Below are 144179 nucleotides of genomic sequence, written 5' to 3'. Positions count from 1 at the left end.
TGTGGCATCGCCCCCGTCCAGGCCCTGCTCTAGCTCCACCCGGACGCAGGGATGGGGCCCAGGCGAGGAAGGGTCCTGGCCTCCCCACTTCCTCGGCCTTCCCAGCCTCCTTCGGGGGATTTTAGGGCAAGCCCAGGCTGCTGGGGCTGACCGCTCCACGGCTCCACGATCGATCGATCGATGGATCGATCGCTGGGCGGGAGGGGAGGGGGATGTGTGTTCTCGCTTCCCACCTGCCCTGACGCCGGGGTGTGGGGCGGGGGCGGGGGCTGCCTCTGTGCGGATTTCAGGGGCCCTTAGGATGGTCCTTCCCCACACAAGTCTCTCCTGTTTCCTCTTCACTTCGCTTAATATCTGCAACCCCCAACCCCTTCAGTTAAGGCTTCCACTCAGCCTCTCCCCTACCCAAGGCCACGGGTGAGCGTGAGCAGTAGTCAGTCCTGGCGAAGCACTAGGACTTCTCATGAGCTGCAGATGGCCCCGGGGCTGAAGGCTGGGAAGGGCGCAGCTGCCGGAGTGTGCTCAGGTGTGGGACCAGAGCCGCTTTCCCTGGAGGACCCGTCACTGCGGCCAAGGATCCCATCCCAGGAGGTGGAAGACCGCCCCTCCATGGAGGTCCTAGATCCGGTTGCCAAGAGCACAGCTTTGATCCAGATTGACTTGGCTTTCGGACTCGGCACTCACGAGCCACGTGACCTTGGACAAGTAATTTATGTTTATAAGCGATCTGAGCCTCAGTTTCCTCACGTACCCAAGGAAGATGATGGCTCCTTTGTAAAGTCGGGATTGAATAAGACAATGTACGTGGGAGTGCCCAGCTTATAGCAGGTGCCCTGCCGTGGTAATACCCCCAGCCCCTCCCCCTTACAGCACTAGAAGGAGGAATAGAGAGAGCAGCTGGAGGAATGAGCTAGGAGATCCTCAAACTGGGAGAAACCGGACACAAAAGTATCACTGATTTTAAAAAACACTAGTCGCTCTTATTTTTATGGAACTCAGTGTTTAAAACCACTGTTTTTTTTTTTTTTTCCCCCTATGAGGTCATTCTGGCCCCTCCTTCACTCCCCTGTCCCTTCACCTCAATACCCCTGTGAGCTGAGCCACAGGGAGGGTAACTGCGGTTTCCTTTTCACCAGTCAAGGCCAGGAATCTGGGGAAGGAAATGGAGAAGCTCCTTCCATCTGTGAACGGAGCTGTGAAACATGCATCAGTCCCATCTCTAGCTGGTCACAGCCAACTTCCCAGAGGAAGAATGGAGGTTTTTTCCATCACAAATGAAGAGTGATGGAAAAAAGAGCACTTTGACCCATGTTTCTGCTTCCAAAATGTAAGCAAACATTAGATTTTTTTTAAACCAAAACCTCATAAGGTTTAAGCACCCCTTGCCCAGCCTAAAGAGTGTTGTGCATTGTGTTTTCCCCTTCATAAAGGAACCCCACATGAAACCACAGGGATTAACTTCAGAGGCATAATGTTGAGTGAGGAGAGCCATAGACAAAAAACATGTCTATGTGTGTGATTACATTTACATGCAGTTCAAGAAAAGGCCAAACGAACCTCTGGTGATAAAAATCTGCAGGTTTACCCCTGGGTGGGCGATTGGCTGGCTGGGAGGCGGCAGGAGGAAGCCTTCTGGAATGTTGGAATTGTTCTAAATCTTGATTTGGGGTATGGTAACACGTATGTAAAAATCTATCTAGTGGTTTGCTTAAGATTTGAGAATTTTACAGTATGTAATGTAGATACTGTACCTCATTTTTTTTTTTTTTAAAGGAACAAAATTCTCCCTGGTCAAGTCCTACCATGTGGATGGTGATTGAGGTGGTGTCATGGCTTCTGGTGAGTGAGGTTGGGACACAGTGGCTTTTGACCTAGCAATGTGGCCAACTTCTCTTCGGGATCTCCTGGTCTGCAGTCTCCAAGATCTCCCCAGACACACGGGTGGGCCTCCAGCAGCCATGCTAATAGAGGAGCCCATCTTTTTTCTCTCCACCACAGTGGAGTCGACAAGGGATGGACACCTGCCCCAAGCTCCTCTCCTGGGATGTAGACTTGTACCCAATGGCTCCTCTTCAAGCTGATCTGAAACATGGAAATAGGGAAGCCCGGGAAGGCAGTGTTCTGATGCGTTGACAAAGAAATGGAGTGGGGGGCCTGGGTAGTCAGTCAGTTAAGCATCTGACTCTTGATGTCAGCTCAGTTCATGATCTCCCAGTTCGTGAGTTCAAGCCCCACAGACTCAGTGCGAGCCTGCTTCAAGTTCTCTCTGTCTCTGTCTCTGCCTCTACCCTACTCATGCTCCCCCCGCCCCCAAAATAAATAAATAAACTTAAGAAAAAAAGAAATGGAGAAAGCTGGTCTGCAGAGGGGAGGAAGAATGGATTAACCATTCAGGAAACAGCAGCAGCAGCAGCCATACCCTGACTTCTGATGAATTTCTGTGGTTGGCTGTACCGTTGCTCCTATGGGACCTGTAGCTCCCCTGTATTCCTACCACACATCCCTTGTTTAAGCCACAAACGTATACAACTCCATTCTGGGAAGAGGCTCACAGCCCTGGATCAAGGTTAGTTGTGGGCAAGCCTGGAGTAACTCCCCATGCATGATCTGCACCGGGCAGAGCCCCGCCTGGGCCTCATGAAATGGGAAGGGACAGTTCTCCAAACACAGAGTAGGTTTTTGTCACGGAAGAAAGGGGAAGGATTCCGTGGATCCCCTCTCCATTCTGCTGGTGACTGCCCAGCGCACATATAATCCCAAGAAGTAGACTCCACTTACAATTGGGGTGTATGATAATCGTGACTTCCAAATTGACCATCCAGTCTCCATCTTGTTGAGGTGAGGCACACAGAGACTTTTAGGTTGGCGATCTCTTTTTAATTCAATAGTCAGCCTTGAGGGGTCCTCACACCACCCCTCTCTCCTGACCAAGGTGGGATTTAGTGAAGTGAAGCTTCAAGGAAGCGGGGGTGGGTGGGTGGGGGGTCTTTATGACTGGGGTCCTCACTGGCTGCTCTGAGGGTGTCCCTGGTCCCATCTCATCCTGGGGATGTGTTCTCTTAGCATGCTCCCTCCCTCTGTCTGGTCAGCAACCGTGTGAACTCTTTTTTTCCACATATTTGCAATCCCCACTCCTTGTCAGTGTTCTCTTCAAACGTTGTAACTACCCTGTGTCAAAACAAAATGTTAGGGAGGCAGCCCGATGTCTCACCCGTCACCACCCCAGCACTGAGTCCAGGATGTCTATGTGACATCACTTCAACCCTCTTTCAGTTTGGTCATGATCACATTTCACTATTTTGAAGCTTGGGGGCTAGATCATAAAGTTAGTGACCGTCAAAGTGGAAAGAAAAGAGATTTGGTAAGATAGATAAATATATACGTAGCACAGCAAGGAAGAAAATCTGGGTAGATATGAGAGCCAACCTTTCTGGTGATGCCACATGGCTGTAGATAGTACTCACGGCGTTCATCCTCTATCCTCCATCCCAGGTTCCTTTAAAAAAAAAAAAAAAGATTTTAAGTAATCTCTACACCCAGTGTGGGGCTTGAACTCATGACCCCAAGATTAAGAGTCGCACACTTTCGGACTGAGCCAGCCAGGTGCCCCTGATTCTGTGTTCCTCTTGCTCTCTCTTCCAATCTCTGCTGATTAGAGTTCTTTAGGCTGTACAGTGGCCCAGACCTTCTATTCCTGACGTATCTGGGCCCTTGATGGGCTTGCCCCTGTGTTGGGTTTATTAATTTGTCTTTATTAATTTGTTCCTTACTTCCATTAATTTTTACACCTGCACATGACAGTAGCAGGAGAAAACCAGGCATTTCCTGAGCTCCACACACACTCCTTCTCCTCCCTGTGTGTATCAGCACCCTCTCTTCCCTGGACAGTTAGGATTTGGCACCCTACCAACATTAGCAATCCCTTTTAAAATATTAAAGTATAGGGGCGCCTGGGTGGCTCAGTTGGTTGAGCATCCGACTTCAGCTCAGGTCATGATTCCATGGTTCATGAGTTCAAGCCCTGTGTTGGGCTCTGTGCTGACAGCTAAGAGCTCGGTGCCTGCTTCGAATTCTGTGTCTCCCTCTCTCTCTGCCCCTCCCCCGCTCATTCTCTCTCTTTCTCTTTCTCTCTCTTTCTCACCCACACACACATAAATAAACATTTAAACAAATTTTAAATATTCAAGTATAACTGATGCAGTTATACGTGAAAATTCACCCTTTATATGTACAGTTCTATGTCACCACCGCCGCCACCAAGATACAGGACACTTCCACCACCCTAAAAAGTCCCCTTGCACTGCCCCTTTGTAATCAACCACACCACCAGAACCACCCTGGCAAACACAAATAAGTTTTATTCTCTGTAGTTTTGCCTTTTCCGTAATGTAATAGAGATGAAATCACACATGTACTTAAAATTATATTAATTTATTTGTTTTTGAGAGAGACAGCGTATGAGTGAACTAGGACAGAGAGAGAGGGGGAGGCAGAGAATCCCCGACGCAGGGCTCAGACTCACGAATGGTGAGACCATGACCTGAGCAGAAGTCGGACGCTTAGCTAACTGAGCCACCCAGGTGCCCCCACAGTATGTACTTTTAAAAAGATGTTGTTTTTTGGGGCGCCTGGGTGGCTTAGTCGGTTAAGCGTCCGACTTTCGCTTGGGTCATGATCTCGCGGTGTGTGGGTTCGAGCCCCGCGTCGGGCTCTGTGCTGACTGCCAGCTCGGAGCCTGGAGCCTGTTTCACAGTCTGTGTCTCTCTCTCTCTCTCTGACCCCCCCCTGCTCACGCTCTCTCTCCTAGAAATAAATAAAAAAATATTAAAAAAAAAAAAAAGATGCGGTTTTGTTTGTTTGCTTGTTTTTGGTCTGGCTTCTTAGCATGACACATTTGGGATCTGTGCATGTTGTGGCCCGTTTCTGTAGTTTGTTTATACTGCTGGCTAGTAGTCAGTTGTGTGGATGCAACCACAGTGTGTTTATCCATTCCCCAGCTGGAGGACATTGGGGTTATTTTTGAAAAGTTTGGGCAATTATTAATAAAGCTGTTATACGGGAGCACCTGGGTGGCTCAGCTGGTTAGGCATCCGGCTTCGGCTCAGGTCATGATTTCGTGGTTTGCGGTTCGAGTGTGAGCTGTCAGCCGCTTCAGATTCTGTGTCTCCTTCGCTCTCTGCCCCTCCCCCACTCACATACTGTCTCTGTTGGTCAAAACTAAAATGAATGTTAAAGAATTTTTTAAAAAGCTGTTATACATATTCGTGCACAGGTTTCTGTATGTGTGCATGTTTTCATTTCTCCGGGACAAATATTCAGAAGTGAGAGGGCTGAGTCTTGTAGCAAATGTTTGTTTCAATTTCTAAAAGATGTCAGCCTGTTTTCCAAAGGGGCTGAACCAATGTGCCTTCCTACCAGCAATGTATAAACATTCCAATTGCTTTCCACATCCTCACCAGGGCTTGGCATTGAGGTCTTTTTAGTTTTTGTTTGTTTATGTTTTTATTTTTTTTATTTAATAGACTTAAAAAATTTTAAATGTTTTTTAATTTATTTTTGAGAGAGAGAAAGAGCATGAGCCGGGGAGGGACAGAGAGAGACCGAAACACAGAATCTGTAGCAGGCTCCAGACTCTGAGCTGTCAGCACAGAGCCCAACGCTGGGCTTGAACTCATGAACCATGAGATCATGACCTCAGCTGAAGTCAGATGCTCAACCAACAGAGCCCCTCAAATCTTATTTTAATGGCCCTATGCCTTATAGCAACAGGACTTAAATTCTTGGAGCCATAGCACATAAAGGTCTTGACTTACATTTTTTAAATGTTTATTTATTTTGAGAGAGAGCTTGCTCATGCCTTAGTGAGGGAGGAGCAGAGAGGGAGAGAGAGAGAGAGAGAGAGAGAGAATCCCAACAGGCTTTGCATTGTCAGCACGGAGCTTGATGGGGGCTTGATCTCATGAACCTTAAGATCATGGCCTGAACCGAAACCAAGAGTTGGACACTTAACAGACTGAGCACCCCAGATGCCCCTTAACTTATTATTATTTTTTTAAAGATTGTATTTTTTAAGTAATCTCTGCATCCAACATAGGTCTTGAACTCATAACCCCAGGACCAAGAGTTGTATGTTCCTCTGACTGAGCCAGCCAGGGACCCCTCATTATATTTAATGAGTCAATAACCTAGATATTTGAGCTTGTCTTGCTTGATATTCTTCAGTGCCATTATAAGCAGCCATTCCACTCTGTGTTCCTGACTGAGCCAGCCAGGCACCCTTTCTTCATTCCCTTTAAATTTGTTTTTGAACAAAGCCACTTGGCTCCCAGAACTTGAACCTCAGAGGGCGCGTGATCTCTGGCGTTTACAACTGACAATTTTATTACTTATTTCTCTTCTTTGTGCCATGGAACATAAACAGGAATCTCAGAACATTTTGCCTGAAGCCCTCTTTCTGGTGCCAATGTTTGGATCAGTTAGGGCTCTTTAGTGCCCACGGCCAAAGTCTACTTTGAAATAAAAAAAGAAGGAAATAGAAGGATATTGGGTGGGTCACAGAGCTGAAGGAGGAGCAGGGCAACTGTCTTAGGCGGAGTGGGAATCAGGGTGTGTCTGAAGCTCCCAGTAGCAAGAACGCATGGATTGTTTCTTAAGGATGTTGCCAAGGCCTGATGAAGCAATAGCTTTTTTTTTCCTTTTGTCAATCTACCACCAATTCAGATTCTCCAGGGAGAATCGCTTCTTGGCCTTTTGGCTAAGATCAAGTGCAGATTCTCCAGGGAGAGACTGATGGCCTAGTTTGGGTCACCCACCTATCCTAGTCTCTAGAGTCTGCATGCCTTGTGCTTGGCTGTCTCACCAGAACCTCAGGAAGCAGGAGAGGCTGCTCTCAGAGGCAGAAGAAGTTGTGCTAGGCAGGCCAGACAGAGGTGGTTCACCAGCCTAGAGCCTTCTCTGAGTGGGGGAAGATACAGTCCAGCTTCTCGGGAAGCTGCCAGTCTGAACCTTCTAGTCTGATGGGAAGACTGGTCACAAAACCAAAGAGATTTAAGAGAAAGAGGAAATGGAGGCATTAGCATAATTATGTTCAAGACAGGGGTTGGGGGAAGAGAAAAAGACAAGATTTTGGGGTTTTTTTTAGTAGTGAAAAGCCAGAAACTGCTAAAATACCCTAAAAAGGGGAAATGATTAAAGAATTAAATGATTATATACTCTGAATCAATACACTCACATTAAAATCATGTTTTTGGAAAAATAGTAATATGAGAAAATATTAATGTTATAAAGTTAAGTGAAAAAACTGGATACTAAATTGTCCAATTGTGTAAAACAGTATGTGCAGAAGGAGGGAAATACCCCAAAATGTTAACAGAGGTGATAATAATGATAAACATTTTGAGTACTTTTATATGTGAGGCCCTGTGCCAAACAGTGTACATGTGTTATTTTACCTAACCCTTAGGTGATAGGAACTATTATCCTCCCCATATTTTTTAAAAGTAGGCTCCATGCGCAATGTGGGGCTTGAACTCACGACCCTGAGATCAAGACCTAAGCTGAGATCAAGAGTTGGACCCTTAACCAACTGAACGACTCAGGCGCCTCCCTTCCCATTTTATAGATGAATAAACTGAGGCTTGGGGAGGTTAAGTCCACAGATGGTCATATTGCTAGTAAGTGGCTAACTCAATCCAGATCTGTCTAAAGCCAAAGTCCATGTGTTTTTTTTTTAAATGTTTATTTATTTATTTTGAGAGAGAGAGAGAGGGAGAGAGCATGAACAGGGGAGGGCCAGAGAGAGAGGGAGACACAGAATCCCAAGCAGGTTCCACATTCAGTATGATGACAAGCTTGGGGCTCGATCTCATGAACCATGAACAGTGAGATCATGACCTGAGCTGAAATCAAGAGACAGACATTTAACTGACTAAACCATACTGGTGCCCCCAAAGTCCATGTTTTTAAGATAATCTTGGCTCTCCTTAGCTCTCAATATTGGGGTTTTGAGTGATTTATATTCTTTTATGTAGCTTTCCTGAATTTTCCTAGATCTCTACACCAAACATGTATTTACCTATATAGTCATGAGAAATACATATTTTGAAAAAGAAGGGAAAGAGCAATATGCAACAAAAACATATAAACAGGAGAAATTGTACTGTATTGAACAGAACCGTATGTTAAGGGACACCTGGGCGGCTCAGTCAGTGAGGCAACAGACTTTGGCTCAATTCATGATCTGTGGTCAGTGAGTTCTAACCCCAGGTCGGGCTCTGTGCTGATAGCTCAGAGGCTGGAGCATGCTTCGGATTCTGTCTCCCTCTCTCTCTGCCCCTCCCCCACTCACCCTCTGCCTGTCTCTCTCTCTCTCTCAAAAATAAACATTAAAGTCTGGAAGGCCTCACAAGTATTGTCCTTTGCTGTACTTTGTAGTTTTTTGATATAGCACTGTGAGTCTGCATTGCAAATATATCTACGGATATACATATATGTAAATGCCTCACTGTCTTTGAGGGCAGGGACCCTCTTTTATCTCTGTGGTTTTGCTTAGGGAAGACATCCTCCAACTTGGGGCTTAGCACGTAGTAGGTTCTTAGTAATTGTTGATTGAGGAGAAACCATAGGGACCAGAAGACTGACCGGAAGACACCATCAGAAAAGGTTTTTCTGGAATCCACGGTATCGGGATTTCTGAGAGGGCGACTAGGGAGCCAGGGCGGGGTTGGGGGGGATGGGGGAACAGTGTTCAAGAAGAGGTTTTGGTTTTGCGGCAGGAATTGAGCGGGAGGAATGTGACAGCTGCAGCCCCACCCCCTCAATTTTTGTCATTCCCCCCCCCCCCCCCCCCCCCCACTGAGGAGGGTGGAGAGAGGTCTCCGTTCCCTGAGGCGGGAGTGCCCGGTGGGCGGGCCAGGAGCTCCCCACGCCTCCCCGGCGCAGGTCATGTTTCCCACCCGCCTCCGACCCGGAGTCCCGAGGCGCTGGCCGCGGTGCTGAAGCGGCGCTCCCGGAGGAGGGAGGAGGGAGGGGGGCCGGGCCACGGCGAAGAGGCGGAGCTCTCCGGAGCTCGGAGCAGGAAAGGGGGAGGGGCAGGGCGGCGCCCGCAGGCCCGAGACCCCGGCAGGCTTGGGAGGAGTCGCGAGACTGCAGGAGACCGCCTGGCTACGGCGGACGAAGGCTTCTGGACAAGCTTCCTCTGAAGAGACCAAGGTTGTCGTCCTTGTTTTGTTAACCCTCTCTTCTACCTTGGAGGGACCCTCACCTTGTGCCCTGACCTCAGCCTCGTTCCCCAACCCAGCTGAGGAGTGGCTCACTTCTAGGCTTTTCTGTCTGCAAAGCCGCGAGCTTACAGCCCATAAGACCCCAGCCCAGGGCCTACATCCTCACCATGGTGAAGTTGCTTCCTGCCCAGGAGGCCGCCAAGATCTACCACACCAACTATGTGCGCAACTCGAGGGCTGTGGGTGTGATGTGGGGCACGCTCACCATCTGCTTTTCAGTACTTGTCATGGCCCTCTTTATCCAGCCGTACTGGATTGGTGACAGCGTTCACACACCCCAGGCAGGATACTTTGGCCTTTTCTCCTATTGTGTGGGCAACGTGCTGTCCTCTGAGCTCATCTGCAAGGGTGGCCCGCTGGACTTCTCCTCCATTCCCTCTAGAGCTTTCAAGACTGCTATGTTTTTTGTGGCCTTGGCCATGTTCCTCATCATTGGCTCCATCATCTGCTTTAGCCTCTTCTTCGTCTGCAACACCGCCACTGTCTACAAGATCTGCGCATGGATGCAGCTGGCTGCAGGTGAGCAGCAGTAGCGGGAGGGCAAGCAGGGGCGCGCCCCAGGCCACAGGGGAAGCTGCACCATTCCACCCTCTGTGGAGGCTCTGGGTCTCCTTCTCAGCTGTTCGCCTTTATTTTAATTTTTTTCAATGATTTAATTTTTTTTTTAAGTAATCTCTACATGGGGCTTGAACCTACAACCCTGAGATCAAAAGTCACACGCTCCACCGCCTGAGTCTACCAGGCTCCCTTCAGCTGTTCTCCTTTAGCCCAGCCCTACTCAGTGCTCTGTAGAAGCTTCTAGAATGACTGAGGCCAAAAGGATCATTGAGATAAAATTGTTCAACCCCCTCATCTTACAGACGGGAACTAAGGTCCAGAGGAGGGAAGTGACTTGCCCAGGAGCACACAGCTAGTTGATAGAAGGTGTCCTGACTCCCAGGCCACCACATCAGAGGTTGCTGTTGCTCATGGAAGGAAAAAGAAGGAAGCTTCCGTTTTCAGCCATGTGGGAATAGAATCCAACCCAGGGCAAAATAGTCAAGAGCATCCTAGATGTCTCCATCTCCCACTTCTGGACATTTGGTCTTTCTCTTTAAGGATCTCCAGATCCCTGCCCTCACTCTTCCCCTCTCACCCAAAATTGCTCTCAGGGAGATTCTAAAGTCGGTCATTGATTTGGAGTGTTATGCTGTGATCTTTCCCATAGAAGCTTGCATTTAAGTTCTTTCTTTCGTGGTGGAGTGAAAGTCTTTGTTCCCTAGCTATAAGTTTCCATACCTGAGGCAGCAAACAGGAGTGATATTTTGTGATGGGGGAGTGGTGGTGCTGGCGAGGGTCTTTTACTCTTTTTTGGCAATGTTTGTTTATTTTTGAGAGAGAGAGAGCATGAGCAGGGGAGGGATGGACAGGGTGGGGAACAGAGGACCCGAAGGGGGCTCTGTGCTGACAGCAGACAGCCCTATTCGGGGCTCTAACCCACAAACTGTGGGATCATGACCTGAGCTGAAGTTTGACATTTAACAGACTGAGCCATCCAGGCGCCCTAGATGGTGAGGGTATTTTAAAACTATGTGTGTGTGTGGGGTCACCCGGATGTCTCAGTTGGTTAAGCCTTCGACTCTTGGTTTCCACTCAGGTCACAATCTCATGGTTTGTGGGTTCGAGTCCCACATTGGTCTCTGCACTGACAGTACGGAGCCTGCTTGGGATTCTCTCTCTCTCTCTCTCTCTCCATCCCTCCTTTGCTCTCTCTGTCTCTCTCAAAATAAAGGAATAAACTAAAAAAAAAAATTAAACCAACAAACAAAAAACTACGTGGGGTAGATAACTACTTACGGTGCCCGGTAGCAGCCTTCACTGCCCCTTTTCTTGCTCCTGGCCCAGGCAGGCCTTTCAGTCCTTGGGCCTGCTCTCTTCTTTTTTTATTTTTTTATTTTTAAATTTACTTTGAGGGAGAGAATGAGAGTGAGCCAAGGAGGGGCAGAGAGAGAGGAAGACACAGAATCTGAAGCAGGCTCCAGGCTCTGAGCTGTCAGCACAGAGCCCAACGTGGGGCTCAAACCAGCGAACCATGAGATCATGACCTGAGCCGAAGTCGGATGCTTAACTGACTGAGCCACCCAGGCGCCCCTGGTCCTGTTCTCTTCTAAAGCCCAGAAGGAGATGGCCTAAGGCCTTGTCCCGCAGCCCTTGGTCCCCTCCCACCCCTAGAGACCATGCACAGACTGCCCATTCTACGGGGATGTACAGGGGCAGTGCTGGGACTGCAGACTAGAGAAAAAACATGTTGACATCATTGGTTAGAGTGAGAAACAGTATCATCCACAATGGAGGGAATGAATGGAGCAGGGATCAGAATCCCAGACAACCAAACACATAGACTCAAGACTCTGTCAGAGTCTATAGGTCCCCCCCACCCCAACTATAAATGAGGTATCTGAGGCTGAGAAAGAGGAAGAGACTTGGCCAAGGCCATAGCAGATCAACTGGCAACTAAGGAACAAGGAGAATTAAGGCAGCAGGTTCCAAGAAACTAGATGTATTCCAACCTCACTTTTATTGAGCCACACGTGTACGAGTATAATGGCTTACAAAGCACTTACACATCTACCATCTGGAGGAGCCCCATCCCTACCTAGTGAGGTGGGTATTCCTCTTATTGTATAGATAAGGCTCCTAGTGGGTGACATTGAGCAGCACAGGTAGTGATGGACAGAACTGTTGATTCCAAATCTCATACTCAGGCTACTCACGTGGCTCCAGAGCTGCCTCTGCAACCCGCCCACCATCTCCCTCTCCTCTGGTCTCTCTGTATAATGAGCGAGAGGCCACCACAGGGCTGAGGTAAATCTTGGTGGGTGGTGGGGAGAAGGAGGAATGTAGATTCAGCAGTTCTGTGACAAAGAGGAGTAGAATGGACCCTGGCATGCTTACCAGCTGGTGCTCCATATCACAGCTGTGGAATGCTGGAAACACAACCATTCCTCTTACTCTGCACACTGCACCCCTCCCACAATGCCCCACAGCAGGTGCCATTTGCTGAACAGGAAGTGCTTGGGAGGGCCTGTGTGGGGGAGGCATCTCCAGGCCATTTGAGTTAGACCCTGTCTGGGTCATGGAGCTGGAGACACTGATAGCAGAGGTGGCCAGATGCCATCCCATGAAACATTTACATTGGAGGAGAGCGAAGGTGGTGTCGTGTTCCATTCTTTGGTGCAGGGGAATGGAAGAGGAGCCAAAGGGAGGGATGAAGAGGGGGTCTGTTTTGCAGTCGGCAGCTGGGAGATGCATCCATTTGAAGATGCCTAAACCAATTAGGTTTAACTCTGCCAAGAAGCCTGGAGCCAGGGAAGCAAACAAGAGAAAGGGGAGAGGTTTGGTGACTGGGGCAGTGAGGGGCTGTAGTTCACAATGTGAATTGAGCTTCTGGATGCCAGGTGTAAGTTGTGTGTGGTTCCAGCTCCTGGAAACACAGGTACGGCAAGTTGCTTGTCTCTCTGAGTCTTGGTGACCTCATCTGTAGGATGTAGAAACAGCATCGCCCATCACAAGGTTCTTGGGAGGATGGGATGTATAATGCATGTGAAACACCTTGTATGGTGCTTGTCGCATAATAGGTGCTCAGCAAATATGAACAACACAGAAACATTCGGATGGGTGGGTGACAAAAAAACTCCCAAATCTTAGCGGCTTAATACAAAGGTTTATCTTTTGCTGGTGGCACATGCTCGTTAAGGATTGGCTGGAGGCTCTGCTCTCACTGTTCTCTTCTGGAACCCGGGCTGATGGGGCACCAGCTGTCATCTGGCTATCATCATTGCAGAGGGAAAGGGCGCGCTGGAATGTCTCTCCCCAGCAATTAAATGCTGTGGTCTGGAAGTGCACACATTTCCACTCACGTTGTTGTCTAAGGGAAGTCTTATGGCCTTGCCCAACTTGAAAAGAAGGGAGCAAGGAAATCTAATACCACCATCTACCTGAAATATTTGTGAATAGCTCTAATGACATCCACATCCTCTGAGGTTGCTTCCATCTGACTTCAATGCCAATAATAATAGCGACAACTGATTTGATTGGCTGCTTACCATGAACCAGACACCACAGTAAGCATTTTCTTTTTTGTTGTTGTTTAAATGTTTATTTATTTATTTTTGAGAGAGAGAGAGAGCTCAAGCAGGGGAGGGGCAGAGAGAGAGGGAGACAGAGAATCCCAAGCAGGCTCCACACTGTCAGCGCAGAGCCTGACTTGGGACTTGAACTCACAAACCATGAGATCATGACCTGAGCCGAAACCAAGAGTCGGACGCTTAACCAACTGAGCCACCTACAGTGAGCATTTTCTATACATGATCACACTTAATCCTCATAACTCCACTATGAGTCAGGTATTATTATCCTTGTTTACAGATGAGAGAATGGAAGTCAGAAGGGGTAAGTAAACTTGCCTGAGGTTACCATGCTGGCCTCTGCTTGGAGCCCTGAGACATTACAAATGGAGTTGTCCCCCACTGTGCCCAGGGGGATGGGTCAGGTGCTCACAGAGGGTCATGGCACCCATCGTTAACAACGTGTTTTCAGGTTAGAGGCCCTGGGCTCTTTGCCAGAGCTGCTATGGAAGGAGATGGGGAGAATGGAAAGTCCAGAAGGGCAGCTCCTTTCCACATTGGCCTGTTCCACTCTTCCACCCCGGGTAAGGTAGGGGCCATGGTTGGCACCAAACGCTGGTCTTACACCACTTGGGGAAGGCCAAAGAGCTGTGGGAAAGCTTCCCCTCCCCTATGCTAAGCATCTTCCTTAAACACTTTTCATTTTGTCACTAAGTCTGCAATGTCAGCATTAAATGCATTCAGCTGTTTGGGGTGATCTCAGTCTGAGAGTTTAACTTTGAGGTTAAAAAAACCCCCAGGAGCCATGTGTTCGGGTCTTAGCTCTGCCCTAGCTGGATGACTGGGTGAGACCTCAGTTTTCTAATCTGTAGAATGGGATATTAATACATGGCCCACTTCACAGAACTGCTGTCAGGATCGAGAGAAAAAGGGTACATGAAATAGTTTGGATCTATAAAATCTATAAACTTACATGGATTAGCTTGTCCCACGTTTCCAAAGGAGAGTTGATACTTTTAGGCGGGGAGGTGGGAGCTTGGCCTTTATACTTTACTGTGCATTCATTTGATCTGCTGACCTCTGTGGCAAGTGTCAGCTGAGCCCGAGGTAGGTAACTGGGTCCTGGGAGGTTTTCCCCTGAGGTGCTCCTGGGTAGGCCACAGCCTCGGAACTTAAGAATCTCCGGGCCTGTGGAGGGAGGGCAAGGGCTCAGAAAGTGGCATAGAGAATGGAAGGCACCCCTACGGACATGGTGGTTGGCCTTGGGGTTGGCCTTGGTCAACCCAAGATCATGTCACCTATCTGTGCAGCTAAGGCACAGTGGTCCTTGGTGGGAGGGCAGGGGAGAAGTGAGAAGGTCAGGAAAATGAAATTTGTGGCTGTAAACACTAGGTCAGTGAAAGCACAGGATGGGATAGTCGTAGCTAACGCTCGTGAAGTACTAAGTATGTGCCAAGCACTTTTCCAGTATTAACTCATTTGCACCTCACTACCGTCCACACAGGTAGGGACTACTCATGTCCCCACTTTATAGGTGAGGAAACTGAGGCCAGAAAAGCTTAAGTAGCTTGCTCTGAGTCACACAGCTGGGCTTGAAATCCAGGCAGCCTGTTCTAGTGTTTCCCAATTTTCCTAGTGAGAGAATTACCTGGAAGAATGATTTTAAAAACAGGGATTCCGTAATGGGGCGCCTGGGTGGCTTAGTCGGTTAAGCGTCCGACTTTCCCTTAGGTCATGATCTCGCGGTTCGTGGGTTCGAGCCCCGCGTCGGGCTCTGTGCTGACAGCCAGCTCAGAGCCTGGAGCCTGTTTCAGAGTCTGTGACTCCCTCTCTCTCTGACCCTCCCCTGCTCTCTCTTTTTCTCTCTCTCTCTCTCCTAGGAATAAATAAAAATATTAAAAAAAAAAAAACAGGGATTCCCAGGCCGCCTGGGTGGCTCAGTCAGTTGGATGGCCGACTTTCGCTTAGGTCATGATCTCACAGCTCGCGAGTTCGAGCCCCCGTCAGGCTCTGTGCTGACAGCTCAGAGCGTGGATCCTGCTTCAGATTCTGTGCCTCCCTCTGTCTCTGCCCCTCCCCTGCTCCCACTCTGTTTCTCTCTGTCTCTCAAAAATAAATAAACATTAAAAAAAAATTTTTTTTAAAAACCCACCCCTGGCCTGGGGATCAGCATTTTAAACAAATATTCCAGGGGATTCCTAAATTTAGGGAAGTATGGACAACTGTAGTGTTATGTACTGGGTTAGGAGGAAGAGAACCTATTTGCTTTAATGTAAGATTCATGAAGGAAACAGCCAGAGATGGGGCTGGAAAACTTTGTGTTTTCATTAAATCTAAGATTCCCAATTGTAGGACTTACAACTGTAAAAAGGAAAAATACTCTTTTTTTAAGTTTATTTATTTATTTTGAGAGAGAGGGAGTGTGAGTGAGTGGGGGAGGGGCAGCGAGAGAAGGAGACAGAGAATCCCTAGCAGGCTCTGCACTGTCAGCACAGAGCCCCAGGCAGGGCTTGAACTCACTAACCATGAGATTATGGCCTTAGTCGAAGTGGGACGCTTAACTGAGCCACCCGGGTGCCCCAAAAGAAAAAAAAAATACTTGTAATTAAACCACGGCCTGAAGCTTTCTTATTTAAGAGATATCGGAGCAGGAACAGATATACATCTTAGGAGTGATGAGTTCTCTGGGTCGGGACGAGATTTTGGAAGGGTTTGAAGCCAGAGTAGCCAGTGCCTCATCAAGTCGAAAGTGAGGGGCAGGGCCGAGGGCCTGGTAGGATCACCTGGTGCCGTGGCAGAATCTTCTCTGGGCCGAGGGGCTCTGCTTTCTGCCTCTATCCTGACCAAGGGCAGGCCACTTTAGCTCTTGGAGCCTCAGTTTTCTCCCCTGTGTTCTACAAGAACAACTTAGGAGCTGCCACACACCACTGAAGGAGGAGGGGAGAGTGACACAATGGCAATAGTGCACGGGGGGGGGGGAGGTAGCGGACTGAGCACAGCCAGCCTTGACACCGTCTGCACCCTCACCCCCACCCCCTCAGCCACAGGCCTCATGATCGGCTGCCTGGTCTACCCTGATGGCTGGGACTCAAGTGAGGTGCGCCGCATGTGTGGGGAGCAGACGGGCAAGTACACGCTGGGTCAGTGCACCATCCGCTGGGCCTTCATGCTGGCCATCCTCAGCATCGGAGACGCCCTCATCCTCTCCTTCCTGGCCTTCGTGCTGGGTTACCGTCAGGACAAGCTCCTCCCTGATGACTACAAGGCCGATGGAAAAGGTAACTTGCCTCCTTCTCCCAGGGAGGTGGGGCTTCCCCTCAGCCCATCACCAGAGGATTGGTCCCCAGCCTGGGGTTGGGGACACCAAGACCGATTGGACACAGGCTTTGTTCCAGAGGCCAAAAGCCAGTGGGGGGTTGTAAGCTGGCGGCCCATGAGGCGGTGACAGACCTGTGGGGCCGAGGCTGTCTGTGATAGAAGGTGTCCTTCTGCCTCCCCCGCCGCCCCCCTTCTGTCAGGGTCTCCAGGGGAGAGAACCCTGATCCAGCCTGGGGAGCCAGGTATGGCCTCCTAGAGAAGGTGGTGCTGAGGCTGGGTCTCCAAGTTCACCTGGAATCTGCTTGTGGCAAGAGGAACAGCCAGTCGCAGAGGGGCTGAGTTGTTGGGGCAGGAAGAGAAAGGTAGGCCAGGGGCAGCCGTGACAGCTCTTAGAATGCAGACGGTGGGCGGTCCCTTGAGTTAGAAGAGCCTTGGGGTTCTCTGTATGTCATCCTGTTTCAGTTTCCTTCTGTCCCAATCATACCCCTGAGTCATTAAGAGTCAGTTGTAGGGACCTGAAGCCCAGACAGAGCCTTCAGCCTTTTCCGACTGCTTCCCAATGGACCTTTCTTCCTCTTAAGGTACTTTCTTTCTTTGGGCTCTTCCCCTGTCTTGAGGGGCTTTTTCAGGGCATGAGTTTTATCTCCCAGTCTTAGCGCAAGGCCTGTCTCACACCCTTGTGAATCCAAAATTGCCCACTTTGCCCAGAGTCTTCACCCCATTGACCTGAACTAGATGAGGGAGGAAACCGCTTTGCCCCCTGTGACCAAGGATGGCTTCCCAGACGAGGAACTTGAATCCCGGAAGAGAGACCCATCCAGGGGGTGCACAGAAAGGTGATGGCAAAGATGACCGCGCTCTGGCTCAGCCCAGGGACCACTTCTCCATATAAGGAAGTAATTAGAGATCCCACCCTTCTCTGGAAGGTGAAGAAGAGGGACTCACACGTAAGTCATCGGATTAACGCTGAAAACCAAATTACTAGAATGAGCTGGACCAAGGGGGAGAGAAGAGAGAGGTATCTTTCTGTTGAAGGAGGGGGCCGAATGCGCCTAGGTTCTGGGAACACTTCAGGTCTGGGTCCCTTGAAAGCCCCATAAAGAGAAGGGAAATGGAACTAGTATTTACTGAGCCTTTTCCAAGTGCAGGAGCTATGGAAGGTTTGCCCCTGGGGCCATCTTTATTTAATCTGCACCGCAACCCCGTGGGGACAGGCAGACAAGCCAGAGGTGGGGAGTCCAGCAGCAAAATCTGCATAACCAGCACTTTCTCTAGCGATGGAGGGTTTTCCGGGGCGGTTTCGGCAGGAGCTGCTGGGGCATCTTGTTCAGCTTTTAGCCCCAAGGCAGGGCCACCCTTAAATCTGGAAACACGCAGAGAACGTTTTTGTATTACTCATTTGCATTCTTTCCTTTTCAGAAGGGGTTCTTTCAGCTGGAAAAAATTGGTATTCCCGTAATTCTCTTTACAGTGCTTTCTTGCCCAGAGCCGGTTTTGTCTCTTTGACACTTTATGTACTGATCAAAATGTCAGTTGGCTTTCCTCTCTTTCCTTGTCCCTCTCCTTTCATACACTGTGCACCTGTTTCAATCTTTTCAGATTTTTTTCTCTCCATATTTTAGTTCCCTCACTATCATGCAAGATATACTTAAGCCTTCTTACCCACATGCCCTTTCTGAGTACATCTAACTGCTTAGCGAAGTAGCTAATGCCGTTGTCAAAGCACAAAGTTGGGTCAGGAAAGCAGAATTAAAAAAAATTTTTGTTTATGTTTATTTTTGAGAGAGACAGAGAGAGAGTGTGTGCAGGGGAAGGGCAGAGAGAGAGGGAGACACAGAATCAGAAGCAGGCTCCAGGCTCTGAGCTGTCATCACAGAGCCCTACATGGGGCTCAAACCCACGAACAATGAGATCACGACCTGAGCCAAAGCTGGACGCTTAACTGGGCCACCCAGGCGCCCTGGAAGGCAGAATTTGAGTTCTGGTTCCTCTAAGTTGCTTTCCTCAGGGTGCTTTCCAGGAAAAAGCAGGACACTACTCCTGTTCTGGCACCTCCATCATTGTGTGACACGAACAAATCAACGAAAGTAGAAATGAAGGCTTGCACGAGTACACAGTTGCCGATCACTCTTTTAGGGTTGAGGAGGCAGAGGAGAGCATGAGTGTGGGCTTTGGAGTCAGACCTGGTTTTAAAATTGGAGCTCCATCGTTAACCAGCCGTGACTTTGCAGAGACTGCTCAACTTCTCTCTTTCCTCATCTGAGCCTCGTTTTTACGGGGCTAGGCGGCAGGTGTCTCCTCAGTTGAAAAAAATACCTACTTCAAAAGATCGTGCTCAGGAACGGGGTAAGGATGTCTGCTGTTGAATAGCATACTGGAGGTGACAGCCAAGGCAAGAAAAAGAAAGAAAAGATATCCAGTTTGGAGAGGAAGGAGTACAACCATCTCTAGTAGCAGATGACACGGTTTTGCGTACAGAAAATCCTAAGTAATCCACTAAAACACCGTGAAAGGGGACATGCAACATCAGCAGGGGTGCAGGATATAAACAATATGCAAAAAATCTGTTACATTTGTTTACACTAGCAGTGGAACCATCTCAAATGACTTGTAAGAAAACATTTTCATTGATAATGGCATCTAAAAATAAACTACATAGAAATAAATTTAACAAAAGAAGGGTGAGGTTTGTACGTGAAAATTTTAAAAAATGTTGAAAGAAATTAAAGGATTAAACAAATGGAAACATCCATATTCGCTGATGGGAAAACTTAAGATGAGAATACTCCCCAAACTGATCTACAGATTCAGAGTGATCCCCATCAAAATACCAGCTGGCTTTTTGCAAAAATTGGTAAGCTGATCCTAAAACTCATGGAAATGCAAGGGACCCGGAAGAGCCAAAACACTCGTGAAGAAGAAGAGCAGCTGGAGGACACACATGCCCTGATTTCAAAACTTACTACAAAACTACAGTAATCAAGGGGTGCCTGGGTGGCTCAGTTGGTTAAGTGTCTGACTTTGGCTCAGGTCATGATCTCACAGTTCGTGGGTTCGAGCCCCGCATCAGGCTCTGTGCTGACAGCTAGCTCAGAGCCTGGAGCCTGTTTTGGATTCTGTATCTCCCTCTCTCTCTGCCTCTCCCCTGCTCATGCTGTCTCTTCTTCTCTCTCAGCAATAAATAAAACATTAAAACAAAAACAAAAACAAACTACAGTAATCAAGATGCTATGGTCCTCAGATGAGGATAGATGTACAGATCAATGGAATAACATTGAGAGTCCCAAAATAAGCCCAAACATATATGGCAAACTGATTTTCAACAAAGATGCCAAGACCATTCAATGGAGGGAAAGCATAGTCTTTTCAGTAAATGGTACAATAATCAGAGATGTCTACATGCAAAAGAATGAAGTTGGGGGCACCCTGGATGGCACCGACTTGGTTAAGTTTCTGACTTCGGCTCAGGTCATGATCTCACAGTTCGTGGGTTTGAGCCTCGTGTTGGGCTCTGTGCAGACAGCTCAGAGCCTGGAGCCTGCTTTGGATTTGGTGTCTACCTCTCTCTCAGCCCCTCTCCTGCTCTCTCTCTGTCTCTCTCTCAAAAATAAGTAAACATGAAAAGAAAAAAGAATGAAGTTGGACTGCCCACCTCACTTCATATACAAAAATTAACTCAAAATGGATCAAAGACCTAACTGTAAGATGTAACATTATAAAACTCTTAGAAGAAAACATAGGTATAAATCTTTGTGATCTTAGATTAGGCAGTGGTTTCTTAGACATGACACCTAATATACACACGACCAAAGGAAAAAACATATATATAAATTGGATTTCATAAAAAATGAAAGCTTTGGTGCTTCAAAGGACACCAACAAGAAAGTGAAGAAAAGACAACTCACAGATTGGGAAGTATTTGCAAATCATAATTTAAAAAATTTTTTTAAATGTTTTATTTCTGAGAGAGGGAGAGAGACAGCATGAGCAGGGGAGGGGCAGAGAGAGAGGGAAACACAGAATCGGAAACAGGCTCCAGGCTCTGAGCTAGCTGTCAGCACAGAGCCCGATGTGGGACTTGAACCCACAAACCGTGAGATCATGACCTGAGCCAAAGTTGGACACTTAACCAACTGAGCCACCCAGGTGCCCCTGCAAATCATAATTCTAATATCCAGGATATAATAAGGACTTCGACAACTTGACAAATAAAAATACAAATAACCCAGTTTTTAAACTGGGCAAAGGATTTCAATAGACATTTCTCCAAAGAAGATATCCAAAATTGCCAATACACACGTGAAAAGATAGTTAACATTATTAGTCATTAGGAAAACGCAAATTAAAACCACAATGAGCTATTACTTCACACCCACTAGGATGGCTGTGATAAAAGAGATGAACAATAACAGGTGTTGGTGAGCACATGGAAAAACGAACTCTCATACACTGCTAGTGAAAATGTCAAATGGTGCTATTGCTGTAGAAAACACAATGGCACTTCCTCAAATGGTTAAACAGAGTTACTATGTGACTCACAAATTTATTCCTAGATATGTATGCAAGAAAACTGAAAACACGTTCGCACAAAAACCTGTATGTAAATGTTCACAGCAGCATGAAAGCCAAAAAGTGGAAACCACCCCAATGTGCGTCAGCCGATGACTTGGATAAACAATATGTGTAAATCTACCCAGTGGAATATTATTCAGCTACAAGAAGGAATGAAGTACTGATAATTGCTACCAAGTGGATGAACCTTGAAGACATTGTGAGTGAAAGGAGTCATACACCGAAGACTATATATTCTACAATCCCATTGATTTATTTTAAAGTTTATTTATTAAAAACAAATTTTTAGAGAGAAAAAGAGAGAGCGTGTGTGTGTGTGTGCACACAAGTGAGAGAGGGGCAGAGAGAGAGAGAAAGAGAGACTCCCAAGCAGGCTCTGCACTGTCAGCGGAGAGCCTGATGTGGGGCTCAAACTCATGAACTGTGAGATCATGACCTGAGCTGAAGTTGGACGCTTAGCCAACTGGGCCACCCAGGCACCTCAATGTATGATCCCATTTATATAAAATGTTCAGAATAGACAAACCCGTAGAGACAGAACGCAGATTTTAGTAGTTGCCTGGGGCTGTGAAGAGGGGGAAATTAGGAGGGATTGATAATGGGCACAGGGTTTCTTTTGAGGATGATGGAAATGTTCTGGAATTGGATAGCAGTTGTACAACCCAATGATTATACTGAAACCCACCAAACTGTACACTTTAAGGGAGTAAATTTTGTTTTAGTGAACTATCTCAAAAAAAAAAAAAAGACTGTGTGTGAAGGATTAGTGCGTATGAATCACTAACAATGCCTGCATGTTATACAGGGGATTAAAAATATTAGTTCTCTCCTCGTTCTGTCCTTCCGGTATCTTACATCATCATCTGCCTGACCAGTAACAGCGCCTGTGCTCCAGGTGCCCACTGACACCTCCAGACGCTGGGGGTACAGCTGTGAGGGAAGCGGTCTAATTGGACCTTACCATCTGGTAACGGACACCTCATGCCAAATGGAATTACAAGCTGATAAACATCATGAACCAAAAATAAATAAATAAATAAATAAATAAATAAATAAATAAATGCAGGCCTTCTTGGGAGTGAAGAAATCTGATCCAGTTTGGAGAGGAAGTTGTGTGCTGGGAATTATCCCGAAAACAAGGCCTGGTTGGAAACAAATAATGTTCTCTTTTTCATTGCAGAGGAAGTCTGAAGCAGCTGACGTGTCGGTGAGTAATTCCACTGTTGGGTGGCTGTACGGACTCAGCAGGCAGAATGGCCATGGGGCCGGGTGCAGGGCGGCGGTGGGGCCTGCGGTGAGGGGCAATGGCTCCGGCAAGAGCTAGCTGGCATCTGAGACCCTCTTGTTTTTTTTTTGTTTGTTTGTGTTTTTTTTTTTTTTAATGTTTTATTTATTTCTAGGAGAGAGAGAGACAGCGTGAGCAGGGGAGGGTCAGAGAGAGAGGGAGACACAGACTCCGAAACAGGCTCCAGGCTCCGAGCTGGTAGTCAGCACAGAGCCCGACGCGGGGCTCGAACCCACGAACCGCGAGATCATGACCTGAGCGAAAGTCGGACGCTTAGCCGACTAAGCCACCCAGGCGCCCCAAAGAGACCCTCTTGTTTTATCTCTTCCATGAGAAGTGGAAAAAGAACAGGAAGAAATAATTTAAAACAGGGGCAGGTGATCACATAAACCTGGTGGAGCCTGGTAAGCAAGAACAGACTGTTTAGAAGCCATTCTTATAAACTGGGCCCTTATTTTCAGAAAGGTTTTAAGTGATCTGTAAGAAAAATAGAAAACTTAATTAAAAAAAAAAAAGTCAAAGAGAGGAAAAGGAATATTCCAGAAAGCTAGGCTAAGAGAACTACTGTATCGATATTACCTTTAGCTTTATGTTTCCTGATAGCTGAAGCAAAAAGGAAAATGGGACTTTCACTAATTTTAATGTCTGGTTGAAAAGGAAGCACCATGTATCAATGTTCTTAATTGTCTTTTAAGTTTACAAAATGTGATTTGACAAGAATATTAAGGAACACATTAAAAAAAAAAAAAAAGCCCATCATAGGATTACCTTCCAAATAGCTGCCATTTATTGAGGACCTATAGCAGCCTGGGCCCTTCGTGTGGACAGGAGGGGTCATCACCATTGAAACAATTTTAACTTCTGCAAAGGACCTTCCAGTCCTTGCCCACATAGATAGATTTTTTTGAATAATTATAAACTAGCATTGTCCGCCCCCCACCCCCTACTTACTAGATGATTCTCAAACTGTAATATGCATACAATCTACCTGGGAATCTTGTTAAAGTGCAAATTCTATTCAGGGGCCATAGACACTGTTCCTAACCCCCTTCTCATAATGGCCACACTTTGAGTAGCAAACTGTTAAGAGTGTGAACATTTTCTCATGTTTTTTTCCAATGTTCATTATTATAGTTTTTTGATGCCACAAACTCCACAACCCTGGTGTACTATTTAAGCAAGGTCTCGGTTATTTGCTCTTCAGGGTTGCTCTCAGAGATAATAACTTGCTGCTTCTGTTGATAAGTCCTGGAGTAGAATTACTGAATCGAAGTTAACTACACCTCTATGTCTTTTCACCCATTTCTCCTATCCCTCTGTGTCTATGAGCTTGTTGTTGTTTTTAATGTTTGTTTATTTTAAAAAATTTTTTAAATGTTTTACTTATTTCTGAGAGAGAGAGAGAGAGACAGAGTGAGCAGGAGAGGGTCAGAGAGAGAGGGATACACAGAGTCCGAAACAGGCTCTAGGCTCTGAGCTAGCTGTCAACACAGAACCCAACACGGGGCTCGAACTCACTAACTGTGAGATCATGACCTGACCCGAAGTCGGATGCTTCACCAACTGAACCACCCAGGCGCCCCAATGTTTGTTTATTTTTGAGAGAGAGAAAGAGAGAGGAAGAGAGTTCCAAGCAGGCTCTGCACTGGCAGCCCAGACCCCAGGGTGGGGCTTGAACTTCTAAATGGTGAGATCATGACCTGAGCCAAAATTAAGAATTGGACGCTTAACCAACTGAGGCATTCAGGCACCTGTTTTTTGTTTTTGTACTTTTCAAGATTCCACAGAGATTATATGCAGTATTTATCTTTTACTGACTTATTTCACTTTGCATTATGCCTTTGAGGTCCATTCACGTTGTCACAAATGGCAAAATTTCTTTTTTTTTTTTTTTGGCTGAATATTCCAGTGTGGATATATAGCACAATTGTTTTAAAGTTTATTTATTTATGTTGAGAGACAGTGACAGCACAAGTGGGGGAGGGGTAGAGAGAGAGGGGAGAGAGAGAGGGGGGAGAGAGAGAATCCCAAGCAGGCACCACAGTGTCAGTGAGGAGCCCAACACAGGACTTGAATCCACGAAACCATGAGATTGTGACCTGAGCTGAAACCGAGTCCAATGCTTAACCAACTGAGCCACCGAGGAGCCTCTATAGCACAATTTAAAAAATTAAAATTTTTTTTAATGTTTATTTTTGAGAGAGACAGAGAGCATGCGCAAGTGGGGGGGTGGGCAAAGACAGAGACAGAATCTGAAGCAAGCTCCAGGCTCTGAGCCGTCAGCACAGAGCCCCATGCGGGGCTCAAACCCACGAACTGTGAGATTGTAACCTGAGCCGAAGTTGGACGCTTAACCGACTGAGCCACCCAGGCGCCCCTAAAATTTTTTTTTTAATTTTATATTAGAGAGAGTGAGAGAGCATGTGAGCAAGGAAGAGGGGCAGAGGGGCAGAGAGAGAGAGAGATTGAGAATCTTAAGCACTCTCCATGCTCAGATGCGGGGCTCAATCCCACAACCTTGGGATCATGACCTGAGCTGTAATCAAGAGTTGGATCCTCAACTGACTGAGTCACCCAGGCACTCCTATATAGCACAATTTTTAAATGTATTCATTCACTGATGGACAATTAGGCTGTAAATAACACTGCCTTGAACATGGGAACGTATATATCTTTTTGAGTTAGTGTTTTTGTTTTCTTTGGATAAATACCCCGAGGTGGAATTGCTGGACCATATGGTAGTTCCATTTTTAATCTTTTGAGGAAACTCCATGCTGTTTTTCATAGTGGCTGCACCAATTCATATTCCCATCAACAGTGTACAAATGGTCTCTTTTCTCCACAACCTTGCCAACACTTATTTCTTGCCTTTTTGATAATAGCCATTCTAACACGTGTGAGGTGACACTGTGGTTTTGATTTGCACTTCCCTGATAGTTAATGATGTTGAGCATCTTTCCATGTGCCTGTTGGCCATCTGGATGTTTTCTTTGGGAAAATGTCTATTCAGATCCTTTGCTCAGTTTCAGATTGTTTTTTTTTGCTATTGATTTATATGAGTTCTTTATGTATTTTGGATATATGATTTGCAGATGTCTCCTCCTATTCAGAAGGCTGCTGTTTTATTGGTTGATGGATTCCTTTGCTGGACAGAGCTTTTTGTGTAGTTCCATGTGTTTTGTTTGTTTTTTTGCTTTTGGTGTTAAATTAAAAAAAATCATTGCCACAATCTATGTCAAGGAGCTTACCGCCTATGTTTTCTTCTAGCAGTTTTATGGTTTCAGGTCTTATGTTCAAGTCTTTAATCCATTTTGAGCTAACTTTCGTGTATGGTGTAAGGTAGTGGTCCATTTCCCAGCACCATTTATTGAAGAGACTGTCCTTTCCCCATTGTGTATTCGTGACTTGTCATAAATTGACCATAGATGCATGGCTTTATTTCTGGGCCCTACTCTGTTCCATTGATCTGTGTATCTGTTTTTATGCCAATATCATACCGTTTTAAGTTTTGTAATACAGTGTGAAATCAGGGAGTCATGATATCACGGGTCTAGCTTTGTTCTTGCTCAAGATTGCTTTTCTTAAATGATATTTATTCTTTTAAGGGACCCAAGTTTTTGCTTGATGTACATTGAATACGGTTTTATACATTAATGACATTTGCCTGTCTGGGTAGGACTGAATCAAAATGTAAGCATGCATGGGGAATTTTGTTTTGATTGGCTTTTTAAAAATGTCAAACTTTATACTCTTGCAATTTTTTTTTAATACCGCAGGTTATCTATTTCCTGACAATGGAAAATTAAGGAATCGAATTCTTCAGCGATAAAGACTTGTTCCTTTCATGCTTCCTTGTTCCTAGCTACTTTAGGCCTGAGGTCCTGAAGCCGTGCGCTGTAGGATTAGAACATGACATTCTCCTGAGACAGGACCCTACACCTTATACAGAACACTTCTGGGTGGAGCAGAACTGCAGTGACCCACATCAAAGATGGCGGTCCACTTCTGATGGGGCCCCAGTTCTCTTCGTATCCCCTTCATACCGGCGATCACATTACCCCCTGGAGGCCTCTCCTCTGTAAAATGAGAGGGCTACAGGAGTCCATGTCTCAAGGCTTCCCAGGTCGGAGTCTCCGAGTCTGAGAACACGTTCATTTGAAGGCATACTGGACACTGTCATCTGGCTCTCAAAGGGCAGCTGAGGAAGAGGTGGTTGTCGTGCTGGATCATTTCAGGTTGAGGCTTAGGGGGTCCTCTGCTTCTTTCTTACTGTTTTCTTGTTGATGATCAGAGGTGGGTAAGGAGTGGAGGTCACCAGAACCCGAATGTATCAGGAAGTCCTATAAAGACTAGGTGAACACAGGATCTAAAAACTTAGAGGAGGGTAAACTGACTTCCTCCCCTTTGAACCCCATTGAATTCCCTCATAGTATCCATCCTGACCAATCAGAATTGGCCACCAGCTTAAGAAATTTGTTACTTGTGTCCAAGTGATTTGTTTTAGTAATAGATTACACTTCTTGCAAGAACCAAACCAAACCAAACTACTTTGGATTTGGCACTCTTAATGGTGAATCTTTGGCCAGCCTCCAGAGGGGAACTCGATTTAGGTAACACCTCCTCGTAGCAAATGCCGAAATGAAGACAGGCTCCTTAGGCTCTTCCCTGCTTGGAGATGGTGCCTAGAAACAGGGTTTGTTGATTATCTGCAGTGGATAATCCTGAGGAGCAGGAAATTTTTCCTGGTCTTGCACATTCACGTAATAAAGAGAAAATGTGGCTACTGGTGGAGAGGAGGTAAACGCTGAACGAATCTGTAATGGATCTTGTTACTTGATCAAGGAGCAGCTGCTGACACAGTAAACAGTTTCTCATTTCTGGGTTGTAAAGGCATTTTTTTTTTTTTTTAAAGTAAACTCTACCCTCCTACCTGGGGTTTGAACTCATGACTTTGGCAAGAGTCCCATGCTCTACTGACTGAGGCAGCCAGGTGCCCCTTTTAAAAGCAGCCAGGCATGGGGCACCTAGGTGGCTCAATTGGTTAAGCATCTGCCTCTTGATCTCAGGGTTGTGAGTTCAAGTGCTGTGTTGGGCTCTACTCTGGGTGTGAAGCCTACTTAAAAAAAAAAATCCCATTCATATTTTGTGTTGATAAATTTCAGTCTGGCATTTACTTTATGCAAATGTGACGAATGACAGAATTTGGCAAATTCTGTACCCTAGTGCCTTTCCTACTTATATCTGTTTCTTTCTCATAATTTTACTTTCCATACGAAAAGAAACATTTCAAAAAGTCTACCTTCTCAAGATTTCTCACTGCAGTGGAAACCATGGTGGTCCAAGAAGCTTCTGGGGGACTTACGGTGCATCTGCCAATAGCCTGCACCTTGCTCTTGCCAGGAATACACCAAAGCAGGGGTTGGTTTACTAACGACCAGTGCTGGGGAAGACTCTGCAAATCTGTTTGAGTAAGATCACCCAGCATTTCACCTTTTGTTTCTTTGTTTCAAAGAAACTCCAAATTCAACCTCTCCAATCACAGTAATGATTTGGGTTGAAACCTAGTAACTGCTTATCAGCTCAAGTGGCTTTACCTTTACATAAACTCCTAAGGGCACTTCATCTTTGAAAGTGTATAGAAAGTCAATAAAACCAGCACCTGTCTAACCAAGTTGCCTTCCTCCTTTCTCATTTCTGGCATGCCTCTGCCTTGGGCTGGGGTGTAGGGATGGTTGTGATGCCCAAACTTCACCAAGGGTAGATATGGTCAAGAGATGACTAGTCATTTAGATCAGAGATGCTAACTGGAAGGAGATCGTACATGCTTTCATTGTCTTACATCCCTCTATTAGTTACCTACTGCTGCAAAGAACTTTAAAACGTTTTAGTTTTTGTGGGTTAGGGATCTGGCAAGGGTTAGTGAAATGTCTTTGCCTCAAGGTTTCTCACAGGGCTGCAGTTAAGGGATCAGGGTCTGGCTCCATGCTCAGTGGTCATCTGCAGGATGCAGACTATGGGCCTCCCCATACTGCTACTCACGTGGCAACTTGCTTTCCCAGAGAGAGTTCCAAGACAGAGCAACAGAGGGGGGCACAGAAGACAGCAGCCACAGCTCTTCATAATCCAATCTTAGAAGTAACATCTGTCACTTTGCTTTAATCTGTTAGAACAGTCACAAAGTCCAGCCCACATTCAAGGTGAAGGGATTACATACACAAGTGTGTTCATATCTGGTGGGAATCATTGATATCCTTAAAAACATTTTTTAATGTTTATTTTCGATACAGCATGAGTGGGGGAGGGGGAAGGGGTGGGAAAGGGAGACACAGAATCTGAAATAGGCTCCCTGAGTTGTCAGCACAGAGCCCAACATGGGGGCTCGAACCCATGAACTGTGGGATAATGACCTGAGCTGAAGTTGGACACTCAACTGAGCCACCCAGGCGCCCTAACAGTTTACATATTTAATCTTCATATACTGAAGATTATGCAAGAGGTGTAAGACAGCAATACCTTGCCAACTCCAAAGGCACCACGTTGGTGGGCAAAACACAAAGGGCCGACTATTCAAGCTTCTTTGGTGTCATTAGGCCTTATTTCTGGAGAAACTGTAATTCTGACTATTATCAAGAGAACATCCATTTTCTATGATACAGTCCTCCCACAGCAAATCCCTTTCCTCAGAAGGGCAGACTGTAAGACTGAAGGCTTCACAAATAAGAGAACAGGCAGTAATCAAGTCCATTTGTAACCTGGGTCTGCTCTGGAGCAGCTGAATGGTGCCCCCGCAGACACTCAGGGCAAATGAAGAGTGAAAGGCAGGGGCCTGGGGAGGGGGGGCGGTTTAACTCCATTTCAATTTGCTAGTTCTTTTGAGATAGCGACAAGCTCTCCTAGGGCGATGGCAATGAAGTCTTCCAAAACCCTCTGAACTCCAGGCCTGTACACTTGACACAGGCCTCGTGAGACTGCCTAGATTGGCCAGTCCAGTAAACACGCTGGCTTGAGGAATTCTGGTTTCATTTGTTTAGGTATTTTTTTTTTTGAACGTGTTACATTCTTTCTGGGCAACACTACAGTATGAACACACTACGTATGTCTTCAGCATGATATGATTAAATTAACTGGAACAGTTTATGTAGTTCAGGGGTGGGAAAGGACTTTCTATTGAATGTTAAAAAAAAAAATGAAAGAATAAAAAATTGGAAAAGTATGTGATGGAAAAATGACAAAAATGCATCATCTTTAGTATATAACAAATCCTTACCAAATAATGAAATAGGGAAGCATGCCAAAATAAAGCTTGGTAATGGAGGCAGATAACCAAAAAACACAAATGGCCAAAAAACCCAGGAAACAAGTTTCTGGTTTCACTAGTCATCCAATCTGCAAATTAAAACAAGTCACTCCTAGTTTTTGGCAATCAAACTGGCTATTAGGAGTAAAATGAGTGCGGGGACGCCTGGGTGGCTCAGTCGGTTGAGTGTCTGACTTCGGCTCAGATCACAATCCAGTTTAAGAGTTCGAACCCCGTGCAGGGCCCACTGCTGTCAGCGCAGAGCCTGCTTCTGATCTTCTGTTGCTCCCTCTCTCTGCCTCTTCCTCACTTGCACTCTCTCAAAAATAAAATAAATCTAAAAACAAGAGAAAGATTTTTGAAAAAGGAATAAAACGAGTGCAATCCTAACAGGCCCATCCAAACACTGCTAATCGCAGCAAGAGTCTTAACTGTTCCTCACATAAGTTATGGGACATTTACTAAGAGCCATAAAAATGTATTACAACCTGGCCCAGCCATTCCATTTCTAAGAATTTATGCTAAGGAGTAAATCAGACGAGTGTATGAAAGCCTGGGCACAACAGGGTTTGTCATGCCAGGGCTTCAGGCAGAGCTCACAGATCTTTCGCCTTCTTTATCTGCTATGGCCATATCTGGGGCAGGGGTGGGGAAGACACACCACAGATATTCTGGGAAAATACTACTGGATATAGGGAAGAACAATTTTCTTAAGATTTTCCAAAATGTACTTTGTTAATCTCACCTACCCCCAATTTAAAGACGGAAGCAAAGCTAGGAAAGCCATAAAGTGGCACGTGTTCAACCTATACAGTTTCACTGCTTACTGAAGTCCAAAAAGCAAACTCAGCCAGTTCTTTCCTCCATTCTGAAGGTTGGCTCGGACCAACTTGGGGAACAAATGAACAGAAATGCTCGGGAAACATGTAGGTTATTAAATAATTTGTTTATTGTACTGCATTTATAAAGAAAACAGACAATGCACCCAATAGAAAGAATAAAAATGCATTTGGGGTTTTAATTGACAGCAATAGAAATCCTTTAGTAAGATCATGGCAATTTGACAGTATTATGATTAAGTTCAATAAAGGTACGTGGGGTACTTGGAAGATCAAATTCTATAGCTGCCTCTTTCTACGGCTTCTAATTCGTCTGGCTCCTTAAATGACAGGGGGGGAAAGCCCTTATTTGGAGGGAAAAAATGTCCAAAGAAGAAGTTATAGGTTCTCTCTTAAAATTTCTTTTTACATCAATTGCTAAAATGGGGCCTTCTATTTGTGTGTTTTGGTTATTTTACTTTAATATCATCACCAGAATTCCGGTAATTCCACAATTGTTATTTTACAGTGTAGAAAAGGATTCAGTTCTAGTCTGCTATTGCTTTAGATGTATACATCGCTGAAAAGCCAAAGTGGATTAGAAGTGCTGAAGGATTTTCCCTGCCGTTGTTGGATACAATCTATTTTCTTTATTCTTGATAGGTGCATAGACAGCCTCACTCAACATTCTTTCTACAGGAACATGTCTGATTTCAGGACTACCCAATCAAGGATCCGATGAATGGCTGGCCATAGTTACTCAGGGTTCTAGGTTTACGAGTTAAGTGGATTGCATAATTGCACCATGTTTTCCTTTGCTGTTGTTGGTGGAAAAATGGCAGAATCTGGACTCCAATCCCCCGTACAGAGGGCCGGCTATCTGAAAGCCTCATCGGCAGCTTTGCTAGTAGAGCCTCAAGTCGCACCTCCTTGGCTTTCTGCAAATCACTCCTGGAGCCGTCTCCACAGAATGCTGTAGTCCCCAAGGCCCACTTGGCTGTGACCCCAAGCCTGCCCCTCTTTTAATTTTCAATATGACCCAAGGGGTATGTGATGTCTAGGGCAAGTCTAGGAAAGGCCCATTGTAAAGTAAACTTCAGAGCCTTTTCTCATTAAAAAAAAAAAAAAAAAAAAGCCTCAAGTACATCTCAATTATCCCAAAGTTGCAGTTAAAAACTTATATTATACAAAGAAATAGCAGCAGAGAATGACTAATTTTAAAACCAAAAACAAAACCAAAAACAAAACAACCCCCCCGAACAAAACAAAAAACCCACCCCAAAAGTGCCATCCCACCCTTCCCCTTGGTTCTTCTATGCTGGGATTTCATTTAAGACCTGAAGCCTTTCAGAAAATGAGAAAGGCAAAGCCAGAGGGAAACTGCTTCAAGGCTAAATTTTGGACAAGGTGAACAAAAAGCTGTGAATAAGAGCAGGGGACTGACTGGAGAATAATCAGGAACTCTAGGACATTTTCTTCTTAGAGGGGAAATCTCTGAAATCCAGATCTCCTTTCTAGAGTCATACTGATTTCTTTAGTTATGAGGCAATAAACTCAAGTGCAGTGAGTAAAGTGCCAGCCGGGGATTAAAACAACAAAACACAAAACAGCCAACTGAAAGAACTCTGCTGGTGGGGTGACAGAAGACACACAGGAAAGGACTGTTTTGCAAAACATCTGTGGTTCTGAAGAAATTATAAGTCAATGGTTCCGCTTCTGTTTTCATCAAAAAAATGAGACCAAAGATTCAAGGATCTTAGAGTTATTAAACGATGAAAGGACTCAGATAGTGCTTGGAACAGTGATAAAATGGTACCCAAATTTGGAGTTTTTATGGCTCCTTTAAAAAGATAGCTTCAAAGTCGCAGGAAAACATGTGAACACAGAGAGCAACAGAAACAGTCCAGGATGATGATGCAGCCTGGATACAGCAAGTTTAATGTCTCTGCTGTACAAGAAGTAACACCCTTTCCCCTTCTCATCCTTATGCTGGCAACAGGATATGCACTAGAAAATTTGACTCTTAGAGTCAGTTGAATAAAAGGATGAGCTCATACATCTTCATAGCTCTTTTTAAAAGGATGTGTATAATTTAAAGGGTGTTCTAATGGAAAGACAAAGGTACAGGGTGAGAGGCTGTTTCACATTTTAGTCTTTGGCAGAGCCCAATCAATGCCAAATTCACCTAGGATGCCCAATGGCTGTGGGGGATCTCCACAGGGTCAAGGAAACAAACCCAAATGAACAGGTTGATTTAAAATTAAAACAAAAAAAAAAAAACAAAAAAAACAACAACAACCAAAAAAAAAAAAACCCCAAAAAACCCAAACAAACCTAGGAAATCCTTGAAGGAAGAGCTTCACCCTGAAAAGGGAAGAGGGAAATGCTTGTTGGGGAGGAGTGAGGGTCAGCATGTGGTCTCTGCTGCGCTGTTGGACTCGGGCTTAGGAGTTGAGCCAAGGGTGCCGGAGACAATCGGCGGCAGTGGCTCTCTTCTCGGGTATCAACTCCAACATGGGCAGTAAGAAATCCGTGAAGCCTGCTGCCTCTTCCTGAGACCACTCATACTTCTCCACTAGAACCTCAAAAAGGCCCCAGGGTTTCAGTTTTGTGATGTGTTTCAGGTCACCTATGATAAAGACAATACAAGAGAAACTGACTGACACTGACAAGTGACAAGAGTCTTTTGTGGAAATCCAGGAACTAATCCAGGTGCTTTATAAAGAATCAAATTTTGCCACCAGAATTGAATCTTTCTCCATTCACAAAGCACCACTCTTTTCTGAGGGCCTAAAAACTTAAGACAATTTGTTTTCTCCACCATTCCAGGATTTTCTGTCCCAGTCAAATTGGTCAGGCCTAACACGAACCAGGTATTCACTAAAATGAATGTTAAATGCCTATATATGCAAAATGATGTCACATGGTGTTCAGAAGCAGTTTATTACCACATACCAGGAACAATTTGATTGTACTGTTTTGTTTTTTTTTTTTTTGGCTTACCAGTCTAGTAAATATTGCTTCCAAATAAGGCAGTAAGAGCTAATACCACGACAAATCTGTATAAAAGGAACAAGACCTAGAAGAACAAACCCCACACAGGTTTCAGGAAATATAGCTACATCACACTTCGTACTACTCAGGAATGTCATTCTAAATTTTGCTTCTTTGAAGTGAAAAAAAAAAAAAAAAGGTCAATTACAGTGGCTTATTAAGGTAAATGCAGCTTCAAAACTTTTACTTATACAACACTTATTTGAAGTCTCTTCTGTGGGCAGCCAAGTGCCTAATTATCTACTCAGTACATGCATGCCATTGAGTGGTCTTTGTGCAAGGAGGGGGGAGCTCTTATGAAGCACTTCACTATTTTCCTGCCAAAAAAGAAACATGAAATGTTTCTGAGGATGCTTGCTGTCGAGTGTTGAGAAAAAGGATTTTCCTCAGCACTAGTGTAGAGGTTGTAAGAAAAAATGGAATGATGGCAAAAAGGGAAAAAAAGACCAGATAGTCTTCTAGTCTGTTCCATGTCAGGTTTTCAAATTTCAGCTTTTAACTTTATTGGATGTATAAGTACATATTTAAATATGCCAACATATGTTACCAAGTCAAAAATCTGAGGTAAGAGTATCCTCTTGAGTATCTCCATCACTCCTCAGTGATGACATAAAACTGCAAAGTGTAAAGTTAATTTGTAGGACTGACGGGCTTAAGTGACTATGCTGGGTGTCACTGGGCCACAAGACAGTGAGATGTAGTCCCGCCCTGAAGAAGCTTAAAGTAAATGACTTGCCCTTTGAAAGAGGCAGTTCTTAGATCAGATGCTGGCAAAAATCTGCTCATTTTTCAGAAGCGCTCAATCGGGTGTGTGCTCTATATACATGGTAACTTATTCAATATGAAGTAAACATTTAAGATCTCCAGTTAGAAATCAGCAGACTGAGGTTATGGAGCAGCTAGATTTGAACCCAGAGAGTCTGGTTCCAGTCTCTGCTCTTGACCACATTATTACAGCTCAGCAGTCAAGGCCAGGACCATTCTTCTGTAGGTGTTGGGGACAGGTAACCAGCATTACTTACCTCTTCAATTTTTAAACACCTTGCCCCCTTAATGTCTGGGAACAAACACATTTATTTTACCTTTTTTGGTGAAAAATTCCTTGGAATATTTTCCTGCCACAATGAGCTTGCGAGGCACCTTCCCCAGAAGTTCTATGATCAATGCAATGTGATCTGTATGTTTCAAACATTTCAGGAAAGGGGAAAAAAAAGACATACATAACAAGAGTAACGAATGCAGTTCTAGACAATGGCAGAAAGAGTAGCATGCATACCTCTTTATAAAGCATTTCAGGCTTGCTTTCTGTCCTAAATAGGAAGAGGACTCTATCCATTTAATGGAGAATCCAGAGAACCATAAAAAAACCAGGCACCCACTCCAGTGGGACGTGAGTGATAACTAAAAATAGTCTTGGTGTGAATGCTCTGCTTCCTGAAGTATCCCTGGGACCTATATGAAAACTCATGTTATTAAAACTACCTCTGCGATTAAAGAAGTCCTGTGAATATTTCCCACTGAGGGCAAAGCGTCTTGGAATTCTGCCTATCAGCTCTATAATGTGTGCAATGTGGTCTAAAATAGAAGGGTAAGAAGAACAGGATCAAGGACAAGCTGTAAAAGGTTTTTTTTTAATGAATAGCTTTTTCAAGGACTAGCTGTTTAAGAGTAACTATAAATATGACCAAGGATATTCCAGGTGAGACTGGGAATGTCAAGAATTATTTCAGGTGGTTGGTTACCTGATAGCAGCTGGCAAGTCCCACTCTGGAGTTTGGAGGCTTATCTAGATCTTGATTTCTATTTTGTCTATACATCTAGGTTCAGGTGGGTTTTTCAGATGAGGTAAACAACTGTACCAATATGCTTTAGACATTCTAGAACTGTTACTTATGATACTGCTCTGGGTTTCCAATAATAATAATAATAATAATAATAATAATAATAATAATAATATCATCACTCTTTTTAACAAAGTTCGGGCCAGGGTTGGCTCGGTCGGTTGAGCGTCCAACTTTGGCTCAGGTCATGATCTTGCGGTTTGTAGGTTTGAGTCCCGCATCGGGCTCTGTGCTGACAGCTAGCTCAGACCCTGGAGCCTATTTCAGATTCTGTATCTCCCCCTCTCTCTGACCCTCCCCTGCTCACGCTGTCTCTCTCTCTCGGAAATAAATTTTTTTTTTTTTAAATTAAAAACAAAACAAAGTTCATGGTGATTAAACAATCACCTGTAATAAATAAATAATTTTCACAGCCACCCTGTATAACAGGCCAAACAAAGATCAATACTCCATTGTAAAGATGAGAAAATAGAACTTCAGAGGGATAAATAGCCTACTTGAAGGTACAGGGCTAAAGGGAGCTAGAACCCAAATGAAAACCCACATCTTATCATGTGTAGTTCAGAGCTATTTGTTTTCAAATAAATCATATTTTAAGTAGAAATTAGCAAAAACATTTTAAAGTATAGCTACTTGACTTCTGTGGGCCACTAAAAGATGTCCATATCATGGCAGTGCCTTGTAACTGTCACAGCGTGCATAAGGACTGTGAGCACTGCCAGGGCCATGTGTAGGGTGGGTGTCACCAGGAGGTGAGCCTGGGACTGGCCAGCATCCACATTTACAGGCAGCTCTACTACCTTTTCTACTCTGCAGGTAACTAAGAATATGTAGACATTTTAAAAAGTGATGGCTGCTGGCCGTAAAAGATCTTTATAAAGGACTTTAATCCTGTTAGAGAATCATGAAGATCAAAAGGAATTACTTAAAAATTTCTAATAATGTTATCTTAAAGGGAATAATAATATGCCAGAAACGTATCTGGGAGTTGGTGAAGGTCTCAGGTCCTATCTGTTTCTCATGTAAAGGACCCAGCGCTGTCATTTTAAAAGGGCTTTACAGGGGCGCCTGGGTGGCTTAGTCGGTTAAGCGTCCGACTTTCCCTTAGGTCATGATCTCGCGGTTCGTGGGTTCGAGCCCCGCGTCGGGCTCTGTGCTGACTGCCAGTTCAGAGCCTGGAGCCTGTTTCAGTCTGTGACTCCCTCTCTCTCTGACCCTCCCCTGCTCACGCTGTCTCTCTCTCTCTCTCTCCCTCCTAGAAATAAAAATAAAACATTAAAAAAAAAATTTAAAAAAAAATAAAATAAAATAAAAGGGCTTTACATTCACGAATTCACTGTAACCTTTTGGCAGTTTTGACTATATTTACAGTTTGGTAACAAGAACTCAGCTGCTAAGAAACTTCTACCTGTTTTAGGCAAAACCGGCAAATAAACGTCTTTGTATAAACGGATTGAAAAGGAGACTACGGTTTATCTTACTGTAAACTTTCAAGTGAAGTATTGGTTCTTTTAGTATTTTTCCTATACCAAGGAATTACTTTTCCCTTGAGTGTGTTATTTTACATTTAATTCCAGCAACCTGTATCTGGTTTATCAATTCATCATAGGGCTGATACACCATGACTTGTGACAAACCACGCGTACACTGGCTAGAGGGTAAAGGTCTGCTGCTTTCTGCTCTTACAGGTCTCTTATGAAGCAGTCTGAAGTTTCGCCCAAGGACTCTTAGTACTGACTGGTACAGGGGGAAATAAATTTATATCTAAATACATAGGATAGATGGTTCTCCCTTATTCCTTACTTGGGACTTTTTATATATGTTTCAATTTTCAAGTTTGGTAGCATAAGACCCTACACAATGTAATTCCAGCCGCTCGATGTGTTTTGTACCTCACACTATTTACAGAGAGTCTACAAATATAAAGAGAAAAAAATCAGTTACCCTTCCAGATATACTAGGGCATTTCTATAATGGTGTCAGTCTATAGCGCCAAACTTACAACCAGAAAAATAAGCAGCAGAGACTAGGGAAAATTAAGTGTGTACATACATAGTAATTACAGTATATTCTTCCAAGGGCTGATGTATAGGAAATACCTCCATGCTGCACCCACTAAAACAGGCATGTGGCTATGGGAACCAGCATAACATTTTCCAAACAGTACTTAGAATGTCAGGAGGTCCTACTAAGAATGCCTATCTATTAATGTCCCATGGGACCACAGTTTGAGAAACAGAGTGTTCTTGGTTCTACAGGGCACAAAACTTGATTTCCCTAAGAATGGAGGAAAGCACAGGAAGTGAAGAACATATTTTCCTTATTGGGAGGGTATACTGCTAGTGCTTCAGGTAACCCCCATTAATCCTGAAAACAAAATCTACCAAAACCGTTTAATGTAAGAAGGTAAAATAGCTCTTTAATAGTTCTTTTATTCACATTATTATCTCATCTAAGTTATTTGGACACCACCATGATAAAAAAAAAAAATCACATGTAAAAAAAAAATCACATATGGGAAATAAGCTTAGGAATTCCCCAAGCTTGTACCCAAGGGTTAACAAGGCATAAAGGAATAGAAAGACAGGATGAATGCATCCAAGATAAAGCTGCTTTCACAGGAAGAGAAGGAAGGACCAAAATAGGTAAACTGGGCTATAGACCACAGCAGGGTGAAGCTGCCTGGACAGAAGCTAATCAGCAAAAGAAAGGTGGCTTGTTAACCCCGAGGTAGCATGCTCTGTCTTGTCCCCTAGGCCAGTTTAGGGACAGGTGCCCCATGCCTGCTCTAAACAACCTTCCTCCCAGTGCCAGGATTCTGTTTTGTGTTGACCCAAACCTCTAACACCACATATCTTCAAAACCCCTCACCCCCCTCGCCCATGAGTTAATGTTCCTGGTTTCATTGTCTCTTTATGCATGCCCATTACGCCTGTAAGCCTTCTGAGTCTCATAAAAATGGAGCAAGGATCCTTACTTGGGGCTCTTGACTCTTCCCGGACATTAGCCTCTCTCGCATTTTGACATTTTTTTCCCCTTATTGAGAGAGAGAGAGACACAGAATCCGAAGCAGGCTCCAGGCTCTGAGCTGTCAGCAAAGAGCCCACTGCGGGGCTCAAACTCACAAACCACGAGATCATGACCTGACCCAACTGAGCCACCCAGGCGTCCTGCTTCTCTCTCTTTTTAATCCTCCATCTGACTCTCTTGCTGGACAAGAGAGAACTCCAGACCCAGAATCTACGACAACCACACATTTAGTTGTCTGCTTTCATCGCCTCTCAGACAGAGCAGCTGACAGCTTGGGCCTTTCCCACCGGCTATCACAAAATGTAAGCCAATACTATTTTGTTTTAAAATGGAATTCTAAATGTTAATGTCATTTAAAAAGGAAAAAAGTATGGCTTTAATTTTTAGAAAAAAAGAATGCTGACTATTGTAGAATTTATACAGACAAACAGGATATGGTCTCTGCATTCACAAACACCATTCAAGTCGTATGTTTGCTTATGAAACTACTGACTTCCAAATAGGTGCAGGCATAACTGAGCAACAAGTTGATGAACAGGTAATTCAAAGTGGGTAAAGAACGAAGCACTGATTTATAGAGAAAGAAAAATAACTAGATGTTTTAGAAGAAATTACCTGGCAAATACAAGTTTTAGTTTAACCATCTGTGGCCTTTTCTCTAATCCTCAGAGTTCTTTAATAGCTTCTATAAAATATTTAGTATATCTAATACTTAATATAATATTTCGATCTTTCTGGGATTTATATATTCTAGCATACTAAAAAGGCTAAGCTTTTCAGTGCTATGAACCACGCAGTCACACGCAGCAAGTGTAAGTGCCGTGCGCAGATGTGTTCAGTCAAGAGGACTCACCTTCGTCCCTAGTGTACTCTTCCCCGGAATGCGGTTCAAACAAATAGTCGCCTGTGGCCAGTTCAAATGCCTAAGTAAAAGAGGACAATATATGAAAGCATTACAACGACCATAACAATTGCCTTTGGGAAGCTTACTGCTTGCTATTTGGCTCAATATGAAGTTTTTCCTTCTCTGGGAAAGCCACAGATGATCACTTAAAAAAATGTCTTAAGATTATTCCTAAAGAGCTTTCCTTCTACACCTTATCTTAGTAAAATGGAGCCGAAGAGCAGCAATAAGATCATCAACATATGGATTATTCCCCTCCCCCCATCAGCTATTCAGCTCTCTGGAGTTCCTGTTTTTGCTCAGCGTGGGGCACATCTGGATATTAAGGTGGTTCTAAGCTATTAAGTTGTTCACGAGAACAGCAGGTCCTATTTTCTCATGTTGTAATTTCACATGGCTAGAAATTAAGATTCTGTACCCACAGTCAAAACCAAAACATGGAAACAGACATCTCTCTACCTATGTATGTCTATTACTTGGCAAAAAGTATAGTTTTTTAAAGTTCTGCTTTGGAAAGCACTCCCTCAACTGTTTCAGATAGAACTCCCAATTCCTGAGTCTATAGAAAATCAGAAAAAGGTCAGGTATAAATGTTGTCAAGAGCAATTCCTGTTTTAGGTGACTGGAATATTCAGCATTCACCAACCTAGAAAAAAAAGGCACATGTCTTCTACAAGAAAAGCTCTTGTAAACAGCATTCTGAGAAGTATGAAAAAGTAATTTCATTTAGAGTATGGGCCAAGCAGCACGGAAAGACAGCATCTGAGTGACAGGGCTATCTTAATCTTTCCCTGAGTAAAAGATGGGTTAAAGAAAAGTAATACAACAGCAGTTTTAGAAAGGACCTTAAGTCAAGTACTAGTCACAGTTCAATTTTGATGGAGTCAATGGTACTAATAAGGACTCCAGACAATTTCAGGGACCGCGGGGTGGATTCTGGAGCACACTCTCTAACTTGGACCCAGATTTGGTTCTCAATGGCTTGCCAGTGTCCATTTCTGCAGTTTTATGACAGGACAGTTATCCTCAAAACTACATTATCTGAACTGTACTACTGCCCAGGCCACAAAACTAGGAGTTTCAGGCCTGTCCCTAATATGTCACAGATGCTATGGCTTCTTACCAGGCATACATAGGTGGTTTTACATTCCAGCAGTCTATTTTGAAACTGAACCTGAAACATATTCTACCCCATTATTGTCCTGAGGTTTACAGTCCCAAAGCAGAAAGGAAACAAATTGTGACTCTTATTCATCAAAATTTGTTAATTTCTTCAGACAAGTACTTTTTCAAAGCCTCCAAGTGGGAGCTCAGTAAATACACTGAAATTAAAGTTCAAAAAAAATATTTTTTTTCTAAGATTCTAATATTCTCTCCAAATTTTTTCATCTAGATACTTATAACTAGTTACCTAAAGTTCTCTGAGAGAACTACGTCTTGGAACATAAGGTAGTTGGCTAGTGGTTACAATTGTGAATAACAGCAAAAAACCCCACAAATCAAACCAAATCAAAAGATCACTGTATCAAAATTCAAAACTAGCAGAAGCTCTAGGTTATGAAACACCCTAGCTGAACACACTTCCCTTTACAGATGAGAAAACTGTGGCCAAAACTGACAAGCAAAAAAGCCCATCCTGGAACGTAGGCTCCTAATTCCCACTCCTGTGCTTGACTCTGTGACAGTCAGGGTCATGCTGACCTACACAGGCAACATCAGTCAGGAAATCAAGTGAGCTGGTATATCCAGATGATGGAGTATATTTAGTGCTAAAAAAGAAATGAGCCATCAAGTCTTGAAAAGACAAAGGGGAACCTTTAATATTCCAATATTATGAAGTGAAAGAAGCCAATCTGGAAAGCATACGTTTCTTTATAGTTGGGACATTCTGAAAAAGGCAAAACTATGACAACAATAAAAAGGTCAGTGGTGGCCAGGGGCTGGGGCTGCGGCTGGAGAAAGAGGGACACACAGGCAGAGCATGGAGCAATCTTCCGGCAGCGAACCCATTCTGTAGGACTCTCCTGTGGTACATCTAGGTCACTGTACGTTTGTCAAAATCCACAGAATGGAGGATTTAAAAACATCTCTTCTCTACCAACTCTCAAACGGTCTTCACAGAACATTCCCTTTTTATAACTGCCCTTCTAACTCGGTAGTCTCAATCACTAATGCGGCAGGCAATCTCACTCTCTCCTTCTCCCTCAGAGAGGGTCCCAATCTTTCCATCAATTAACTGCATCGGATGCAGGATGATCCATCTCTTTCAGGCACTTCTGATATTCCAGGATTTGTTTTTACTTTCTGGTGATGGCTAGAGGCACTGCGACATTTCTAGGTCTATTAGCAAAACAAGAGAAATTTTGGAGAACAAGTGGGGCTCAAGTTTTCACAATACTGTCAAATCAGATGTGTTTTCCTTCCTTGGTCAAAAGTCCTGCATGTGAGCTGGTCCAAAAGGGACACAAGGTTAATTCCCCCTTTAACTTTCTGTCTTAGTATTAATGTACGAAGTAGCACGCAGGACCTACCGTCCCTACTAAGTTAACCCCCTACTAAGAACCACATTATAATAAATCATATGTCCTCTGTAAACTAGCTATATTTTGTAATTGGTAGCATCTCTGGCATGTATTTTCTCTAGCAAATCAAATTCCTCAAAATACAAAGCTTTAAAAGAAGTTAGATTTTCTTCCAATGTTCTTCTATCTTGCACACAGCACCAAACCTTACATTTCAGACAGCTGGCCATCCTAAAAGGCCACTGATACACCCTAATAATGATTTATAAGGCCGTGCCATGTTGATAACATGGTTTTAACTCTATTATCTCTGGAAGACACAGTTTTTCAGGAATGTGTGTATCAAGAAATCTATAACTTGAAACAGGTTAGGGGTTCTAGTCTGTAGTTTCTCAAGGTTTTCTCAGAGATGACTGTGAATACTGTTAATTGAAGTGACAGTTTAACAGGTTTCTGGGTTAGTTTACTCCATTTGATGGTCTGCAAATATTTACTAAGTACTGCTATAGAATAAAGACTTTGTTTTTTGTTCCTGTTTCCTGAGAGGAAGCCTCTAAATGCTTGGAATTTCCAGAGTGCCTTCTGTCATTCATGGTGCGCACCCCCTCCCCCATCATCATACCAAGGAGGTGACTCAAGGTGGACTCCTACATCATTAAGAGGGGGGCTGGACGTGGCCCCTAACTGGACAAGACCCAACTGTGTGAGGACTGGGGCTATGAGCAGCATTTTGCTAACCTCCTAGGGAAGGAGAGAGGGCTGGAGATTGAGTTCAACCACGTGATCAATTCCTTCCATCAATCATGACTAAGTAATGAAATCTTAGTAAGAAAGCTGGGCAGCTGAAGCTGTGTGAACTTCCCTAGGTGGTGGTACACACTGATGTGCTGGGAAAGTGTCATGTCCCAAGGCCAGAGAAGCTTCACCTGTGGTACCTTCTTAGGCCTCACCCTAGGCATGCTTTGATTTGACTGGTCCAGATTTGTAGACTTTATGACAAAATGGTAGTAGCAGTCCTAACACTTTCTTAAATTCTGTGAGTCATTCTAACAAGTTACTGAATCTGAAAGGATAATGGAGCCTCCCAATTTGTAGCCAGTAGGTCAGAAATGCAGGTGGCCTGTGACTGCAGAGCTGGCAGCTGGTGTCTGAAATGAAGGCAGTCTTGTGGGAAATTATGCCCTTGCTCTGTGAAGTCTGTCATAATTCTGGGTGGTGAGCACCAGAACTGCACTGTAAGCACCGCTCACAATGGGCCAGGCCCTGAGCCACACAGTGAGCCAGACACAACAGACACCACTGCTGTCAGCACGGCACTCACAACCTAGTGGAAGAGAAACACGTGAGGAAACACACAATGACAAAGAGCAGACTCTATTTCAGGAACAACGCAACACGGCCCGACACAGGCTGTCTGTGGGAAACCGGCCAACAGCAACGGAATCAGACCACTTGAGTGCTTGTTTGGCAGGGACAAAGCAGCAATTTAAGAATCTCAGGATGACTGGGCTTCACATCTTGTGAGGTATAAAGGTGTCTGAGGAACTGTCAAACTGTACAGAATGAAGAAGTTTCCAGGGTTTTCCCTAATCTGAAAACAGACTAGAGCTGAAAGGGCAAGGGTACCTATAACCTCCTGACCGAAAGCTGTAACACCTTACAGCTGTAACACCCCTGCCTCCTCACAAGCAGTAGTAGGAAACACTGGTGCCTTCAGCCCAATGGCAATTTGGCAGAACCAAATGGAATGCCAGATGTTTTAAATTAGCTTTTGAATCCCACCTCTCCAGACAGAACATTTAGGGTGCCAGTGAGATCATAAAAATTTTTATTTTCTTGTTTGTTAAAAATTCACTAGTCTACTGAAAATCAGCAAACAAAGCAAAGTATAGAGCTACCACATAAATATGTGAAGGTCAAGGGGAAAAAACATTACCATGCACGCTGTGCTCCAAATGTCAGCAGGGGTATTGTAGCCAGATCCTATCAGAACTTCCAAGGAGCGATACTGCCTTGTTTGAATATCTTCAGTGAAATGTTTGTGCTGAGTAAATGAAGAAGGAATCAGTATTTTAGATTTCAGTTATTCTAAAAAATAACTCACAATTACTTAATAATGGAGATTAAAATAAATTCTCTGAGGTTTTCCTCAAACCAGTTTTCATTTAGCTAGTTTCTTAAGATACCATTTAAAAAAATTATTTTTATTCATTTAAAAAAATTTTTTTAAACTGTATTTATTTTGAGAGAGAGAGAGACAGCATGAGCAGGGAAGGGGCAGAGAGAGAGAAACACACAGAATCCAAAGCAGGCTCCAGGCTCTGAGCTGCCAGCAGAGAGCCCGAGGCAGGGCTCGAACTCACGAACCATGAGAACATGATCTGACCCAAAGTCGGACGCTTAACCGACTGAGTCACTCAGGCGCACCCAAAAAATTATTTTTAAGAGAGATAGCACAAGCAGAGCAGGGAGAGAGGAAGACAGAGAATCCCAAGCAGGCTCCATGCTGTCAGTGCAGAGCTTGACATGGGGCTTGAACTCAGGAACCTGTTTGATCATAACCTGAGCCAAATCGCGAATCATACTCTTAACTGACTAAGACACCTAGGCGCACCAAGTTTCTTAGGGTATCATTTTGATGCTATTACCTCCAAACAGTAACTTGGTTTAACACACGGTCCACTCTCAATTATTTTTGCAAACATGAGTCGAACCTTAATACAGATGCACGGATGAGGGAATAATCATGGCTTTTTTAAGAAATGTAAAACTATTACCCCAAACAAAAATTAAGTTGTTCATTTGTCTAAAGTTAATAAGCACTTCAACAAACAAATGATACCAACTTAGGGTCAATTCAAACTCTCCTTGCTATGTGCTCATTATGAAGAAATAAGAGATTAGGCTTTAATTTTCAAGAATCTTACAAGCAACATCTATAAAGAACTCTTGTTCTTCGGTGTCTGCCTCGCCCTGTCAAAAACTCAAACATGATTCTTGGAGAAACAGACCACGGTAAGCACTATGAGAATGCAATCAGCAAACAACTGGAGTTTCTTTAACACATAAATTATATAGGAAAGGAAAACCTTGACAGTAAGAGCAATTTAAGAGACATAGTACTCAATTTTGTATTCATGGATTTTATCTGGAACCTGTTACAAACACAATTAAAAGAATGTTTACAAGGTAACTGGCAAAACTGACTGAATACTTGATATTGGTGAATTACCAACTTCTTAGATGTGGCACTGGTGTCATGATCACCTGAAAGAAATCATCTTTTAGGAAGCCATGTTGAATGGGATATAGTGCAAAATACGCTAGAGTGGGCGGCAGAGCGGGGACACAGATGAAAGCAGACTGGCAATGACTTGATACTCGCTGGGTGATACCAGTATAACGACCCAGGATTTCACTGTTCTATTCTATTCTCTCTACTCTGGTATAGGTGTGAAGCTGACCATCATAAAAAATACTGCAGAAAAAAGCAGCTTAGAGTGAGTCATACACACAAAACAAAATTCAGATAAAGACACAGAGAGATCTGCTGAAGCCAGATACAGCTAACTTGCTAGGGTAGAGTTTGGATTTCATCCGGCACCACTGCGTGTTAGCGCACAGGGGAGTGTGCTGTAAGAAGACTGACAGGGTCCCTAAGGACGGCATTCCAGTGACCTTCTGGTTGATGGGCCAGATTTAGACTTAGTAATAAAAATCTGAACACTGGTGGTGGAAAGAGGACAGGGAAAATTAAACCCCAAGGACAGCCACAGAAAGAATAAGCAGAATTCGAAAATTCAATGGCTATGTGTAGGAGACAGGAGGAAGAGCCAAAAGGAACTTATTAGTGGCAGAGGGACAGCTGTGTGCTGACAAAAGCAGATGGAGAGACTTTGGGAAGTGGTTTTAGAAGAAAACAATGGGTTCAGATACCGAGTTTGAAGTGGGATGTACTGCAGGTGACCGTGATGCTCTAATTTATAAGACATATTTATATTTTTTGGTCATTCATGTCTACTGGCCACTCAAAATATATTTCTCATATACATGTGGTCTTCATCCACTGTTCTTGGCTCCCAACTCCCAGAATTCTTGGAATTTCCTGAGTAGTAAGAGTAATTGGAGCCTATTTGTTATATATGGTTCTTGGCTTCCAGCTCCCCGAATTCTTGGAATTTCCTGAGTAGTAAGAGTAATCGGAGCCTACTTGTTATATATGGTCTCTTGTCAGTTCCAGAAAACAGAGCTAGAGAGGTACAATGGGTGTCTTCTCACACAAGAAGCCCCTTTCCAATGCAACTGAGTTTATGTTAATGAGCTGACTTTCAGAGCTCACCTAAGGATGGGGTTGCCAGAAAAACTGACCACGAACAGAGGGTTGGAACTTTTAGTCCTACCTTTGGGGATTTCAGGGGAAGGGAGAAGGGCTAGAGACTGAACAATCACCAGTGGTCAATGAGTTAATCAATCATGTCTATGTAATGAAGCTTCCATAAAAACCCCAAAGGAGGGGGTGGGTTTGGGTAGCTTCTACTCTGAGGAAGCAGGGTGCTCCCATATGCGGTTGGGGCGGGCCCCAAGCTCCACGAGGACAGAGTGTCTCTGCATCTCTCTTCCTCTGCCTGTTGATTTGTCCTCTTTGATATCCTTTATAACAAACCAGTAATGTAGCAAGTCATTCAAACCCAAGGAGGGGGCTGTGGGGCCCTCTGACCTATAGCCAGTTGGTCAGAAGTCCAGGTAACAACCTGGACTTGTGACTGGCATCCTGGCTTAGAGGGGCGGGTCCAACTTCCAATGTGTAGCAGGCTGATCAGCGCACAGGTAACTTGGGCTTGTAGGTGGTATCTGAAGCAGGAGGAGGTCTTGCCTGACTGAGTGCTTTACCTGTGGAATCTCACTGCTCTCCAGGCAGACTGTGTCAGCACTGAGGTGAATTCTCACACTGGTGCCCAAGAATTGCTTGGTATGGGAAAGACTTTACACACACACGCGTTTCAGAATTGGGTCCAGTGATACATTTTAGAAAAATGGACATGCTGTTCAAGGGTGTTTTTTACTCCTTGTGCCTCACTACTGTCTTAAAAAGATGGTGTAAATGATAAATGAGGTCAAGAATCAGGTGGATCAGATACAAACTCATCTACTCCTATAATTCTACCTTTGTAGAGAATCCAGTGTTAATGTTTATTTTTGAGAGAGAGAGAGAGAGAGAGAGAGAGAGAGAGAGCGTGCGCAGGAGAGGGGCAGAGAGAGAGGAAGACACAGAATCTGAAGCAGGCTCCAGGCTCTGAGCTGTCAACACAGAGCCAGACGCAGGGTTCGACCTCACAAACTGCGAGATCATGACCTGAGCCAAAGTCAGACGTTTAACCAACTGAGCCACCCAGGCGCCCCTCCAGTGTTAATTTTTAAAGCATAAACAGACAGAATGGCAAAGAAGTTAGAGCGATAAAATTTACAAGACGGAAAACAGATCACTGGTAAACGTCTTAGTGGATTCAAGAAAACAGAATAAGCCACAGCTGAAAGCTGAGAAGCGCTGTGATGTATATCCCCCCAGGGCTCAGGGTTGGGCAGTATTAGGTATCTCTAGAACTAGGGGTGAAACACCGCTTTAAAATATCCTTTAAAGAAATAGGGCTCCTGGGGTGCCTGGGTGGCTCAGGCATGATCCTGCAGTTCATGAGTTTGAGTCCCGCATCTGGCTCTGTGCTGAGAGCTCGGAGCTTGAAGCCTGCTTCGGATTCTGTGTCTCTTTCTCTCTCTGCCCCTCCCCTGCTCATACTCTGTCTGTTTCTTTCTCTCAAGAATAAACATTAAAAAAAATTTAAAAGAAACAGGGCTCCAGAACACAGAGCATAGTGCAACCTAACAGCCCCTTCCCTGGCTGGACCATTTGGAAGTTTTCTCCAAATGGGTAAAATGGGGTCCCTGGAGGACGCCCCACACAGTTGACGGGAGAGCACCATTCTGAAAACAAGGAAATTAAGTGATTGTGTAACTGCATGTTGAGCCCCTCATTTTCCTGCAGAGAGAAGGCAACAGACATCACACAAGAAGAAGAAAATGTCAATGGAATAAACTATACCCTTTAAGAGATAATCAGAGAACCGAGAACTCTTGAAAAGTAAAAACATAATGGAGCAATGAGAAAAATTAAGCTTACAATACTAGTCAAGAAATCTCCCAGTAAAAACGGGGCGCCTGGGTGGCTTAGTCGGTTAAGCGTCCGACTTTCGCTTAGGTCATGGTCTCACGGTTCGTGGGTTCGAGCCCCGCGTCAGGCTCTGTGCTGACTGCCAGCTCAGAGCCTGGAGCCTGTTTCAGTCTGTGACTCCCTCTCTCTCTGACTATCCCCTGCTCACGCTGTCTCTCTCTCTCTCTCTTCTAGAAATAAATAAAAAATATTTAAAAAAAAAAAAAAAGAAATCTCCCAGAAAACAAAGCAAAAAGAAAATGACAGAAAATAGGAGAGAAAGGTAAGACAAGACCTGCATAGGAGGTCTAACATTTGAATAATAAGATTTCAGAGCTGGAGAAGAGAGACCAAGGATAAGACAGATAGACAAAGCCAAAGATCTAGAGTTTCAATATTAAAAGTACATATCAAGTCCTTAGGATAAAAACAGACCGAGCACAACAGTGTGAAATAAGGCCCTACAGACTTTCACAGGGGAAAAGGTTTCATACAAGGGATCAAGCATCAGAATGGCGTTGGTTCTTTAGCAACAACTAGTCAGGGAACTGGAAGATAATGGAGCAATGACCAACATTCTGAGGGAAAATTATTTTCAACTTAAAACTTCACATGCAGCCAACTGAGTGTGAAAGCAGGATACAGACATTAGGGGACACAGGAGGTGACCCCTCCCACTTTCACACACTCTTTCTTAGGAAGCTACTGCAAGCTCTACCTACTCCCAAAATAAAACCACACAAAACCCACAAACTAACCAGCAAAAACCAAAAGGCAAAAAGATGGCCTGGCTGGCTCGGTCAGTAGAGTATTAATCTCAAGGTGGTGAGTTTGAGCCCAACATTGTATGTGAAACCTACTTAAAAAAAAAAAAAAAGATTGGAGACACAGAAAGTAGGGGATATAGAAAGAGAGTAATAGTAATAATCTCTCGGATAATGGTGAAAAGAAATCCGAATGACACTAACGCAGCAGGCCTACAGGGCAATCCAAGAGGTGAACACAGATGAAAAATGTCCAGGTTCCAGAACAGAGCTCTTAGGTGAAAGAGCACCCAAGGTATCTGTATACATTAAAGTATGTGTATTTATACCACCGGGTGAAAGTGTGGGGCAGTAAGTAGTACAAAGATGATTAAGCAAATGAAACAGTGTTAGACAGAAAGGGTAAAAGAATCAGTATAATTTATGCTTGACAGCATTAGGGTCCCCATAATGCAAACGCAGACCAATTAACTCGCCAAAATCATATTAAATTTGGAACATGGGGGATGGTTGCAGTGGTGACACACAAGTCCTATTTTCCAGAAGGACCAAAATAATGCCTACAGTTGAAAAAATTGGGACCAATATAGCCAAGTAATTTATCCGCTGCAGGGATGAGTAAGGTGTGAGGTCGGAGCAGGATCCAGCAGGGCAACACACCTGCGTCTGCTCACCGCTGCATCCTGCAGCCAGCTCCGAGCGTGCGCTAGTACGTTTGCCAAATGAGCAAGGGGATGAAAAGAATGTAAGGTCATTTTAGCAAAGAGACACATTTAAAAAAAAAAGAAAAGAGATGCCAAAGAATAAAGAATACTTGTGCTAGTAAAAGTGACAGGAGAAATTGTACCAGAATAAAGAACAGTGTGCCAAATGGGTAAGAGAATCGTGGAGGGAGATGTTCTAAACACAAAGGCACAGAAGCTTGAATACAGTGTGGGCAGAAAACTCACACGCATTTGATGTCTGTGACAGAACCCACGTGTTTCTTACAATTCATTTACTGAAGTATTTATTGAGCACTTCCTATGTACCAGGTTCTAAGTACTACAGACACAGCAGTGAACAAGTCTGTCGTCGTGATGGGACTATGTTTAGGGAGAGGAATATTAAGCAAACAAGTATACAGTACCAGACCATGTGTGATAAGTGCTACAGAGAAAAAGAACTGAGCGGGGAGAAGCAGAAAGAGAAGAAACACGAATGAATACAACGAACGTGGCATGGGTTTGGAAAGTTTGATGTTCAGAGGTGGGTCTCTCTGATGACGTCTGAATAGGAACTTGACTAAATGAGGGAGTGAGCTGTACACATTATATTGGGAAGAGAATTCCCGGCAGAAGGAATACTAAGTGTTTTTGGCTTGGTGGTGTGTGGGACCTGGTAAGGACTTTGGCATTCATTTCGAGGGAAGTCACTGCAAGGTTCTGAGAAGAGCTGCCAGGGCCCCCATTTGAAAGGATCACTGTGAGGGCTGTGTTGACAAGAGCATGTAGGGGGGCACAGGGCGTGAGGATGCTACCGCAGCCATCCAGGTGACGCCATGGGGGCATGGACCAGACAGCGGTCTGGTGGAGTTACTCTAATTATTTGAAAAGCTTTTCCCCATTCCTACCAGTCAGTGTTAAGGTTGACTTCATTTTTTTCCTCAAAGGTCATAATATTCTAGAACGGGAAACCCTTCCACAGTATGGACCACTGGGTATAGGATGCCATAGGAAATCCGAAGTATTAAAAAAAAAAAATAAACCTATCAAAGTGGTTTCAACAATGCAGTTTTTGCCTCAACAATCTTCAGCGTTCCTATTACCAAGTATATGGCTCCAAGTATGTGTCGTCTATGTGCAACTCATTCTACTGAAGATTTTTAAAAGATGCCCGTTAAAAATAACGGCCTCCCCCATATTCTTAACTAGGTAAACAACAGTATTATATGACACTATAGGGGCGTCTGCGTGGCTCAGTTGGTTAATGATCTCACTTCAGCTCTGGTCATGATCTCACGGTTCATGGGTTTGAGTCTTGCCTCTGGCTCTGTGCTCAAAGCAAAGAGAGCTTGCTTCGGAGCCTCCGTCCCTCCTCCCTGCCCCTCCTCCACTTGTGCTTATGCACACACGCATGTGAGCTCTCTCAACAATAAATAAAACATTAACAAAAAACCCAACATGACACTATATACACCAAACCCCCTTTAAGGGGCGCCCAGTCGGGGGGGGCGGGGGGGGCTCAGTCATTTAAGCATCTGGCACAGGTCATGATCTCACGGTTTGTAAGTTCTCAGTTTAAGCCTCGCATCAGGTGAGCTCAAGCCCTACTCTGGGCTCCGCACATTCTCTCCATCTCTCCTCCTCTCTGCACCTCGTGGGATTCTCCCTCCCTCCCTCCCTCAAACAAATAATTAAATAAATAAAAATGAACTAATTAAAAAAAATTTTTTTAAACTCTTAAAAAAGCACCCACCTTTTGACTTAGCAATTTTATGTGTAGGCTATAGCCTAAGCACAACCACACAAAGATTCAAGAGCCAAGATGCACATCACAAAGGGCTATCAAAAATGTGTAAAAACTACACTACGTTAGGGAGCACCACACAACCAGCTCAATTTGGTGCAAATATTTGGTTAACAAAGAAGTGTCCAGGGGTGCCTGGGTGGCTCAGTCGGTTAAGCGTCCGACTTCGGCTCAGGTCATGATCTCCCAGTTCATGGGTTCGAGCCCCCTTTCGGGCTCTGTGCTGACAGCTAGCTCAGAGCCTGGAGCCTGTTGTCGGATTCTTTATCTCCCTTTCTCTCTGACCCTCCCCTGCTCACGCTGTCTCTCTCTCTCTCAGAAATATATAAAACATTTAAAAAAAAAATTAAAAGAAAAAGTGTCCAAAATATGTTAAGTGCATTAAAAGGTTGAAATTAATGAGTTAGATGCCAATTTTAAGTATGAACATATGGACTGTGAGTCTGAAAGTGGGTAAGAATCCAGATAAAACAAGACTGGCCAGTAGTGAACATTACTGACTCGGGGTGACAGGTATCTGGAGTGGGAGTGGGGACTTTTATTATATCATTCTTTCTACTTTTGTAAATATATCTGAACTTTTCCATAATAAAAGGTTATGAAAAAAGTGAAAAAATATTCACCAAAATGTTAACTGGCAACCTGGGTACAGAACTACATGTATTTTCTTCCTTAGCACAATTAAAGTCGAAATTCTCATTCATTTGTAGTCACTTCAAAACATAGCACTAAGGAGGCACCTGGGGGGCTCAGTCAGTTAAGCGTCTGACATCAGCTCAGGTCATGATCTCATGGTTCGTGAGTTCAAGCCCCATGTCAGGTTCTGTGCTAACAGCTCAGGGCCTGGAGCCTGCTTCAGATTCTGTGTCTCCCTCTCTCTCTGCCCCTCTCCTGCTCATGCTCTGTTTCTCGCTCTCTCAAAGAAAAAAATTAAAACAAACAAAAACAGAGCACTAAGATAAGTTTAACTTACCACCCAGCAGGCATTTCCAAGATCAGCAATCTTCACTTGGAGCTTTTCTGCATTTTTTGGCTCAAGGGGATTAACAAGAAAATTTCCAGCAGTGGATTTTCCTATAGACAATAGGCATCATCAGTACAACTGGTTAGTGAACAAAGAAATGCCCTCTGAAGTAATATGCTTGGACCCTTGACTGGCAGCCTACACTAAGTTTTCTAAGATAAAAAAGTAGAGCAGCAACACCTTCAGTTTATGGAATTAAACCCTACGTCTGCCTTCAAAGCAAAAACTGAAATGCTGTGCATCCAGTACATGACCAATACGATTCAACAACAGCTAAAAATTCACACACTGCAGGTAACTTGGTGCCTGCGATAAAGCTTTATTCGTAAAAACAATGGTTTTTTTACTTGTAGTCTCGAAGCCCATGAATATGCTATCAGGGAAGGGTACTGGGGAAGTGTGTCTGCACAGTACCTTTGTTGTCCAGTGGTCCATTTTGTTCCTGCTCGTGCTCATCTTCGCAGGGTATTTCTGCCCGAATGCTTTCCTGAAGCTGGCTGATGTCCCGTTCACTGAAGGACTGGTCTACATTTGGTGAAGACTGGCACATCATGGTCTCTGACACCTCAGATGTTACAGGTGTACAAGAGTCTGTTTCTTGAGACGTGCTGCTGTCTCCATTTTGGGAGCTTAGGAAACTAGGTTCCTGCTTCAAATTTTGGACATCACAGTCATTAGCATTATGTAGATCCTCTTTAAGCCTCAATGTTTCCTTATTATTGTTCTCAGCATAATTAACGATTTCAATTACTCCATTGCAATTAATCTCTGCCGCACCACCCTCTACACCACGTTCCATAAGTGTTTGATCCTGGTTAATGGTACTTGACTCTTCTAAGGAACAAACAGACAAAAAGGATGTATATGTATGTGTATGAGTGAAAGAACAAAATTATTTCTCCATAAGATTAAAACGTTTTCTAGAACTTATACAGGGTGACATACGAACATGACTGAACATCTAAAACCTATTTATGGAAGGACAAAGATCTTCTTATCCTTATTCAATTGCAAAATGAAGTCAACGTTGCATTTCCACAGAAAAGTCAGAAATTACATGTATTACCTGCCTACCATTTATGAAAGCTCTGTACTCTTATTGTATAAGGACACCCCCAGAGATGTGTTTTATGCACGAAAACCGCTATATTATAGAACAATGATAAATTAATGTTAAAGTAAATTTTTGTGTATGCTCTATTTATACCAAGTTTTTCTTGGGTCATTTTATTAGGTGGGTTCTCTTTCAAGGGTCTTTCAACAGGACTCTCTGATTCTTCTTGCTTGTTTGGTCTTTTTTGCCCAGGGCCCGACTCTTTCTCCATTTCCTCAATTTCCTGCATTCGCTTCTCTAGTAATTCTGCCTGGCGCTTCTGCTTCTTCTTCAATTTCTTCTTCTTATTCTTTGACATTTTGTCAGCCTGGGCGGAGATTACAAACAGATAAAGCCTTCAGGTGGCTAATCCATTACCCCCAGTTGGAGATAACTGTTAACTTTAATATTTCCTAATTAAATTTCACTCCTTCCCTAACACGGCACTCATTAACATAAACAATGTGGATACTCTTATGAAACCAAAGAAAAACAAAATTAACAACAAATCTTGGTCCTCTGAGCAGTCTGTGGGGCTGGTGTACTCTCAGACACACTCAAGTCTGTAGAAGCCTCACCCGTAGAAACTTGTTAAAGATGCATGGGAACTTATTGGAAAAAATTACAGAAGCGCAGGAATATTTTCTTTGTTTTTCAAACTCTAAACAAACTGTGATCTCTAACAGAAGAACCCCTGCCCACTGCCCACAGATCAGAATTAAATAGAGAAACACCTTATACTTACTGGTTTAGGCTGGGGCGCAGTACTGACTGGAAAGAAAAGAAAATCAAGTAAGAATTCTGGCATTTGGCAGGCAATGTAAGTTTATGTTGTAGAGGACACTACTGTTTTAGAGCAACTTTGGTAGAAGTACCATTTCTTATAAAAATAATTCATATAAAAGTTGACAAACTTAAAATAAGTTTAAATAAATTATATTTTTCTCCAGATAAAACCCATATATGCAAAGAGCCAAGTTCCCATTTCTGGTTTCAGTTATTATTGCTGGAAAAACCTCATTCCCATGTATGCTTAAAATAGAAAATGATAGGCAACCACCCCCTCATCCCCATCTAGGACTCCCATTGCTAATTCTTCCTCTTGGCACGGGTCAGTGTTAACAGGAGCATGGCATCAAGAGCTGGAGTAATTTGTCATATAGAATGTTATGTGTTATGGGTATTAGTTTAGCTTAGGTGGGAGGCAGAATCTCCCTTAAAAAATTTTTTTTAATGTTTTTTTATTTCTAGGAGAGAGAGAGAGAGAGACAGCGTGAGCAGGGGAGGGTCAGAGAGAGAGGGAGACACAGAATCTGAAACAGGCTCCAGGCTCTGAGCTGGCAGTCAGCACAGAACCTGACGTGGGGCTCGAACCCACGAACCGCGAGATCATGACCTAAGCGAAAGTCGGATGCTTAACCGACTAAGCCACCCAGGCGCCCCTCCCTTAAATTTTTTTTTAAAAGCCACACAAGGTAAAATTTCCCTTATAACTATTTTTAAGTGTACAGTTCAAGAATGTTAACTGTATTTACATTGTTGTGTAATATTGCTATAACTTTTTCATTTTTTTTTTTTAATGTTTTATTTATTTCTAGGAGAGAGAGAGAGAGAGAGACAGCGTGAGCAGGGGAGGGTCAGAGAGAGAGGGAGTCACAGACTGAAACAGGCTCCAGGCTCTGAGCTGGCAGTCAGCACAGAGCCGGATGCGGGGCTCGAACCCACGAACCACGAGATCATGACCTAAGCGAAAGTTGGACGCTTAACCGACTAAGCCACCCAGGCGCCCCAACTTTTTCATTTTTAAAAAAAAAATTTTTTAAGTTTTATTTATTTGGGAGAGACAGAGAGACAGCGTGAGCAGGGGAAGGTCTGAGAGAGGGGGAGATACAGAATCTGAAACAGGCTCCAGGCACTGAGCTAGCTGTCAGCACACAGCCCAACGTGGGGCTTGAACCCACGAACTGTGAGATCATGACCTGAGCCGAAGTTGGATGCTTAACCGACTGAGCCACTCAGGTGCCCTGAACTTTTTCATTTTGGAAAAATGAAACTCTATGCCCATCAATAAACTTCTCATTTTCCCCTTCTTTAGTCTACCATTTTAAAGGAAGCTTGTGTCAACAGATATTACAACTTAAATTTCCTAAAAAAAAAAAAGTTCCTCAAATAAAACTACAAAAATTAAAATCTATATCCCAAATGGCAAAAAACTCATCATAATCATAGCCATCATTTATTTTGCACCCTACTAAATGCTTTAACATGGAACTAACCAAGAACTCCCGCAAGAGGGAAAAGGAAGTCAAGACACCTGCTCAAGACACCCAAGCCAATGATGAGGACAGGACTCAAACGAGGTCTGTCCACTCCAATGCCTAAACTCAAGTTCTTGATGGCAAAGTTACCTTGACCCCCGCACAGATCACTGATCTATAAGCGAGCATGTATGATCATGGTAAGAGGTAAACACATAAAAAATGGCCATCGAATCACAAGGGAAAACATTTTAAAACAAAAACATGAATTATTTTTGAACTGAATGAATCAGCTTTTATAGTATACAAAATATCTGTATATAATCTCTAGACTTCTTTCTACAGGAGCGTGATACTGAGAATTAAAGTCTTTTGAAGACTGAGATTATTTCTTACACGTAAGTACTTACCGTGTCTTATTGTTAAATGAATGAGTGGTTCTTTACTTAACTGCTGGTACTAGATAAAAATAGAAACTTTTCTTAACTTCTAATGAGACCCAAGTCCTCACAGGACACATACCGGCAGATCCAGAGGGTGGAGGAGCCCCAGATCGCTGCCATTCTGTTGCTTCTGCAGCCAATCTTCGGATGTACTGCTCGTTCACTGACAACAAGATGTTTTCTGGCTTAATGTCAGTGTGGATGATACGGCACTTGGTGTGTAAGTAATCCAGACCCTGTAGCACCTGGATGGGAATAGAGCAGTAGACTTGCAAACACAGAACACAAGTCTTTCTGGAGAAGGAAGAAATCACAACACAACATTTAAAAAAATAACATAAAAACAATATAGTCGTTTTCAACAGAGAATACAGCATTTTTAATAAAGCACAAAGAAACTTCCCCAGAAAGATTACTTGTAAACTATGAACAAAGGTAAGGGTTTATTGATAATAGAAAGTTTCTTCAAGTGATAAAAAGCTAATTCTATTTGGAGATATTTAAAGAAGTGTATAAAGACCGAGAAAAAAAGTCAATATGTCCTCTGAGTGCTAAAGTATAGGTGATGAAGAAGATTTAGCTTATCTCTTAATTCACATTTCCTTGTTGCTACAGAACTGAGGTCTCTTGATTCCTAGTTTGGAGCTCTTTCCACCAAAACACATTATGCAAACAAATTATTTGCCCCTTGAAGTATTAATATTTGTCTGAGGATAAACTTCTTTACTGTATGTTGAAAACTATTTAGAATATTAGAAAATGCCCTTCGATAATGTTCTATAAAGAGACATTAATAATTTGACATAGAAATTTTCTATTAATACATAATATTAATATTAATTCTCTATTAATACATAATATCTGCAACCAGAACTTCGGATAAGGGCTCCACATTTGCAAAACCAGTCACTGAACACAGCTCCCCTCTAACGATTATTATAGGAGATGAATCTGGGAGAAATGGTTTATTGCTAAAACATTTAAACACAGAATGAACACCAGGGGCTGAATAAAACAATTTTAGCAATTTAAAAAAATTCTTAGTTTTTAAAATAAAAATTCTATTGGATAGAACAGACTTTAAGAATATAATACACTTTAAGAATATAAAACAATCATCACAGAGAAAATACTAAAATACATACTTGCTGGATGATTTTTTTGACACAAGGCAGTGGAAGCCCTTGGTAATTGGACTTGATGATCCACTTGAGCAGATGATGCCCTAAAACTTCAAACACCATGCAGATATCTAGGAATTTGTTAAGGAAGGAAAAAAGGAAGCACAAGAGAAGAAAAGGCAAGATAAAATGTGTTCCACCCCAATGAAACTGTTACTGTATTGTTCTTTCAGTTCAAAATTACAGAATATGACTAAAAAAAATTTTCTAGCTGTCGATATTCTGAATTCCAAAGACTAATGCTTTAGTTACCCAAAACACCCAAGAAATGGAAAATTCTGGGGAGCTGCTTATTGATAAAACTATACACACTAAGACACTACGTAGTAAAAGAAAAGTGAAACACCCACAGCCAATTAGTGAAAGCACTAGGCTTAAGTTGTTGCCTTTTCCTGGATGCAAAAGTTCTATCCAGGGTAACCACTTCTACTCTCACAGCTTCAAAACAAGGAAAATTAACTTTTGCTTTAACTAAGGAGATAATGTACCAAAATTTAACCTAAAAAATGTGAATGCCAATGTTTTGTAAAAGTAGGAAACTGACTTGCTTTACACTCTGTAGTTCACAAAACTAATCTTGACTCTAGCGCCACCATGTGTTCTCTTTATGTACACACAACCCGATCACCACAGCAGGGATAATTATTTGAGCCAGTGTGCAGGGCGTGGCTGGGATGTTAGCAGTAAGATGTTACCACCTTGTACCTCTACAAGTTTCTACATATGGGAAAGTCAAGCTATACATATGCAATAATGACCTAGTGCCCAGACTCTTCCTTTAAATAAGATCCTCTACTGAAGGAAAACTTGGGCTCCTTGAAGAAATGGCCAAATCCTGGGTGAACCTGGAAACCTAGCTGTGCCAACAGTAATGGAACACGTCAAGGGGAAGAGAAACGAGCCTTGAGAGGATGCTACCGGTCAAGCTGAAACATTTTTAAAAATGAGGTTATGGGGGCGCCTGGGTGGCTCAGTCGGATAAGTGTCTGACTTCACCTGAGGTCATGATCCCAAGGTTCCTGAGTTCAAGCCCCCCAGTTGGCTCTGCACGGATAGTGTGGGGATTCTCTCTCCCCTCCCTCCTCTGCTCATGCCCTCTCTCTCTCTCTCAAAATAAATATGCTTTAAAACAATTATGGATGAAATAATATATCTAAGGTTGGCCACAAAATTAGCAGGAGGTACAGACAAAACAAGATTGGTTATGAGTTGGTAACTCCTAAAGTGGATAATGGGTTTGTGGATATTCATTGAACTATTCTACTTCTGTATATATGAGATATACCAAAATAGGATTTTTAAAAATGTAGACTGCTTAAAAAAATCCAGAGAACAGTAATTTTTAAATTACTCTCTTATGTTCCTAGTTTCAAACTTTTTCTTTTAAGTAGTCTTCAGGCCCAGTGCAAAGCCCAACACAGGGCTTGAACTCAAAAACCCTCTGAGATGATCAAGGCCTGAGCTGTGATCAACAGTCAAATGCTTAACCAACTGGCCACCCAGGGGCTCCCTAGTTTCAAGCTTTGATTTGCTGAGAGAAATATTACAAACTGACAATTATATATATATATATATATTTTTTTTTTTTGAGAGAGAACAAGCTGGGGAGAGGGACAGAAGGAAAGGGAGAGGGAGAGGAAGGAGGGAGGGAGGGAGAGGGGGAGAGAGAGAGAGAGAGAGAGAGAGAGAGAGAGAGAGAGAGAGAGAGAATTCCAAACAGGCTTGACATTCAGCATGGAGCCCTATGTGGGACTCAACCCCATGACCCCAGGATCATGACCTGAACAGAAGTCGAGAGTCAGGTACTCAAATGACTGAGACACCCAGGCAGCCATGACAACGGTATTTTAATTTGTAAGTGGATATAAAAATGACCAAACATTTAGTAACTTAAGAAACAAAAAGAACTAGAAAAAAGGATACATGAAAAAAATTTCTTGAGAAGATGGTGTAAGGAAAAAAAAAATAGAGGGGTGAAAACTAAGAAGAGTTACATTTGAGTAAGAGGAGCTAGGAAAAGGAGGAAAATGCATACCAGAAAAAGAAGTATCCTACAGACATAGTAGGTCACATAGATGGACTTAACTGATACTCACTGGCTAATGTCAATAGTATATATAGACTAGATGACCCTCTTTAATCACTCCTCTCTCCTTACTACCCAGAGAAGTAGAATGAATCAAGTATCCTGAAGTCTACATGATTAACTTTCCAGTTCAGGGCCCCTTATACTTCAGTCTGAGAGAGGACAGTGCTCTAGAGATGCTCAGATGCTACGAAAAATACAGATACACACAGAGCTCCACGCAGACATGCCCGTGTGGTAAGAAGAGATGAGGGGCAGGGGAAGAGCAACCCATTAACCCTTAACTCAGCACTCTGAGTTTTATCCTTTTCAGTCTCTAGTAGCAGCAAATAATGCAGTAGCCAAGATAGTCGGAAGACAAGAAGGGGGAAGGGCAGAGAGAAGGTGGGCTAAGGACAAAGAGAAAAATAATTAAAACAGGGACTCAATGGATAAAACTAGAGAGAAACCACCTGGTAATGTCTGGAAAACATCTCAGAACCTGAAATTCAAATCCACTAAGATTTCAATAGTTAACACACACACACACACACACACACACACACCTACAAAGTGACCGCAAGAGACACAAGCTTCTGTTTTAAAACGGATAATTCTTGAAGCAGTTTTCTTCAGAAATCAGGGGTATGTGATTTGTACTTCTACAAGGGAATAACTTACAATTAAATTCAGAATGACAGATATAAATCTTTTCACCTTATCACCTGTTTTCTCTCCTACTTTCTTCTTGCTTCTCTATTCAAATCTCTTACCATAGTCCAAATGATAATGCAGAGCCCACATCTTTAAAAAGGAGATCACAACTGGCAATCAATAATGTATGTTAATAGAAGCTAAATATGCAGGAAATGCAGAATGAGAGGTATAAAATGTCTTTCTTTTTACATTTTTAAACAGTTTATGAACAGGTAGTCTTAGACTCTCCAATCCAAGTGAGATTCTACTTCATTGTTTTATTCTGAAAAACCTACAGGTCCTTATACGTATGGCTGTTGTAATAGTCTCTTAATTAATTCACTGCATGTCACTTTGATACTAACATGAGAAAAATCAGCTAAGGTTCCTTCCAACTCTAAAAACCCAGGGGTGCCTGGGTAGCTCAGTTGGTTGAGCGTCTGACTTCAGCTCAGGTCATGATCTCACGGTTCGTGGGTTTGAGCCCCGCATCAGGCTCTATGCTGACAGCTCAGAGCCTGGAGCTTATTTCAGATTCTGTGTTTCTCTCTCCCTAACCCTCCCCTGCTCACGCTGTCTCTCTCTCTCTCTCTCTCAAAAATAAATAAAACATTAAAAAAAATTAAAAATCCAGATAAAAACATGAAACATCAGTTTTTTTCATCATGACAAAATGTGATAACATACCTGTTTAGATTCTAAGCATAACCCCTGCACAGCCTATTCACCGTTGGAAGGCCAGGAAATAATATAATGCGTTAAAATTTTCTTTACTCAGTGTTTATCATGAAAAATTACTTCCACTAAAATTTCTGTGCTGATAAAAGTTATAAAATTTTTACTAATACAAGGCTATTTTTTTTAAAAGTTTTTCTTCTTGGGCACCTGGGTGGTCAGTAGGTTAAGTGTCTGACTTTGGTCATGATCTCACGGTTTGTGTGTTTGAGCCTCTTTTCATGCTCTGTGCTGACAGCTCAGAGCCTGGAGCCTACTTCAGATTGTATGTCTCCCTCTCTTCTCTCTCTGTCCCTCCCCCGCATGCACTTTGTCTCGCTCTCTCTCAAGAATAAAGAAACATTAAAAAAAAAAAAGTTTTCTTTTGACTTTGGTTTAACTTGTTTGAAAAGAGGAAAAAGCCTAAAGCAGTATTCTGAAAAATCACAACATATAAAGATAAATATGATTCACATCTATGTTCAGAAGCTTACTGTAAAACAAAGCAGTTTGATTGTACTTTGCCTTGAGAAAAGAGACGAATGCTATTTATTAAATCTTGTTCCTTTCTTAAAGACAAGGTTATTTCATGATTTATTTTCAAATAAAAGGATACGTGTTCCATTAACTCCTGATATTTTAAAGTCATCTAGTAGCTGAACAACCATTTCTCTATTTGGGTCATTAGGGTCTGAGTTACGAACCTAAAGTGAGAAAGAAACAGTATTCAATAAAAGGAGAAGCATGGAAATAACCCAAAGAGTCGGGGAGGGAACACCCACAGCACATGTAACAACGGATTAATTACTTCCAAGAAAGAGCTCATACAAATCTATGAGAAAGACATACTAAAATTTTAATAGCTCAAATAGGCAAAGAAATAAAGTTAACAAAAGGAAATACGACCAATATAGACTACTGTTCTAATTCAACCATTTTTCTACTAAAAGTGTGACTCCCAAATTAATTACTGGTTACGAGGCCACGAGGAACTACGGAGCCTTCCCAGGATGCAGGCCAGTCATCACACAGTTTATTCAGCTGACCCTCCCCGCCCCACAGAAAACCTTTCTCAGTGAAGGAAGCAAGCAGTACATTGATTTACTTTTGGGCACAAGCTCCTTATCTTGTCAGACTGACACTTTGCAAATTATGTTCTTAGAGTTCTCCAGGTCTAATGTGCTCACTTTACGAAGGAAAAATCTATGGCTCAGAAGAAATGAAGTGATGAGCTGGAGGGCATACTAGACCAGGGCTGGTCTTAAAGCCTAGGTTTTCTGAGTCTCAGCTCCTCCTCCTACAATGACAGCTTCCTAATTGATAACAAAACCGAAAATAAGTTTTTTCAATAAAATTTACCTAAGTTTTCAGATATTAAGGGAATTAATAAAGTATTTTATATTATATACAGTTTATAATACTTTAAAACATAAAATAAATGTTATAAACTTATTCACACAACTTTTAACCATGTAGGAAAGTAATACATTTTCTGGTGCTATCCGGCACATAAAATAAACATTTTTGTTTGTTTGAAAGTTTTTTTCAGTGTTTATGTACAGAGAATTCCCACCAGAGCACATTCCACCACTTCTACTACCACAGGCATGGAATGCATATTGTTATCTTCCTCTACTTCTTTAAGGATATTGGAACTTTATGTCTTAATTTAATAAAACTTGATGATGCTTCGCAGTCCACAAGTATGATCTAATACTCACTGATTTCAGCAACCGGATTTCATCTAGTGCGGTTTCAGTATAATGTTCAGCACTCTTAACTACTTTCATTGCCACAAACCTCTTCCCCCTAAGAAGCAAACACAGGCAGTTAAGGCGAATGCCCTATCCTCACTCTAGGAAGGTAAGATTCAGTCATAACTGGGAGGTAATAAAAGAACAAATACTGGTTCCATGTTTCCCTGTACTTAAGCATAGGTGATTTCTATGGGGTCATGTGTACCTGTTAACGGATGGCACTAACTGGCCAGATTTCATTTATGGGAGGAAGAAAATCTGTTCTTGGGTAATGTCAGTCATCATACATTTTCTCTAAGTTAGAGTCTACATTCTCAATGTCTCCCTGAATCCAAGTAAAACCATGAAATGGGAATAAATAAGGGGGAAATTCTAGCACACCAGAAGTATTCTATATATCTGCATTGTCAAAGAATTAAAAGCTGTAGCACTTTCCTATAAGAAGCCGGAAGAAATACTTGGGTGAAACCAAAGAGATAAAAAAATAAAGTGCAAAGATCTCAAAACACCGTCCCATCAAAGATAGACCATACACCCATAGGTAAACCTCCTATGTTAATTACCTGTGATATTTTTGTAGGAAAAATTTTAGACAGTATAGTTGAGCAAATCTCTTATTAAAATAAAATAATTTCACATAGGTTGGTCTAGGACATCATCTGAAAATTTAACTCTACGCTAGTAAAAAACAAAACAAAAAACCCCATGAATTTACATATCATACTTTTATTGAATATTTGTAATGTTTGAAGTTCTGAGTTCCAAGGGCCTTATAGATGCTAATTTTGTTCATGGTGAAGAACATGCTTCTTCTTCAGAGGAAAAGCCAAAATTTCCTAAGAACATAAAGATTATCAACAACAAAATTCTGATCAAGACATTGGTCTAAAGCTAGACTGAAGGCTGGGTCATCTCTGGAAAATCAGATAATAACATGTGGGCATCACTTAACTAGTTTCTCTGCGGGACCACGGCAACTTACTGGATATCCCACGATAACCACACTGTGGAGAAGTGTCCCCAGCCCAACTTCCGGATCACGTGGTATCTCCCATTGAATAGATCTCCGATTTTCACAAGATGATAACCTCCTGGAAGAAACAACAGGACGGAAACAGTCACTTAAGTAATAAGAGAAGGCATCTCATATTCCATCTTTCAACATCTATACATAGTTTATCAAATAAAAATGGTTTCTTCTATATAACAAACTGAGAAGAAACTTTTAAGTCTGCCATACACACAGCCACATACTGAACTCATGTTACTAAAAAACCATCTTAGCAAATAAGACTAATGATTTAGAGTAAGCAGGTGATGATTTGTTGAACAACCAATAGTTACTTTAAAAAACAAGTCACTGTCAAACAAAAACAAGGTTACATATCACAGTATTCTTGCCCCTCGATAATCTAATAGATGTATCTAAATATATGTTTAAAATAAAATCTATTGGGGCACCTGGGTGGCTTAGTCGGTTAAGCGTCCGACTTTCGCTTAGGTCATGATCTCGCGGTTCGTGGGCTCGAGCCCCGCGTCAGGCTCTGTGCTGACTGCCAGCTCAGAGCCTGGAGCCTATTTCAGAGTCTGTATCTCCCTCTCTCTCTGACCCTCCCCTGCTCACACTGTCTCTCTCTCTCTCTCCTAGAAATAAATAAAACAATAAAAAATAAAATAAAATAAAATCTATTTATAGTTTCAGTCTCAGGATTCACTAATCAGGGAGACTAGTGAATTCCATTTATTTAGGGTTACCTGGGCGGCTCATTAAGTGTCTCACACTTGATTTCAGCTCAGGTCATGATCTCACGGTTCATGAGTTCCAGCCCCATGTCTGGCTCTGCACTGACTATGCTTTCCTCTCTCCCTGTCTGCCCCTTCCTTGCTTGTGCTCGTGCTTGCTCTCAAAATAAAAAAAAACACTTAAACTTAAAACTTAATAAAAACCAGAAAGGCCTGAAAAGGCTGCCAACAGTGGCAGGAATCAAGGTATTTTTACATCTATCTTTGCTTGCTGAGAGTAACACAAACTACGTTCTCCTAGACGGTAAGACACGTTCTGTTATAACTTGCTGCCTAGAATCTTAGAAAGTCTCATAAAGAAACAAAAATTTTATCAGGCAACTTTATGACACAGTTTAAGTATCTATAATTCCAGTTTAACTTACTTTAGCAATCATTATGAGGAAAAAAGTCACGTAAAGGTTTTTTTTTTTTTTTGAGAAGCCTATATATCAACTCTCATTGCTGGTTATTTCTGGGTGATACTGCATTGTAGATGGTTCTTATTTTCTTTTTGTTTAACATCTCTCTGAAATTTTCTAAGGTAAATATGCACTATCATTTTTAAGGAGAAACGGGTAAAAACACTTAATATAAAACCAAGCTTTAATAAATTAAACTGAACTGAGAGGAAATATTATTTCTTACACTTAGAGAAAAGGATGCAATAGGCAGAAAGCATCAAAATAGCTTACACTGATAGACCTAACATTTAAGTGAGAAGTTGCATATAGGCAGGAATCACGTCTTACTTGGTATCAAAAGCGTTACCTTTACAATAATCATTGGGATCTTCCTGTTCATCATCATCAGATCCCAGAATCTCCTCTTCCTGCTCTGGTAGATCACTTTCTGAGTGGGGAGCAGAGCCTCGGTGCTGAGTTTCAGATCTAAGAAATAATATAAACATATTCATTCCATACGGACAGAATAAAATAGGACATAAAGACAATGTCATTATCAAAATGTCTCCCCACCTAACAGATAATATAAACAGATTATCTAGTGGTGGCCTAAGAAAATATTAGCTATCGCTTTACCTTATGTTGGGAAAAGAATATTTTTTATATAAAAAGTCAGTACATGATTAAATAAAATCTGGGAAACACAAGTACAAAGGGAAAAAATAACCTGAAACTCAATATCCAAAGAAAACTGCCAATAAAACGATGACATTTTCTTTTAGTATTTTCCTGTATTTTTATGAAAATGTGTATCTGTAATCACACACTACATAAACGAATCTGTATCCTGATTTTCTCTGATAGGTAAAAATGGTCTCTCACTAAAAATTTTAAAAAATTTTACTAACTCCTTTCTCTACATGCCAATCAATGAGTTATATCAAAATTTCTATGCACTGATAGGTTCAGAGGCAAAAAGACTTAGATTTACATTCAGGCTGACACTTATTAGCTGCCTGCTAAATATAAAGTTTTAAGCAAAAAAAGCAGGGTACAAAACATTCCTTTCAGTAGCTGCAGGAAAAGGAATTTTAATCCCATTTTTCAATATTTTATTTACCTTCTCATCAATCTATTTCATCAGTTTTTTCAAAACAAAAAAAAATTTTTTTTTTTTGAGAGAAAGAGAATGTGCGTGCACGAGTGGGGGAGGGGCAGAAAGAGAGGGAGACAGAATTTGAAGTAGGCTCCATGCTGAGCTGTCAGCATACAGCTGGACATGGGGCTTGAACTCCCGAACCATGAGATCATGACCTGAGCTGAAATCAGATGCTTAACCGACTGAGCCACCCTGGTGTTCCAACAATAAATTTTCCATAGCAAAACCAGTTACGTCAGCTATTGAGACAGAAGACATACCTTGGCAAGCAACACTAATGATTCAGATTTAGATTTTTGGTGACCTTTCCAACCTGCCTCACTTCTTGGCACTTTTGTTCTTCCAGGAATACAAAGTAGCTATAGAACTACATGATTCAATGTGTTCATTTTTAGTGAACACAGGTCTTTGGGAAACTTATTAAGAATTACCTGGCCCAATTTCCTAGATAGAAATAATGTGTCTGAATGAATATTCCTAAATTTATGATTAAGATGAATTTCTAAAATGGATCTCTCATTTCGAACTTGTTGCCTTTTACAATTAAAATTACAATCTGATTGGGGTGCCTGGTAGGCTCAGTCAGTTAAGTGTCTGACTCCTGATCTCGACCCAGCTACTGATCTCAGGGTCATGAGTTCCAGCCTTGCAATGGGCTCCACACTGGACATGGAAACTACTTAAAAACAAAACAAAGCAAAAAACAAATAAAAACTACTATATGACTGTAAGAAGAACTAAAATTATGAAATTCCTGAAAAGCAGTGAGGTATAAGTGAAAATCGAACATAAAAATGTTGAAATACTAGAATTCTACAAATATCATGGGATTCATTATGTTAAAAAAATTGATAAAGATTTGAAAATTCTTGGAAGCAAATAGATTTGTGAACAGAAGCTTTTAATTATAAAACTGTACATTAAATAGCATTCCCAGTTAAAGGATTTATGATTGTTCTAAATTGTCAATCACAATGAGAAATACAAGTCCCTACCCTGAGACATGTGTTGATAGAGAAGAAACCCTCTTCTTATTCTAAAACATTAGAGAAACAGATTACCTAAGGAAAAAGTCCTACTTTTAACTTTTAAATATCATTTTAAAAATACACTAAACTTATATTTAAGCATTAATTTCAAATAGATAATGTCTTAATGTTCGCTCGTCTCTCAGTGGTGGATGTCCTGTTCCTTCAATCTCAGTCTTCCTCGCTCTTGATTTACTCCATTTTCATAGCGCATATTACTGGTAAATTCTGAAGAATGAGTGCATGGGAGGTAAATTTATTAAGATCTCTCCTATTTCTATTTTATCCTCACTCCTGACTACCAAATCCAATCAATGCCTTCTGATTTCTGAGTCTACAAACAGGGCTTGGTCTTTCTCCCTGGTAGGAAGAAATCCTTTTTTAAAAAGGATTTTCGGGGCGCCTGGGTGGCTTAGTCGGTTAAGCGTCCGACTTTCACTTAGGTCATGATCTCGCGGTTCGTGGGTTCGAGCCCTGCGTCGGGCTCTGTGCAGCTCAGAGCCTGGAGCCTGTTTCAGTCTGTGACTCCCTCTCTCTCTGACCCTCCCCTGCTCATGCTGTCTCTCTCTCTCTCTCTCTTCTAGAAATAAATTAAAAAACATTAAAAAAAAAAAAAGGATTTTCTATTTACTTATTTTTAAACGTTGGGCTTTTTGTTTTGTTTTGTTTTTGAGAGACAGAGTGCGAGCATGGGATGGGCAGAGAGACAGAGGGAGACACGGAATCCAAAGCAGGTTCCAGGTTCTGAGTGTCAGCATAGAGCCCGAGGTGGGGCTCGAACCCACGGATGTGAGATAATGACCTAAGCCAAAGTCAGACGCTCAACCAACTGAGCTACCCAGGTGCCCCAAAGATTTTCTCTTTAATTCCCATGTTCTAAAATATCCTGAATGGCTTTTTGTTTATTTTATTTTTTAAAGTTTTAACATTTACTTATTTTTGAGAGACAAAACATGAGCAGGGAAGGTGTAGAGAGGGAGATACAGAATATGAAGTAGACTCCAGGCTCTGACCTGCCAGCACAGAGCCAGATGTAGGGGCTCAAACCCACGAACTATGATATCATGACCTGAGCGGAAATTGGAGGCTTAATCAACTGAGCCACACAGATGCCCCTGAATGGCTTTTTAAAAATCTAACTTGCTAAGTACTTTTTGCATTAGTACTTACAAACTAGAGATTCATTTAGTTCTGAGAAAGTTTCTTGTGTTTTGATGTAAATTTAATCCTCTATTCTTTACTGGAACTTTTTTTTCCCCTCCCAGATAATGGACCCTCTGGCTTACTGCACTAATTTCCTTATATTTTCTATCTTTTTAGATCTTGTTGTTCTATTTTTAAGACTTATCTTTCTAACTTGTGTTGTCTATTACATTTCTACCATATTTTTAATTTCCTAAACTTTGGTCCTTTTTGTTTTTTTAAATTAATGTAAACTCTGTGAGGTTCGAAATTACAACTCTCAGATCAAGAATCCTATACTCTAGGGGCACCTGGGTGGTTCAGTCGGTTAAATGTCCAACTTTGGCTCATGATCTTGCAGTTTGTGAGTTCGAGCCCCATATCGGATCTGCGCTGACAGCTCAGAGCCTGCAACCTGTTTCAGATTCTAGGACTCCCTCTCTCTCTGCCCCTCCCTGCTCATGCTCCCTGTCTCTCAAAATATAAGTAAACGTTAAAAACAAATCATATGCTCTACCAACTGAGCCAGCCAGGTGCCCCTTTTTTGCTCTTAATGTTCCTTTTTTACAGACTCCTGCATAGTTTCAATGATGCACTGTCTTATTTTACCTTAAAGACACTATATATAAAGTTTCCTGCTGATCCTTGCATCATCTTGGCTTTCTCAAACTGCCCATGTTTTACTAATACCAAACTTTCATACATGATGTCCCTCAAGGAATATCAGACAACGGAAAAGAGTCTCTGTCATAAAAAGATAAAAACAAAAAGAGAAATTTTGAGAAAACAGAAACAGTTACTATCAGATAACGAGGATGATGACCTGATTAAAGAATTCAGAATTACTGTAACCTTTATTGATGAAGGGTATTAAGAGAAAATTAAAAATTGGAAGAAATGTTATAGAAAGCAATTTCAGCTTGTTTGAAACCCATTCTTCCTGTAACAAAAAAAGGAGAGTTCTAAAATAATTTCAGTCTCTGCTTTTAAGCTCTTCATACCTATACTTCATGTCTCAAATATCTGCTATTCATGTTCAGAAGAAACTATGTCAGCACTTTGAATTGTTTTTTAATGTTTTTTTTTTTTTAATTTTTTGAGAGTCAGAGAGAAACAGCGTGAGCAGGGGAGGGGCAGAGAGAGAGGGAGACAGAATCTGAAGCAGGCTACAGTCTCTGAGCTGTCAGCACAGAGCCCGATGCGGGGCTCGAACCCACAGACTGTGAGATCATGACCTGAGCTCAAGCCCACAGACTGTGAGATCATGACCTGAGCCGAAGTTGGACGCTTAACCGACTGAGCCACTCAGGCGCCCATGCAATGTCAGCACTTTAAAGCTCTCAAAGCTGTTACAAATGTTGCAAATCTCAAATGTAAACTGAAATGGACAAGAGATCACATTTTAATAGCAGTATGAGTCTAAAAGAGTCAAATAATTTGTAACCTGATCAAAAGAGCAATAATGATAGAAACAGGAATATACTTGGCCAGGGTACAGAATGAAGCCAAGGCAAAAATCTGTGAGGAAGGCAGAAAGTAGTGGAAAAGTTTGGCAGTTTTGTTTGTAAGAACAGACAGATGATAAAAGCCAAATTAGTCAGGGCACTGCCCCTTATTTCTTTTTTTTAAATATATATTTTAAGTTTTTATTTCTTTGAGAGACAGAGTGAGTGGGGATGAGGCAGAGAGAGAATCTCAAGCAGGCTCTGCACTGTCAGAGTTAAGCCCATTGTGGGGCTTGAACTCATAAACCATGAGATCATGACCTGAGCCGAAAACCAAGAGGCGGATGCTTAACTGACTGAGCCAATTAGGCACCCTGTGCCACCGTTTCTAAGGATCCTTTCAATTCAGATTCCATTCCTGCCTGGTATAATTCTCATTTCTTTTTTTTTTTTTTTTATAATTTTCATTTCTAACCATCCTTTACACCAATCACTAGTCACCCAAATATATATAGTAAAACCAAAGTGCCAAACAAAAATTTATTATCTTTGAATTAAATACTACATATTCATAATTGCCATAGAGAATGTGCTACTTACAAGTTTTCATTTAAACATTTCATGAACTTACATAGTCACATGAACTACATGAGCTTCCCATTCCCCCCCCACCACCTTTTTTTAACACAAAGTCTATTACTAACCCACTAAATTGGCTTATAACCTACTAGTGGGCTGTATTTGAAAAACACTGTCCTAAAATTATTTTTAGCTTCTTTAGTGAGATTGAATTCACGTGCCATAAATTCAACAATCTAAAGCATATAATTCAGTGGTTTTAGTATATTCACAGAGTTGTACAATTTTGCCGCAATCTAGAACATTTAGAAAATTTAGAACATTTTCATCACTCCCACCAAAAAGCTAATCCCATTAGCAGCTCACCATCACACCTTTCCCTTAGACTCTGAAAACCACCAATCTACTTTCTGTCTCTATGAATTTGCCTATTTTGGACATTTCATGTAAGTGGAACAACTCAATGTGTGGTCTTTTCTGACTTCCTTCACATAGTATGTTTTCAAGGTTCACTCCATGTTGTAGGATGCAGCAGTACTTCACTACTTCTTACCAATGAATAATATTCCGTTATATGGATAGACCACATTTTATTTATCCATTCATCAGTTGATGGACATTTGGGTTGTTTCCATGTTTTGACTATGGATACACACCAAGAGTTGGACATAATGATTTTATCACAGTATTTATTACAGCAAATGATCAGAAACAAAAACGTTAAGATGATGGATTACACAACTATATTTTTATCATCTTCCTGCTCAAAGCCAATAAAACTAAAATAAAGGAATACATTTTTAAATCTAAAACAATGTGAAGACAGAGAGAGAGCTACATCCTAGCAACCTAGAAAACCAGAGGTAGGGTGATCCACAGTGGTGGAGGGAGAAAGCCAACCTATGATTAAACTATGGATACAGAGGTATGATGGAATGCAGGTATGAGTAAAGGGAGTTTTATAAACTAAAAGTTTGTAAAATAACATTGATACCCTAACACAACACAGTAGACAGCCTGGCATTTATCCTATAGAGCTAGGAATTCTAAAAACAATGAACACAAACAGAATAACAAAGGCTGTCAGTGTGGATACTGGTACTCCAGATTCTGGAGCCCAGTATCATGGTGGCACTCTACCTATTCATCTTAAAGAAAAATCCTTTCTAGGGACACAGGGCTTTCAATTAGTTCTCTAATGGCTCATCTCATAAATACAAAGAGCTGACCACATGTACATAAGTATACATCTGAGGAAAGCCTCCAACCCCCAAAGATAGAGACCAAGATAAATCATTAGAAAACCAATCCTAGAGGAGAGAAATGCATTCAGGAAGAAAACACTTGAGATAAGTTCAAAACAATGTCACAGAGATGTTCACTGAACTTGGGAGAACAGATGAACACAGTGCGAACTTTAACAGAGAAATAGGAAATACTAAGAAGTACCACACAGAGGTCACAGAGCTAAAGAATACAATAATTGAAGTGAAAACTACACTAGATTTAACAGCAGACTAGATGAAGCAGAAGAAAAGATCAGTCAACTCAAAGACAGTGAAACTTTAATCAGAGTAGGAAAAAAAGTGAAGACAACTTAAGGGGATTATGGGATATCAAATGGACAAATATTTGCATTATAGAGGTCCCAGAAGGTGAAGAGAAAGAGAAAGGGTAGAATGGGTAGTTGTCATTAACTTAAAAACAGATTATTAAATTATATAAATTGTTATATGTAAGCCTCATGGTAACCACAAAGCAAAAATCTACAGTGAATACACAAAAGGTAAAGAGGAAGGAACGCACAATTATATCACTAAAGAAAGTAGTCAAATCATAAAGGAAGAGAGAAAGAGAAGAAACAGAGAGGAACTGCAAAAACAGCCAGTAAACAATAACAGTAAGTACATACTTACTTAAAAAAAAAAAAAATTTTTTTTAACATTTATTTATTTTTGAGTGACAGGGAGACAGGGCGTGAACAGGGGAAGGCAGAGAGAGAGAGAGGGACACACTGAAACTGAAGCAAGTTCCAGGCTCCAGGCTCCAGAGCTGTCAGCCCAGAGCCCGATGTAGGGCTCCAACTTATAAACCGTGAGGTCATGACCTGAGCTGAAGCTGGACGCCCAACTGACTGAGTCACCCAGGCATCCCAATAACTGCTTTAAATATAACTGGAATAAATGCTCCAATCAAGACACAGAATGGCTGAATGGATAAAAAGACAAGACTCATCTATATTTGCTCTACAAGAAGACTCATTTCAAATAAGGACACACATGACAAAAAATGCAAGTATGGAATGATGTCCCATGCAAATAGAAACAACAAGAAAGCTGGAGTAGCTATACTACTTTTATCAGAAAAAAACAGACTTTAAAACAAAGACTGTAATAAGAAACAAAGATGGCATCACAAAATGATAAAGGGGTCAATCCAACAATAGGACATGACATTTATAAATATTTAGGCACCTAACATAGAAGCACCTAAATATACAAAGCAGATATTAACAGACCTCAAGTGAGAAAACAGACAGCAATATGGTAATAACAGGGAATTTTAATGCCCCACTTACACTGATGGACACAACACCCAAACAGAAAATCAATAAGGAAAATACGGCCTTAAATGACTCATTAGACCAGATGGACTTAACAGATACATACAGAAACCACCACCCAAAGGCAACAGAATACACTCCTCCAAGTGTACATGTAACATTCTCCAAGATAGACTATATGCTCACAAAACATTAATAAATATATAAGGACTGAAATCATATCAAGCATCTTTTCTGACCACAAGACTTATGCAACTAGAAATAAATTACAAGAAAATAAGAGATTAAACGTGCTACTGAACAATCAGTAAGTCAAAAATATCAAGAGAAATAAAAAATACCTTGAGACAAATGGAAATTGAAATGTACCAAAATTTGTGAGATGCAGTACTTCTAAGAGGGAAGGTCATAGTGACAAATGCCTACCTTAAGAAACAAGAAAAGTCTCAAACAACGTAACTTTACACCTCAAGGAACTAGAAAAAGAAAAACAAAGCCCAAAGTTAGTATAAGGAAGGAAGTAACAAAAACAAGAGCAGAAATATACAAAATAAGAGGCTAACAAGACAACACAGAAGATCAATGAATCTAAGGGCTGGTTTTCTGAAAAAATAAACAAAACTGACACTCCTTTAAGACAATCCTTTAACTAGACTAAGGAAAAAATATGACTCAAATCAAATCAGAAATGAAAGATGCGATGTTACAACTGCGCCTACACATATACAAAAGATGATCAGAGACTACTATGAAACAACTGTATGCTAACAAACTAGACAACCAAGAAGAAATGGATATATTCCTAGAAAATATAACCTACCAAGACTGAATCACGAAGAAACAGAAAATCTGAACAGACCAATTACCAGGAAGGAGATTGAATCAGTAATCAAAAATCTCCCAACAAAAACCAGATTGGTTCACTGGTAAATTCTACCATAAAGTCAAAGTCAAATACCAATTCTCCTCAAACTCTACCAAAAAACAGAAGAGGAGGGAGCTCTTCTGAATTCATTTTAGGAAGCCAGATTTACCCTGATACCAAAACCAGACAAGGATACCACAAGAGAGGAAAATTGCAGGCTAATATCCCTGATAAACATAGACGCAAAAATCCTTAACAAAATATTAGCAAACCAAACTCAACAAATACATTAAAGAATCATTCACTACAATCAAGTGGGACTTAGTCCAGGGATGCAAGGATAGTTCAACATCCACAAATCAATCAACACGATACACATTAATAATATGAAGGATAAAAATCATGATCATCTTGATAGATGAAGAAAAAGATTTAGCATAATTTAACATCCATTTATGATAAAAACTCTCAACAAAGTAGATACAGAGAGAACAAACCTTAACAAAATAAAGGCCACCTATGACACAGCCCACAGTTGACCCTGTATTCAATAGCAAGAAAGCCTTTTCTCTAAGATCAGGAACAAGACAAGGATGCTCATCTCATTGCTTCTATTCAACATTGTACTGGAAGGGCTAGCCAGAGCAATTAGACAAGAAAAAGAAATGAAAGGCATCCAAATTGGAAAGGAATAAGTAAAACTGTCACTATCTGCAGATAACATGAGATTATATGTAGAAGAACCTAAAGACTGTCAAAAAACAGAATTCAGTTCAGTTGCAGAATACAAAATCAAATACACAATAACTGGTTGTGTTTCTATATAATAACAATGAACCATCAGAAGGAGAAATTAAGAAAAGAATACCATTTACGACTGTATCGAATAAAATACCTAGGAATAAACTTAACAAGGAGATGAAACACCTGTATATTGAAAACAACAAAACATTAATGAAAGAAAATGAAAATGACACAAATAAATGTAAAGACAGTCTATATTCACGGATTGGAAGAATCAATACTGTTGATTAAATAAATATCCATACTACCTAAAGCAAAATAAACATTCAATGCAATCCCCATCAAAATTCCAATAGCCTTTTTTTAAAGAAATAGAACAAATAATCCTGAAATTTTGTATGGAACTGTAAAAAAAAAAAAAAAAAAGAAAAAGAAAGAAACCAAATAACCAAAAATTCTTGAGAAAGAACTACAAAGCAGGAAGTTTCAGGCACCTTGATTTCAAACTACATTACAAAGCTGTAGTGGTCCAAATAGTATGGTACTGGCATAAAAACAGACTCATAGATCAATGAAACAGAACAGAGAACTCAGAAATAAATCCACACATATATATCGGTTTAAATTAATTTATTATGACCAAGGAACCATGAACGGGGAAAGGCTAGTCTCTTCAATAAATGATGCTGGGAAAACTGGACAGTCTTAGGCATAAGAATGAAACTGCATCACTATCTTACACCATACACGAACAGATTAAACACTTAAAACGTAAGACCAGAAACCATAAAACTACTAGAAGAAAACATAGGTGGTAAACTCCTTGGCAAAGGTTTTGATGAATTTTTGACACCAAAAGCAAATACAACAAAAGCAAAAATAAGTAAGTGGGACTATATTGTACTAAAAAGCTGCAGAGGAAAGGAAACCATCAACAAAATGAAAGGCAAGCTACTGAATGGGAGGAAATATTTGTAAATCATATATCTGACAGGAGGCTAATATTCAAAATATTAAAGAATTCATAAAACTCAATAGGAAAAAAATTCAATTAAAAAATTTAGATCTTCTAAAAGAAGATTTGACTAGACATTTTCCCAAAGACAGAGAGATGGCCACCAGATACACATAAATGTGTTCAACGTCACTAATCATCATGGAAGTGGAAATCAAAACCATAATGAGGTATCACCTCACATCTGTTAAAAAGGCTAACAGAAATGTTGATAATTTCATATCAAAAAAGAAAATAAATAGCAAGTCTGGTGGGGATGTGGAGAAACTGGAACATTCATACATTGCTCATGGAAATGTGAAATAATATAAACACTTGGGAAGTCTGTCAGTTTCTCAAATGTTAAATGTTAGAATTACCATATGACACAATAATTCTACTTCTAGGTATATATACAGAAATGGAAATGTGCTCACACACAAAAAAAGTGTGCACAATTGTTCACAACAGCATTAATCTTAATAAACCTTATAACCATTATACTAAGTGAAAGAAGTCAGCCACAAAAGACCACAAATCGTATTACTTCATTTACATTAAATGTCCAGAATAGGCAAATTCCAAGACAGAAAGATTAGTTGCCAGAATCTGGGGGAAGGGTATAAGGTGAGTGACGGGTAATCAGTTTCAGCTTTTTTTTTGGGGGGGGGGGGTGAATGGTGGTGGTGGTAGCAGTAAAAATGTTCTAAACTTATACTGTGGTAAGACTGTTGTACATCTCTGCTGTAGGATAGGGGAGAGAGTGGAGGTAGGATAAGTGAATTTTCTTTAATCAAAGTAGGAATTGGGGTACCTGGGTGGCTCAGTCAGTTAAATGTCTGACTCTTGATTTAGACTCAGGTCATGATCTCAGTCTTTTTAAAATTTTTTAAAAATGTTTTATTTATTTTTGAGAGACAGAGACAGCATGAGCAGGGGAGGGTCAGAGAGAGAGGGAGATACAGAATCTGAAGATAGGCTTCAGGCTCTGAGCTAGCTGTCAACACAGAACAGAGCCCGACGCAGGGCTCCAACCCACGAACCGTGAGATCATGACCTGAGCCGAAGTCGGACGCTTAACCGACTGAGACACGATCTCAGTCTTGATATAGACCCTGCACTGGGCTCATGGCTGTCCTTCCCTCTCCCTCTGTCCCTCCCTAGCTTGCATGTTGTCCTCCCTGCCGCCATAAACACATACATACATACAATTTCAAATTTAACAAATCATAGCACAGCAATACGCACGATGGAGATGTGCATTCAACAGAAGAATATGAAATGAATATAATGCTACATGCCAATTATATTCCAATAAAACAAAAACAACCAGCTACAAAGAAATAGGTTAAGTAGTTGCTTTAGGAGTAGGCCCATTACTGGGGAAAGGGTAGGCCAGAACACTGTAGCTTTTATTTAAAAAGGCTTTCATTCTAGGGGTGCCTGGGTGGCTCAGTCAGTTAAGTGTCCTGACTCTTTTTTATTTAAAATTTTTTTAACGTTTATTTATTTTTGAGAGACAGAGGATGAGTGGGGGAGGGGCAGAGAGCAATGGAGACACAGAATCTGAAGCAGGCTCCAGGCTCTGAGCTGTCAGCACAGAGCCCGATGCAGGGCTCGAACTCACAGACCTTAAGGTCATGACCTGAGCCAAAGCTGGACACTTAACCAAGCCACCTAGGTGCCGTATGCTTAAAATCTGTAATGTTTCACACAGATGCATTATTTATTATTTCTAATTTGCTGGAAATTTAGATATCTGTGGCTAGTAACTTCAAACATTAAAAAAATGGGATACACAGGAAAGCATTAAATCTACTTTCCTGACATGGTGCAATGATAGGTAATAAATTATTTTCTTGTAGCTTAGAGAGATCTAGTACACGTGTGGTTATGAATTGCATTTTTGTAAATGGTCAAATGATGTGTTGAAGCAGAAATTTCCTTGTAAAGTAGATATCTGTTCAAGAATGAAAAGTGTTTTTTTGACATCTGGTCTATCAGATAGATAGAAAGATAGATAATAAGTTAATTGTTTATTTTTGAGAGAGAGCGAGTCAGGAAGATACAGAATCTGGAAGCAGCCTCCAGGCTCTGCACTGGCAGAGCCTGATGTAGTCAATCAGACTGACTGTATATTTCTGAGAGAGAGACAAAGAGCAAGGGAGACACAGAATCTGGAAGCAGTCTCCAGGCTCTGCACTGTCAGAGCCTTAGGTGGGGCTCGAACCCAGGAACTGTTGAGATGATGACTTGAGCTGAATTTTTTGTTTTGACTCTCCTGACCTTTTACCTTTTGCCATACATACATTTTTTGCTCTTATGGGATAAAATATTTCAATCTTTATATATACAGCTTTTTGGTCATTTAAATCTTTAATCCATCTCTATTTATGTTAAGAAGAATACGTTAAGAATATAACTTTTTTTTATCCCAGTTATTCCAGCAACAGTTGGAATCCATTTTTTTCTGAATTGATTTGAAACACAATTTACATAGTGTTAAATTCCCATGTATTTACTTCTTTTTGGATACTCCATTCTGTTCCACTGTCCTGTCTATTCAGGGATAAGTATCAAGCAATTGTAAGCATAATAACTTCATACCATTTAAAATATCCGGGAAGTTCCCACACCACCTGTATTGTTACGCTTTTCAGAATTTTTATTATTCCTAACATTTGTATTTTTCCATAAAAGCTAAAATTTGCTTTAGTTCTTTTTTATTTAAAAAAGTTTTTTAAAATGTTTTATTTATTTCTAGGAGACAGAGAGAGAGACAGCGTGAGCAGGGGAGGGTCAGAGAGAGAGGGAGTCACAGACTGAAACAGGCTCCAGGCTCTGAGCTGGCAGTCAGCACAGAGCCCGACGTGGGGCTCGAACCCACGAACCATGAGATCATGACCTAAGCGAAAGTCAGACGCTTAACCGACTAACCCACCAGGCGCCCCGCTTTAGTTCTTTTTTTTTTTTTTTTAACAGAATATTATTACTAGGTAGGGAACATGTATTAATTTAGGGAGAACTAATTATTATTTAAATGAGTCTTCAATATTTTAGGTGACTTATTAATAAGCACGCACTCTACAATGGTATTGTTTCAAGGACAGAACTATGGAGTTTCACTACAACATTAACTACCGTTGCCCCAATAGCCTACTTGCTGGGGGGTGATGCCAAAGAACAGGCATGATGACGTTATCACAGGTTCTGCCACCTAAGATTTTCATTGGAAATAGGGAACTGTGATGCCACAGGGCTACAACTGTGCCAACATACGTCCAACATCAAAATCTTAAGACCTTAAAATCCTATCCAAATCTTGGTTTCTAAACACTAGGGCCGGGGCGCCTGGGTGGCTCAGCTGGTTAAGCACCTGACTCTGGATTTCAGCTCAGGTCATGATCTCATGGCTTGTTGTTGGACTCAGCGCTGGCAAGCGTGGAGCCTTCCTGAGATGCTCTCTCTGCCTCGCCCCTCCCCACTCATGCTCTCTCAAAACTAAACCAAGCCAAACCAAACCAGGGCTCCTTAGAGAAAGGACTGATCCCAGGGTTGGAGCAGGCAAAGAACAAGATGAACCTGGAACATTTTGTTGTGCTAGAAAGTGTAAATACTCAAAGAATGAAAGAGACTTGTCAAAAAACAAAGTGCCAGCTTGAAGGGTCTCCCACTGGCCAAAGATGAAAGAATATGAGCATCAAATAATGAGGGTAATGGATTAAAACTCACTAAATAGGGGCGCCTGGGTGGTTCAGTCAGTAAAGTGTCCAACTTCAGTTCAGGTCATGATCTCACGGTTCGTGGGTTCGAGCCCCACGTTGAGCTCTGTGCTGACAGCCAGCTCAGAGCCTGGAACCTGTTTCAGATTCTGTATCTCCCTCTCTATCTGACCCTTCCCTGCTCATGCTGTCTCTCTCTCTCAGGAATAAATAAAACATTAAAAAAAACTCACTAAATAAAAACAGACTCCCTAAGTGCATACTAATGATTATGACTAGGATAATGAATGGGGAAAAGGGAAAGTTTTTTCTAATGACAAAATGCTGACAATTAAGTATACAAGTAAATGGTAGAATTAGGTAATCACCATTTGCAAATGTCATATTAATAACTGACTTAGGCAAGAATCAACAATGGATACTAACACAGTAAAATGTCACTGAGGAAAAGTTATTTACACAGGTCAAAGTATCTCCCCACAAAGAATTTATGATTTACAAAAAAAAAAAAAAAAAAAAGAAAAGAAAACCATGTAATATTATGCTGAGGAAGCTTGGCAGTCACCACCACTACTGGGACAGATATGATGGGTCTGCTGATACAATTCACCAGGAAGACTTACTTAGATGGTACCAACAAGCATGACCTGAATCATGAGGGAAGAGACAAACCCAAACTGAAGGAGACTCTAAAAAATACATGGCCTATATTCTTCAAAAATATCAATGCCAGGAAAGAAAAAGGCAGGCCATGGAACTGTTCTGGATTTAAGAGGCATAAAAACTAAATGCAATGCACAACCCTAGGTTAGATAGGCGGCCAGAAAAAAATTTTTCTTTTCCTATAAAGATCATTGGGACAATGGCAAAATCTGAATGAGATTCAGATTAAATAATACTGTGTTAATGCTTTATTTCTTATTTTGGTAACTGTGGTTAAATAAGTGAATGTCCTTGTTTTAAGGCAATACATGAAGTATTCAGGGGTAAGGGGAAAAATGTAATTTACTCTCAAATACTTCATAAGCAAAAGATTTCTTCAGGCATCCAATTTTTCCATTTATATGTCTGAGCTGGAGAAACAAACTACTGTAGTCTGCTTATTGTCTAGAAGGCTCACCCACATTTACAATAAACCACCACAAGATGGCACTCTGCGACTTCTCAATCCCAGCAGCCTAGGTTTCCACAGGCAGCCTTTTAGACTTACTTATACTTAAAAAACAAAAACACAACTGGTGATCTCTACTAAACCACCATTACCAGGCAACTACTACACTCAAAACAGATGTTTTCACAATGGTCTTACAAGGTCTTTCATGATCCGACTTTCACTGGCCCACAAACCCATCACTCAGACCACATCTCTTTAGGTCTGTGTTAAGCTGCTGTCTTTTCAGAGAACTTTCTTGACACTTCTATATAAAACAGCAGTTGGCTGCACGCCCTCCCCTTCCCCTACTTTATTTTTCTTCAGTACTTGACATTTTGTTGTATTCCTTCTCACACTCCCAGAATGTAAGTTTCCTGAGGACAGACTTTATTTGCTCAATGCCTGTATCCCAAATCCTAAAAGTAATACATACAAGGCACGATTCTTCTCTTTCATCACTAAATGTTATTACTCACCATCCTCCAATTGTCCATTACACACACCCCCCAGCAAGTCCCCTAAAGGAGACTGCAGAGTTTTAAATGTCAAGCACTGAGTATTTTATATGGAAGTCATCAAGACATTTAAGCCAAAGTGATCCTATAAAAACAGTGCTTTAGAAAAATTCCTTTGTCAAGAAGGTGGTAAAACGTAGTAGAGAGTAGAAAGCAAAGATACAGGGACACTGCCGAGGTAGTAGTTACAACAGCCAAGGGTCTGATATTAAGAGGCTTAGGTTTGATCCTGGTTCTATAGTTTGCCAGAGCTCCATGACTTTGGATAAATTACTAATTCAGGAAGCTCTCTGTCCTTCAGCTGCCCAGTGTGTAAAGAGGCTATGCTTATCCTATGCTTGGTATGGGGGGCTGATACAGAAATTTTGGTTTTTAAACTTTTTAAAATTTATTTCTGAAAGAGAGAGAGAGAGCGAGAGAGAGAGCGAGACACAGAATCTGAAACAGGCTCCAGGCTCTGAACGGGCTGTCAGCACAGAGCCCAAAGTGGGGCTCGAACCCACAAACCATGAGATCATGACCTAAGCCAAAGTCACAGGGGCCCCTGATACAGAAATTTTAGCATTGCATGTCGGAAATAAGGGAAAAGGAGTAAGCAAATAAATATCTGTTCATTAGTCAATTTATTTTTACTGAGTGCTTGTAAGTATGTCAAGTACTTTTCTAGGCACTGGAAATGCAGACATGAACAAAAAGAAAAAAAAAATAGTCCAGGGTCTTTCTTCATCATGTTTACATTAGAGGAGGAGGTAACAAAAAATAGCCCTAAATATCTGAATCTATCTGGTTCTTGAGTTTCTGCTAGTGGACAGCTAATGTTGGGACAGCAGAGTCCCATCAAAGTCCTTTTCTCAAGGTCTCTCAGGGAGATAGAACGTCAGGCTATGAGAAGGACTACAAAGAAAAATCAAGGTAAGAGGACAAGAGTACATTGACATCATTTTAAATAGGGCTGTGACATTTGAGTAAAGAGGAGAAAGATGCTGGAATTTATTCTGGAATGATTCAAATAATGAAATCCAGAAGGAAGAACGGATTTGAAGATGATGTGTTTTGGGTCTTAGAAATGATTCAGCTCTGGCTTCAAAAGACAAACTAGGAACACCTGGGTGGCTCAGTTGATTGCATGTCTGACTCTTGATTCTGGCTCAGGTCATGATCCTAGGGCTGTGTCAGGCTCTGCACTGAATGTGGAGCCTGCTTGGGATTCTCTTTCTCTAAAATAAATAATTTTAAAAAGGCAAACTAAAAGTGGACGAGAGAAAGCACCCTAGTAACTCTAGTTTACTTACTTGTAAACTTTGGTCTTCATTTCTTTCAACTGTGGAGAATAAAACACTGTAGGATCTCCTAATAGAGAGAACTGTCTCCTAGGGACTGTGTTATGGGTTGAACTGTATCCCCCCAAAAAGCTACATTGGAATCCCAACCTCCTACATCTCAAAATGTGACTTTATTTGGCGACAGGGTATTTATACAGGTAAACAAGTTACGATGAAGTCATTAGAATGGATTAGGACTAGCGTCCTTAGAAAGAGGGGAAATGTGGACGCAAACTGAGACACACAGAGGGCAGATGATGATGCATAGACATGGGGAGAAAATGGCCATCTTCAAGACAAGGCCAGAGGCCTGAAACAGATTCTTCCCTCTGAGCCCTTGGATGCTCACACCTTGATTTCAGACTTGTAGCTTCCAGAATGGTGAGACAATAAATTTCTGTGGGTTTAGCCACCCAGTTTGTGGCACTATGTTACAGTAACCTTAGAAAACCAATATAGATGGAAAGAAAATCTATTTGCATAGTCATCTCCCCTAAGATCATAAGCCTCTTGGGGCGCATGGATGGCTCAGTTTGTTAGGTGTCTGACTCTTGGTTCTAGCTCAGGTCACAATCTCACAGTCCAGCTCTGCACTGAGTGTGGAGCCTTGATCCTCTCTCTCTGCCCTTCCTCCACTTGCTCTCTCGAAATAAACAAACAAGGGTGCTGGGTGGCTCAGGTGGTTAAGCATCTGATTCTTGGTTTCAGCTCAGGTCATGATCTCACGGTTTCGTGAATTCAAGCCCTGTGCTGGGCTCTGTGCCGGCAGCACCTAGCCTGCTTGGGATTCTCTGTCTCCCTCTCTTCTCTGCCCCTCCCTCACTCGTGCTCTCTTTCTCAAAATAAATAAACTTAAAAACAAAATCATGGGGCACCTGGGTGGCTCAGTCAGTTAAGCGTCCGACTTTGGCTCAGGTCATGATCTCATAGTTTGTGGGTTCGAGCCCCGCGTCGGGCTCTGTGCTGACTGCCAGCTCAGATCCTGCAGCCTGCCTCAGATTCTGTGTCTCCCTGTCTCTTTGACCCTACCCTGCTCAGCTGTCTCTCTCAGAAATAAAAACATAAAAAAAAAAAATCATAAATCTCTTATGGGGAAGAGCTAATTGTGCTTGAAATCATCTTTCCATCTCTTCTGAAGTATCTGATCTGATGCTAAAACTTGTAAGATACTATTTTAAATGCCAGCACCTAAACACAGTAGAGCTTAATAAGTACTCAAATTCTCCCACTACTTTTTCATATAGATTTTTCCTGACAGGTATTTCTTTCTTTTGCAAACTGACAAGCTGAAGTTAACTTCTGAAACATACTGGATTTGGCACTATCAAAATAAAAATTTGAGTGCCTAAGTTTATCAGGTGTTAATTAAATATAAACTATCCTTGATCTTTAGATAGCTATACTCCAAATTAGACTTTATATAGATCCATATAAATGCCAATAAACAAGTTAAAACCATTAGTTTGATGCATTAGTAGTAACAAAAAATATCACTTAAGAGTCAAAGGTAAATCCGTCTAAGGTAAGGAAGAAAGCACGAGAAGGGAGTTCCCACCACAGCACTGTACTCTAGCTCAGCACTAGGCTAGGCACTCACATGTAGTTTCACCCTCAGAATCTCACCATCTACAGATAAGGCAAGTCAGACTCAGGGAAGTCACATGACACTGCCCAAGTTCACCCAGCAAAGGCATTCGAGGCAAACTGGAACCTGAGGCTGTGTGATGCCAAAGGACAAGCTCTTTTTGGTACAGAGCATATGAGCATATACCTATGCTGACCTTCCACTTAGAAACATGAGCACGAGTCACCTAATTTAATCACACTATATTTCTAATACTAGCAAAGAAAAATGCAAAATACAGTTCCTGTCAACTCTATTCTCAACGTCACAGGCAGTCACAGAAAAGGAGTATCAAGGGAGCTTGCCACCAAGCTCATGTGTAAAAAGCAGCTGACATCTTTGATCGAAATCTGAGGTTGAAAGGACATTCAAGAACCTTGTCAAGCTGGAGCAGTACTACAATTAAGAACAAAGTGAAGGAGAAGATACAGTTGCCATAAATTACATTTATCATCAGTTACAAAATAAGGCTATCTTAGTTCAAGAAACAAAAGTTCACAAAATCACTCTCCAAAGTATTGGCGAGCTTTTAAAAAATGCCTAGCCACTCAGAACAAAGAATTTAGAATCTGAGTAAATTAAATACACAAAGGTCATCATTGTGACTCACAGGACCTCCCAACACCAAACTTCAGGGCACTGAGGTCTGTTCCCCACTAGAGGGGACAATTCTCGTCTGTATCATACATCTCATATGAATTAAATATTCTCGAACTTTGCGATAAACTACCCTAAAATATCCATCTATATTGTCCAAGGCTTCTAAGCCACCAATAAATTTATTACCCAACAGCAACAAATTACCCCTGGCCTTGGTCTTCACCTATAGGACTGAAGAAGGCATGTCACGGTACAAATGATTGTGCTTTTTATTTATCTGTATCTAGCTCCTGCCAATGGACTTTTGTGTTCTGGGTCACTATATTTCTCTGAAAATGAACAAAGTATGTTTAATGTATTTCACGGCTTCTGATAACTTTCTGAAATCATTCTTTGTCAGGAGTTGAAATACTGGGTACTCCGGTCTTCATAGATGATCTCATGGGTTTTTTCAAACTCTCAAAATTAATTCTCCAGGAAGAGATACACAGAACCAAAGGGCTCCTTCACAGATGTGCTTACTATAACTTTAGGAAATGGTACTTGAGATGGTATTAAGCCTATTAATGTCTAACCTTCACCCTGTTCAGAATTTATGGCCAAGATTACAAACAGCAGACTGTAAGCCAAATCTTGCCCTTAAACTTTTGTTTACAACGGTTGAAAAATGACAAAAATCAAAATAGTTGTTAAGTATCAAATAATCTGGAGAATCACACAAAAATAAAGATTTCCTGAGTCTCTGGAAAAATCTCAAGTCCTGGTAACCACTAGACTCATCTCACAGGACGAGCAAGAGCTAAGAAGCCTTTTCTTCTCCAGATATAGAGGCGGCCCACTCCACACACTAATAATCTCCATTCCCCTCTGGCTTACTTATTAGAGTATGCTTTAGAAGCCATATTCTAAAAATAAATCAACCCGATCACAAATTACATACCATATTCATTTTAAATTAGGAACACAGATGACCTAAATTCTGTACAATTTGGAATCTTAACACCAAAGATGACATAAAGTGAAAGCAAAATGACAACTGAATCTGTTAACCAGGTATAACATAATTACACAGCAAGAAACTGGCCCAAGTAACTTTAAAACTCAGCAATTTGACTCTGTATCACTAGTGAAATATACCCTAAGATTTAAAAACAACAACAAAAAATCATTAGTTTTCTCCAATAATCATGTTGTTGGTGGCAGTGTCGGCACTGTCATTCTGACGCTGTGGGGAAAGAAAATGGGTAATCATGTAGGTGCTGTTGAGTGAGGAGAAGGGGTTCTCAGTGTGGGAGGCAGGAAACAGAAATGTAAGATCACATAAGGTAAGTTCTGGGTCACCTAATGTGATTTTTATGTATAACACAAACACAAACAAAAAAACTGATTTTTTTTTTTTTAAAAGAACATGACTTATTTCCTACCTCCAACCACAGAAAAGGTCTAGACACAATGACTAACATAGTAGGAACAGGCACTTAAGTGCCTAAAATTGTGATCTTGAAATTCCATTTCCTACTAAAAAGTTTCTTAGAGAAAGGGCTATTTTCTGGTCTGGGGCAGAAAATGTACAAATAAGTCTGGACACACTGTCATACCAAAAGGCAAAAAGCTTCAAAGATGCCTCAGACTGAATCAAATGGACTTTGGGGCTGGGCCATTCGTGAAAAGACTCCCAACTGGCCAAAGAGAGGACAATCGATAAAAATAACAACTGTATGTTCTACAAAATGCATGAATGCTGAACACATTACGCTAAGTTAAAGAAGCCAGTCACAAAAGACCACTTACTGTAGGATTCCATTTACGTGAAATGTCCATTCTAGACAAATCCAGAGACACAAAACAGATCAGTCATTGCCTAGGGTTAGAGGTGGGGTACTGTGGGTGGGGGTGCAGGGGGGTGGCTAACGAGGAGTGATAGCTAATGGGTAAAGGGTTTCTTTTGGGGTGATGGCTGTACAACTCTGTGAGCATACTAAAAACCCGAGTTGTACCGTTGTACAGGTGAATTTCACTGTAGGTAAACTATAACTCCAGAAAGCTGTACCAGGAAATTAAAAAAAACCCAAAAAACCCAACTACAATGGACTGAACCACAAATTTGTTTAAATCTGTGAGTTCACATTAAAATAAATCTTTATTGGTTATTTTGGAGGATGCTAGGAATCTAACTCTACATGAAATTTGGAAAGTACAAGTATTTATCTTGTGTCTTACATATATAAAGTGTCTCTCTGGGTAATGCCAAAGAAATGACATAAAGTTCTTCTTTATAGAAGTATACAACTAGTAACTTAAAGAACAGAATATTACCATTTTGCAACACTAAATAAAAGAAATGGATCTAGGCAATGATCAGTGGCTGCTAACATCGTAAAGTTAACCGGTCAGTAGGTGTCTCCTGGTCCAAGTATACAAACGCCACTTATGAAGCAGTCTAGCAAAAACAGATTGTGGAAAAAAACCCATGAAGAACCTACAGGGAAAAAAAAACAAACCAAAGAGACTTTTCAAATAGCTATAGAATGACCTTATGAATCCTTATTCAAACAAACTTAAAATTAGCAGGGAAATCAGAACCCTGATTGGGTATTTGTTATTAAGGACTTGTTTCAAAAGTGTGGGGGCACCTGGGTGGCCCAGTTGGTTAAGTAAATAGCTTCTGATTTCAGCTCAGGTCATGATCTCCAGCCCCACATCAGGCTCTCTGCTGAGTATGGAGCCACTTAGGATTCTCTCTCCTTCTGCCCCTCTCCCCCACTCACAGGCTCGCTCTCTCTCAAAAACTAACTGAATAATAATTTTAAGTGTATTATTCGTACTGTAGCTATGTTTTAAAAATTAAGAGTCCATATTTTAAGGGCATCTGGGTGGCTCAGTTGGTTGAGCATTCAACTCTTGACTTCAGCTCAGGTCACGATCCCATGGTTGTGAGATCTAGTCACGCATCCGGCTCCATGCTGAGTATGGAGCCTGCCTAACATAGTCCCTCCCTCTCTCCCGTTCTGCCCCTCTCCATTGCTCACACTCTCTCAATAAGAAAGTAAAACTTAACAAATAAATAAAATGGAGTAGAGCAGAAAGAGAAGATAAAGATGAAACATGAACCACAGTAACTGCTGAAGTTGAGATAGATATACAAAAGTTTATTTTGCAGGGCACCTGGGTGGCTCAGTTAGCCAAGCGTGCAACTCTTGATTTTGGCTCGGGTCATGATCTTGAGGTTCACGGGCTCGAGCCCACATCACTCTGCACTGACAGCACAAAGCCTGCCTGGGATTCTCTCTCTCCCTCTCTCTCTTTCACTCAAAATAAACATTTTTTAAAAAGTTTATTTTGCTACTTTCTTTTTTGGATATACTTGAAATTTTCCACAAGAAAACCTTATTTATTTTGAGAGAGACAGGCAGAGAGAGTCCCAAGCAGCACGGAGCCTCACTCAGGGCTTGATCTCATGAACTGTGAATTCATGACGTGAGCCACGAGTCAGGTGCATAAACGGCAGCCACCCAGTCACCCCCACAATTAAACTTTTAAAAAGACAGTAATGCTGCCAATGCTACACATTACTGGAATTGCTATATTTCACAAATTCAGACACAAATAGGTTTCCCACCATTCCCACATCTCTGAAATCAAGGCCCATCTTAGAGTGAATGGTGTATCAATTTAATTGGTAGTATTTTTTTTCGATGTAGCATGTAAAATTGTGTAATTTAAAACTGCGTCTCAAATTCAGTGAAAAAATGTACGAGATTATAAATATATCTAGTTATCTATCTCTGCTTAGCTAAATCATTATTTGCATCATACTAGAAAGGAAGAGTTCAAAAAAAATCTCTTGGCTATCTGCATTTTCTTACTTGCTTGGAATTCATTCAGTTACAGTGAGAGAATCATTGAAATGATACGTTAGCCAATATAAAAAGAAAATTAGTCTGCAACCTAGCATTCGTGATAGAGAAGATCTGGGGGGAAAAACATTGCCTCATTTATCTTGCCAGGTCTAAAAATTATAGTAAAAATGGAGTCTGGTTGCCCAGCCCATCTTTTCTTCATTTTTAATAAAGGAGTTCCTAAGCACACACCACTTCAGCATTTGCGTAAGTTGCTGGTTTTAAGCAATCTAAAGGAACACAGTAATTTGGCAAGCCTCTGGGCCTCACTGCAGCAGAAAAGACTAATGTAAACAAAATTTACTAACGTATATAAACTTATTGAGGAAGAAAAGAGGACAAGAAACAATTTCTGACAGTTACAATTCTAGAAATGCAATTTTGCAAGCACGTACTTTAATAGAATCACAATTAAAAATAATTCCTTTTTAAGATGACAACTGACATTGCAAATTTCAAGGATAAAAAGCAAAGGAAAAGACAGATTGACCACATTTTTTAAAAAAACCAATAAATGAAATTGGAAAGGCTAACAATCTGAATTAATATAAATTTGCCACATGACAGAAGGTATATTTCTTTTTTAGTTTTTAAATGTTTATTTATTTTTGGGAGAGACAAAGCATGAGCGGGGAAGATGTAGAAAGAGAGGTAGGCATAGGATCCAAAGCATGCTCTACACTGATGGTAACAGAGAGCCCGATGCGGGGCTTGAACTCACAAACCATGAGATCATAATCTGAGCAGAAGCCGAACGCTCAACTGATTGAACCACCCCAGGGCCCTGACAAAAGGTATATTCTTAATAAACAGCTCTTAAGATCAAGAAAATGATCAACAACCCAATATAAAAATGGGTGAAAGATAGGAGCAGGCCAATAAATACATCCCACAAGTGGTCAACCTGATTGGTAACAAAAGAAATTAAAACAAGATACTTATAGATTACCAAATCTGGGGAGCTTTTTCAAGTAACAGTGCTCAGTTCTGGCAGCCAAGCAGGATGTGCACCGATTTTCCTCCCTTCCAACACTCTGCCTGGAGCAGTCCTCCTTCGTTCACTTCCTCAAGTGTCACCTTCCCAATGTGGCTTCAATCACCCTATTTAAAACTGCACCCCCACCCCCACTCCTCAGTTCCCCTTATCTTCCTCTAGTTTTCCAATTTATGGGCTAGCATACTATGTGTTTGATTTACTTATGAGCATTGTTTATTCTGTCCCCAGCCCCCATGCAAATAAAGTTCCCAAGGACAAAGATGTTTTTCTTTCACTGATGTCTATAACAAGGATGGTAAACTGCTTGGGATCCAGGAGGTGTTCAACAATTGTTTGCTTAATGAATAGGAAAATTACACTAGTTAATTCCTTAAAAAAATTTTTTTAATGTTTATTTTTGAGAAAAAGACAGAGTGTGAACGGGGGAGGGACAGAGAGGGAGACACAGAATGTGAAGCAGGCTCCAGGCTCTGAACTGTCAGCACAGAGCCCAAGGCGGGGCTCGAACCTACAAACCATGAGATCATGACCTGAGCCGAAGTCAGAAGCTTATTAACCAACTGAGCCATCCAGGCACCCTAAACTAGTTAATTCTTAATTAAACTAGTAAATGTCTCTGGGGAAAATTTTGTGGACAGTATGAATTTAAAAACCTTTAAAATGTACTTATCAGTAATATCACTCCGAAGAATTTACCCTAAGAAAATAATCACCGATGTGAGCAATGGTTACCCAAAAGACCATTCATCTTTGCTGTGGACTGAGAAAAACTGGAGCCAATGCACACTGGAACATTTAAAAGCATATGGAATATTTAATGGTGTGAAAAACATTCATGATAAGGTTAGCTGGGGAAAGCATACCCAATGATTCCATTTTTGTCTTAACTAAAATAAATTATGATACACCCATTTAATGGAATGCTATCTAGATGAAGCTACTCACTGTGTCCTGATACAGAACCATTTTTAAGCCTTAGTGAAAAAGGCAGACCTTAAAAAAAATAGTAAGGCTACACTATAAGGAACTGATATGGAATTAATTTCCAAGGTACGCTGTTAAGTACAAAAAGCATCCAAAACCATGTAAGTTAAAAAAAATTGTTTCAAGTTCATGTACTGTACTGGATAAATTAGAAATTTTCCACCATCAGGGCATCTGGGCAGCACCATCAGTTGAGCGTCGGACTTTGGCTCAGGTCATGTTTGGCACTGTTACGTCAAGCACGGCATCAGACTCACTGCTGTCAGTGCAGAGCCTGCTTTGGATCCTCTGCCCCCAGTCCCTGCCCCTCCCTTGTTCACGCTCACGCTTTCAAAAATAAGTAAAAATTTTTTTAAAAAAAGAATTTTTCAACTACCTTTTCTTCTAAATTTTCAGTATGACAATTAGATATTTTTGAAAATTAGGAAATAAAGCCAACTCTTTGATTTCATACATTGGTGAGTACTAACAGAAGCAAAATCACTTCTCCAGCTCAAATCGTTTTACTACCAAATTTATACTGAACCCAGTCCTTTAAAACTACTATCCAAAGTAACTTCCTAAGCTAAGTAATTATTAGGTACGAATACCATTCTGGAATTATGTTCCATAGAAATAATGTGAAAAATGGGGCACCTGGGTGGCTTGATTGGTTAAGCATCGGACTTCAGCTCAGGTTGTGATCATACCATCCATGAGTTCAAGCCCTGTGTCAAGCTTCTGTGCTGACAGCTCAGAGACTGTAGCCTGCTTCAGAGTCTGTGTCTCTCTCTCTTTCTGACCCTGCCCTGCTCACACTCTGTCTCTGTCTCTCTCTCAAAAATATAAAAAAAATATTTTTAATTAAAAAAATGTGAAAAGCAAACCAACTGTGTTAAATTAAAAGAGCTTATGACAAACAGATAATGGCACACACCTATTGGTATAGATATACTGAAAACTGAATGACCAAAGGAAGACAGAGAATTGTATCCTTTTAATGGGGCTATGAAAGGATACTTAAGCTTTAACCCAGGCATCTTGAGGTACCTAAGTTTGCTCAGTTTCTACCTATTTGTCCTCAGACACATCAGAAGGAGTTGTCACTTGGAGACAGCAATGGTTAGTACCCAGGGATTTGGGGGTAGGTCAGACCCGGGGTTGAATCCTAGCTTTACAATGTTCTGTGGAAGTAATCTGGAAAATCTCAATTTCCTTACCTGTAAAGTAAAACAGAGTTTATCATCAACTAGTTAATTTTAGTAAATAAGAGTACATGAGTACATAGTAAATAAGAAAAAGTGAAATAAGACAAAATTCTTCAAGTAAGACAAATGAAAATCCCCCAGGTGAAATCTTCCAGCACAGTGAAAGAGCCCAAAGGAAACAAATACTGAGTAGCACCGCGCTGGAAGGCAGGGGCCTGGTTCCAGTTTTGACCCTGCTAAACCGGCCGCAGCTCCATGGACATGATTATTTCAAGTATGTTGGTCCCAGTTTTAAGATCTACAAAATCAGGGGAGTGAAAACCTTTCCACCTGTACCCCGCCATGACTAAATTACTAAGACGTTACTTACAGCTTTACTTCCACAAGTCTCTAAATTTTTTCATTTAAATGCGTGTTTTTCTTTTATCTAAAATTTTTAACATTTATTCATTTTTGAGAGACAGAGAGAGATAGGGCACAAGTGGGGGAGGGGCAGAGAGAGAGAAAGAGAGAGAGAGACAAAATCCGAAGCAGGCTCCAGGCTCTGAGCTACAGCACAGAGCCCAACACGGGGCTTGAACCCACGAACCATGAGATCATGACCTGAGCCAAAGTCAGATGCTTAACCAACTGAGCCACCCAGACACCCCAAATGCTTGGTTTTTCTAACTTCTCAGTTGTCATCATGACTAAGGTAAGACCATTTCCTTAACTGAGTTATCCAAGGTCAAATGGCTAAAAAGTGGCAAAATCAGAATTCAAACCAGATCTGACTCACTCGCAAGACCAAATTCCATGCATGCTGCTTCAGACCTTCTCCCTGACCAATCTGGTACCTAGCAGCTTGCCTTTGCCAAAGGACTAGAAGTCTAAAGTGCACTCAGGAGTCACGGAACGGAGTCAAGTTACCTGAGTCAGGTGGGGCTTGAACTTCTGACACAGTATTCTAACCAATTAGACATTTCAGCTACTTAAAAGGAGGCGGGAGAAACAAACAAAAAAAGTAAAGTAACATTGTCAGGAAGAACCATTGACGAAGACAAAAATAAAGCACCTCTGAAGCGACAAGTAAATGAAGGTCATTCATTTACATAAAATTCCAGGAGTTAAAGTTGTACAAAATGAAATATTCGGTAAAATAACTGATGGATTATCTGTACTACTCGCTTGTTTTGTGCAAGTGTGGGAATAATGAACACAAATTACCCAGCAGTGAATGAAGGAGTAACAGAGAATCGAAAGCACATATATTCGGCTTTAGAAATAAAGCATATAGTTTAAATAGATAATCCAAAGTAATGATTATCTGGTGCTAAAAATAGATAATGGGGTATCTGTCTCTCTCAGTTGGTAGAGCATGCAACTCTTAATCTCAGGGTCGTGAGTTCAAGCCCCATGTTGGGTGTGAAGCCTACTTTAAAAAAATATATGTATATATTTATATACATACATATGATCACCTATGTATATTTTCTTCCCAAGCTATAGATTGATTCAGGTTAATACAAATTAATTTCCGTGTGGAGAGACCAAGACAGATCATTTCTCAACAATACAGTGAATAATAAAATTACCATCTCTTTATATCAGCAGAAAATATAACATTTTATAGCACATTCATATCTGCTCCACAGGGAATAACAAAACTAAGGCACATAAAAAAAAAAAAAAAAGAGTAACACTTAAATTCCCACTGCAGACAAGAACCAGGTTAGCTCCTCGGCTGCTTCCATTAAACCAATCTGGGATTAAAAACTGGTTTTGAGGGGTGCCTCAGTGGCTCAGTTGGCTGAGTGACCAACTTCGGCTCAGGTCATGATCTTTACAGTTTGCGAGTTCGAGTCCCACTTCAGGCTCAGTACTGACAGCTTGGAGCCTGCAGCCTGCTTTCGGATTCTGTCTCCCCCCGCCCCCCCTGCCCTTCCCCTCCTTGCACTCTGTCTCTCTCTCAAAAATAAACATTAAAAGGGGTGCCTGGGTGGCTCAGTCGGTTAAGCGTCCGACTTCGGCCCAGGTCGTGATCTCACAGTTCGTGGGTTCGAGCCCCGCGTCGGGCTCTGTGCTGACAGCTCAGAGCCTGGAGCCAACTTCAGATCCTGTGTCTCCCTCTCTCTCTGACCCTCCCCTGCTCATGCTGTCTCTCTCTCAGAAATAAAAAAAAAAAAAAAAAAACCTTAAAAAAAAAACATTAAAAAAAAGTAATAAATAAAAACTGGTTTTGGAATAACCCATACATGGATAATCACGAGGCAAACACACGCAGATAAACTCAAACTCATATTTAAATACGTTGGTTAACCAAGCACTTTATAAAATAAAAAATTTCATGAGACAGTTGATAGAAACGGAGTGAGAGGTGAGGTCACCTACCGCTTTAGCTCAAGAGCTAGAAGTCATTCTGTGTCATTCTCAAACCTCAGGTAGTCACCAAGAACCCCCCCCCCACACACACACCTGGTAATATCATTCAGAAAGGTAACCTAGGAAAACCTCAGAAAAAGGTCGTTTTTATCAACTCAAGGAGGAGACTGGACAACACATACCATCAAGGAAATGGAAGTGTCCAGAAAATGATGCACTTTTCTCAATACAAATTCCCAAGTCACAGCAATTCAACGTTAGAACAAGATAAAAGTTCTTTAGACTAAGCCTCGCGTTGCAGAAGCCCTCTACTGGGCGTTTCTAGGCTGTGACCAACTTTTGTGTTTCCCACAGTAGCGCCGAAACCCCGGGTTTGCATCCTGCTGGTAAAACCCGGAAAAGGGGCACTTCACCCTCCAACCAGAATCACCAAGAGCGTTGGCTAAAAAACTTGACCGTCACTACCGTGAGGGCCACTGCACAAGGCATCTGCCTTCCGCGCGAGGGCTGGAGGTTTTGAAAGAGGAGAAACCGAAACGCAGGGGTCTGCCTGCCCCAGCCTGGAAGGCGACGCACCGTGCGGACTCAGGAAGTTGCCCGACCCGGGGGGAAAGCTCCGTGCCCTCCCCTGTAAGAGCGGGCGGGCGGCAGGCAAACCAAAATGCGGAAAATTCACTAAAGAGCTCCCTGACGGCCTGCCGTGCAGACGTAGGAGTCAAGTTTAAGACTCGGGGAAGCAGGTGGGGGAGAGCGCAGAGTTCACAAACTGGTAATGATCCACCAGCTCCGTCGCAAGGCCCAGACCCGGGAGGGGGGCGGTCGTGGGGGGGGGGGGTCGTGCCTCCTCTCCGGAGTTGGGGAGCTGATGGACCTGACGGGCTCTGGTCCTCCCTCCAACAGCCCTCTTCGGCGGCGGGCCGGGCCCTCGGCAACATCAGCTCCGTTCCGCATGGTTCACGGAGTGCGACCCTCCAAGACCACTCCGAGGCCATGTGGCCGGGGCCGCGGAGCGCCCGAACCCGGCGCGCGTTCAAGAGGTGAAACCAGAGGAGAGGCGGTGCGGGAGGAAATCCAAAGAATGGGATGTCGGGGTACAAGACTCACTTCCTTTGGGCTTTGTCCTTCTTGGCCTTGGTCCTTTTCTTTCGGGCCTGGAGCGCAAGCACTGCAGGAGAGAGGGATGGATGAAGGGCGAATGTGGAGTAAAGGAGGCGACCAAGGTGAGGGTGGAGACCCAGCAGGGGCGCGAGGCCCGGGTGCTGGGCCTGGCCGAGGGGCGGCTCCGGGACGAGCGCCGCGGCTTCGGCGAGGCGGCCGGCCGGGCGGCGGGCGGCCCGCGGGGCGCAGAGCTGCGCCCAGGCGGGGTGCGCCGGCGGGGGCTCGGGTCGGGTCAGGGGGCCGGCGGGCCGGGGTCTGCCTCGCCCGCGGGGGGCCGGGCCCTGCAGCGGCCCCAAGGCGCGGGCCGGCCTGGCGGGGAACAAGGGGCGATGAGTGCCGGCGCGGAAGGACGCCCGGGCTGAGGGGCGCGGACCTGCAGCCCAGAGGCTGGGGGTGAAGGGCGGCGCCACCTCAGCGGGGGGGGGGGGGGGCGCCGCACGCCCGGGGACCGGACTGCGGCGGCTAGGCAAAGCTCCGACGCGGTCCCGGGCCTCGCCCCGCCGGCCGTTGCCCCTCGTGGCGGAGGCCGCTCCACCGCTCACCTTTCCGCTCCATGGCGAGACCGGTAACCGCCAGGCGCCTGCGCACTCGAGTGGCGGTGACTCCCGCTCCCGCCGCGGCCCAAAACCAAGCCCGCGCACACTCCGCCCCCCAGTTCCCGCCCCGCCCCCGCCCCACGACGGCGCGCGCCTGCGCGTTGAGCGCGGAGCCTACCACCTGCTCTCGAGGAGGGGGGGCGGCGGTGAAGAATCGGGGGCTGGGAGACGGAGAGAACGCCGAGCGTGAATGCTACGGAGGTGTTTAAGAATCAAGCTTGGAAGCCTGGCGCGCTCAGGTTCGTTCAGACTGCCGTTCAGCAGAGGCGAAGGCCGTGGCCTGGAGGGTTCCCTGCGTGCTGAGTCAGTGCTCCGCAGCCTGCTGGAGCCCGCCTCAGTTTCCTGGTCTGTGAAATGGATTTAATCAGGCGTGTCCCAGTTCTTTCGCTGAGCTTTTGTGAGGCCCAATGGAGATACTATAGAAAGAAAGTGGTGGGGAGGGGCGGGGGGAAACATTACAAGTGTTAAAGAAAGGCGGAGCAACACCAAAGAAAGACTGGAAGGAAGAAACCTGTGATCCTGTCCTCACTTGAAACGTGGAAACTTTAAAAGTGAATTTTCTCTTAAAATGTCACGTTTAAACTTTAAAAGTGAATTTTCTCTTAAAATGTCACGTTTAAACGAAGGCTGTGGGGTGCCTGGGTGGCTTAGTCGGTTAAGCGTCCGACTTTCGCTTAGGTCATGATCTCTCGGTTCGTGGATTCGAGCCCCGCGTCGGGGCCTGGAGCCTGTTTCAGAGTCTGTGACTCCCTCTCTCTCTGACCCTCCCCTGCTCACGCTGTCTCTCTCTCCTAGAAATAAATAAAAATACTTAATAAAAATAAAAAAATAAACGAAGGCTGTAAAGGAAGGAAAGGAGAGAATAAAAATGTTTTCTCATTTTACCACTAGCATCTTTTCAGTACGTGATAAATAATAGTTGTCTTATAGGGTTTGTATGCTTTTCTAAGTGCATTATCTCATTGGATGTATATGACAACTTAAAAGCAAAATATCACCTCCACCATACAAAGAAACAAAAAGCTGGAGAGGATGTGGATTTGTTTATTCTTGGTGCTGCGATGCAATGATTCAGTCATCAAACCCTTTTTGTAAAGCAAGGTTAGCAAAATCTTTCTGTAAAGAACCATATAGTAAACATCAAGGCTTGTGGACCGTAAGATCGCTTTCTCAACTACTCAATTCTGCCACAGGAGCTCAAAATGAAAATATAAAATAAAGTCTGTGTTCCAATAATGCTTTACTTGACGGTTCCTGAAATTTGCATTTCATGTCATGAAACATTATTCTTCTGTTGATCTTTTTTCCCAACTATTTCAATCATTCTTGCTTTAGGTCTTAGTTTTCCAGCCCCTGTTGTACTGCAGCTGGACAAGGCAGAAGCTCTGAAGACACTTGCCCTAAAAGAAGTTAGACCCTAGTGGGGAAGACAAACAATTAACTGAGAAAGGAAGATGAAAGTAGGATAGTACTGCACAAATGAAGCATAGGGGCTTGGGCGGGATTTTGCTGAGCAACGTAAATAATTACATCTAGCCAGGGAGGAGTCAGCTTTTGAACTGGGGCTTGGGAAATGTGTAGAGTTTCCATAGGCGGAGAAAGGAGATGTCAGGCATTCCTGAATGAGAAAATCAATTGAGCAAAAAAGGACCGACTTGGAAATGGGTGGGGGCTGGGACTGGTAATGAGTGAAGTGGACCAAGTGGAACGTGAGGCCAGAAATGCAGGATTGCCAAATTTGAAATTTAGATAATTAATATCTTTTGTATGGAACCTGAATGATAGCATTTCTGGACATATTGCAAAAGAGCACAGTGCCTGTTGGCCAAGGAAAACTGCATCCCAATTTCCAGCCTACTCTCTGCTTAGGACCAGAAGGAGAGTAGGGTCTGACCATGAAGCCCTGGAGTTATGAGGATTCTTCTAGCTCGGGAAGACCTCACATGACTTAGAAAAGACCAGAGAGGGGCACCTGGGTGGCTCAGTCGGTTAAGCATCCAACTTTGGCTCAGGTCATGATCTCATGGTTTGTGGGTTCAAGCCCCACGTTGGTTTCTGTGCTGACAGCTCAGAGCCTAGAGCCTGCTTCGGATTCTGTGTCTCCTCTCCCTGCTTATGCTCTCTATCTCTCAAAAATAAATAAACATTAAAAAGAAATCTTTAAAGAGAAAAGACCAGAGAGCTGTGGTAGCTGATGAAAAGTTCCAGAATCGAGAAAGTACCCTCCACCGGAAAGTAAGCTCTATGAGGTTGGGGACCCTGTTTGGCTTTTCCTTGATGTATCCTCAGTGCCTAGCACAGTGTCCAGCCCTCAGTAGGTACTCAAGTATTTGTCTAATCAAAGAATAAATGATGTGCAGTTTATGAGAAAGTTCTGGATGAGAGAGAAAACACCGAGAAGGACCACATGAAGCTGCGCTAAGACCCAGATGGATTACTGGAGATTCATTAAAAAGGGACTAAGTTTAACTTGGCATGAATTGGTCATACCTGCTCTGAGTGATCACTGCTTCTCTCTCGAAGAGCTTACCAACTGTTTAATAATGCATTGGAGGGTTTTTCCAGAGTCCATGTCAAGGTCACTGAATTGAGTTCCCTGAATTGACCGTTCCTTCCTTTTTTTCATTTGTTCTCCTCATTCCCTCAGTATGCTTCAGTTCTCCATTTTTTCCAAAATCTTTCTAATTGCTCATATAAGCTACTTTGTTTCCCCCCATTCTAAAGCGTATGCCTTTTCTATGCTTCTTGCTTTAAACGTAACTTTAAAAATTACTCCTTGCTCTCTCACCCCTACTTTCACAAGGCTTGTCCCATCCTGGACTTCACCTTTCTTCTTCAAGTGGTGGCCACACTTGCATACATACTCCCACAACTGTTTTTTTCAGGTTCTTTTAAAAGTAGAATTATTCAGGTGCCTGGGTGACTCAGTTGGGCTGATCATGATCTCACATCAGGCTCTGCTGACAGCTCAGAGCCTGGAGCCTGCTTTGGATTCAATGTCTCCCTCTCTCTCTGCCCCTCCCTCGCTCATGCTCTGTCTCTGTCTCAAATATAAATATTTAAAAAAAAATTTTAAGTAGAATTATTCAGAGAATGTGAACTGTTCAGGAGTAGTGTCAGAATTTAATTTCTGAAATGATCCCATGCTCCATGAGCTAATTTTTTAAGACTGCCCTGGAATCTTCCCTATTGCTTATTTGAAAGTTTTGAAATTTGTTCACCTAGAGTTTAGGGCATGCTTTGGTTACCACAAACTCTTACACTTTGTCCAAAGTTTTGATGTGAATGAAATCCCAAGTTCCCTTCATGGCTACCCCTTTGTCTTGTGAGATGAAATGGACAACGGAAGAAAGTGAGAAAACATCAGACGCTGGGAGCCTGGGTGGCTCAAGTGGTTGAGTGTCAGACTCTTTTTTTTTTTTTTTTTTTTTTACAAATAGTTTATTGTCAAATTAGTTTCCACATAACACTCAGTGCTCATCCCCACAAGTGCCCTCCTCCATGCCCATCCCTCCTTCCCCCCACATCCATCAGTCCTCAGTTTTTGTCAGCATTCAAGAGTCTCTCATGGTTTGCCTCTCTCCCTTTCCCCCACCATTTCCGCCCTTCTTCTCCCCCTTGTTCCTCCGTCAAGTTCCTCCTAATCCTCCTATACGTGCAAACATATGATATTTGTCCTTCTCTGCCTGACTTATTTCGCTCAGCATAACACCCTCAAGGTCCATCCATGTTGCTACACATGGCCAGATTTCATTGTTTCTCATTGCCATGTAGTATTCCATGGTATAGATAAACCACATCTTCTTGATCCATTCATCTGTTGATGGACACTTAGGCTCTTTCCATGTTCTAGCTGTTGTGGAGAGTGCTGCTATGAATGAGTGTCAGACTCTTGATCAGACTCAGGTCATGATTCCAGGGTCATGGGATCGAGCCCCAGGGTGGAGCCTGCTTGAGAGTCTCTTTCTCTCCCTCTGCCCCTTTCCACTGCTCCTGCTCTTTCTCTCTCTCTAAAAACAAATAAATAAATAAAAATAGAAAAAAATACACCAGATGCTGTATTTTGAAGATTCCCAGTAGATGTCTACATAATTGGAGAACCCCAAGAGAATTTCACACAGTTTTGTAAAGTATATTGGGAAAACATTCTACGCTTAAGTTTCAGGAAACACGTGGCATGTTTAACAGCATAATTGAAGAGAATTGGATGAAAGGACTGAAGTGTGGCTAGGGCTAAGGGAGACCAACAAGGGACAGTGAGGCATCTGGGGACTAGCAATAGTGGGAGTCTTCACCACCCCTAGGCCTGAAGGGACAGGAGGTGGGGGGGGGGGTGTTGCCAGAACCCAGCAATAGCTTATATTAGCCTGCTTAGGGCTGCCATAAGGAAGACCACAAACTGGGTGGCTTAACCCACAGAAATTTCTCGTCTCCCAGTTCTGGAGGCTAGAAATCTAGGTATCAGGAGGGATAGCTCCTTCTGGGGACAGCGAGGGAAGGCGCTCTCCTCTTTCCTTGGCTTGCAGATGACCATGCCTCTGTATCTCTTTATATTTTCTTCTGTGTGTGTCTCAGTCTGTGTCCAAATTTCCCCTTCTCGTAAGGACATCATTCGTACTGGATTAGGACCCATCCTGATCATCTCCTTTGATTTGACGACCTCTGTAGAGACCCTATCTCCAAATAAGATCACTTTCTGAGGTGCTGGGGGTCAAGATTCCAATATATCTTATTTTAGGGGGGAGGACACAATTCAACCCATATCAGAATTGTAGTGATAAGAAAGAGCTGCCTGGCAGTAGCTGTGTCCCTTGGTAAAAGGACAAAGCCACTGCCCAGCAGGCAATTAAACACCCAACTTCTTTCCCTCTCATCGTCTCAGGCTACTGCCTCCCCTTGAGTGAACCCAACCAGAAGTTAGAAGACAAGGGTGCCTGGGTGATGCAGTCCACACAGGACAGCCTCCCAGGGCACAGAAAGGGTGGAGAAGGGTGGAGGGGCAAACAGCATATCCAGCACGGCCTGTCTGGGCAGTCTAGAGGGTACACCCAAGGTGGCTAGTGCTTTTTAAGCAAGTAAGTCAGCCTTCTGGGCTCCTTGGTCCCTGGAGAAGCTTGAGAACAGAAAGCCCCCTTTCTGGCGTTTTCCCCCCTATAAAAGCTCAAGCTTCACAAGAGAATTGTGTTGGAGTGAAGGCTTGGGGAGACCAGGTGGAAGAGAAGAGTAAAAACCTTGGTGTGGTGGGATGGGAAATGATGTAAGTTTCGTTGAGGTCTTAATGTCTCTGCCGTTTTGGCTGCTCTGATCACAGCAGGAAACTTGGAGGAGAGAGGAGATTCTCTGGCAATGAGCAGGTTACAGAGATCAGTGGTCCCAAAGGCAGCAGGAGCCCTTACTCTGCTCCCTGGAACACCAGTTAGGTGTTGCCAATTGACCTAAGATGATCGTGTCCAACCCTGCCTTCTTTTCCATTGGTAATAATACCTGCCAGAGAAGTCCGAAGTGATGAGGGGTTGCCTGCTTCACACCCTCACTCCCAGAATCTAAACAAAAAGTTGCAGACTATAATCTGCCACGCACGCGCGCGCGCGCACACACACACACACACACACACACACACACACACACACACACCATTTGTTAAGTGCTCATTAGCCGGCAGGCACAAAACAGCTCCTGTGTAGCTTCTTCAAGCTCTCTCTGTCCTTTCGGATGCTCTGGCCACGGCATGAATCTAAGCTTCACTCAGGGCGGGGCAACAGTATCACAGAGGAAGGACTCTTGTCTCCCACAGAGGAGGCATCAGGGAACCCGAGAGGGAGTCTCCTTATACTTCACTATACCGTTCCAACCCTGATCCATACCACACCAGAGGTGACGCCAGACACGGGCTTCCACTCCCGAGATGAATTGATGTTCGTTTGCGTAATGATTGTTATTTTAAAAAGCTGTCGTTGGCCAGATTTGTGGGAATCGATTACTCTGAACCCTGCGTCTAAACCATCTTCTGACGAGGATATTCACAAACTACTGCTGGCGGGGGAAGCTCAGATCACCCTACGGAGCTGCACCTGGGAGTAACTCTAAGTAGCGCCCACAAATGTCATTGTGTCTTTGCCAGAAGTTTTAACATGCCCACGTGTTTTATTTTGAAAAGGTGCGTTCATGTCTTGAAAAATGCCAATTAAAGAAAAAGAAAGAAATGTGGGAGTCCAGCACCAGGGGAATGGTTAAAGTGTTACAGCGCCTCCCCTCCGGGTGAGGTGCCCAATCAGGGACACATCAATTCCTCCCTAAGGTTGTGTAAGTACCAGAAGAACATCCTCACCTAGAATGTGCTTCCCTGCCCTTGGTTCCAAGGATGTATGCCGAAGTATTTTAAGGGCAATTATAAACATCATGAGGCGGAATGCCTCTACGGGGCTGCCAGCCCAGGCTAGGATGCTCTTCTGTACTAAATATGTTCAAGGGGCCGTGCAGATTTAGACAATAAAAATAATGGACTGAAGATCAGAAGTATGTACCCTGTTTTCTGAGCAGTGCCTGAGCCAGGCTCTCATGGGACCTTGGGGAGAGGAAGTCCATAGTGACAGGAATTTAATTTCTCTGGCTTGGCAATCTCAGGGTCAGAGCCAAGGCAGCGTCGGCCATACACAGCAATGGTTTACACACTTGAGTTCTGAAATCCACCCGCTGTGCACTGTTGAACCCATCTTGCGTTTTCTTCTTGCAGATACTTTCCGCCATGCTCATCCTTCGTGACAAATTTGTCAAGCGCCTGCCTGCAGGCCAGGGCTGTGAGTAGCAGAGAAGGAAAACACCAGCTCCTTGCCCTATAGGACTTAATAGCTAACTTGTATAATAATTACTGTTTACTAGACACTGTTGTCCCTCAGCTGTCAAACACCACCACCAAATAAGTGCTATTATCATCCTCCGTGTTTGGCAGATGAAGAAACTGAGGCACAGGGGCGCCTGGGTGGCTTAGTCAGTTGAGCGTCCGACTTTCGCTTAGGTCATGATCTCGCGGTTCGTGAGTTCGAGCCCCGCGTCGGGCTCTGTGCTGACTGCCAGCTCAGAGCCTGGAGCCTGTTTCAGTCTGTGACTCCCTCTCTCTCTGACCCTCCCCTGCTCGTGCTGTCTCTCTCTCTCTCCTAGAAATAAATAAAACATTTAAAAAAAAAAAAGAAAGAAAGAAACTGAGGCACAGCCAAGGCCATCCAGAGCGCCCAGGTGGCTCAGCCCTTACGCATCTGGCTTCTGCTCAGGTGGTGATCTCACCATTTGCGAGTTCCATTCCCACACTGGGTGAGCGCGAGCCCCGCCTCAGGTACAATACGAGCCCGCTTCAGGTGAGCCCTACCTTTCCCTCTCTCTCTCTCTGCCTCTCTCTCTGCCTCTCTCTCTCTCTCTGCCCCTGGCTCACTTGCACCCTCTAAATAAATAAATAAATAAATAAATATATAAATACATAAATACATAATAAATAACCAAGGCCACCCAAAGTAGTGAGAGGCAGGGTTTTGAATCTGGGCTGTCAGGCTCCTGAATCCATACTGTTGGCCACAAAGCATATGGCCCATCTAGTTTAGCGAGGGGTGGGCAGGTACATAAATAATTCACATTGAGCATAATGGTAGAAGCACAGAGTACCATGGGAGCACAAAAAAAGAGGTCCAGGCGGCTCAGGATCTGAGGAGGGACCGGGGGAGGCGTCTCCTGAATGAGACGACACCTGGGCGGCGCTGGAGAGCGCGGCTGGGTGTCAGCTGGGAACAGAAGGGAGGGGAAAGATCTGCGGCCTGATAAGCTCCGTATTGGGGCCTGGGGGCGGGGCTTAAACACCGCAGCATCTCCAGCGAATAAAAAGTGGCGCGGGAGGTGGGACGGAGTTTGCTCCACGAATGGTTGCTGGGCCTCTTCTATGGGTAGGACTGCGCTTATTGCTGAGGGTGTAGCTGGGACCGAATGTCTCAGGAGCTTGAACTTGAACTTTCAAACATTTTGCTCCCTTAACTTATTAAAATAACACTTTAGAACTACCCCCGTGCCAAGCATTCAACAAACTAGAAACAGAAGGGAACCTCCTCAATCTGATAAAGAGCATCTATGAAAACCCCCGCAGCTGCCATCATATTTAATGGAGAGAGACTGAATGCCTTCCTTCTAAGATCAGGGATAAGACAGGGATGTCCACTTTCACCACTTCTATTCCGTATTGTACTGGACATTCCAGCTAGAGTCACTAGGCAAGAAAATTAAGTTAACGCATACACATTGGAAAGGAAATTGACACTTTAAAATAAAAGTGTTTCGGGGGCGCCTGGGTGGCTCAGTTGGTTGAGCATCTGACTCTTGATTTTGGCTCAGGTCATGATCTCGTGGTAGTGGGATCCAGACCACCCCCTCCCCCCGACCCTCCCCCCCTTGTTGGGCTTCAAGCTGAGTGTGGAGCCTGCTTGTGATTCTCTCCCTCTCTCTGCCCCTTCCCTGCTTGCGTGCACGTGCCCTCTCAAAATAAATAAATAAACATTAAAAAAAAAAAAAGGGTTACATCAGTCTTGAATGCCATCCAACGGAATTTTAAACTATAGCAATTTGATACCCACCACAATTCATTTATATATGTAAATAAAGTAAAATCACTTGGTTAACTACAAGAAATTTTACGTTATTCCATTTTCTCCTTGAACTTGTGCTTTTATTCCATTTTACTCTTGCAGAAGATTCTCCTCAAGTACTATAATTTTATGCTTGAAAGTTTTTATTGATCATCCTATCATGCCTCTCTACCACAGAACTGTGCATTTACATTGAAATTTAATTTTTAAAAACATTTCCTGTGATCATAGTCTTCTAAAAACTTTCTTACCTGTTATTACAAGTATTCTTATTGCAGTATTAATCAAAGTAAATATATAGCATCATTTTTTGATAAATGAAATCTTATTGCAAATTTTACCTCAGTAGAAGGCAGGTGATTTTTCTCAACGAGTCCTGCATCATTCAATTCCTATTTTTTTGGTAATGGCCAAAACAATTGGCTTGTATAAAATGAGTAGATAGGAATAGAGTTTTGTTCTCAGCAATATAATTCTCAGAGTTCTTTTGCAACTCCTTCCAAATAATTTGCCAAAGATCATGCAGTAACCATCACCAAAGCTTATTTTAATGACCCATCAACTGACAATTCCAGGAGGTGCTCATTGAATTTTATCAAAATCAAATAATTTGAAACTATCTGACTTGGGGACACCTGGGTGGCTCAGTCAGTTAAGCATTCGACTTCAGCTCAGGTCATGATCTCACGGTTCATGGGTTTAAGCCCCGCATTGGGCTCTGTGCTGACAGCTCAGAGACTGGAGCCTGCTTTGGATTCTGTGTGTGTCTCTCTCTCTGCCTCTCCTCCATTCAAGTTCTGTCTGTCTCTCTCAAAAATAAATAATAAACATTAAAAATTTTAAAAATAAAGTTATTTACTTTCTTAATCTAGATGTCAGTATTTCTATATATATATAATATGTATATATATATATGACTATTTATTAATTTTTGAGAGAGAAAGAAACAGAGCACGAGTGGGAGAGGGGCAGAGAGAGACACACACACACAGAACCTGAAGCAGGCTCCAGGCTCTGAGATGTTAGCACAGAGCCTGACACGGGACTCAAACTCATGGACCATGAGATCACGACCTGAGCTGAAGTCGGATACTTAACTTACTGAGCCACTCAGCCTCCCCAGACACCAGTATTTCAATATGTCCTTTTGTTTGGACCCCTGAAAGGAAGTCAGTCTGTGGGACAAAGGTTGCAAGATACTGTGGGCTTGTGTTTTCCCATGAGAACTTACAAAAAGTAGTTAAAGCCCTTCTTTTCTAATAAAAGAAAAATACACCTGTCTTAATTAAGCCTTTTAATACACCTGTCTGAATAATCTTGGAAACACCCTTTTCCTGCTGGCTCCGGTTTAGCTCCAAAATGGCATTTGGTTACGTAAGCATTCAGCCCCTGTGAAACCACATTCGTTTTTTGATACATTTGATCCATATTTGGCTTCTATGGAGGATAAAGAAGAAAAGCTTAGAAAAAGAAGATGGCTTAGTATATTGCAGAAGGTTGACACCTCTCCCAATATACAAATACATACACTGAAGTCACTGCACAGGCTAATTCGTTATATTAAGTGGGACCAAAGTTAGCTGCTGGAATACCTGATAAGTGGGGACAGTTTTGCCATTTCCCAAGCTAATTGTGGCACAGAATCACCCTGTGTTTGCAGTCATGTGGGCGGAAGCAACGTCAGGCATCTGGAGACAGCTATCCACAGATTGATTACATCCACTGCCTCCTGTCTGATTTGCTTCTGATTATAAGGAATCCCGTTGCTGGAGAGTGTTACAGAGCAGAAGCCCCCTCCCCCCTTTTTTTTAAATGTGTTTTTATTTTGGAGACAGAGCACAAGCAAGGGAAGGGCAAAGAGAGAGAGAGACAGAGACAGAATCTGAAGCAGGCTCCAGGGTCTGAGCTGTCAGCATAGAGCCTAATGTGGGGCTCGAACCCACGAACTGTGAGATCATGACCTGACCCAAATCTGAGTGCTTAACCGATTGAGCCACCCAGGCGCCCCAGAAGCCCTCCCTGAAGGGAAAGCTGCAGGTACATTTTTGCTCAGGGACTCTGGGCAAGGGGACCCCCTCTTCTCCATGAGTTTCTGTGGCCATAGCAGATCGCTTTATGCCCCAATTCAACAGTGGAACCTCAACTTTGGTTTTGATGTTCATGCCCTGTGTCTGTTTCACTCCTCCGCTGTAACAAGACTTTTGGAACATTAAAAAGACCCTGGTTCTTACATGTATTTTGAGCCGTGGCTTGCGATATCGCTAAATAGGACTTTCCCTTTTAGCCTGCGGTATATCCGCCCTGCTGTAACCTGCAGACGCATGACATGGGATGGAGCGGTTGGCTTCCTTTACCGTCAACGTTATGGGAGTTTTTTTTTTTTTTTTTAAAGAGTATCCTTATAAATAGAAAGTTGAGAGTTCCCTGGTGAGAACAGGAACCAGTCAAGGCAAAGGAAACTCTCCTGTTCTCAAAGGGCATCAACTAGATCTGCTTTTATGTGTATTAGACACATGTCCATGTAAGGCTCTTTCAGTACAATATATAAGCTTAGTGTTAGTGTCTGTCAGATGTGATCTGCTGCTACTTAGATAAGTGTGGTGCCTATTGAGACAACAGAGGATAGAGCTACAGGTGTTCAGTGAGGCTACAGAAACATTTTGCTGATGTAACAGTTTGGTTTTTAACATCTGGTAATTGAGTGATGCAACGCTGGGGCACTTGCTATAAAGAATTCTATTCCTTATTGAAGAATAAATTATTTATATTGGGTCAGTGTTTCAACAGTAAGACTAATTTTTTTTTAATGTTTATTTTTGAGAGAGAGAGACACAGTGCAAGCGGGGGAGGGGCAGAGAGAGAGGGAGACACAGACTCCGAAGCAGGCTCCAGGCTCCAAGCTGTCAGCACAGAGCCCGACATGGGGCTCGAACCCACAGATCACAAGATCATGACCTGAGCCAAAGTCTGACGCTTAACGGACTGAGCCACCCAGGCACCTGGAGTATGACTAATTTTTAAAGTTTTTTTTTTTAAAGAATTTATCTATAATCTTCCAAAAGCAGTGGTGCTTGTAGATACATAAAGTAAGCTTTGGAAGTCCAAAAAATAAAGACTGCTTTCATTTTAGGGGGAAAAATGCAATTTTCTGGCCACAGGGGCATAGTAGAGTTCAGTTAAGTGTTGATATAGTTTATATTCAGTCTCCATGTCTCTTCTGCAAAAGGTAAACTGTTAAGTAAACTGGTTTTCTAAATAACACTTCTTAAAATTTCAGATTTATTCAGTTGGTAGTAGAGTTTTGTTTTTAATGTTTATTTTTTTTGATAGAGAGAGAGAGACAGAGTGCAAGGAGGGCAGGGGCAGAGAGATAAGATGACACAGAATCTGAAGCAGGCTCCAGGCTCTGAGCTGTCAGCACAGAGACTGACAAGGGGCTCGAACTCACAGACTATGAGACCATGACCTGAACTGCAGTCTGACGCTCGACCGACTGAGCCACCCAGGCACCCCAAGTTGGTGGTAAAATTTTATTTAAAGGCCTTAGCTATTAATAGGTCAATGAGTTCTTTAACTTAAAACAGACATTTGGGGTGTTGCAGATGCCACCGCCCTGGGGCCACCCCAGCGGACCAGCCGTGGTCAACCCCACAGTGGTATTCTTCGGCATTGCCGGTGACAGCGAGCCCTGGGGCCGCATCTCTGTTCCAAAGACAGCAGAGGACTTCAGTGCTCTGAGCGCTGGGGAGCAAGGATTTGATTATAAAGGTTCCTGCTTTCCCAGGATTATTCGGGGATTTATATGCCAGGGTGGTGACTTCACATGCTGTAATGGCCCTGGTGGCAAGTCCATCTATGAGGAGAAATTTGATGATGGGAATTTCATCCTGAAGCACACAGGTCCTGGCATCTCGTCCATGGCGAGTACTGGACCCAACACAAACACTCCCCAGTTCTTCATCTGCACTGAGTGATTGGATGACAGGCACGTGGTCTTGGGCCGGGTGAAAGACGGCAGGAATCTTGTGGAAACCACGGATGCTTTGGGTCCAGGCATGGCAAGACCAGCAAGAAAATCACCATGACTAACTTTGGACGCATCTAATACATTTGACTTGTGTTTTTATCTTTACTCTAAGACTATTCCTTGGGGCCCCTGGGTGGCTTAGTCGGTTAAGCGTCCGACTTTCGCTTAGGTCATGATCTCGCAGTTCGTGGGTTCAAGCCCCGCGTCGGGCTCTGTGTTGACTGCCAGCTCAGAGCCTGGAGCCTATTTCAGAGTCTGTGTCTCCCTCTCTCTGACCCTCCCCTGCTCACACTGTCTCTCTCTCTCTCCTAGAAATAAATAAAAATATATTTAAAAAAAACAATAGCGAGGTGCTATTATTCCCTTTTATAGATGAAGAAACTGAAGCTTCAGGGTTTTAAACAACTTGCGTGAGGTCACAATACCTAATAAGAAGCAGATTTAAAGCCAGGTACGTCTGATTCNAAAAAAAAAAAAGACTATTCCTTCTGAGCCGAGGAGCCGCCCCTTTACCCCCATCTGCTCAAAATACCCTATAATCTTTGTGCTCCCGCTGTGGGTCCGTGGGATCCATATTTTCCTTACCCCCCTCTGAATCTAGCTGGATTGCAGAGTTAAGTTTATGATTATGAAATAAACACTAAACAAAAACAACAACCAGAACTCCTTTCACTCCAGACATTTGGAACAGCTATTGCAATGTAATCCTGTGTGTGAGTTTTTAAACATTTTTAAAGTGTTTGTTTGTTTTTTTACTTTTGAGAGAAAGAGTGAGTGGAGGAGGGGCAGAGAGAGAAAGAGAACCTGCAGCAGGCTCCACGCTGCCAGTGCAAAGCGACATGGGGCTCAAACCCATGAACTGCGAGGTCATGACCTGAGCGGATGCTTAACCGACTGAGCCACCCAGGAGCCCCCTGTCTGTGACTCTTAAGTTGACATGGAGAGTCTAATCATTGATTCTCATGAGGAGTTCCTCTTTCCATGGTAAGTTTGTGAACCATGAAGAAAGTGAGACTAGAAGCTGCCCAAATAAATCATACAAAAGTAACTCCCGTGGCTGCTTATATTGAGGTAATTGTTAAACTGTAACTAATAATTTGGATGGCAATATTTCTCTTTGTTGTAAACCCTGATGACCAAGTTGCTTAAGTACAATTTATAGAGTTTCAGTGCAGTTAATTTTTAATGGAAAATCTGAAATCTAAATTTCAGATTTAAAAGGCACTATACAACCATTGTATCTGTAAATAAGTTTACTTCACACTTTTTTGTCGCTTAGAATAGTATGAGATACTACTTGAGTGGTCTATTTGGGAAGTAATATCCAGTTCTAGTATTTGCTTTTTAGTGTCGAACTGAATTTACAGTTCTGTCCTAGATGTTTTTCACTACGGTGGTCCAATCCATTTTTGTGTCTTTTTGTTAATGGTGAGTGCCCCTCAGTTTCCTAACCCCTGCCACAAAATGTTATTTTATATCCCTTTGGGCTATTGGCGAGACTACAAAAGAGAAAAGCTATAATAATATAACGCTAACCCTTTGACCGCTGATGTATGTTTCTACTTAATATGCCTTGTATGGCTACTTTTTTGAGCTAATAAAGTATGTTTGGTGTTCTTGTAAAAACCAGAAACAAACCAACCAGCCGAAACTAAAATACTCTCCTGATGCTCCCAGCAGAGGGCGACATAGAGTCCTGCCTCCTTTGCCCTTAAAGCCCTGCAGCATTTTCAAAATGGGGATCAATGTGCTTAGCATTATGATCCTTGGGTTATATGCTGTCTCCTCCTCCAGCCTATTATTTCCTCCAGAGCAGAGTCATTCTGTAAAAACCCAGTCATTCTGTAAAAACCCAGACTAGCATAATGCTCAGCACTTGGCAAGCACTCAAATGCTCCCTAAGTGAAAAACTCTGGAGGTAAACTGCTGCATCACAGGTTGGCCCAGGACAACTTACCCCGAGACTGGAGAAGCCATGACCCAAGGCTTCCTAAAAATGAGGGTGAGGGGGGTGCCTGGTGGCTCAGCTGGTTAAGTGTCCAATTTCGGCTCAGGTCATGATCTTGCAGTTTGTGGGTTCAAGCCCCATGTCGGGCTACATGCTGACAGCTCAGAGCCTGAAGCCTGCTTCGGATTCTGTGTCTCCCTCTCTCTTCACTCCCCCCTTCTTGTGCTCTGTCTCTGTCTGTCTTTCTCTCTCAAAAAATAGATAAACATTAAAAAATTTTTAAAAATGTGAGAGAATGGTCGTAGTTTCTGCAATTGCCTGCAAGTTCCTTAAATTGATTAAATCTAAAGAAAGGATGTAGAAACAAATCTGCAGGCCTGGAAGTTGCCTGGAGGGCCCGGTGTGGGCAGCCAGCAGTGTTTCCCGGGCTGTTTATCAGTCACTTTGAGGGGCGCCTGGGTGGCTCACGTGGTTGAGCATCCCTGACTCTTGATTTCGGCTCAGGTCATGATCTCATGGTTTGTGAGATGGAGCCCTGCATCGGGCTCTGTGCTGACGCATGGAATGGAGACTACTTGGGATTCTCTCTCTCTGTCTCTCTCTGAACCCCCCAAATAAACAAATAAACTTAAAAAAAAAAAAAAAGTCTTGAGAACAAGAAATGCATGGTAGCATGGGTGATTTTTCTCCAAGATTTAATCAAACAACCACCTTAACTTGCTGAGATTTTAAAAAGTTCTATAACGTTGGGAGGGGAGAATCCTTCCATTGCTGTGAGAAAGGCTGAGCTCTCTAGCAAAGCAAAGGAAGTACTTCAGAATGTTAACAAAATTTATCTCTAGGAAGCAGAAGTCCAAGGGATTTTTCCCCCCTGCTTTTCTGTATTTTGTAGATTTTCATTTAAGAGCAAGTATTACTTTTAGAATGAAAAACTTTATTTAAACAAATCTATATTGTGAGCTCAAAAAAGTTTCCACATGCAGATTTATAAAATAACACAAATTTAATTCAAGCACGAGGCTCCTGTGACTATGTGAAATCCAACATTCAGAGCATTGGGTATATTTAGAAAGATTTTCTCTCAGTTTTGGGGGAAAACTAGCCCTAGACTAAATGCTGCTCTGGTATCACCTAACAAAGCATCACCTGAAGTGATCAAAATGTTTCCAACTGGGGCACGTGTGTGGCTCAGCCGGTTAATCGTTGGACTTCAGCTCAGGTCATGATCTCACAGTTCGTGGGTTCAAGCCCTGCATCAGGCTCTGTGCTGACAGCTCGGAGCCTGGAGCCTGCTTCGGATTCGGTGTCTCCCTCTCTCTCTGTCCCTCCCCAGCTCATGCTCTGTCTCTGTCTCTCTCAAAAATAAACTTTAAAAGACAATGTTTCCAACCAATGTAACCATATCCCAAAACAAAGCTCAAGAATCTTTATAGGAATACAATTATATCTTATCCCCCCAAAGATAAAATTTACAATATCTAATATGATTGGTCCAGTATCCAGTAAAAGCTAATGTGTGTGCAGAGAAGCAGAAAAATATGAGAAGGAAAAGCAACCAATTGGCACTATCAGAATGTACATTGATAGAATTAGTAGAAAAGTACATGAAAGCAACTATAACTGTAGTCTGTATGTTTAGGAAACTATAAGAAATATTAAAAACATTAAGTAGAAATGTGAAAGATATATTAAAAAAAAGATCAGTATTGAACTTCTAGAGAAGAAAACAATAATGTCTGAGATGAAAAAACTTCCTATATGGGATTAACAGCTGAATAGACATGATAGGAGGAAACCAATCAGTGAACCTGAAGCTCTCACTACAGAAGCCATCCAAAATGAAACACAGAAAGAAAGAATAAAGAAAATAAATAGGCACCTGGGTGGCTCAGTTGGTTAAAAGTCCGCCTTTGGCTCAGGTCATGATCTCACGGTTTGTGGGTTCAAGCCCTGGGACCTGCTTTGGATGCTGTGTCTCCCTCTCTCCCTGCCTCTTCTCTGCTCGCACTCTGTCTCTCTCTCTTTCAAAAATAAACATTAAAAAAAAAAAAGAAAGAAAGTAGAAGAGGGGAAAACCAAAACCCAGAGTATCAGTTTGCTACAAGACAACTTCAAAAGGGGGACAACAAAAAAGATGACAGCAGATTTCTCTTTAGAAACCAGGCGAGCCAGGGGCGCCTGGGTGGCCCGGTCGGTGGAGCGACTGACTCTTGATTTCAGCTCAGGTCATGATGATCCCGGGGTCGTAGTATTGAGTCCTGCATTGGGCTCCTCACTGGGTGTAGAGCCTGCTTGGGATTCTCTCTCTGTCTCTCTCTCTCTTCCTCTCTCTCTCTCTCTCCCCTGCCCTCATGCTCTCCTTCAAAAAAAAGAAAAGAAAAGAAAAAGAAAAAGGGGTGGGGGAGGGGGAGGGGGGTGATGGGCATGGAGGAGGGCACTTGTTGGGATGAGCACGGAGTGTTATATGGAAACCAACTTGACAATAAACTATATAAAAAAACCAATTATGTACATAAAAAACCAAAAACAAACAAAATGCCTCTTATCATGTAAAAAAAATAAAAAACAAATGATGTGAACAAAAAAAGAAAAAGAAAAAGAAAGAAAGGAAGGAAGAAGAGAGAAAAGAAACCATGAAGGCAGAAGAGTGTGGAGCAGCTTTTTAAAAATACTTAAACTAGGGGCGCCTGGGTGGCTTAGTCGGTTAAGCGTCCGACTTTCGCTTAGGTCATGATCTCGCGGTTCGTGGGTTCGAGCCCCGCGTCGGGCTCTGTGCTGACTGCCAGCTCAGAGCCTGGAGCCTGTTTCAGTCTGTGACTCCCTCTCTCTCTGACGCTCCCCTGCTCACGCTGTCTCTCTCTCTCTCTCTCCTAGAAATAAATAAAAAAAAAACATTTAAAAAAAAAAATAAAGTAAAAATGATAACAATATAGTTGAGGGCTTCTGACTTACTTAGAAGTAAAATGTATGACCGCAATAGCACCAACGCTGGAAGGGAAGATGTGGAAGTATACAGCTGTAAGGTTCTTATATTATACATGAAGTCACACACTATTACTTGAAGGTAGACTGTGATGAGTTAAATACGTATACTATAAACCTGACAGCAACAACTAAAACAATCCAACGGAGAGTTGTAGCTGACAATTTAACAAAAAGGATAAAATCGAATTACTAATAATATTCGATTAATCCAGAAGAAGGCAGAGAAAAGAAAAATGGGACAAAGAACAAATGATACAAATAAAAAATAGCAAGATGATAGACTCAAACCTAACCCTATCAGTAATCACGTTATATGCAGGGGTCTAAATATCTCAAATAAAGGTGAGAGATTTTCAGAGAAAAAAATAGGATCAAATTATATGCCACCTACAAGAAGCCCACTTTAATTAAATTAGTTAATTTTAAAAATAGAATTTATTGTCAAGTTGGCTAACATATGGTGTGTACAGTGTGCTCTTGGTTTTGGGGGTAGATTCCCATGATTCATTGCTTACACCCAGTGCTCATCCCAACAAATGCCCTCCTCAAAGCCCATCACCTATTTGCCCTGACCACCCCCCATCAACCCTGTTTGTTCTTTGTATTTAAGTCTCTATGGTTTGCCTTCTAAGTGAAAAAGTCAGTCAGAGAAAGACAGATATCATATGCTTTCATTCATAAGTGGAACTTGAGAAACTTAACAGAAGACCATGGGGGAAGGACAGAGGGAACAAAGTTACAAAAAGAAACTCATTTTAAATATAAAGATACAAATATGTTAAAAATAAAAGGATAGAAAAAAGACTTACCATGGTAACACTATTCCAAAGAAAGCCGTAATGGCAATAATAATACTATTTAGCCATAATGGCAATAATAATACTAGACAATGTAAATTTCAGAGCAAAACTATCTCCAGGCACAAAGGGTGCCATTTCATAAGGAATGAATGTGTCCATTCATCCAGAAGACATAACAAAGCTAAGTATTAAGAATCGAAGAACAGAGGATCAATATACATAAGCAAAATTAACAGAATGCAAGGAGAAATAGACAAACTTATAATGGTAGTTGGAATTTTCTTTTTCTTTTCTTTTTTAAAAAGATTTATTGTATTTTACTTTAAGTAGTCTCTACACCCAACGTAGGGCTTGAACTTACAACTCTGAGATCAAAAGTTGCATGCTCTTCCTATTGAGCCAGCCCGGGGCCTCAATAGTTGGAATTTTCAATATCCTTCTGTCAATAATCAGTAGAACAAGTGGACTGGAAATCAGTAATTATTTAGAAGATTTGAACAACACTATCAACCAACCTGACCTTATTGACATTTATAAAATAATCTTCCCAACAACAGCAGAACACATTCTGTTTAAGCGCACACGGACCATTTGCCAAGGTGGACTTTTTTTGGATCATAAAACAAGTCTCAAAAAATTTTAAAGGAATCAAATCATGCAAAGTATGTTCTCTCACCACAAAGCAGTTAAGTTAGAAATCAATGAAAGGTACCTAAAAATCCCGCAAGTATGTGGAAAGTAAATAACACACTTCTAAATAACCCAGGGGTCAAAGGAGAAATCAAGAGTGAAATCATTGAGTATTTTGAACTGAATAAAAATATAACATATTAACATTTGTAGAATGTTGCTAAAGCACTATGTGAATGGAAATTTATAGCATTATAACACCAGTATTAAAACAGAAGTTCTCTAATCAATGACATCAGCTTCCTCCTTAAGAATCTGATGAAAGAGGGGCACCTGAGTGGCTCAGTCGGTTAAGCATCTGATTGCAGCTCAGGTCTTGATCTCGCAGTTTGTGAGTTCAAGCCCCGCATTGGGCTCTGTGCTGACAGCTCAGAGCCTGGAACCTGCTTCAGATTCTGTCTCCCTGTTTCTCTGCCCCTCCCCTGCTCTCTCTCTCTCTCTCAAAAATAAACATTTAAAAAAAAACTTTAAAAATCATATAAAAAAAGAATCTAATGAAACAAGGGCAAATGAAACCCAAAACAAACAAAGCAAAGAAATAAAGATCAGAGTAGAAATCAATGAAATCAAATCAGAAAAACCATACTGCAAATGAATAAAACTAAAAGATGCATGAATATAAAATATGCATATGAGTATTTTCAACATTATTGGTCATTAGAGAAAGGCAAATTAAAACCACAGTGAAATATACCTATATAGCTGTCATAAAGTCTTAAATTAAAAAGACTGAACAAAACTAGTGTGGATGAGGAGAGAGAGCAACTGAGTTCTCAGACACTGCTGGTGGAGATCTAAAACAGCACATTTTGGAAAATTCTTAAAATGTTAAGCACACATTTACCATTTGACTCAGCCATTCCATTCCTAAGAGAGGTGAAAGTGTCTGTTCATACAAAGACTTTTGCATTACTGTTTATAGCAACTTTATTTGTAATACCCCAAATTGGAAACAACCTGTGTCCATAAGCAGCTGAATGGATAAGCAGACTGTGAGATACCCACACAATGGAAAACTACATAGCAATACAAAGGGATGAATTCTTGGTACATGTGGCAACATGCATGACTCTTAATTATGCTGAGCTAAAGAAGCCAGCTCACGTTCCCCAGAAACGGCACATACTGTGTCATTCCATTTTTGCAAAAGTCTAGAAAATGAGAACCAATCTCTAATGAAAGCAGGCAGATTAGCAGTTGTCAGGGAATGGAGACTTGGCTAGAGAGGGCCAGGAGCACGGTCTTATAAGCAGGCACAAGAAAATTTTTTGGAGTAATCGATATGTTCATCTTGATTGTGGAGATGGTCTCATGGGTAGATACATAGGTCAAAACATCAACCTGGGCACTTAAAAAAATGTGTCAATTTATTACATGTCAGTTATGGCTCAATAAAGCTGTTTAAAATAAAAACTGACCTCGGGCACCTGGGTGACTCACTTAGTTAGGTATCTGACTTCGGCTCAGGGCATGATCTCATGGTTTGTGAGTTCAAGGCCTGCGTCAGACTCTGTGCCGACAGCTCAGAGCCCGAAGCCTGCTTTGGATTCTGTGTTCCCTCTCTCTGCTGCTCCTCTGCTTGCACTCTCTTCTCTCCCAAAAATAAATAAACGTTAAAAATTTTTAAACAAAAAATAAAATAAAATAAAATAAAAACTGAAGTCTGAGAACCAAAAAACAAAAAAAAGAAAAGAAATTAATCAGTCAAATATAAAAACCCTCCTTCAGATCAGGATCGATATTAGGAATCTCCAAGATCGTTTTTGTAAAAAAGAAAGCTGTCAAACGTATTTAATAACCATTTGGGCAAAACAAAAAAGGGAACATAAGACTGTATGTTTATACTTACCCCTATTTGCATAAAGAAATAACCATACTTGCTGTTTTTACATAAAGACATACTGACGGTCCTGGAAGCACACAAAAGGAAGTAATAATAGTGGTTATCTGGGTGGGGTAGGGAAAAAGGAATATGGGAATGGAAGCGTGGAACAGGGCTAGGAGCAAGATTTTTCACTGACTTAACTTTTTGAGTAGTTTTTTATTTTTTGAACTATGTAACTACTTTTACTATTTTCTTTTATTATTATTATTTTTATGTTTATTTTTGAGACAGTGTGTGCGCACGAGCAGGGGAGGGGCAGAGAGAGAGGGAGACAAGATTTGAGGTGGGCTCTGCACTGACAGTAGAGACTGTAAGGTCAAGAGTCGGATGCGCAGCGGGCTGAGCCACCCAGGCACTCCTGCTCTGCGTATATAATTTGAAATATGGCATTAATCACCATCTCTATCCTCCTCCTGAAAAACACAAGGACTTTAGAATCCTTTGTTTCTGTACTGAGAGAATTATGTTAAAAGTCTCCAACTGTGCTCTGAGATTTGTCTATTTCTCCTCTTATTTTTGTCATTTCGCTTTATATCTTTTATTTTTAAGTAAGTTCTACACTCAGAGTGGGGCTTGAACTCACAACTCTGAGATTGAGTCACACGTTCTACTGACTGAGCCAGCTTTATGTATTTTGAAACTATGTTATTATGTGCACACAAAGTTAGGATTGTTATGTAGTCCTGTTTCATTGGCCCTTTCATCACTCTGTAATGGCCCCCTTTAACCTTTAGGAATATTTTCTATCTTATACTCTACTTTGTCTGATATTAACAGCTGCCACCGCAGCTCTCTTTTGGTTAGTATTTGCTTGTTATATTTTTCCATCCTTCTACTGGTGCATATATTTGCATATTCATATTTATAGTGTGTCTCTCATAAATATAGTTGGGTCATTTTTAAACAGCAATTCAAAAAAGTCTGTATCTTAAATTTTTTTAACATTTATTTATTTATTTATTTTGAGAGAGAGCAAGAGTGAGCAGGAGAGGGCCAGAAAGGAGACAGAGGATCTTAAGCAGGCTCCATGTAGTGAGCAGAGCCCAATGCAGGGCTCAAACCCACCAGCTGTGAGATCATGACCTGAACTGAAATTAAGCGTTGGCTACATAACCGACTGAGCCACCCAGGTACCTCCCAAAACGTTTGTATCTTAATTAGAATACTTAATTTATTTAATTATGGATATAGTTGATTTTGATTGCCATCTTGGAGTTTCTTTTCTACTTGTCCCTTATATTGTTTTCTTATTCCAGTATTCCTTTGGATTAATGAAGCCTTTTTATTATTCCACTTATCCTTTTTATTAATTAAAAATTATTTTAATGTTTATTTATTTTTGAGAGAGACAGAGAGACAGACCGTGAGTGAGGGAGGGGTAGGGAAAGAGGGAGACACAGTATCAGGAGCAGGCTCCAGGTTTTGAGCCGTCAGCACAGAGCCTGATGCCAGGGCTTGAACTCATGAACTGTGAGATCATGACCTGAGCCAAAGTTGGATGCTTAACCAACTGAGCCACCCAGGCGGCCCTCTTCTTTATTAATTTTTAATTATACCTTCTTTGCATTATTATTTTAATAGTTTTTCCGGATATAATATGTACCTTTACCTTATTATAATCTGCCTTAAATTAGTTCTTTACCACTTTGTGAACAGCTTACCTCCATTTACCATCTTGCCTTTTGCATCTTTGTAGTCCTATACTTTTAACATGTTATAAATTGCACACAATATAGTTATTATTGCTTTAAATGATTACAGTCAGTATTCTTTTATATGTATTTACATATAATACATGCTCTTCATTCCAATGCTCTTCATTCCTTTTCTCAGTTCTGAACTTCCCCGTGGAGTAATTTTCCTTCAGCCTAAAGAATTTTCTATTGTTATTATTATTATTATTATTATTTTAATGTTTTATTTATTTTTGAGAGAGAGATAGAGACAGCATGGGCAGGGAAGGGTCAGAGAGAGAGGGAGACACAGAATCTGAAACAGGCCCTAGGTTCTGAGCTAGCTGTGAGCACAGAGCCCAATGTGGGGCTCGAACCCACGAACCATCAGATCATGACCTGAGCTGAAGTCAGACGCTTAACCGACTGAGCCACCCAGGCGCCCCTCTATTATTATTTTTAAATATTTTATTTCTAAGCAATCTTCACACCCAGTGTGGGGCTGGAACTCACAACCTCGAGATCGAGAGTTGCACACTCTTCCAACTGAACCAGTCAGGTATTCCAGACTAAAGAACTTTCTTTAGTATTTCTTGTAGAGTGAATGAATTCTCTTAATTTGTCAAATAAAATCTTTATTTCATCTTTATTTTTAGAGGATATTCTCACTGGGTACAGAATTTCAGGTCAGAAAATTTTTCATTTCTTTCAGAACTTGAAAGATGTCACCCTTTGGTCTTCTGGCCTCCATAGGTTCTGTTAAAAAGTCAGCAGTAAGTGTTACTGCAAGTAACACTTGCTCTTCTGCAAGTATGTGTCTTTTTCTCTGGCTGCCCTTACACTTGGTTTTCTTTCTATTTTGCTTAGGTTTTTTAAAAAATCTTTTTAAAATTAATTTTTGAGAGAGAGAGACAGAGAGACAGAAACAGACACAGACACAGAATCCAAAACAGGCTCCAGGCTCTGAGTCATCAGCACAGAGCCCGATGCAGAGCTTGAACCCACAAGCTATGAGATCATGACCCGAGCTGAACACCTGAGCCACCCAGAGCCCCTCTTTTGCTGAGGGTTTGCTAAACCTCTTGAATCTTTGAGTTGCTATCTTTCATGTTTTGGCAACTTCTCAATCAATGTATCTTCAAATATTACCTTCTCTCTTCCTTGGACTCCTGTACACATACATTAGATCATTAGACTATGCCCTCCATGTCTTGAATATTCTCTTCTGTTTTTTCTTTGTTTTTCACTATGTACTTCAACTTGAAGATCTTGTGTTTACTGTCTTTCAGTAATATAATCCTAGCTTGTGCTCTGTCCAGTCTGTTGATAACACAGTGTCCAGTGAGCGTCCAGTTTCCAGCCCTAGAATGTCCATTTGATTATTTTTCTATCGATTATAATTCTCTTTTGAAATTACCCATTTTTTCATTACTTTTGTCCATCTTTTACTCCACTTTCTTAAATATATTTAGTTTTTTTTTTTTTTTTAAGTCTTTCGCTGCTAACTACAATACCTGGATCTTCTCTGAGACAGCTTCTATTGTATACTTATTTTCTCCTTAATTATCAAGCATTTTTCCTGTCTCTTCAAATACCTTGTGACTTTTAAAAATTATATACTGGAGGGGGCACCTGGGTGGTTCAGTTGGTGAAGTGCCCAGCTCTTAGTTTTGGATCAGGTCTCACAGCTTTGTGAGTTTGAGCCCTGCATCAGGCTCTGCACTGACAGCAGGGAGCCTGCTTAGGATTCTCTCTCTTCCTCTCTCTCTCTGTCCCTCCTCCACTCTCACTGTCTCTGTCTCAAAATGAATAAGTAAACCTTTAAAATAATGTATTAAAAAATATAAATAAAAAAATAAAAATGATATGCTGGAGGTTGTGCAAAAAAGAGGGATTGAAGTCAATGTTATTTCTTCCTACATAGGATACATACTTCCTATTAGGCAAGAAAGTGAGGGACTGATCATGCTTAACTGTATTAGAGATTGAGCTGTGTTGTGGCTTTAGTTAGGCTCAGTCTATCGCTGCCTCCAAATGTCTCAAGGGCAAGATCTTTTGTATGCTTATTAAAGGCCCCTTCTTCTCATTGACTTTGTGTCTAGACAAAGGTACTTGAGACTTGGGAGATTTCATTTTGCCTTTGTAGACCAATCTCTAGCCTCCTGAGTGGCCCTGGAACTCAGTTAGTGTCTCTAAGAGAAAACCAGTCAATCTGTCACGACAGTTTAAGTGAACATCAAGAGCTTCATTAATTTTGTATTTTTCCTGGCAGAGTCCCTCTGCTTAAGAAAAGCTTGATTCCAGATTCAGCAAATAACCTGGAAGGAAAAAAATGGCCAATAATCTCAACTCACCTAGGAAGGTGTCTTTTCTCTCTTAATTTGGAGTTCTTTTACTCTTCTTGGCTTCTACAACCTTCCAATACCTTTCAAAATATTATTTCATTATTCATTTATTTTTTTTTCTTGACATTGAGGATGCTCTGTCACTTCCTACTGCATTTTACTTAGAAGCAGAAGTTTTCTCATGTTCTTTTCCAATTAGTTTAAATCATGATTCAGGGGTACCTGGGTGGCTCAGCTAGTTAAATGTCTGACTTTGGCTCAAGTCAAGGTCTCACAGTTCGTGAGTTCGAGCCCCGCATCTGGTTCTGTGCTCAGAGCTCGGAGCCTGCAGACTGCTTCAGATTCTATGTCTCCCTCTCTCTCTGCCCCAGACCCACTTGCACTGTCTCTGTCTCTCAAAAATGAATAAACATTTTTAAAAAAAGGATTCAAACAAGGTCCACACATTCCATTCTCTGAATTTATAGATTTTCCATCCTTCATTTTTGTATTTGTTTTTCAATTTACTTGTAGAAACTGGCTCATTTGTCCTGTTGAGTTTTTTGGATTCCACTGATTACCTTTACTTGGTATCATTTATCATTTTCCTCTGAGCCCTGTATTTCCTCTTTTATCATATAATTCCTATGTATTCTTTTATCAAATACTTTTTTTTTTAGAGAGGAGTGCACACTCAAGGAGGGGAGGGGCAGAAATAGAGAATCTCAAGCAGGCTCCATGCTCAGTGCAAAGCCCTATGCGGAGCTTGAATTCACGGACTGTGAGATCATAACCTGAGCTGAAATCAAGAATCAGATGAGCCAACTGAGCCACCCAGGCGTCCCTCAAACAAACTTTTTAATTGAAGTATAGTTGGCAATTCTTACACATTCTTAATGCCCAGCTCCAATGTCATTTCTTCTTAGTAGTTTGCCCTGATCCACATTCTTTCTTACCCTTCCTCTCATTTATATTTCCATAGTACTGTACCTCTCATCATCACCTTGTCATTTAGGAGTCCATGACACTCCCTCCGGCAATGTCTGTTTATAGTTTGGGAGCTCTAGGAAATCATACTTTATTCATCATTTTATCCTCATGCCATGATGTCTTAGTTCAATTGGGTGGCTGTAATAGATACTGGAGACTGAACCGGTGGCTTTTAAGCAACAGAAATTTATTTCTCCCATCTCTGGAGGCTGGGAAGTCCAAGATCGTAGTGCTGGCAGATTTGGTGTCTGGTGAGAACTCACTTCCTGTTTCGTAGATGGCCATGTTCTTGCTGTTGAAAGCAGGAGGGGATGCAAAGTAGGAGGGATCTCTCTGAGGCCTTTTAAAAAGACACTAATCCCATTAGTAATTAAAAATAATGCTCACCTAATCACCTCCCAATGGCCCCACCTTTGGGGATTAGGATTTAAACACACAACATTGGGGATGGTTACATTCAGACCAGAGCATTCCGCTCCTGCCCCCCAAAATTCATGTCCTTCTTACATGTCATGAACCCAAAGGTCTAAGTCCAATGTCTCACCTAAATATAGTCTAAATCAGATATGTGTGAGGCTCATGCTCAATTCTAATATTAGGCTTTGTGATAGTTAACATATTTAGACGCAGCTACCTAATGTTACCCATACCTACTGTTCTGTAAGCCTAGTGATTCTACATAGCTCTTCATATTTAAAAATCACACCACAGGCCCCTTTTACTGTACAACATAAGTTGCTTTGGGGTATTTTTTTTTCAGTAATGGAGGACAATTTGTGCTAACACACTTTTAGATCCAATCTGTGATGGCTTTTCAGTCTTTAGCACTTTTCTCCAGTCTCTCATTGAAGATAAAGGCTACAATGATGACCATGCTATGAAAAGTGGGCTAAGCAACCCAAACTGTAGTATTTTATAGAGTTTGAAATGTCTTAGAATTTCAGGTGATTCACATTTTGGAAGAAGACTCAGTCATTGAATTGTTACTTTATGTTTTCTTTAACGTTGTACTAATCACAAGCAATTAATTTTTTATTTAGATTATTACTTTGGGAAAGGCTGGATGTTACGGGTTTATAGCAGAATATTTTTTAAAGGTAGACTGTAGTCCAAGCATCTAGTTGGGTCTTTCTGACGTCATGCACCAATGCCAAGATTTAGCTATGTTGATGTTGAAGCAGAGAGGACCAGAGTCTAAATTCTACCACTGGCTACCTAAGTGTCAGAAGCCAACTGATTTTGTATTTAAAGACCTTCCTCTGAAAAGAATGCGGGAATAGAAGGCAGCTGGCATGAGAGGGTGGCAGCGCACAGAAACTGGGCTCTCTGTGTACTTTCTAGTCTCTTGTTTTAAGTGTGAAATATTTTGTTGGTCTTGAAAAATTACTGTGCTGTCCCTGCCACCTTGACAATTCATTCTGGGTTTGACCCCATTTTCCAATTGAGTCCTCGGTGCCATAGCAATTACCATAATGTTCCATCTGGCTGTATTCCTGGGTACTTAGCTTTTGTACCTACCCATGGCCACCACTCTTGGTTTCCCGTTTGGCTCTGCTCTCCCAGCAGTCATTGGAACGTGCTGTAGGTCTAACTTCTACTCAGCCTTGACGTGCCAGGTCATAGGTCATTGCTGTAGGGACAACTTGACACCTGAGATAGGTTCAGGCCATGCCCATAGACTTTCTTATATTTTACCTTCAAGGTACTTACCACGATTTATAATTATTTTTGTCATCTATCCTCCTCATCTTGTATCTTCAGCACCTGGGACAGTTCCTGGCACACAGTAGGAGTTCAATAAATGTATAATGTAAATGTGAACAAAGAAGCTTGTGACTCAGGCTCCCTGCTCTTTGAGGGTGCAGTTGTATATGACTTTGGGCTAGTTACAAAACTTAGATCTGAGTCTTAGTTTATATGTATAAAGTGGGGCTAATATTGTTCTAATTACTGCACAGTTTGGGGTGTGCATGGAGCAGATGAATGTTCGTAGTGAATGTTCGTAGACTGAGTGATTGCACAGGTCATCTCTGTGAATTTAAGAAGAAGATTATATATTTTAATAAGAATTTCTTTAACTTAACAGAAGAGAGAAACTGAGTATCCACGCAAGAGAAATCTCATTAATTGAATGGAAAATAAAATTCAGGATTCCATAAACCTTTGCCCAGGGATCTATATTTCTCTTCTGTTTATGGCTTAATACTAGATATTTTTTAATGGGGGGGAGGGAAATGTTTTTAATAGACTTGGACCAAACTAGTAATGATTGACTTTTTCAATTCCTAAGAGGTTTGTGTCTCTCACAGACTTTAAGTTTGGTCACCAAGAATACAGATTCTAGATTGCTTGTATCTTGAAAACAGAAGCAGTGGTGAATATGAATCTGTATATTCAAATATATATGGAGAGATCAAGTAGAGCTCTGGAGAGCTGACATTCTCATCAGTTGGTACGCTGACTAGTCTTCTGAAACAGCGGTAGGATATGATCCTGCCCTTGGGGTGATGAAAAAAGTGTTTTCAGCCTAGCAATTCCTTATATTATAAGTCTTGCAGGCTGGCTTAACTTAACCTATCTCCTTCCCCATTTCTGCCATCAGTGCAATGAAGATACCTTGCATATAAACTACAAATGCTACCCAGTTTTTCTTTTTCTTGCTCGTCTCCTCTTCACCATGTCCACCCACTTCTGGAATTTCTCCCACCCAACACTTCCTTAGGCATATAGAATATAGAAGGGAAAAGATTCAGGAAGGGTCCAAATGGAACTAGAATCATATATTTTATTTGAGCCTCATCTCTTTGGAGAAAGGGGAACAGAGATGAGAGGAGTAAGTTAGAGATGGTTGGCAAACCCCTCAGAGTGTGCAAAGAAGGAAATCCTTTTCTAGAATATCTGCTGAAGGTGAGATGAGGTGAGGCTAGACAGGGAATTCAGAAATAACTCTTGGTGTTTAGTTGTGGTCTGGGAGTGAGATCCCAGTGCTGAGCAAGGAAGAGGCCAGCAGATGGAGGAGTCCCAAGTATTGCTAGTTTTTAACTAGTCTAGGTCTTCTGACCAAGTGACCCCATTTGGGTGGGGAGTATTTGCCAAGGGAATCTGACTCCTTATTCCCAGTTCATTTCCTAAGGGTCTTGAGTATTGTTGCCTTTGGGTGAATATGAATTCATATTTTGACGCCTCCTCTCAACTGACTGTGTCCTAGACTGAGCCTGAATGGAAGATCTGGGAAGAGTAGAGGAATACAGAGGCCAGTACTGCTGCTGAGAATAACTATGAGACCTTGGCTTGGGTTTGGACTCAGGCTTAGTCTCGGGCTCCAACTCAGGTTCAGGCTCTGTTTCAGGCTCTAGCTCAGACTCGGGCTCTACTTCTGACTCAGGTTCCTTCTCATTATAGAGGTCCAGCTCTAGATCTAGTCCAGTCTCTTGTTCTGATTCGGCTGCGGGCTCCATTTCCAGGTCTAGCTCCAATTCCTCCTCTGTTATTGGTTCCTGCATTATGATACAGTCAGGATTTACGTTTTTGGAGGCTTCTAGAACACTGCCGCTCATTTTATGTCTTGGCTCTCCATTCTAAAATACACACAATTATATGGGTTAAAATTTCCAATTAAATTTAGCTTTTGAACAGTCAAAGAATTTCAGAATACAAAAAGACTTAAGATACCAGAAACCATGAGTTCCTGGCACAGTAGAAAATATTTCTGGCCTATATCTGCTTTTCATCTCTGCAACCCCTGGCTTCTCAGTTCCTCACTATTTTCAGGCTCAATCCATCCATAACTTCTGATTCCTTTGGCTTTCTAGCTTGCCTGGGTTTCATGGCCAACCAATAAAACAGTAGTGGTCTTGGAGCATTCTCTCACATCTTGTCTTCTCGATCTTACTTGTCTTTCCAACCCCCTGTGAAAACTTGGCAGGGCATATAAGGCCCTTTGTGACCTGGCTTCTTGTCATCTTCTTTAGCTTTATCTACATCTGTAGTCCCCACCCTTAACTCTAGCCATAAAGTTATCCAAAGATGGCTGGCTTCTGCTCATCTTTGCTCTCGCCGCTCCCTGTGCCTGCCTTGTCCGTCTCCATCTTGTCCACATACACTTATGCATCATTCCAGATTCAGATCAAAGATGACCAACCAGGAACACAGCTTCCTTTGTGTTCCATCTATACTTCACTCACACTTCTATCATAGTGCCAGGAATGTATCACTTTCTTTATAAATTTATTTCCCCTATTAGACTCTAAGCTCTTTGAGGTAGGGCAGTGCCTGGTTTTTGATAACCCCAATACCAGTGACTGAGCCTGTCGCCTAGCAGATGCTCCCACAGGCTTGGTCACTTACAGCAGCATTCCATAGAATTAACAACTCTCACCTCTCCTAAAACAGCTTTCTCTCTTCCATCACACAACACTCTTCGGCTTTTCCTCTTTCCTCTGTGGTTGCTTCTTTCTCGTCTATTTATTGTCTCCTCTATTTCTTTTGGATTTCTAAATGTTGGCAAGACTCAGGGCTTCTCTTCTCCATCTATACTCCTTCCATAGGCAATTTTATTTAGTCCCATAATTTTCATTATCATCTATGTGCCAGTGACTTTTTGATTATAAACCTTCCCCTGATCTGCTCTTTCAGGTACCCAATTCCATTCTGACATTTCCACTTGGATGTTTACCAGGCATCTTGAATATAATACATCCAAAGTAGAACTTGCTCCTCTCCTAGGCTTCCCTAGTTTAAATGCTCGAAAGAAATTTGACATATTCAATATCACGTCTTAGTATAAGTCCATAAGAATGTTAATAAACTAGAAAAATACTTTTTTAAAACACAGTAAATATGACATCTATCTAAAGCCAACTGTGACCATCTTAGTAGAAATATGTAAGACGTTTTTCTCATAAAATTCAGGAGTAAGACAAGGGTACCCACTAGTACTTACATTGTTCTGGGAGATGTAGCTAATGCCATAATATATGATACTGAAATAAGAATTTTGACAATTGGAAAATAAGGTATTTATATTATTTGTAGAATTTTTTTTTTATCTGGAAAACTCAAGAGAATTAACAATGAAACCTCTTAGGTCTGGTAAAAAGATTCACAAATGTAGCCAAATAATTTGATACAAATCAATAGGTTTACCATAGGCTAGCAATTGCCAATTAGAAAATACAATGAAAGAGAATATTTATTTCAAAAAGCAATAAATATGTAAAACAAAGTATAAAGTATCTAAGATTTGTCTATATAAAGAAAGTCACAGGGACACCTGGGTGGCCCTGGTTGGCTGAGTATCTGACTTTTTTTTTTTTAAATAAATCTATCTCTTTATTTTTTAAAGTTATTTATGTATTTTGAGAGAGAGAGAGAGAGAGAGCAAACAAGGAGGGGCAGAGAGAGAAAGAGACTCAGGAAGGTGCCCCGAATTAATTCAACTCTTAATTTTGGCTCCGGTTATAATCTCATAGGTTCATAGATTTGAGCTCTGCATCAGGCTCTTTGCACTGACTGTGCAGAGCCAGCTTGGGATCCTCTCTCTCCCTCTCCCTCTCCCCCTTTTGTGCATGCTCTCTCTCTCAAAATAGATAAATAAACTTAAAAGAAATTAAAAAGATAAGAAAGTCACAAAATCTTACTATGAATGCAACATTTAAACGACTGAATAGGGGCACCTGAGTGGTTCAGTTGGGTAATCCTCTGACTCTTGATTTCAGCTCAGGTCACAATCTAATGGTTTGTGAATTCTGAGCCCTGCATCATGTTCTCTGCGGACAGGGCGGAGCCTGCTTGGGATTCTCTTTCCCTTTCTGTCTGCCCCTCCCACACTCTCTCTCTGTCTCTCAAAATAAATAAATAAACTTAAAAAAAAAGACTGAATGAATGTAAAGATAGCTCATGTTCTTAAATAGGATGAACAAATACTGTAATGATATCAATTCTCAATATATTTCTAGTGCAATTGTAATGAGAATTCCAATGGGGTTCTTTTGTGGGGGAATGTAACAAAAGATGCAAAAATTTGTTTGGAAGAATAAATTAGTGAGAATGACATAGCAAATTTTGAAGTAGACTTCAAACCAAATGGTAAATGTGTTACAAATCTGTAGTAAAGCTATTAACAACAATAAAACAAAAAATTATGCTAGAAATAGACTTCAGTTTTCATAAGAATATGACATTTTATGAAAAGAGCATTTCAAATCAGTAGAGGAAAGAAAGCTTAATTCAATAGATGAGTTAGCTGTACAGATAAAAAATAAAAGATTATTCTTTAATCCCATACACTGAAATACATTCTAACTAGATTAAAGAGCATAATATGTAACCATTTAAAACATTAAAATCTAGGGGCGCCTGGGTGGCTCAGTCGGTTAAGCGTCTGACTTTGGCTCAGGTCATGATTGCACTGCTCGTGGGTTCGAGCCCTGCGTCGGGCTCTGTGCTGACAGCTCAGAGCCTGGAGCCTGCTTCAGGTCTCTCTCTCTCTCTCTCTCTCTCTCTCTCTCTCTCTCTTTCTCTCCTCTTTCTCTGTCTCTCTGCCCTTCCCCCACTTGCAGTCTATCTCTCTCTCAAAAATGAATAACTATTGGGGCACCTGGGTGGCTTAGTCGGTTAAGCGTCCAACTTTCGCTTAGGTCATGATCTCGCAGTTCGTGGGTTCGAGCCCCGCGTCAGGCTCTGGGCTGACTGCCAGCTCAGAGCCTGGAGCCTGTTTCAGTCTGTGACTCCCTCTCTCTCTGACCCTCCCCTGCTCACGCTGTCTCTCTCTCTCTCTCCTAGATATAAATAAATAAATAAACATAAAAAAATGAATAACTATTTTAAAAATAAATAAATAAATAAATAAAACATTAAAATGTATAGGAAAACAAATGATTAGTTTACTTCCTAAGTAAGAATGACTTTCTAAACAAAAGGCAAACAGAAAATAAGAAAAGGTAAATATGGGAAAGGCAATGTAATATGTAAAGCAAAACTGTCAAGTGTATCATAATTACCTGTCATAATTATAAAATAAAATAGAGAAACTTTAACTTACAGTAAAGGCAAACTACATAATTCAGACCAACCCTCCTGCTGAGGACAGCCAGAAGAGCAGGATAAAATATTTTATTTTATTCATTTTTTAAAGTTTATTTATTTATTTTGAGAGAGAGAGAGAGAAAGAGAGAGAGAGTGCACAGGAAGGGCAAAAAGAGAAGGAGAGAGAGAGAGAGAGAGAGAGTCCCAAGCAGGATCCACACTGTCAATGCAGAGCCCGATGTGAGACTCAAAGTCACAAACCATGAGATTATGACCTGAACCAAAACCAAGAGTTGGACATTTAATTAACTGAGCCACCCAGGTGCCCCCACATAAAATATTTTAAAACTTCTGCTTCAAGATACCATAAAGCTAGGGGCGCCTGGGTGGCTTAGTCGGTTAAGCGTCCGACCGACTTTCGCTTAGGTCATGATCTCGCAGTTTGTGGGTTCGAGCCCCGCGTCGGGCTCTGTGCTGACTGCCAGCTCAGAGCCTGGAGCCTGTTTCAGAGTCTGTCACTCCCTCTCTCTCTGACCCTGCCCTGCTCACGCTGTCTCTCTCTCTCCTAGAAATAAATAAAAAATATTAAAAAAAAAAAAAAGATACCATAAAGCTAACAAGATTATAATGAAGATTTGAAAAAGGTAAAAATCTACAGAGGTGAGTCTGGCATTTGGGACCACTTTTGTAGACGTGTTTGATGATCTTGAAGTGGGACATATGTGCAAAGAACAGTGCTTTTGACGGCTTTAAGGGCTTAGGATTGCCAAAATTGCATTCTAGGGTCGGCCAAGGGAGGGGCTGTGGCACACCTCCCCACAGACCCAGCTGGGCTGTGGGTCACCTGGACGGCCTAGAACACCTCAAGTCCTAAAATCAGATCAGTTACCCTGGACTGCTGGTGCCTCCAGGGACTTGGTAAAACAATGAAGTTCTTTCCAGAAGAAAAATGTCATCCTGGATCTCAAATTATTTTTAGAAACATTTTCTAAATACAATGTCTGCCACATACCCAAAGACTACCAGGCACACTAGATTTTGATGGTAAAAAATGCACATTGAATCTCTAAGGCAGTAATTCTCAAAATGTGATTTCTGTATTGGTAGCATCAGGATTATCCAGTATTTGTTAGCAATGCAAATTCTCAGGCCCTACCCCAGACCCATTGAATCAGAAATTCAGGGGACATGGGACACAGAGAGGGCCCAGTAGTCTGTGTTTTAATGGCAGATTTTGGTGATTCAGATGCATATTAAAGTTTGAGAACCGTAGGAAATCTCTAAGCATAAGCAGGGGAACCTCTGACCAGAGATGTTAAAAGAATTACTGCTCCAGATGGGGATGAACCTCAGAAGCTGTGAGGTTTCTTCCAACTGAAAGGTTTTGTGATTCTATGATTTTATAGATGGGCGTGGACTATACAGCACAGTAGAAAAAATATGTCCATTGAGGAAAAAGTTGCTCTGGACAAGCAGAGGCACATAACCTGTGGAAATTCTCAATAAGCAAGGGAAATACATTATTTTAAAAAGAAAAAGAAAGAAAAAGGCCATGTTTTATAAGCTTGGATATCTTTTACTTCTTAAAGTTTTCAAAAAAAAAAAAAAACCCTTATTGCTCTGGTAATGCTTCTCTTGTCATAAAAAAATCAAACGTGATTAAAGTGTAATACATTGATGAATCAGGGGTTTAATTAAAATGTAGTTTCTAGGGGCGCCTGGGTGGCTCAGTTGGTTGAGCGTCCAACCTCAGCTCAGGTCATGATCTCATGGCTCGTGAGTTCGAGCCCCGTGTTGGGCTCTGTGCTGAGAGCTCAGAGCCTGGAGCCTGTTTCAGATTCTGACTCCCTCTCTCTGCCCCTCTCCCACTTGCACTCTGTCTTCTTCTCTTTCTCTCAAAAATAAACATTCAAAATTTAAAAAATTATTTCTAGTCATTAGATAATATTTGGTTCCCATCTGTGTTTTAATTTCTTTTTCTTTCTCTGTGTGTGTGTGTGGGGGGGGGTACCTTTAACCTTTGCAGACACTGATTTAAAAACACTGAAGTAAGGGGGGTGTCTGGGTGGCTCAGTCAGTTAAGCTGCTGACTTTGGCTCAGGTCATGGTCTCATGGTTTGTAGTTCAAGCCCCACAGTGGGCTCTGTTCTGACAGCTTGGAGCTCACTTTGTATCCTCTGTCCCCCCCACCCCCACCCCCGCCCCTCTCCCACTAATTCTCTCTCTCTCAAAAATAAATAAACTTAAAAAATAAAAATAAAATAAATACACTGAAGTTGGCCTAGGCCTTTACTTAGTATTAACAGATAGCTAAAAGTTCTGGCTTATATATCATTCTCCTTTGCATTTGTCAGGTTGAATAAATCTTATGTTACTCACAATGTAAATAATAGCCAAAGTGTTAGACTGGCAGATCTTGACCTCTGCCAGTTCATCAGTTCTATTTTTCATCCCAATGGTGGTATAGGGATGGATTCTAAAGGTATAGCTAGGGGAGATATTTAAAATATTCAGTAATTTGGGATGGCACTGGCAGTAACCAACTTGCTATACAAGGATCCTTGAGATCTCTGCTGAGTTGGGTAATCCTCTCTTCAGTTGGGAAAGTGTCCTGAATGGCGCCCAGGTGCCAAGGCAGGGGGGGACCTTGGGACTCAGGTCCACTGCTATTTACCAACTGATAAGGGATCACTTCAACATCCCAAAGTCTGGCCCAGCCACACCCAAAAGCCTTTTCTGGCCCTTGCTCATCTCTACTTAATCAGGTGTCTCCCCCCACTCGCCCCCCACCGCTTGCCCCCCACCATGATGCCTCACATCATCCAACCTTGTCTGTTTCTGAGTAGGTTTCCTGTATCACTGTCTCAGATTCATCCACGCTTAACTCAGAGGACTCTGGAAACTTCCTTGACAAGGCAAACAGCACGGCGTCGTGGAGGGTTAGGAAGAGCTGGGCCTTGGTGATGCCAGCATCAAAGAAATCATTCCTCTCAAATTCCCTGACCACAGAAGCTGCAAACCAAACCCAGAACACACACAGGGTCAGGTGTCTGAGGAGGACAGCACCCAGGGTGCAAACAGCCCTCTCATAGGGTGAAGGATACTCACCATGACACCCTGAAATGAGCACCAAAATGTTGGCATTTTGGAAAGCATTGCACATCTGTGGGGAGAGAGTAAATCAGCGTTAGTGATCTTCATATTCACTTGGAAAGGGCCTTTTAATTAGAGGAGTTTTAATACCCTTTTGGTCATTCACTTGTCTAGGGTATATGTACCTCCGCATCCCAATTCAACTCTATAAACATTTGATGAGTGCACTTCCATATGCCAGGAAATATCTAAAGTGCTGGGAATACGAAAAAGAATCAGACGGTCTCATATGAGGTGGGGAGCAAGAGGGAGTGTTGCCGATGGTCTCGGGGTGGGGGGAGACTGTTCACACAGAGAGATAATGCTCCTGGGGTGCCTGGGGGCTCAGTTGTTCAAGCATCTGACTCTTGATTTAGGTTCAGGTCAGGATCTCATGTTCGTGAGATGGAGCCCAGTGTCAGGCTCTGCACTGACAGCACAGAGCCTGCTTGGGATTCTCTCTTCCTCCCTCTCTGTCTGCCCCTCCCCCTCCCAATAAATACATAAGCTTTAAAAACGAGAGAGAGAGAGAGAGATAATGCTCCTAAGGACAGTGCTAGAAGAGAGACAGGCATGGGTATGATGGGAACACAATGGACAGCCTTCATGAACAGCCATAGCTTGGTAGTGATTGGTATTATTGTTTAGTGTATGCATGTGACCCCCTTCTTCCTGGGGTTCACTGAGCAGAGGAGGAAACTGCGGCCCAGAGATGGTCAAGCGATAAAGTAGAGAATGGAATTCAGGAATCCTGAAGCTCATATTCGGAACTGCTTTGCAAAGTTGCATTTGACTTTAGTAAAACATCAGATATTTAGTAGTATCAGGTTAGTAAGCATCAGATACTGACCTCAAGTTTACTTCAGCCAAGTATATATTCTCTGAAGAAATAACTTAAAAAAATTTTTTTAATGTTTATTTATTTTTGAGAGAGAGAGAGAGAGACAGAGCATGAGCAGGGGAAGGGCAGAGAGAGAGGGAGACACAGAATCCGAAGCAGGCTCCAGGCTCTGAGCTGTCAGCACAGAGCCCAATGCGGGGAACTCATGAACTGTGAGATCATGATCTGAGCCGAGGTTGGACACTTAACCCACTGAGTCACCCAGGCGCCCCTGTTCAGGATATTTAAACCTGAGCCACCACCAAAAGGAGCACGAGTGAGGCAGAGGGCTGTAAACTGAGACAAGCTGGCTGAAAGGCAGATACTTAAAAGACATGAACAATAACAACCGATGTGGTTAGCTGTGCATCTGAATTGCCCACACTGCATAAGAAGGAGAGGAATGAAAACTGTCAGAGAAATCAGAGAGTAGGAGAGAAGCTGGGCCTCAGACACGGCTTCTGAAGGAAAAGTCTTCCCTGTCCTTTGTGCCCAAAGATGCAGGCAGTGAGGACGGGACCGGGGGAGACCCCGTAGGGTCCGGACTGGGCAGCCCTAGCCTTGCAGTCCCATTTTATTATGTCTTCACATCCAAGCGTCTTTTATAATATCTACCCCAGTGCAGCTGTATAGGGGAGAATCCTCGGTGTGCTTTTTTTCTGTAGCATTCAGACCTATTCCTTGAAAAAATGTGCAGCCTCCTCCCAGGAGATCCTGGGAGTTGCTGTGTGTGGCACAGATTACTGTTTCCCATTTGGTAACACGCCTTGCTTAGAGAGCCAACCCCAGTTCAATAAATTAGGGTTGGTTCATTTCCTTTTCACTGTGGTTGACCTTAAATTATCTTTAGCATCCAAGTTTCTAGCGGCCCTGGAGTCACATAGCAGCTGATCAGTGACTCAGAGGATTTGATCAGGGTGGGGGCGGGTGGGGGGGGGCAGTGGTAGGAGGGGATCAGAGCTCTTGTGAAAGCCTCCTCGGTCCTTACTTGTCTTAAGGACACTGAAGCCCGTGAATCCACGAAATGTACCATGGAGAAGTCCAGGATAATGGTGTGGATGCTGACTAGAAGAGAGGTATCCAAGATGGGGAGGAGTGACCTGTTCCTCTCCTGGGTTTCAACAGCGTCAGGCGGGGGCATCGAGCTGTTTCTAGAGGGGTCCTTAGGAAGCCAAACTTTGTCCACATCTTCGTAGTTTTGCCCTTGATTTCTGTGCGACGTGGACGATATGGTGTATGGGACTTGCTCGTCGGATGTGGCTTGGCTTGTGTCCGTGCTGTAGAAACGTGTGCAGCGGATCAGGTTAATGGAGGATGAGTCGTGGTCCTGTCTGCTTTCAAATCGTTCTGTGTAGATGACCTGGGACAACAGAGTTGGGGGGGGGTGGACCGTGAGGAGGCCGGAGCAGGGGCTGCAAGTAGTGGCAATGATGCCATTTCTGTCTCCTGACTCTCCTCCCTCTCTCCCAGGAAACCTCGCCGCAGACCAGGTGCTTGGATTTCGCTTGGACACCTCACTGTCGCTTCAGGCTCATGACAGACAAAGCCGTGTTCATCTTGCCTTATCCTTGCCGCTTACACCACCACCCTCCCAGTACTGGTGATGTTTTCATTGTCCCGTGGGCCAGGCTTAAAATAATCTTTGACTTATCCCTTCCCACTATCCCTGGGTGCCTACTAACGCTTCGTTTCAAGGGTTTCTTCCATCAGTCCCTTTTCTCAACACCTCCGTCTTTCTCAGTCTTCGTAAGAAGACAGACATTACTCGTGCTGGCCTGTCTTTCCCTTTCATTCCTTTCTTCCTGCTACGCCTGGAGTGCCCGGTTAAGGACAGCGCCAAGCACTGGGAATACAATGGCAGGCGAGAGGTGAATGCCCACTTTGCAGTCACAGGTGGTGACTACAGGTCCCACGTTCTACCCAGGGAGAGGGCACGTGTCCATTCAAAGGCTAAATAACAACATAGATGGACAGGAACTATAAGGCACAAGGGGAAGAAAAAAAAAGAGTGCTTGCTAGAGTGGTATGTTCTTGGTGATATTTCTTCTTTGTTTTTAATCTGTTGTGCTTATAATATTGCTTATAAAATAATTTAAAAAAATTTTTAATGTTTTTATTTATTTCCGAGAGAGAGAGAGAGAGAGAGAGAGAGAGAGACAGCATGAGCAGGGGAGGGTCAGAGAGAGAGGGAGTCACAGACTCTGAAGCAGGCTCCAGGCTCTGAGCTGTCAGCATAGAACCTGACACGGCGTTCGAACTCTTGAACTGTGAGATCATGACCTGAGCTGAAGTCGGGCACTTAACTGACTAAGCCACCCGTGCGCCCCTAAAATAAATTTTAAAAATACAAAAATGTGGAGGGGGGCTGCTGGGTGGCTCAGTTGGTTAAACATTTGACTCTTGCTTTTAAACAAAAAAATTTTTAAGTTTATTTAAGAGAGAGAGAGCAAGTGGGGTAGTGGCAGAGAGAGAGGGGAGAGAGCGAATCCCAGGCAGGCTCTGCACTGTCCATGCAGAGCATGAAGCGGGGCTTGAACTCACGAACCGTGAGATCATGACCTGAGCCAAAATCATGAATTGGGTGCTCAACTGACTGAGCCACCCAGGTGCCCCTATCTAACTCTTGCTTTCAGCTCAGGTCACGATCTCACGGTTCATGGGTTCAAACCCTTCCTTGGGCTCTGTGCCGACAGCATGGAGCCTGTCTGGGATTCTCTTCCTCTGTCCCTACCTTCCCCCACTCAAAATAAATATATAAACATTTAAACAAATACAAAAATGTAAAGGTAAAAACGGTACAAGTTATTATATATCATATGGCAGAAAAAAAAGTGGTATGGACGGATAATAAATTATGGCTCAAAAGACAGGGGTGTCCCTTAAGGCTTGAGAGTCACCGCAGCCAGGCCTTTGGAGGACAGGCACGGTGATGGGGAGACGCAAGTTCCTCCAGGCAGGAGGAGATCACTGCGAGCCTCCCTTTTCTCTCCCTCATCCACTCTACACTCTTGCCCTTCAAAGACTTTCATGAAAGTCCACTTGTGGTGTGTCTGCCTGAACTTACTTCCCAGGTCAAGCCTTTTGCTCTTGAGGACTCCATTCTTATTTCTATCTCAGCGTCTTTGTCCAAGTCCATCCACAGACAGGGAGTCCTCTTTTCTCCTATCAGACCTAAATCCAAATTCTCTCTCTTGCCTAGGTCAAGTCCATTGCTGCCAAGAAGCTTCCTGACTTTTCGAACTCACTCCGATCTCTCTTTACCTGAAAGCTGTTAAAATCTTTACTTAGAGTTGTTAAAACCTAAAGACACAGTTTTGAACATGATAATATACTGTATGAAATGGTTTACAATCCTACCTCATCAATTTTAAGATGGACCACTACTTTTTATATTATCTAGAAAGAAAAAAAAATCACTGCAAATTAAAGTGTGGTATGCCATCAACTATGCAATGAATCCAAATTTCAGAGATGTGAAAAAACATAGAGCACAGGATTGATAAAAGACAATAATAGCTTTGTAGCTCACATTAATACAGCATTGTCTCCCTCATTTGATTTACGATTCCATGAATTGGGGTGCCTGGCTGGCTCAGTCAGTGGAGTTCAAGCCCCATGTTGGGTGTAAAGATTACTCAAAAGTAAAATCTTAAAACAAATTCATGAATTGCTACAAAATAACTCTGTGATTTTGAGGGTCTATAGTGGGTACAGAGGTGAAACAAAATTGTCCATTCTTATAGTGGATGGGGAGTACACAGAGGCTCATTATACTTGTGTCTACTTTTATAGATGTGTTTTAAAGGACAAATGTCCTTTTTAAAAAAAAAAAGGACAATCTGGGGGTGCCTGACTGGCTCCGTCGGTTGAGCATCCGACTCTTGATTTCAGCTCAGTTCATGATCGCACAGTTTGTGAGTTCAAGCCCTGCATCAGGCTCTGCACCGACAGTGTGGAACCTGTTTTGAATTCTCTGTCTCCCTTTCTCTCTGTCCCTTCCCCGCTCACACCCCCATGTTCTCTTTCTCAAAACAAATAAACAATAAAAAAATTAAAAATAAATAAAATTTAAAAGGACGACCTGGATGTACCTTGAGGACATTATACTAAGTGAAATAAACCAGTCACAAAAAGATAAATACTGTATGATTCCACTTAATGAGGTACCTGGTGTAGTCAAATTCATAGAGACCAAAGGTATAATAGTGGTGGCCAGGGGCTGTGAGGAAAAGGAAATGGAGAGCTCTTGTTTAATGGGTACAGACCTCCAGTTTTGCAAGATGGAAAAATTCTGGAGATAGGTAGTAGTGATGCTTGCACAACAATGCAAACATATTTAACACTACTGACTGTACACTTAAAAATAGTTACCATGGTAAACTTTATGTTATACATTTTTTTGCCACAAGAAAAAAGAAAAAGCAAAAAGCTATTTGCAGGCAGAGACCCTTAAAATTCATTTTCCTTTTTCATCAGGTCACAGTTCTCGGTGTAGAGTAGAAACTCAGTAAATACTATGAGATCCCGTTTCTATTCCGAAGCATATTTACTGATGCCCGGTAAACATCCTTACTATGCTCAGTGCAGCTTGGATATGAAACAAAAATTTGATACAGTGTTAATTCCATCCTCTTGGCAGGGAAGTTGGTGTTTTCAGGGAGTTCGGTAGAACTTACGCTCCACTAGGGTGTATGATGGGAAGGAGAGCGGGTGCTTGGCATTGTCAGGGACCTACATGAGGAGGGGGACAGGAGATGTTTGTGGTGGGGGAGCAAATGTGCGTGCGTGTGTGTGTGTGTGTGTGTGTGTGTGTGTGTGTAGGTATAGACTGGGTGAAAGGCTTGCAAAGCTAGAAATGAGCAGCCCTGCTGAGGGGAAAGGGAATAAATATTAGATGAAGGGAATTCATGTAGATCAAGTCTGAATGGGAAATAATGAGCACTTTGTAATTCATCAGCCAAAATAATCTCGAGATGGTGTAGAATTTCCATCTTCGCTTATCCGCCCTCCACCCCCCACCATCATTTCTTTGGTTGCAGGCAGACGTCAGGAGACCCTGGCACGTCCTTGAGAAGAGTAGCCACCTTGACTCTGCTGCCCTGGTTGGGACTCGAAAATAAGTCCCTTATTTTCAGAAATCGAAAGCCAGGCAGGTGAAAGTCAGGGAAATAGGCATAACTAGGGTATTACTGTCATTCTCAATAGGCAAACTGTACTCTCTGGGCTCAGGTCAGTTACTAGCCATTGAGGAGGGACCCAAACATCTCCACCTACCTACGAAGGTCAAGATCTAAATCTCAAAGGGGGACCTGTGCCTTAATTTCTGGGTAGAAATCTCTGATTTCCAATTATCCGAGGTCCAGCTAAGAGTCAAACTCCCTGAAGGGGTTCTGATTTTCTTTCTTTCCTTACTTCTTCTTCTTCATCTTCTTTTTAAACTACCAATGCACCTCTTTATAAAATGTGCAGAAACATGCAGAAAAGAAAAGGGGTTTCTAACCCTGGGTGGTGGCTCCAGTTCGTCACAGTTGCAGAAGCACTGACAAATCTTTTCGTCCTGTGAGCTGTCTTCGCTTCGATTAAACAGGCGGAACACTTCCTCTTCTTTAAGAGGCACCCTTACCATCTCAACCTGAGAGATGTAAGAGAGTTCTCAGCCACATGGGGAGTGGGGCAAGGAAGAGGGGGGTGTGCCTGGGGAGGGGGAGGAGGGCAGGTGGAGAAAGGCAGGGGAGGAAGCCATCACCTCTTTTAATAGCTTGCTCTTTAGGTGATTAACATTGACAAACGTAATGGAGTTGCAGCACTGGAAGATTTTCACCCCAGGAATGTTTGTAACCTGCAAGACAAATGTGAAGGGGAGGGACATTTATCAGCTCTTTTATGGAATAAGAAAGAACCTCTACAACCCCCTGGAGGATCTGGATTCTTCTTCCTAAGAAGCCAGAAATGAACGAATTCTTCCCTGTCATTTTCACCCAGTGCGTTTCCTGCTTTCTTCTCCGTCTTCCATTTGCTCTTTTCTTTTTCTTGGCCTTCCCCACTGCCCTTCCCCCCAAAGGACACGATCCTTAACTGGCTGCAGCACTCTATGGATTTACCTACTTAAGTTCCCCACCTCCACTGGCCTGCATCACTTTCCCGGCCTTAGCAAATGTGTGTCTGTAGTACAGCAAAAAACAGCAAAGGGATTGTTGTAGAAAAACCAAGCAGCGGGCCTGATCCAGACCACCCTTCGGGTGGAGGAGCGGGACTGATCTGGAGTCTTACCTCCCGATAGTCATTGAGGCTTCTATAAATGTTGGTGTTAGGGATCTGACCCAGGAGGAAAATCTTGGTTCTGAAAGGAAACGTTATGTGCTTTCAGGTCATAAGTTGCCTCACCTCGCCACGGCCAGCCTCCTGTCACCTGAGACAAAGTACCTGTGTGACCGAACAGTGATGACGAAGAAGGCGAAGGCTATTGAAACAAGTAGCCCCACATCCAGTCCCAGGAAAATTGCAGATACAAACGTCACCATCCAGATAATCTTATGGAGAAGGGGGAAGACAGGGAAGGGAAGACCACAACAACAAGCACAATTGGGAAAATCACCAGTTGTGTCTCTCAACCCACCATCTCCCTCCCGCTCCCTCCCAACACCTGAGATGTAGAGAACAAACTCCACAGCCCTCTGGACCACCACCTTCACAAATGACTGGGTCCCAAGGCTGCCTAGCTGCTCTTGTCGGCGTCCTTGATCACTTTTCTCTTTAATTCTCTCTTGAAACCTCATGTGCAAAATAGGGACAACAAAATCTCCTTTATAGGCTTTTTTGAGAATAAAAATACCATTCCCAAAGCAATGCAGAGCACTCACCAAATGGTAGCTGCTATTTTAAGACTGTATCATGGCTGTTGGGAATCTTTAACATCATTTTGAGCTCTTACCTCACCACCTTCTCCATTGCTCTCAGCAAGCAACTTGACTTTCGTCTTCACAGAGCAGAGAGGCTGAAACTCCCTTAAATATTTGCTTCCTCCTCCACCAGTTACTGTCCCCACGTCATTCTCCCTCCTGGGCTCCAATCCTGCTGGAAAGGCTATTCCTCTTCCTAGGACTAGAAGGGGCACCCCCACACTGGACCACATACCCGCTTAGCTCCTCGGGGACCCAGATCTGAAAACTACCCCCGTTCATTTCTCTGCCCCTCCGGGGTTCTTCTCCTTTCATCGTATTATATCCCCCGTGGTTTATTTTTTGCTGTTTCCCCTGTGTGTCCCCAGTTTTGCGCTCTAGATGGAAGGAGGGTGCTCCAACAGTTTCCTGCCTGACAAGACCCGCCTTCTCTCAGCAGGATTTGTGTCCTATCTTGGCACGGAGTCACACTAACTGGATTAAAAGTCATTCGACTATGTAATGTGTGACAAACCCTTTTAACTAGATATATCTAACTGTGGCCACTTCTTTTTATTTAATTTTGCATAGTTGGAATGACATCTCAGTATTCCATGCACCCATAACCTTGACACCTCTTTTTTTTTTTTTTTTTTTTTTTTTTTAAGCTTGAGTATCAGTTATCAAAGACTCGCTAGGGTCCTTCACCCTGATCTCTTCTGTTTGTTCTCGTTCCCTCTTTCCAGCCTTCCCCGCTGTCCTTCCCTACCTCAGCCAGTGCATCCGTACTCACAGAGTCAAACTGGTGCTGCCTCCACAGACTGGGTAGGTTGTAAATGGTTTCAAGGTAGGGGAGGATGTTGCTCAGAATAATACCAGCCAGCACAGCCTACAAGGGGGGAAAAGGTAAGCCCAGCTTCATTTTTCCTTCTGGGAATCTTCACAAAGGAACCACAGAAAGTCATCCTTGCCACTCAGAAATGTAAAAAAATCACCAGGACCTCAAAGCAGAATATGGGGGTGCCTGGGAGGCTCAGTCGGTTAATCGTCCGACTTCAGCTCCATGTTCACAGGTTCGAGCCCCGCGTCGGGCTCTGGGCTGACAGCTCAGAGCCTGTAGCCCTCTTCAGATTCTGTGTCTCCCTCTCTCTCCCTGCCCTTCCCTTGCTTGTGCTTTCTCTCTCTCTCTCAAAAATAAATAAACATTAAGAAATGATAAATAAAAATAAAAAATAAAGTACATTCTAACCTACTCTAAGAAACATTTTCTTGTTTTCATGAAGTCCCTGCATGAGGTTCACGTTTCTCAGTCTTTTTCTAGCTGTCTTTTCTGTGTATGCTCTGCCTGGGCATTAGAACTGATCCTGCCACCAGGAATGGCAGGGTCTAAGCTTACTCTGGTTTTCTGGTTTTCTGGTGACTCAGTGACCAGTGGGCTCAGTAGATCAGCAGAGGAGGGACGGGCAAGGATGAAGTCAGCAGGCATCACTTCTCTCCTACCTTCATCTTCAATCAAGAATCACTACATGCTCTGCGCTTTGCAGGAAGATGCGGTGGGAAGGAAAAGAAACTCAACCTCCCAGGTTCTTGCAAGATTTTTGGCTTGAGCAGGGAGTATGAAGATGAAACAAATCTTTTCACAGTCATATGCAATAAAAAGTGTACCTTTCTGAATGTGAACCGTTACATTGTGGTGGTCCCCTTGCTGACCAGTTAAGATCCTGGACAGGATACCCTGCCAATTACTCCAATAAGGATTTTGTAACAAAGTGTCCATAATCTCTCAAGGATGAAGGCCTCATTCATAGTTTAATACTCACAGAGCCCCATTATTAAAACAATTCAGATATTCCACTGATCAGATGGTGTTCACATGTTCCCACCCAGAAAATGTTATAAAAATAATGTGACATAATGTGGTTAGCCAAAAGCAAGGGCCGTCCTGTCTCTAACATATTGATAATAAAGGAATGCCCTTAGTAGATTCTGCCAGATTTTTAATCTTCCTCTTAAATGTTTATTTATTTTTGAGAGAGAGAGAGAGAGAGAGGCAGAGAGGGGAACAGAGGATCCAAAGCGGGCACTTCGCCGATAGCACAGAGCCCAATGCGGGGCTCAAACTCATAAACCGTGAGATCATCACCTGAGCTGGAGTTGGACACTTAACCGACTGAGCCACCTGGGAGTCCCCCTGAGAAATTTTTGTATGTTTGCAATTTTTAAAAATTCTGATTCTTTTAGCTGTAAAGAAAAAAAATATATCACCGTTCAGAGTAAATTAGTGAGGGGTCCTCCTGAGACTTTCCGAGTGATAGCGCCAAAGGCGCTATATAAACTAAATTCTGGAGATGACTTCTGCTGGGCATCAGAAGACAGCTTGTGTGATAAATCCAGGCTTAATCCCACCCTCCGGGCATAGATTCCGGGGCTGGGCTCCAAGATCCCTGAATCACAAGAGCAGAATGCAGCAACAGCCTTGAGGTAGTTCTGCTCTTCTGAAACCTGATTATTCACCGGATGGGATGGAGGTGTTCAAAAGGATAAGGCTAACATGACCGCTCTGGCTTCAGGGACAGCTGTCTCAGCGTGTCACCAAGCTGCTGCCCCAATAATGAAACCTCTTCCCACCTCCCTCAGCACTATCTAAAAATGGCTAAAGGGAACAGCAAGGAAATTTAAAAGGAAATCATGGTCACTGAGCATTGGTCTAGATGGTGACAGAGAACAAATGGATGATAGTCAATAATGAATGCACCTGGCATCTCTAAACACAAGATGATCAGGCTCTCACAAAGGGGAGAAATGGCGCAGAAGTATACAGAGGCAGCCTTGCTGAATACCTCAACTCAACTTTCGGACCCCTACTTTCTAGTGTTGTGAACTAGCCACAAGGCAGACAGGCTGTCACCGGGCGGCTGAGTTCACATGAATGCAGAACAAGGCCTTCTGGAAACGGCTTGGGAAACAGATGGCACGCATACACAATGAGTTTCCAAGCCTGAGTCGGTGAGGGGCGTTCTGGCTTCTGAAGTCTATTTTTGGTCATCTTTAACTGAATCTTTACTTATACAGCTTACTTTCTAGTGTAGGCCATAAAAAGAAGATCAATGAAAATGAGAAGAATGACAATAATATCTAACGTTTCTTGAGCACATATGATTAGCTCAACACCATTCTGTTTCTATTACAAATTTTATCTTATCTATCCCCACTCCGGTGAGGTGGTTCCTATTATCTTAAAGGAAGAAGGATGAGAGATTGTGCTGGGTGGCCAAGAATGCCTCGCGAAGATCCAATGGGGAGATCTTGTCTTTTCCCTACTCCACATTCTTTCTCAGTTTTACTTACATTTGGCAGTTGGTAGAAAAAGCGTTCCACTTTGACCATCAGGAGTAGCATCACACCTGCGCCTACCAGAGATGCAAACTGAGGAGACAGAGCCAGTTGGAGAGAGACCATCAGGAACGAATTGGTCCCTGTCTGCAACTGATGCCGTCTGCAGGGTGAGAAGTGTGTCATTTTTGCTTAAAAGGAGTTGAATGTCACCATCCAGCACAAGCGCATTTTCATTGAACCAGTGTTTTCAGGGCTTGGCAAAGTGCTAAACACACAACTAGGTACTCAGTCAGTATTCATCAAATGGAGGTGTGAATGCTTTCTGCAAAGTGCCAGACTGTCTCAGGTATTTGGATCTTTACTGCCATAGCATTGCACTGTGAAGCTGGAGTCTCCTCAAGTCCGGCTCACCTTCCTTCCCAACTTTAACTCCTCCTGGAACCATCTAGAAAATCCCTAGTGGACTCATCACTGTCAACCCTAAAATCCCAACCACTCCACTTTCCATATCAGTAAATATCTCACCCCTCGCCGTCCTGGTTGGAGCTTGGATAGCTTCCCATTCAACAGCTTCAGTAGGGCTTCATCTTTCTTTCCTTTTAATGTTTATTTATTTATATTGAGATGGGGAGAGGGGCAGATAGAGAGGGAGGGAGAAAGAGAATCCCAAGCAGGCTCCATGCTGTCAGTGTAGGGCCCAATGTAGGGCCTGATCCCATGAACCATGAGATCATGTCCTGAGCTGAAATCAAGAGTCCAGCACTTAACCCATTGAGCCACCCAGGCACCCCTCGGTAGCGCTTCCTCTTAAAAATGCAGTGATAATCATTTCTGATTTCCCTACTTCAGTTTTTCCTCTGCTTCACTGACATAAAAAAAGAGGTACAAATGTGAGCCAGGGCTGCAGATAACAGCTCAGGGTTCTAGGTTGGCTGGGTTGACCACTCTGGACTCAGCGTTGCTTGCTGAGCAGTGGTTATGACTGGCAGATAGAGCAAATTAAGCTACATAGATAGTTCCCTTTACAGTCTCAAGGCTTTCTGGACATAGTCTTTAAAAAAATTTTTTTAAATGTTTATTCTTGAGAGAGAGAGAGAGGGAGAGAGAGAGAGCACACTCGCAAGTTGGGAGAGGGGGAGAGAGAGAGAGACAGACAAGAATCTGAAGCAGACTCCAGGCTCCAAGTTGTCAGCACAGAGCCCGAGGTGGGGCTTGAACTCACAAACCATGAGATCATGACCTGAGTTGAAGTCGGATGCTTAACCAACTGAGCCAGCCAGGCACCCCTCTGGACATAGTCTTGAACTCAATACATCCTCTATGGATATATTTCCATTGTTTAAGCCCCTAAGAATAAAAACTGATTGGGCACCTGCGTGGCTCAGTCA

The 144179-nt window shown here is 42.3% G+C and overlaps 3 protein-coding genes across 5 annotated transcripts in view; 1 reads left to right on the top strand and 2 right to left on the bottom strand.

Moving 5' to 3' along the window:
- The first annotated feature begins 9388 nt into the window (after window positions 1–9388).
- Window positions 9389–16832, top strand: LHFPL5 (LHFPL tetraspan subfamily member 5). Its single transcript, XM_039235293.1, has 2 exons — window positions 9389–9800; window positions 16429–16832. Exons 1-2 carry the CDS (start codon window positions 9389–9391, stop codon window positions 16830–16832), a joined length of 816 nt encoding a protein of 271 aa, XP_039091224.1.
- A 14963-nt stretch (window positions 16833–31795) lies between these two features.
- SRPK1 (SRSF protein kinase 1) lies at window positions 31796–95635 on the bottom strand. The gene is given in 17 exon segments (XM_039235285.1): window positions 31796–33306; window positions 34814–34906; window positions 39456–39525; window positions 43965–44072; window positions 52476–52576; window positions 52941–53360; window positions 53734–53947; window positions 54365–54390; window positions 56400–56565; window positions 57466–57572; window positions 61593–61680; window positions 62698–62785; window positions 63716–63824; window positions 65287–65405; window positions 94947–95428; window positions 95431–95477; window positions 95480–95635. Coding segments are annotated over 17 exon segments (2499 nt in total). The 5' UTR covers window positions 95556–95635; the 3' UTR covers window positions 31796–33121.
- Window positions 95636–124317: 28682 nt separating this feature from the next.
- SLC26A8 (solute carrier family 26 member 8) overlaps window positions 124318–144179 on the bottom strand; it is a 69647-nt gene continuing 49785 nt past the window's right edge. The window contains exons 11-20 of one of the 3 annotated variants that reach the window (XM_039235247.1): window positions 142804–142881; window positions 140249–140344; window positions 139001–139107; window positions 138848–138917; window positions 138324–138416; window positions 138078–138209; window positions 133566–133937; window positions 131674–131728; window positions 131393–131577; window positions 124318–125036 (exon numbers count right to left, since the gene is read on the bottom strand). In XM_039235247.1, coding sequence (XP_039091178.1) covers window positions 124668–125036; window positions 131393–131577; window positions 131674–131728; window positions 133566–133937; window positions 138078–138209; window positions 138324–138416; window positions 138848–138917; window positions 139001–139107; window positions 140249–140344; window positions 142804–142881 — 1557 coding nt within the window. In that variant the 3' untranslated portion in view covers window positions 124318–124667. Of the gene's footprint in view, window positions 125118–131392; window positions 131578–131673; window positions 131729–133565; window positions 133938–138077; window positions 138210–138323; window positions 138417–138847; window positions 138918–139000; window positions 139108–140248; window positions 140345–142803; window positions 142882–144179 lie in introns of all 3 variants that reach the window. The other 2 variants (XM_039235245.1, XM_039235246.1) reach the window with 2 other exon arrangements.

This window comes from Hyaena hyaena, unplaced genomic scaffold, assembly GCF_003009895.1.
Source record: "Hyaena hyaena isolate Hyena2069 unplaced genomic scaffold, ASM300989v1 scaffold_96, whole genome shotgun sequence".
NCBI classification, from domain to species: Eukaryota; Metazoa; Chordata; class Mammalia; order Carnivora; family Hyaenidae; genus Hyaena; species Hyaena hyaena.
Note: the sequence above shows the minus strand (reverse complement) of the source record. Positions and strands in the feature narration are given on the sequence as shown.

What these genes read in the sequence shown, in the direction of transcription:
- LHFPL5 (XM_039235293.1), top strand. Translation starts at nt 9,389, where the DNA reads ATGGTGAAGTTGCTTCCTGCCCAGGAGGCCGCCAAGATCTACCACACC. An exon ending in ATGGATGCAGCTGGCTGCAG is followed by an intron (nt 9,801 to 16,428) that starts GTGAGCAGCAGT and finishes CCACCCCCTCAG; the next exon opens with CCACAGGCCTCATGATCGGC.